Below are 142882 nucleotides of genomic sequence, written 5' to 3'. Positions count from 1 at the left end.
CTTAACTGGTTAAAAATTTGTGCTTGTGATTTTGTGTCCTTAGAATGTCAGGCTCCTGTATTTGTTGTCACTCAAGAATTATGGTAGACTTTTTGGAGATGCTCGTAATTATGCAATGGTCTAATTAGTTGGATGTGATTTATTGTCGATATGGGTTTTAAACTCCTAATTAAAAATAACAGCTATGACTTATCTCAGAGAGAAGGAATTCGTGTTGATGTTCTTTTGGGAATCCAATTTCTGTTGTTAAGTTTGATTGTGAGAATCCAGGGAACGTTTATTCATTCTTTGTTAAAATGTTGAGTTCGATTTTCTTTCTGTTATATAAAGTTATAAACATTGAATACATATTTGGTACAAAAGCTACAATCTGCAACTAGATAAATAATATGTACAAAACAGCAATTTATTCTGTTTTATTCATGTTTCACATATCTTTTGAACCAAGTGTGTATAGTAGATGATTCAAGTACCTCCAGATAATCTCGTCTGACCCTCCCACGTCCCAACACCCCACCTTAGGCTGTATTTGAAATTTTGAATGAAGGATTTCTGTAGACTTACAGGAGGAAAAGGAAAAGATGAAGTGAAAAAGCTACATTCATTCCTTGGTTTCCACTTTCCCTACTATTTCTGTTTCTATCATAAATTTCTCCACAAATCCATGATTTATAGTAGGCCCTATGTGAGTTCACAGCCTTAGTGTTAGGGCTGCTGTATTTGTTTATGAGTTTTTTTTTTCTTTTTATCCCCCAAAATATGCACCTTTTTCTCTACTTAGTCCCTAAACTACATCCCCTCAACTATCATACCGTTGCCTACTTAGTTCAATAGATAACGGAAGTTAGGAATTTGGACGGAAAATGCCATGTAAGGCCTGTTTGGAACCCTGTAGAGCAGATACTTGATTATGAGAGCTCTAGAAAAAAAATTAATTATAACCTTTTAGCATAAAATGATCAGAAGAATAAGATCTTCACACCGGTTCACACAAATTGAAAATTAGAGCGCTTAATTTTTAACCATATTTTTAATATATAAACAGTCTAAATTCTATATAAAGAACTCTAGCTTTAAAAAAAATATATACGTATGTGTTAGTCTCTATAAAATGCCACATAAGATTCTAATATATGAACCTTGTAAAAAAAATCAAGTGCTCCAATTTTCAATCTGTTTGAATCGATGCGAAGGTCTTATTTTTCTGATCATTTATCCTAAAAGGTCATAATTAATTTTTATCTCTAAGGCTGTCATAATCAAGTATCTGCTTTACAGGGTCCCAAATAAGGCCTTATGTGACATTTTCCGTCCAAATTTCTAATTTCCTTTATCTATTGGACTAAGTAGGTAACAGTATGATAGTTGAGGGGATGAAATTATCAAATTGATAGTTTGGGGACTAAGTAGAGAAAAGGTACATAGTTTAGGGGATAAAAAGAAAAAAAAACTCTTTGTTTATTGTGAAACTAACTGCAGTAATTCTTATTCAAATGTCTTTTTTCTGCCTGCTCGAACTGACACATAGTACAGAAGTGTTGCTGGAGAAAGTAAATGAAATCTGTTCCTGTGATTTTGCAGCATTTCATATGTTATATTGCTTTCTGTTTTGGTGGACCATTTTTGGTATTTTTCTTCAATGCTGCCTTGTCCGAACTTTTTCCGACTAAGCTATATGAGTGCTGGTGTTCATAATGGAGGATTTGCACTAATCTCATCTGAATTACTTTGTTGGTCTATTGACTCTATTGCCATGCTTGTTGGTCTATTGCCATGCTTTACATGTGTAGCTCAGGGTTGAAGAAATCCCATTTATGACCTCATGAACTGGTAGGAGTATAGAATGGGTTAAAAAAGGAAAATCAACCGAAAACTGTCATTTGATTGCTGTTTCTTTATTGAATAAATCTTAGTTACATGAAATGAGAGCGGCAGTGGGAGTGCTAGAGGAATAGAAGACTTGAAGATTAGGAGCTTGTGTCTGAGTGTGTATGTTAATTCTAGAGTCTAGACTTCTAGTATATATGGGAAAACATGAGTATGTTACAGTGATCTGTCAGCTGCAAATGCTTTGGTAATATAGGTAAATGTTATGTACGAACTACTAGAGTAAACTTCGGGTAATTCGTTTTGTAGTATGTTATTGTTGTGTCGTGCTGATGTTCTCTGCCTTGGTGGCTCTCTTTTTTTCCTTTTTAGTTCCTTTTGGAATTTTTATGCTTGATAGGCAGATCCAGATAAATGAAAGGGATGTCCTCTTTTGAGTGTGTAGCTGGTACGAGCCCCCTTCTGACATGTATCGGTCCCACTTTGAAAAGATGAAATAAGATTTTCTTGTCTTTACTCGAGCGGATTGGTGAGGAAAGCAACCGGGTGTCCTTGTTGGAAACCGATTCTTTCTTGATGGGAATGAGATTCTCGGGCGATCCTTACTTGGGAGCATGGGAAACAGGTTCCGGAGCGGATTCGTCATGCATAGTAGAAGGATTCTGCAACCATGGAATTGATAATCATATTATTGAGCTATTCTGGAAAGTAGAGGCTGTAGTTTGCGATTTATGTTGGCACTCCAGACAAGATAGAATATGTGTCTAAGTTATTCCTGACAAATCTATAAGGAAGACGAGGATTAATCTAGTCTGACGAGATGTACGCCTGACGCCTAAAGGTTTGTGTCATGTTTTGTGTTAAAGATGCTTATGAATATTTAAATTTTTTGGTGCCGTCAGGATTTTCTCATCTAGTATTATCAAGAATCAAGATTCCCCTATTTGGATTGTATATGCATGTTGACAGCAGAAACTGGTTTAAGAGGATGGGGACCGATAGTGCCAGGTATGATCTATACATAATGGTCTATGGAATTATCTTGTGGTTACTTGTTGGTTCTTATCTTCTACTTTTTACTAGTTCTACTTCTGAGGGTGATTAGGACTGTTTGATGGAAGCCATCCACGGATAATACATGCAAGTTTTGGACCCATGTTCGTTGTTTCTCGCCGTTATGCTGTGTAAGTATCTTTTCCGTTTTGTTGATTTCTTAGGAAAACTAGAAGAATATTAATTAGCAATTGTGAATCAAGAAGCCCATTTTTATTTGTTATGTTAACCACAAATTTTTTTTTTTTTTACCCAATGTTAACATTGCCATTCCATCTTGTTTTGCCTTTAAATTCAGGATCTACATATAGCGTTTAGGTTTAGGTGTTTATAGCTCACAAATGTAGGATGCTCATATTTTTTCACAGCACATAAGGTAGCTCTTAACTTTATCTGTTAATACGTTATAATTAGTTTGAACGGGATATTGTGAACAGGTTAAATGTAAGACCCAAACAGAACAGCTGGGAATTGGGAGCCAGACGAAGCCCCATTTGCAATTTTCGTAGTAATATTTCCCGGAAAATAGTTTCTGCATTTTGCAGTGTTCGGTGTAGTCATAAAACCTTCATTAATGGTAGATCCGAAAGTATAGTAGTAGTATTTTGTTTGACGTAGATGAAACTCAAAATACTGGTGTACCATGAGAATGATCTCTAGATTTTGAAGACTGCTATATCCGATGATGGAACTACCAAAGGGCTGAGTGGGACCTGTCCCCACCAGCCCCACCTTTTTTATATTTGCATATTTTAAATTTTGCTATGCTTTACAGAATACAAATTCATATCTACCTTCTTGTATTTCTAGACTAATATCTCTTGTTCATAAAGGTTTTATATTTCCTATATATCAATTAATTGTTGAGTCAGCTTTGAACACCAACATTTTATTTTATTGGTCGACTGCTTAAAGTTCTGAATACCAACTTTTGCGTATAGATTGTGTCCAATCATTCTTTCTTTAGTAGTATGGTGGCTATGAGAATCAACAAATGTTGGTCTGCAGAGCTTTGAACACCAACATTTTATTGGTCGACTGCTTAAAGTTCTGAATACCAACTTTTGCGTATAGATTGTGTCCAATCATTCTTTCTTTAGTAGTATGGCGGCTATGAGAATCAACAAATGTTGGTCTGCAGAGCTATTGTGGAGCCTGGCGCATCCGCAGTCCCACCCAATTTCTTTTTTAGAGTTTAGTTTGCATAATTTTGATAAATATTTACAAAAAAATTATACTATTTATGTATTTTAACCATTAATAAAACGTAAATGACACCGTGCGATAATGATACTGCATGTCATCTAATGATACTCGAGATTAATTTTTTAATTTATCAAAACCATTCCCATAAAAACTTGAATGACTGGATTTAGTCTTGAAAAATCATCAAACCAAAATTTCTTTCATAGTTTGGCCCCCTTCAAGTACATTTCCTGGATCCGCCACTGGCTATATCTTGGAATCTTGAAGGGGCCACCCCACAATCTTAGCTGTACTCTTAAATGCAATGTAGACAACATTGTGTTTTTAGCGAAACCAACATCCTAAATTTTCAAGATCATTTTCTCGGACCAGCGGAGTGGCCCCTCATTGAGTGGTCACACCAGCGTCCGAATGATCTACGAGTTTCAATCGTCGGATTGATTGAAATTTGACTTAGTAGTGTCTACGTATTTGCTGAAAGATTTGTAGATACCAGATACGAATGTGACTTGATCTTGGAGGAATAGTTCCTACCAAACTATCCATCAAATAGAGAGCGTTCCTCTTAAACAGTTCGAAATGCATGAAGTACTAATGCTGGACACTTGATATTTGAGTTTGGGTGTGAGATTTGTGTCTGTCATCTATAGTTTGTCACTCACCTAGAAAGCATGTGGAGTTTTTGGTATGCAAGTTTACTGCAGAATTATGCATAAATTCTCATATTATACATGAAATGGTCTTTACCATCTTGTAAACACTTGTATGCTTTGGAAAACGAAAGGTAACTAAAAATCTGGATATTTAGCAAGTCTTAGTGTCCTTGACATTAAGAGTTTGAGGAGTCTGGAATCTATACATACTCATATCAGGCATTCCTACTGCTCTCTCTCAGGGGTCTTAATCTACCAACCGGAATGCATGGGGGTAGCATGTGATAGAGAGGTCCATTTTAACTACTTGTACTTCGAATGATATTGAGCTTTGACACATTTTGCCTTTTAATTTTTTTTTCCCTCTAAAATTTCTGAATGCGACCTTCTGAAAAAATGGCAAACAAAAAGTTTAAAGGGTGAAAAAAACTGTCAAAACATGGTGACAAATAACCCCAATTTGAAAGCTACAAAATAAGGTTGAAATCTCCACAAGTTATCCAAAATTGTGGGACATGGTTGCGTACAATGTATAAAAGTACGAGGCAGTTAGACGTCAAGAAATCAATTTTTCTTTCATGCATCTTCGTTTTAAATTGTTGTCGCTACTATGTGATTTTGAATTTGTTATAGTGCAACATTTAAAATGACCTCAAATCTGTATCACATGTATTATTTATTTCTCTCTATTAGCTGTAGGAGGGGATAAAGGGAAGAGATAGATGCAGTTTTTTTTTTTTTTTGATCGGGAAGAGATAGACGCAGTTGTGTATCATCTACCAGATCAACCCCTCGGTTGCTTTGTCACCGAATTGCTTGTGCTGGGTCATCGATTCGTCTTATTATCAGAATATCAGATATTGCATTCTATGTAGTAATTTTTCTGCCTGTTTCAGTATAATGATTTCTCACCTATTGGCGTCACATTATGTTCTATATTTTCCATTACTGATATAACTGAGTTGAATCTATAAATTCTAGAAAGCCAAACATTGCGTCACTTTTAATATGAAGACAGGATTCAGCTCATAGCACGAACAATCAGTCCACTTGCGTGATAGATAAAACTACGTATTTGGTCTACAGAATAGTTGTCGGTTAATGTCAAAGCACAATATACTACCCTGATACAATAAAGTCATCTGCACTTCCAAGGATTTGTGTTAGGAATTTCTGAAGAGGAAAATGATTTAGCCAGTTTCACAAGAAGTACGCTAACGCTTACAGGTATGTTGTCTTTCCTTCCCTTAAAAATGCTTTTTAATATCTTAATTTTTGCTGCCCACCAGGATTTTCTTGTTAAAAATGATCAGGAATCAAGATTCCTTTACTTGGATTGCATGCATGTGGATAGTATAAACTGTTATAGAGGATAGGAACCGACAGCGACATGCATGATCAAACCTTTATGCACGACAGAACGAGTACAACGATGGGGCATGTATGCCTGTCCATATGTATTCTTTTATCTTAAGAAATATTTTCTGTTTCCTTTTGGACATCAATTTTGCTCTTAATTTTCCCTTATTGGTGTGGGTTTATTGCTTTTATTATGTCAAAATAGCAGTTTAGACATATCATGCCTGGTCACTTTGACATGTTCTATTCTCCAACAACTTTTTAGGTTGGAGTTTAGTTTCTTCAGATAGGAATTTTGGTCTCCTTTGGTGTAATCGTTGCATATTCTTGTGGTTACAACTGATTCACATAACTTTTGAGTATCCCGTACTCGTAGTTCAGGAACTGTGTTCGAATCTAGATATAGCGTTACGTTTAGGTGTTTTTAGCTCACAACAATGTAAAAATGTTCACTTATTTCACAACAAATAATACGGCTCTGTAAGTTTCATACTAATAATACTTGCATGAAAATAGTGTCTGCATTTTGCAGTGTTTGGAGCGATCATAAAGCCTTCATAAATAGTAGATCCCAAACCATAGGAGGACTGTTTTAGTATTAGGTAGATATAAATGCATTGCATGCATATCTTGGAAATTTATTCATTACCTTGCCTGCAATTTTGAAGTGGAATTAACTCAAAATCCTGGTGAGCCACGAAAATGAACTTCAAATTTTGAAAAGGTTATGTAGAATCGGAAATTCTGCAGGTCACTGCCATGTAATGCACCATGTAGAGCAGATTTTGACCGTCTATCTCGGCAATCAATAGTTCAGATATGTTTGTTAACTTTGATAGTTTTAACCGGTCAAAGTTAACAAACATATCTGAGTCATTGATTACCGAGATGGACGATTCGGATCTACCCTATAAGGTGCACTACAAGGAGCGTCCTACAGGATTTCCTACCCTATAAGAGCCCTGAAGGGACCAGCCCCACAACCTTACCTGTACTCTTTGTTCCCTTCTTATTAAGAGAGTATAATGTAGACAACATTGTATCATTCTCACATCATCAAGGCCGTGGACCTACACAGTGGGCCCACGTTTGAGTGGTCAAACCATCTTCCGCATGATCCATGTACTTCAACCGTCGGATTTGCTGATCTTTGAATCCATGTCTTGGGTACTTGTGTTCCTACGTTACCTTACTCGATAGAAAGAGCATTCCCCTTGTGAGTAGGAGATGGCTTGTCTGCCGTTTTGATGCTTGACTATACAATCATCGAGCCCCTTGTCGACCTTATTTTGGGTCAAATTCGATGATTGGATTCGTTGACATTGCAGATCTCGTTGAGTACAACTGTCACCTAAAAAATCAAGTTGACTGGATATTGAACAATATTTGATCGGAGCACTTTTATATGGAAAGTTGGAAACGATACAAGTTGGACATACTAGATTATAGCTTGAAGAGCACATTTTCTTCAATCTAAATGTGCTCTGATCAGATATTATTCGATATCCGATTGACTTGATTTTAGTGCGATTGGTGTACTCAATGTGAATAATTCCGATCATCATCGAAATTGAGCTACCGTGGCTCTGATACCAATGAGACAAGACCAGAAATGAGGTCAGAGTTAGCCGGCTGCAAGGGTCGATTACAGCAGACAAGCCGTCTCCTTATTTACGATACTCCTTCCTTGTGCATAATAGTAACCGTACAACCTAAGTTACATAATGCGCGTGCGAGACCGTGAAAGTGTTTCGAGACTCAACCAAATGATTAGAATTCATGAGTACGAGGATTGAGAGCGCGAGCGCAAAACGAGAATTGTGTACGAAAGCAAATGCTATTTTGAAGGATAATGTAACTAAGCGTACGACACTCACTCTCTGGGGTCTCAATCTACCCAACTGGAATTCATGGAGAAGCACGTGATGGAGAGTTTCATCTTCAGTACTTCCAAATATATTGAGCCCCCTGTGTTTCTTCACCACTCTTTTTATATTTTGATTTGATTGATTGATATTTTGCTTGTTTTTCCCTCCACATTTATCCTTTCATTGAATGCGACCTTCTCAAAAATGACAAAAAGAGAGTTTAGTGAGTGAGAGAACAATCAAAACATGGTGAAAAATGGCCACATTTAAAAACTAATGTTAAAAGGAAAGGGTTAAAAAACTGCAAAAGCAGTTCTTTTGATTCTGTATGCTCCTTTTTAAAGTTTGTTCTGAGCATCAATCAGGAATTTATTATACATCCTCCGCGGTTCAGCTTTCCAGTTTGTGGGCCAGTTTTGGCCCTATTTTGATACTTCAATTCGTTCATTTTTCAGATCTTGTTAACAAAATTGGTCAGGTTAAGAATCACGTTTATCGGATCCGGTTGATATGGTTTAGAAACACATTTATCTTGAGATAAATGGAATCCGGTCTAGTGTTGCCATCTTTTATTTTTATTTTTATATTTTGAAACAAACGATAAATGCGTTCTAACATCATACCAATTGGTATATGATCAATATGATTTTTGAAATGGCCGATGTTTTCGGCGAGCTGGAAAACATGAACAGTTCGGACACTAAAGTGAACCCGAAAAAGACCCACAAACGTACAAAATTGGACCGTTCAATGCATTTTATCTACTGCCCCTAGGGCCTGTTTGTTGGAGAGAAATGAAAACCGGATATCTCCCCTTTACTAGGATGTAGAAATCCGGGTGGAGGATATCCAATGTTTGTTAATTTTTCCCTTCCCGAAAATTATTTGCTTCCGCAATAAAGTTTGGGCACCCCTTAATTAGTTGATATTGCATTCTATTCTAGAATATTTTAATTCCATTTAATTTTGGTCTCTGTTTCTTTCTTCTTGGCATTTGACAATGATTCCTCACCCGTTTTTGTCACACACATTCTTCTTTCAATATGTTGAAAGAGATGGTTAAGTTTAATTTGTACCCCAAGAAGACAAACTTTGCTTTCATCACTATTTTTAGTGCATAGTGTTTAGCTCACAAAAACCAACAATGTAAGCCTATTTTAATTAGCAAAAACCCATATTTGTTCTTTATTACACTTCCTACTCCATTTTGTCAATCGATCAACAAAGCACTCCATGAATGTTTTCCAACCATTGCACCTCTTGAGATAGGCTGAACTTGAAGATTAAAGCTTTGCTTGATTTGGGGTTTAAGTATATGAATTGGCTTATTGATTTTTTTTTCGTCTTTATTCAAAAAAAATTGGATTTCGGTCAAAATTTTTTACTTTTTAGATTCCTCTTGACGTGAGGATGCAATAATCCCAAAAACAAATGACAATAAGCCAAATGTTACGAAAAAAATTTGAATAAAAACAAAAAATAAGCTAAAGTAGCTTATTTGTCCGAACATTTTCCAAACAAGATAATAAAACATCACTGGAGCAGTGGAGCGGAGCTAGGTTAGCCTAGTAGCTAGAGTGTTAGAGAAACCTAAGAGGTCTAGTTTCATTAGGGAGGATCAGTGATTAAAACATCCCACCCTTTTCTAGGTTGTACCAAAAATTTACCAAGTGCTCCTGAGCTATCGTAACACGTTGCACCATGGCCTCCAACATCACATGTTCACCTGGTATTGAAGGGCCGTGGGACATCATGTGGTGGTACCTTAAATTTACCGAAAAAATGATGGATGCAACCCATGATTTCGATTCGGATCATTCGATATATGTGGACATGTTTACTAAGGATTAGTACTAGCAAAAACCTTTAACAACGGATAAACAACTTTGAGTTCGGTCTTCCTGCATGTATTTTATTGCACGTTTTTTTCTATTTGTATGACATTTTTGTGTCTTTGCACAATTGAAAAATGGTCTTGCTATTGTCAGTCCACTGAGCTGACGATAAGAACACTAGAAGACAAGAAAGATATGTATTTCTGTTTATTTTTTACACTATTTAATACAAATTCCCATACCTACTATTGTCAGCACATTAGGCTGATTTTAGAATTTTCGATTCAAAAAATTGAAAGGCATTAAGGCCCCGTTCCTGAAACGGAAATAAGTACTTATTTTTTAAGAAGGCAATTTCAAGCTCAAAAATCATGTGTTTACGTAAATAATTTTCCTATCAATATGGATCTTGTTTGATAGATCTCATTGAGATCTTTTATACGGTGAAAAAAAAATTGAAAAATAATTTTTCATTTATATTATTTTTGAGTTTGAAAATGTGAAATAAGTACTTATTTTTTAAGAAAGTATTCTGGAACGGAGCCTAAATACTGAACTATTCAGGTTTCTTTCTCTGAAAAATAATAATGTTGTTTACCGGTTATTGAGGCACATGAACAACATAAAGAAATGGTTGAGTGTGAGGAAACCTTTGCTTAGAAAAGTACTGCAAACATTTAATTGGCTCACCAAACCACATTTACTTCTTCCACTTCCTAAAATAAATATGCTCACTTAGATTCATGTGTCCACACATACATATACATACCTACATCTATATTATATGTATGTATGTGTTGATTTTTTACGGAATTTCCTTTAAAAAAAACATATTTTAAATTAATTGAACCGCTCTGATTATTCGCGTTCCATAATATTTATTCGGTCCGCAAAACGGAGACATAAAAATAATACAATTTTTGTAAGAAAAATTGGAAAAAAATTCAACAATTTAGTAGATCTTGACGAGTTCTTTTAACTTATGAAAAAAATTTGAATTTTTTTTTAAAGAAATATATTGTTTTATAGTCTCCGTTTTGCGGACCGGACAAATATTATAGGACAGAGGGAGGAAGTAGTTTTTTGGCAAATGTTTTTTCAAATATTTTGTACTCTAAACCGGCCCGGTGGGAGAGAGATGTATGTATGTGTGAAATATATATATAATATATATTACGAAGACCCCACCAGTCTTCTCTCTCATCACCACTCCTTTAAAATCAACTCCCTGACTCCTACCCCCATTAATGCCTCCATAAGAAACTCCTCCCCCTTCCCAACCCAATAGGGGAAAAAATCGATCCCATTCCATTCAAACTACATTTCCAATACAACAACATTCAACACACATTTTCCGGTCAGAAGAAAAAAAAATAAAAACAAGCCCCCATCAAAGCACAAGAACTCGAAGAAATGGGCAAGAAAATGAAATTCCCATTTCTCTTCAAAACCGCAGAAGAAGACACAACCACCACCATTACCACCGCCGCTTCCTGGCAGTGGCCGTCCTGTGGAGCCAACAAAACCCTCTCTTTCCGAGCCCCCGGTGGCGACGTCTTCAAGACCATGAACTCCGCCTACGACACCGCAACGGAGCCGGAGGATCCCGGCGGCGGCGACCCGGTGGAGGCCGTGATCAGTGGGTTGCGGACGGCGGAGCGGCTGTTTTTCGAGCCGGGGGAGACGAGTTCGATTCTCGGGGAGCTGAAAACAACCGGTCAGGTGCAAATTTGTCCGGACAAAGAAGAGAGCAGCAGTGGCAGCGGTGGCGGCGTGCTGGTGGCGATGGACTCGATGGACCCGTACGCGGACTTCAAGACGTCGATGGAGGAGATGGTGGAGGCCGAAGGGCTGAAGGAGTGGGATCGGCTGGAGGAGCTTCTGGGCTGGTATTTGAAGGCCAATGGGAAGGAGAATCATGGGTATATAGTTGCAGCCTTTGTGGATTTGTTGGCTGGTCTTGCTTTCAGCACTACTACGACTACTACTTGTTCTTCTTCTTCAACTACTTCGTCGGATTCCGATGACCGAAATCGAGATCGGTCTTTTTCTGTCATTACTAGCACGGCTTGTTCTCTTAATTCCCCATTGTCATTTTCTTCTTCCACTAGTACCACTCCTTGTTTGTCTTCTTCATTGGAAGCAGAGGATGAGATTCATGACAAAACAGTAGTGGATAGTAATGGATGTTAAATTTTGCGTCCATGTGTAGTGCAATGGTAGTATTAATGGTAACTTCATTGACTCTCTCTCTCTCTCTCTCTCTCTCTCTGGGTGTGTGTGTGTGTTTGTTTCAGTACGCACATATGCTAGTGCTGAGCTAATGTATATGCAGGGATGGACCGAGATGGGGTATGATTTGAAACAATGTAGTTGGAGTAGTAAATTGCCAAGGGTTGCTCCCATGGTTGACATTTTTCTCCTAAAACTGATCGATCCTGTTCGTTTTGGGATTTTGTATTTGAGATTTTGTCTTTGCACATGATTTTTAATAATTTTTTTCTCAATTATTATTCTTATTTCTCTATCTATCTCTTTTCATTCATTATCAAAATCAAAATTCAAAATTCCAAAACGAACAAATTACGCGTGGGTTTGTCCGGGTTTAACTGTCAACTGTCAAGTAAAATTATGGTAGTGGCTAGCTAGTGAAAAGTGGGTGTGATGAATAAAATGTAGTTTTCAGATTTTTTTTTCCTATTCCACACTGATTAAGCTATGAGACGTTCGCGCAGTTGAGGCCGAGACTTAAAAAGAGTTTGATCTTCCCTAGGTATTTGGCTCGAAACTTTCGAGAGGCCAGGACTTGTCCTGAGATTTTTGAAGTCTTAGACGAACTTATAAAATAGCGGCCTTATGTTTTCTTTTAGAAATAATAAAAATAAAACTAACCTCAAAATGATAGTTACTCCCTCCCATATTTTTGTCTTTTTTCCATAATTCGTTTCATTATTTTGACAAAAAATAGTTTTCGCGTATACTATATTATTTTTTGCACCAATCAAAAAAATATCCCTTTGGTAGCACGAGTATGTGAGAGAAAGAGGGGTTCATAAGATTTGAACCATGCACCTATTGGATAGCAAAACTAAACTTTTTCACTAGGCCAGCCATTTTAATTGTTAAATAAGCGCTAGATTAATTATATCAAATCAAGGGTCCTAATTTTGGATCAAAATCTGGAGGCTATCAAAGGAAAAAGAGCACGAAGATTTAAACTTAAATCTCAAATTTGTCCTATTCTATCTAAGGTTTGTATCCCAGAATTGCTGCAAGATGAGATGCTTAATTGTGCAGTTCTAAAGGGCTTTCATGCTCTCACGGCTTTGAAAGACATTGTATAAGGTAGTGCCATGATCTAATACATATCATTGAACTTTGTATTCACTAAACGATGTGGGATTTGTGACCGCTCATCCACACGTTTACTAAGACTCTACCAAAACTCGGTCCCAGCCTACAGGCTATGGGCTGTCACAGAGACTTTTGGCTCAACAGCATCAAAAGTGCACCTAGGTGACAAGAGAAACATTTAAAACAATATGTTAGTGGACGGTAAGATTAATCCCTCCAAAAATTTAGTGGAGATACGGGTGAGTTCGTCTGAACATGCTGTGTTATTTAGGAGCAAAAATAGCATCAAGAATTAAACTAAATTTCAAATTTTCTTATTGTACATGTGTTCTTTAAACTTGCCAAGAGGCGGTAACAAACTACTTCCGCCTTGTACAATATTGTCCAATTTGGCCGTCTAAATCCTCTTGGACTCCCTTGTAGATCACCCATCCATGCATTGTTGCCATACAAGCATGCTTAACTGCAAAGTTTTAAAGGGCTTTGACGCTCTCACGATTTTAAAAAGCCTTGTACAAGATAGGGTCATAATTTATTGCATATAGTACTGAATTTCGCATTCCCCAAGCAATGTGTGACATATGACCGCTTATACACACATTTACCAAGACTCACTACCAGAACCAACCCAGTCTCGCTATAGGGTCGGAGGCTTTTGGCCCAACAAAATCAAGAGTGCCCCTGAGTGCCGGGAGAAGTAAAACATTTTATATGTTACTCATATCGTCCAACGGAAAACCATACTAAAAGTATGAGTTTCTTCAATTCTGCCATAGCATATGTTAGTCAAAGTACGAGATTGCATGGGTTGGCAGTTGTATAAATAGACGGTCAAGATTGGCCAATCGCCTACAAACACATTACTTCCAAGTAGTAAAATATTGGACCGAATTCTATATGGTAATTGGTAGAAATTTTGAAGGTTCTATTAGGGAAAAATGCGACCACATGGGGAGGACGGTGTTCCACACCCCACATATTATATGGTGGGATCAAGGGTCGCTAGTTCAAAATGTGATATTGACGTTCCGTTGAATCCTGGGGCGGTGGCCTTAGTTACAACTCGGAACAGCAAGTTTGGAGGCCTTATAGTCACGTCTACAGATAGGCCGCCACGCCTGGTCCTCTCTCTTCCCTTCCCTTTTCATTAGCTTTTTTATTTTTTTTTTCGAAAAGTGCGGACGTGGCACAATCTCAAGTGCTCGGACTCATACTATTAGAAGGAACACAAGCCAAGGCCCCTGTAGTTTTAAATTCAGTAGTATAGTACTGTTTGCGTAATGAGAGGCGTGAATGGTTTGCTTCAACGGCATCCTCAACATTTATTTTGAGGTACTAAATTCCAAGCGGGTTGATTTTGTGGAAGATTTTTGTGAATGGTAGCTATCATCTACCCGGAAACGAGAACACGGCGGCCAGTGTGGTTGGTTCGTTACTCTTTTTTCTTAGGTTCTAGGACGTTTCGAGTACTCCTGAATGAGGTGCTCGACTCCCGTTGTTAATCCATGAACCCTTATGTTTTAAATTTAATGAATGGGGCCCCCCTTGAAAAAATGTTTTAAATTTAATGAACGGCTCGGATCGTTTTCTGGAATCCATAGTGGGTCCCACTTCACGATCTGTGCACTATTTACTTATCTGTGTGGGTATCATTTCTGTTGGCTTAACAAACACCATTGGGTACTTGACCCCACGACTAATCAAATTCTAGTTCCGCTCCTGCATGTGCAAAGCGATGTTATTGCACGGTTTCACAACGCGAGACATAACCGCTCGCCGAATAACATTTTTCCACCATTGCATGGGAAATAAAACATGAGAGATCAATCATGGCCGTGTGTTTCAAAAACTGGCAAGTCATTTTCAGCTGATTGGATCTATTCTACTAATACCATAATTTGGAGTGGTCCTGGAAATCACATCCATGCACCTGCAACATTATCTTCGTCTTTTTTTGGTACGTCGGAAATTGCCTGGAACATTATCTTCACCCCCACCAAATTGAGAAATACATTTTAGATATTGAGAAATGTTATATGTCTCTATGTTGTCATGTCGAATTCTGGAAAAAGGGAATATACAGAATTGTGAGAGTCCTTAGGTGTTTCTACAAGCTTAGAAAGGAAATTTTGAACAACATGACCATTCATTCGAGTTTCTGATCAGCCTTTTCAAAAGTTTTTCAAGGCCTTTCTCTCCCCTTTCTCTCTCAAATGGAAAACTTTTTAAGTGTACTGTTGGAGGGAAAGCAGAAAAAACAGAGTGACATATGGAGGAAAAAACAGAAAAAACATGCAGAAACATTGTCAAGTGGGTGGGGGAGGGAAGGTCACGACCATAGATATTCAATGGTCCAAAGGGTGGTGGGAAATAGGGATACATGGAGGAGATGGAGATGAATGCAAGGTTTTAAATAGGAATATATCGGATACGTATCGGTATCGGTATCGGCTGTGGTGTAATGGGTATCAAAAGTATCGAATAATACCTAGTGGGAATCTGTTTGTAGAGGTTGTGAATTTGGAGGGGGGAAAACCGAACTAAAAATCATTTTAGATGCCTAAATCAGCGAACCGTCGAGTATTGGCTGTGAACTGATCTTTGAAGAAAAAAACAAACTATTATGTAAAGGGAATCGGCCGATACGCATCCAGCAAAACCCGTACATATTGGGCGATATGTTGTGTGACAACTGATATTTACAACTTGGATACATGCTTATAGTGTTCTGGCCTTCTGTGATTCTACATTTTCCTAATACCTTTTGCATTCATTTCCTTTTTCTATAATCCTGGACATATTTGATTCTGTTTGCTTGCACATGAGGTCTTAGATTAGAAATGGACGAATTTAGTACAAAATGCACAATTATTTTTCTGGTGTAAGATAATACATCCTTAGGAATGCGCGACTATTTACCATCTTAAAAAGGTCATACTATTTACCTATTCGTAAACAACAGAGCAACATGCACAGGCATCGACCACAGGTGGCTTTGTAGCCATCCGATGCACGTGCGACCGACTATACTTTCAAAAACTACCAGTACCACATAAAGAGTACTGGCATAACAATGTAGTAGTAGTAGTAGTATCGATTAAAGAGTAGATACTGCATTTGAATCATGCATTCTTACCAGTGCCCTATTGATCAGTCAGTTTTCAAAGAGAAAAGATTTGAGTAGGATCCTATTAAAAAAAAAAAGGGTTATGAGTGTTAGAGCATCCACAATGGTGTAATCAAAACTAAAAAGTTGCTAACGTTAGCAATATTTGCTTAAAAAATAGCTCACATTGGAATAACTAAACTTAACAACCTCTTAGCAACTCGTCAAATTTTGGTCATTGGATAATCAAAACTAACAACCTTTTGCCAATAACCAAATTTTTGTCTTCACATTTCCTCAATCAAATACACCATCAATATTTTCTTAAAAAAGAGCTCACAATAGAATAACCAAAATTAACAACCTCTTACAACTCATCAAATTTTGGCCATTAGATAATCAAAACTAGCAATTTTTTACCAATAACCAATTTTTTGTCTCCACATTTCCTCAATAAGTACACAATCGTTACACAAAAACTTTAGCTCTTCTATTTTCAACATGTTTTAGTACTTATAATTCATAAGTTGTACTACTGTTTGGTTGGGGTTTTTTGGCTACTTTGGAATATAATTGTATGCGAGCGTGCCTGAAAAGGCTTGTAATTATCTTTTTCAGATTTAACTTCTAAAAGCCAAACTTAATCAAGCAATTGTGATGTCGGTTCAATTACCTCAATGAAGAGGATTTTTCCTTTGAAGTATTGAAATAGTACAACGATTCACAAGAAATTCAACAACCAAAAAGAAACAAGATACCTTGATAAAATCAAAACAACTTGCTTTCCAAATGATTCTCCAACTTCGAAAGAACAAGAAGAGATTACAAAGTGACTACTCCAAACTACTCCTAACTACTTCAAACTAAGTATAAGTCCTAATTACTGCCTAAGAATAAACCAATCATAGCATAGTTGTTTGTTGATGATTTGTCTTGGGGTTTTTCCTTCTACAACTCCTTCTATTTATAGGCAAGCTCTTGGATCTTCTTAATTGCTTCCAATCTCCCGTCCAAGTTGTCTTTGAAGTCATTCTCTCTTTTGAATTCAAGTTTTCCCTCCAAAGTTCTTCAGTGTTTACTTAAACCCGTTCAAAAATAGACCAATTCCTCCACGATCTCCACTCTCTTTGATCATATCGTGGTTGAGTTGGGCAGTTTTTGTGCCCTTTTCCAACTCCCTTGATCGTGCCCATAAGGCCTAACTGCCCTACTCGCGCATTTAAAGGAATTGAAACGACAACGTTTGTTTTCCCTCGCTTCAAATTGGGTAGTTACTTCTCTCCTTCATTTTTTGAGCGACATCTGGCAATAACTACTATTCCCTTCAACTGTCCATCAAAATGACATTGGATTAGTTTAGAATGATGTCGTCTCTTTAAACATGGGATCCAGTGCATTCACCTCTTACGTACTCCATTCAATGTAATGTAAATGGCCATTTGTTCTTTTGTAATTGAGCCAATAATTTTCTCATGCAAAACAACTACTCCGTACTACTTAATATCAATGCTGAGTAAAATAAGCTTAGCCAAAAAAATTCTATAACCAAGAAATAAAAACTATACTATCAAGCTTTGGTTCTGTCGCGCCCGAAATTTCTGACTTGTTGGATCCAAGGTATGCTAATATTGGGAATGCCTTGATTCGTTAGAGGTGGAGCAAAATCGGGTGTCAACAACGGCCAAATTTAGATGAAGTTAAGCCCGGTGGAATCGGGTTTTTTTTTTTCTCGGCGAAAGTCAGTAGTGTTAGTTGTAATTAGTGCATGAGATATGAACCTAGATCAAATGCACAGAAGTACAATGTTGCATGCCAAGCTATCATTCTAGCTACTTGATCCGGTTGAGAGAACACAAAATCCCATGCTTGAGCCACAAATGTAGATCTGGCTTTGTATCCCCTATTTCTATATTAAAAACACAGGCCCATGCTATAATAGGTGATGAGACCCTAAATGCAGCAATTTCGTGGAAACATCCCAGCATAAAATGCTCCTCTGTTTGTGCTGCCTCTTAATAAACAAATGCACATTACCATCAGTTTTATAAAACGAAATTAAATGTACTATTAATGTCATGAAACTATTCGTCAACGATTTGGGTTCTTCTTCCTTTTTTAATTTACAAATTTTTGAGCCGAGATTCTTGTCTATCTGCGCGCCGAACCTTCTAAAACTTGTGCCATTCCAAATTTTTTATTTCCATACCCGATGAACGATGCAGAGTAACGAATAAATTATTTACCCGAGTTGGATTATGGATTTCTTGAAAGCTGTTTTTTAACTGCAGAAATTCTATATGCAGATTGAGATCTGTCATCAATAACGATAACATTTTATCTTGTATTCTATCATGAATTTAATAATTACAATGTTGGAAGCAGCCAGAAATACTAATAATATAAAATTTAAGGAAATTAATCAGCCAGTAAAGTACCGTTAGTGGAAGCTATGTTCCACTCCTCCTCAACTCCTACCACCCAACTTGAACAAAAAAGAAATAAAATTACTTACAGAGGGTAGCCAATTTTTTTTTTCTTTTGAACAATTAGTACTATTTTTGGACAACCCAGATATCCGGATTAGCTTACGCCCACTTGGACTAGTTTTGGATCCCACGGTCCACTAGCGATGGGTCTAATTAAAGTCAACACAAAGCTCTATTTAAAGTAGTCTTACATGAGTTGATAACCCTTAAAAAGTATCGAAACTGACAACTTTGGAGGGAGCAAACTCTAAGTCCAGGTTAATCCATTAAAGAGTTTTCTTTTTTGAACAATTATTAATTTGCTCACCCGTTCTCATCTTCTTAACCCGATTGCCAAACAAGGATGAAAGAATTTAGCTTTTTTTTAACTAAAAGTTTCCCTCCCCTATCTTCTCTCAAAGAATACCTACACTACATTGGTGCCCCACTATACGGACACGGGATCTTGTAGTGTGTAATCTAAGTTGTTTACCTCTACAATTAATTATCAAGATTTCAAAAAGTATTCAACTTATCTTATTGGTAAGATACTTTTAGCAAATCAGAACCGTTAAAAAAACTTTTAAACGGCTCAAACTGTTGTAGTGCACAATGCGGGTCTCGATTCTTTCTATACTTCCAAAGCACGCTTGCACAAGACTTCGAAATTTGGTGCGCAGCCCAAGTCGTTTATGGTTCCATATGAGTTCTTGGAAGTAAAATTATCACAAAAAAAAAAAAAAATTGATTGCTTCATATTCAATCTGCCCTTGATTTTGTCATGACCAAAAAAAAAAAAAAAGATAGAAAACCCCCTTGATTTTCTCAAAGACAAACAAACACTCTGCAGGCTATAGCTTGTGAAAACATAGCAAACCAATGCATTTTTCTTTGGACCTTTGGTTGGATCATTAAGATAATTGACCCATTAATGAGCTCTTTCCTTTTCCGAGAAAATTTTAGTTTTTTTTTTTTTTGTTAGGAAAGTTTTGACGAAAACAGTATAGAAATTTGTGTTTTGCCCATTTATTTGTCTTGGTGTTTTGCGTAGATTTTGCATTTAATTAATGGTGTCGTCTAAAGGGGCTTATATATTGTCGAAATGGACAGTCGAGATTTGCTTTGGAGGATGCACTACAGGGAAGTGCACCACATGATTTCTAATTCCATATTTCAATGCCTTCTCTTGATTAATTGATGGGTTATGAACTTATAGAATTATATTTGAAAGATAAAATATGCATACTGTTTTTTTTTAGAGAGAGAAATGGTTTTCCACCATAATGAGGCCTTGGGCTTCAACAAGGGCCTGAGGGGAAGGTCCCCCACGTATGATTTCTTTGTTCTACTATCTCTGAATAAGTTCAAGATCCAGACACAGCAAAAACCAAGAGTACCATCCTGCAGCCTGCTTCCCATCTGGAACTTTGTTTTTTACCAACAAGAAGAGCCCTGTTATTCGCAAGGAATATTTGTAGGGAATTATAAACCCAAAAGTAAGCATATTTTTTACAGGGCCCCATAAAATAATATTCAAAAATTTATGGATATTTTTTTAGATTTTTGTGAGATCCGAAACAAGCCCAAACGCGTTTTTTCTTGTATGGTTCCCTACAAATATTCTTTGAGATTAGAATTCAGAAAACCAATTAGATTATCAAAACCAGGATCCATTATTTTATGTGGGCCAAAAGCCTACAAGTTACCGGGGTTGAAATACCTCATTTGGGCTACATCAGGGTGCAAAATCCAAGTATCCAACCACAAAAAGCCCCAGGTTCACAACAGGGGAAAAAAAAAAAAAAAACTACCATATTCGGTAAAAATAAAAATGCAAGCAGCATTTTCAACTGAATTACAGCAGTAAAAAAAAATGAATTTTTAACTTGGGTTACTTCTAAGATCCGGTTCACATAAAAGGAATTCAATCCGATTCGATTTTCACACCGGTTTTACTTGGATAAAATAGAACTGATGTATAATTTTGTTTGATAGTAAATTTCAAAATACGAATAACAAACTAGAGAGTAAATCTCCTAAAAATAAACAAAGCCAAACCAAACTTTTCCACTGGCTTTTTTTTTTCTCTCTTGGTTCGGTTAAACTTTTTTTTTTTAATTTATAATTTCAGCCCTAGATTGATTACACTGAGCTTCTATTGTGTACGGTTGCTTTTCTCACGACCCAAAAAGAAAGGGTGTGTTGTTTCCCTCGTAGGCTTGGTCTAATGGTTGTGAAACTGTGTTCGATTTGGGTTTCTAGACTCACAGCCCTTTCTCTGTGCATGATTCTTAATTAGTTTTCTTTAGTTATTATTCTCATTTCTTAATTTATTTTTCTTCACTTATATCCCAAAAACATCCTTAAAACTCAAACCAAACAAAGCCGAATAAGAGGTTTTGGATTCGATCTGATGGGCAGTACCTACGATCCTAATTTACTTTTAGGTCTCCAAAAATGGCCAGTACCTGATGGTTGTGCAACTGTGTTCATTTTGGGTCTTTGTGCAACTGTGTTCATTTTGGGTCTCTAGACCACTCTGTGCACAATTCATAATAAGTTTTATCTTCAATTATTATTCTCATTTGTCTATCTATTTTTCTCCACTCATTGCCCCAAAAACTTCCTCCTAATCCAAACCAAACAGAGCATTTGGATTTAATCCGATGGGCAATACCTATGCTCCTAATTTACTTTTAGATCTTCAAAAATGGAAACCCAGCCTTCATTTTGGGAACAGATCTCTAAAAATGACGATGAAACCCTCCAAGATTTTTCCACAAAATACAAAAAGTTGACGAAAAGAGAGAGTAAATAGATGTTCTAACAGCAATCTTAACTCACTATAAGAGCATCTCCAATCCATCATTCTTTCCTCCATATCTCTATATTTTGGTCCTCCAACAAACCTTTTCGCCCTGTAAAAAGGTGTTTTGGAGGATGTGTTTGTTCCAAGCCATCCTCCAAAACACTTTCTTTTGTCTCAACTCCTTCAAATATAGAGGATGAAAGCTCAAATGGAAGATGGGCATGCTCTATTTCTTCAAAATTTCTTCCACTCCAACAAGTGTTTTGACATCAATCCCACATATAATTTTTTGTTTTACCTCTCAATAAAAGTTGAAGATCCAAACAGAGCATAAGAGAGTACATCCTGCAGCCTGCCTCCCATCTGGAACTTTGTTTTTTAGCAACAAGAAAAACCAAAGATTAACACTATCAAATAATGTACTGTCAGGATCCATTACACAAAAACAAATTTCCAAATTTTTTTTATTATTATTATGTAAAAATTTCTCTTTCTGCGCACAATAAATTTCCCACACTGCATATCTGATACACGTACAAATGATGACAAGTCATTTAAGCGGCATTCAAATCGGTGTGATGATTCTTGATGCGCTTGACTTGATTATCATCTCCAGAACCCAATCAATGCATTCCTGCAGAGCCCCGAGAGGCTGAGAGAGATGTGGAGTACAAGTTTTCACCACACACAATTGCTAATCCCTTTAATGATTTCTACAGTGTTTCGGAATTTGGTGAGAAAATGACTCATCTTTTTTGTTTATTGAACGTAGAAAATGACTGATCAATCGGACTTTCTTTTCCAATGGCTGGTTCAACTCTCGTCAGTCATATCATATCTACGGTGGATCCTGGGCTCAGGCTAAAAGCTTGGAAGAGGACGACGGCAGTGGAGTTTTGGCAGCGGTGGCCGGCCGGGATCGGGGGTGCTGCCGCGCTACACAGTGTAGTGCGACCGATCCAGCCGTTCATCTCGGCAAGTCAAACTGTCCCTGCCGAGATCGACGGCCAAATCAGCCGTGTTGCACAGCAATCCCAATCCAACTGGTAGGGGTGTCGGTAGCAGCGATGAGTCTGATGTCGACAGTGTGCATAGATTTTTTTAGCTTGATGCAGATAAAAAAATCCATTCATTGGCGACCTCATTGGAAGAAGCAGCATCAAATGCAAATTTGACTATTCTGTTTTTCATTTAGACTCCGAAGGAGTATTAACATAAATTGATTTTTAAAAATGCATTAATTTGAGCTAAAGTAAAAATTCTGACTATTACAACTCGACCCTATTCCGCTAAGGTTCTTATTTTGTAAGTACTTATTTTCGTTTTACGAGACAGGTCATTCTTTCACGAATTACAATATATTACCTTTAATTCAAAAAATAACTTATTTCTCTTAACGAAACGGGGCCTAATAAGGCTTTGTTCAGTATTGAAAAACAAAATAAATTATGGCATTATTCCTCATATGGCCAGTTAGCAGAAAATTTTCACAGTGATTTTTTTTTTTGGTTCTTCAATTTTTTTCCTGCAGAATTCTTTTTATGCTAGCTAGTTATAGGTGTCGGAATCAATTGTATGGTAATGGGCTATTAATGTGGACTCGCCTTATAAATTTCCTTCCTTCTTAAATACACTCAATTCCGGGAAAAATATATATATTTTTGGCAAATTCAGATTTTTTTTTTCTGTTTTATTATTTAATTTCTTGAAAATTAGAGTAACGAAGCGCATTCATAGATAAGGATCCTCTAGCACCAGGGAAAAAAAAACATTAGAAAAGCACGAGCAGAAAAAGGATATATGCTAGTGTATCACACGATGCTGCGATGCACAGAACATATGAGGTTCATTGTAACTATCTTCAATGGCATGCACGCGTTTGCGCTTATGTGATGCTTTAATTAGGTAGCTATAAAGTGGCATAAAATTAGAGTATGAACTTTTGAAAACAAGCCAGCTAATTAGGAGTACCCTTTGGAGCAACAAGGTTGAATGAATGGGGTTCCATGCATGTCCTCAATGTGGGAGAAAGAAAGAAAAGAAAAAAAAAAAAGTACTTTTGTTGATTTCAATTTCTATCTGGTTTCCAGCTTTCTAATGCAGTCAAGAGGAGTTGCCACAACAAGGTCCCCACATCAACTTTTTAGTAGTAATAGTTTCGTACAACTAGTTTATTTTACATCTTGAATTCATGCATCATGATCATGCTTCAAATCAAAAACATTTCATTGGATTGGATTGGCCAAAAGTATGGCTGGGTCATCAGGGAGGCCCTTTTCTTGAATAGTACTGTATATACTGTATATATCTTATCCATTAAACAGAACAGATGGACTTTATTGTGTTTGATATTTGAGAAGCTTTACAAGTTGTTTGTCTGGTCCTTTTATCAAACAAGACTTTAACATGATGCCTTTCTTTTGGCAAAATTGTTTGAAGAGTTTTGACAATATCTTGATCCATCTGGAGCTAGGTTGTTCCAATGAGTATGCGTTTGTACTGTACCAACTTGGAAATTATGATCAACTTCTAAGGTTGGTTTGTTTTTTATAAGTTGGGGTTTCTGAGATCGCTAGTTAATTACATTCGCGCTTGACTAGCATTCGATCAGCTTATGAACAAATTATATTCCTATTCATTTACTTATGTTGGAGGTGGTCACCAAACCAACTAGCCAACACCACCACCCTCGGCGACATCTGCCGACGTCACCACCACCGGCGACTTCGCCACCATTAGTGCCTTCCCTCCACCGACGGTGACGAGCACCACCGGCAATTTTGCCTCTGCACCCTCGCACCACTAACGTGTGGAAACTTTATATCCATCTCAAGACCAATTGACAATGAGTGGAGAAATTCCTCATATTATTAATTGATCATCCATTTCACTTTCAAACAATGTAAAATTCCATTTCTTTAACATAACGTACGTACGTGCTCTCTCTCTCTCTCTCTCTCTCTCTCTCAACCATAGCCAGAGAGAAGTTGTTCCAATTTCACTCCGATTAGGGATAGGACTGAACTAAAATTGGAGATTTGAGACTTTTTTCCTGGAACTTGCTCACTGGATTGTTTCGATTTCGATTTCACTCGGAATAGGGTTAATGCTGAACAGAACCTGTCAACGTGTATGATTGCGTTTGCCGTCTCAAAAATCTCAAAGGATCTTGGCATCGATTTCTACTCCCTATCCACCTGGGCAACAGTGACGTGCCATATGTTCAAATGAGTAAAGATATTGGTACCGTATACATATATGCAAAAATAGAGTGTTTAGATCGAGCATCCTACACGCATTGGATGCCATTAATGCTCTCATACAGCCCCCTCGGTTTTTTTTTATAGAATTTTTGGTCTGCTCGGATCGACCGTCCGGTGGCCGGAGTAGGTCCGGCAAGTCCGTCGGTACAATTTCGGGATGGTGATGGTCGGTACTTATAGCACAACTATGTTCAAATGGTGATCCTATTAAAAAGAACAAAAATAGAAAGTGCAGATTTATTAGCTAAGGATGCTTTTAATCTTATCTATAGTTCTTTGAGTTGTAATGTTTTATGCACGCCCCTTTCTTTTATGTTGCAACAACTTTTCCAGGCCGACAATTAATTATTGCTTCATACCCTGCTTGGTTGTTTGTACATTTATAATTGAACTGGAATGACATTTGAGTACGTAGGCCTAATGGAGATATTAAGATTACCCCATATCTAGATAATGATTTAGTCCGAGATCTATCAAACATACAAAACCGCCCAAGGTCCGAATGAGGATAGCAAGGAGTACGTACTCCAAGCTAAAACAATTTCATCACTAACATCCATGCACGCAGGGATGATCAGCTAGAAAATCTGCAAGGGTCTGCCCTTGCAGATTGTCCTTGCAGATTTTGTCAAGGCCAGTGACCGTTTATCAATTGGGCCTCTCAAGATATGCCAGAGAAAGCAAGTATTTGATCACATCTGTTTTGCACACCACGTGAACTAGAACTGGCATCATGTAATGCCTTAATTTAACAGCAGAGGAATACATGCAAAGCCTAGCACAACTTTTCTGTTGGTGAATAACGAGTTTCACAAGAAGATAACATTCTACTCAAGTAGGAGTAATAAGAAGCTTGTTTCTTGCCTTTTTTTTTTTATTATCCTGAGCCAGTAAGCTGCCAGATGATGCTTTAGGGATTAAATACTGCATAACCTCTTATGGTTTGTTTTTTATGAATCCCTCTTTTATCCAACAACAAAAAAGTACAAAAATAGTTCTTTGTTGATGGGAGTCTAAAACTAGATCGATGGACTAGCTAGTTTGCATGCACATGTTCGAAAACAAAACAAAACATACTAGGAAACATTATTGTACGGCATTTTCTCCATACGTTAATTTCTGTGTTTAGCAAACCTACAGTCCTTCTCCTGAGCGTTTTGTTAAGGAAATTAATAGAAAAGCATATGCTATCGCTTTCAATTTGAGTAGCATACAGATATAGATACACATACTGAATACGGCAATTCAAAATAAATGAGAACACAGACACCTCGGGAGACTGGAAAGTTTATATGTAATGTTCCTATTGGGAAGTAGTTTTTTTTTCCCGGTCAAACGGAAAATCAAGATAGATTACGAGAGGGAGTATCACATAAGGGTTACACACAAAGTCATTAGACCTATAGGTTAAACAAAGAACCTACTATTAATCTACCACTTGCCTAATGATATTCAGGCTATCTCTTAGAACAAATTCTCTCATAGCAATGGGCATTTCCACAACAAAAACAAGCTCATCTGTCCTTTCTACTCCCATTCTTGCAAGATGGTCTGCACATTGATTGGCTGATCGGTAAGTGTGATCGATCGAGGTGTTGGTCCTGGCCATGATGTAGTGGGCTTCATTAATCAGCACACTTTGCGGATGGTTGCTTGGGTTGCCTTCCTTGATTAGATTGACAGCTATTAAAATATAATAATCATATAATATCATAATCATGTCCTGATATGATTATGATATTATATGATTCCCTTGATTTTATTTTGATTGTAATTGATTATGATTTTCATTATAATTAGGATGATTCCCAAGCTTCCATAGTTAGACTCCCTCCCTTTGTATAAATAGAGGCCTCATTGTATAGTTTTATAATCGAATTCAATAAAACATTTCTTATCTCATATTTCACATGGTATCAGCTATAAGATCTAGGTCCTATGGAGTTTTTGCTCTCAACGGGCGGCCTAAACTTCGTTGCCGTCCGTCGAGCACTCGTAGTAACATGTAACTTGCTCACTCATTTAGATTCACCTTCCAATAAATCTAACAACAACCATGAGTGAGTCAGATTTGATTGATACATTCATCAGTTTTCTTTCCAAAATAATCTCTAGTTCCTTGTAGATGCTCTAGATCTCTGCTTCCAGACTTGAGGAAAAGGTTCTCATTCGTAGAATCCCATGATCCAGTCACCCTTATGGTCTCTAAACAATCCTCCAAAGCCTCATTTCTCATTCATATTGTACCAGCAGCCATCCGTGTTGAGTTTGATGTTACCTGCAGTTGGATTCAACCAGGATATTAGGCATGCCTGCTGAGAGCCCATAATGAGGGGGGACTTCAACAATTTCCTAGGAATAAGCAATGATATTCCTGGCACTAACAAAGCTTGGTATCTCAATGTTGTCAAAACTCTTCTTATTTCTATCTTTCCAGATTTGCCATAGAGAAGTAATAAACATAATGTGCTAGGGTATATTATAGCCATTCCCAAGGAACTTGTTGCATCTCAAGCTAAGGGATATCCATTTGTGATTAGGAGTATCCAAGTCCCCTCTCATTAGATGGCTCGAAGGAATGTTGAAAAGGAGAATGATTAGGAAGTAGTTACTTATATATTCAAATGAAGATTATATCCAGTAACAAACAATTGTTTTCAAAATTCTTAATTTTTACTAAGCAATATATTTAGAACGAGGAGATTTAGTTTGGTTGAAAAAAATTTCTTTCATATTTTTCCCTTATATTTCTTGAATATAGTAACTTCTTCTTTTTTTTAATCAGCATTGAGTATGTTAACTTGACCCTCATATTATAAGCTTGGAGTACCATAAATTGATCCATAGCATATTTTCATGCACCCATGTACTAAGTCCAAGTTGAGGCACGTACGAGTGTTGTCACCCTGTTGCTGATGTGTTTCCCGTACCATACCTCTTCTACAGTTCAAGTCGTGTCTTCTTGGCGTGTCGAACCGTTTAAAGTTTACGTGTATGTGAAGTTGTGAACTGTAATTGAACTTTCCGGAAAAAATTTCAGTGCCGGGCAATATTTGCTGTCCGTTCGGTACATCCGAGCCGGTTATTGTGTTTTTGGACGACTCGAATTTGGAGAGAGAAAAATGAGAGAAAAAGTGTTGGGTGAGAGGAGAAAGAGGGTTTCAATCTGAGCCGTCCAATTAGATAGCCCGAATGTGCGAAGTAAATATCACGTGAAATATACCCACCCGACACCGAAAAATTTCTCGAACTTTCTCGAGTACTATTCTCTGGTTTGTGGTTCATGTCTTTTTGGTGACAAAAAGAGTTGTTCTCCACTACTATCATGCAAATCTAACATGAGGTCACATCAGAGTCTTCGCATTGTACCCCACTATTTCCAACAAGCTATGGCCATCAGATTTTATTTGTCTTGGAAATAAAAAATACTCCACTACCAAATCTTCAAGGGGAATATGCATTTCATTGGGAATTGAGGCAAATAATGCCCAACTTATAAAGAGATTTTTTTTGGAATCGCATAAATATGGAATGGAGAAAAAAAAATTTTCATACATGAAACGGACCAACTGAAATTTCCCATACATGAAACAGAGGGAAATTTTTTTCCAAAACATGGAGTCGGTTTGTTCTCGAATCTGGATTTAAACCTAAGTTGCCTCTTCTATGGACCTAAGTTGCCCATTTAATGAACTTTCTAGGTGGTTGTGCATGCTCGAAATTGGTATGAATAAGTTGATACGAAACGTTATGATACGGATGTTTGGAGATGTTAATAGTAAGTTTTGTTTGTAGACTGGTTTTTTTAAGGAGACTCAGTATTTTCTTTTTTCCTTTTTGTGAATATGACATGATATCCTGTGTTCTTTCTTATACTCCGTATCTCATTAAGGCGCGTAATTTGTTTGTTGTGTATCATTTTTAATCATCATTATTGTTTTGGATGGGGAAGAATTCTCGATAAATCCAAATTTAATTTATGAGGTTTTATGTGTTTGATTTTGTGCATGTAGATGTTTGAGATTGGTAAATTGTTTATTCTTAAGTTGTTGATTCAAGTTAATTAGGTCAAGGAATATAATTGACTATTTTTCGACATGGTTTGAATTGTTGGATAGTGATTGAGATATAGTACGTGAGCTCATATTGATATGCGAGTGCCGATTGTCAAGCTGAGCAATTTGCCTTCGAGCACGGACATGCGCTAGCATCTTATTAAGGCACGTAATTTGTTTGTTGTGTATTGTTTTTAATTATCATTGTTGTTTTGGATGGGGAAGGATTCTCCATAAATCCAATTTTTATGAGGTTTTAATTGTTTGACTTTGTGCTAGCAAATGCTAAAAGATTGGTAAATTATTTGTTCTTAAGTTGTGGATTCAAATTAACCAGGTCAAGAAATATGCTTGGCTATTTTTTTGGCATATATATATATATATATATATATATATATATATATATATATATATATATATATATATATATATATATATATATAGAGTCTCCTTCTCCTAAGGACCACCTTAACTTAATAAAATAAGGACCTCCCTTTCCCGATTGAATTTCGATGATCCGAGCCGCTCAATGTGTTCAAAGCGTGATTTTAAGGGTACACGGGAGAAATCAGCAAAAAAAAAAAAGATCGGGAAGGGCTTCATCCGAGCAGTTTTTGTTTATTTTTTATCAAACGATTCAAATTAAAACTGCTCGGATGAAGAACTTCCCGGTCTTTTTTTTTGCCGATTCCTCGCGGATACCCTTAAAATCACATTCTGAACACATTGAGCGGTTTGGATCATCAAAATTCAAACGGAAAATGGGAGAAATGGAGAGGTCCTTATTTTAACTAAAATAAGGACCACCTTATTTGAAAATGATTGTATATATATATATATGTAGTTCGAATCAGTTGACAGGGATTGAGATATAGTACGTGAGCTCATATTGATTTTGAATGCGCCGATTGTCAAGCCGTGCCTTCAGACATGCGCTAGTAATTAACTTACAAAATACTATTGACTCCATAAACCCGGCCACCCTATTCGGACATGTAGATAACATTTCAACTACACCACCACAAAAATCTCTCAACTTTCTTATACACGCAACATGTTCTGCTTTCGAGTTGACATCCTCCAAAAAAAATCTTCCAAACTCTGAATACAAGACTACTTAAAGGTTATATAACTAGCTAGACGTACGGTTATATACCCAAGGGTAGGGCTGCAAACGAGCCGAGCCGAGCCGAATTTTAGAGTGTTCGAGCTCGGCTCGGCAAAAATTTAGTTGGCTCGAGCTCGGCTCGAGCTCGTGACGAGCTGCAGAACTCGAGCTCGAGCTCGGCTCGATAGGTATTTACGGAGCTCGAGCTCGGCTCGTTCGGCTCGTTTATGAAACAAATATATATAAATATATATATAAATAAATATAAATATGTAAAAATATATATATATATATATAAATATATATATAAATATATTATATAATCGAGCTCGCGAGCCAATTCGAGCCGAGTTTCGACTAGCTCGAGCTCGGCTCGTTTATGAAACGAGCCCAGGACTCGAGCTCGAGCTCGGCTCGTTTTTGTCTTGAACCGAGCCGAGCCGAGCCGTTATCGAGCCGAGCTCCGAGCCGCTCGCGAGCGGCTCGGATCGTTTGCAGCCCTACCCAAGGGGTTGTTATTATAGAATTCTGTGTCGCAAGACTCGCAACTGGGTTGAGGTAGAGATATGTGATCGAGGGTAATGTCAGGTACAAAGAAAAAAAACTCAGAAATTACCCGGAACAATGTATTTATTACCGATCATAAATACCTCTCTACAAGTGTATTTCGGGTAATTTCTGGGTACTTTTTATTTGTTCCTAGCACTTTTGATATGGGATTGGATACGTTGACATTACAAAAACAATTCAAAGTGCATATGAGCCAAAGAACCGTTGCCTTTGAGATTGGTGAAATTTCCTTATGCTACGTTGCGGCCGGCAAAATAGAGGAGACTTGGACTGATCACTTTCTTAGAGTACTTGCAACTTTAAATTATTCAACTAATTATATCCACAATTTAATACATGGGTGTTTGATCTAGATCTTAGAGTTAATAATTGTTTTCAAGGAGCATTGCATATCGCACCTTCGCCGGAAGATCCACCACTGGATAATATTCTCTTCGTTCTATATTGCTTGTTCGCTAGTTTATTTTAGATTGTTTTTAAAATGTTACGATATTTTTGAAAAGTAAAAAAGACAAGTGTGTGATTTTCACGGACTAACCCTCATGAATAATTTTTTTTTTTTTAAAAGGAAAGTAAAAGTAAGAAATAAATGGTAAGTTTGAAAATATAATTGAAGATTTTTGAAGGCATATATATGTGATTCTCCTTATTAATTGGAGATTTACAATCGCGACTATGAGATTAAAAAGTTATTACGTGCTCGAGAAACATTGCCCCGTCTCTCAAAATGTGCGTGTGAGCCTCACTTTTTAAGTGCGTGGATCCAAGATAGTAGTGTTGTAGAAAGATAACAACAACAATGCTCTAGGAGCACTGATTTATTTCTCAGTCTTAAGATTGAGATTAAAATTACTTAAACCTTCGGTATAGATATTCGTTTCCTCCAAATCAATTATATTGCGCCACGTCGCAATGTTTCTATTAATTGGAACTACTATTTTGATGACATGGCTTAATATAATTGATTTTGAAAAAATAAACGTTTACACTGCCAATGTATATAATTTATTCTCCTTAAAGATTTGGAAAATGATTTAGGCGTTTGGCACTCTAATTTTTTATGATGGCACTTCGAAACTTGTCTTTTGAATAAAAATTATAAGTACATAATAAGACATATTAAAAAACAAACTTTGAAGTATCATCACTTCATAATAAAGTGCCAAAATCATTTTTTTAAAGATTTTCATCTATAGGGTTCTTCAATTGACTATAATGTGCAACTGGGGTACATTTCATCGATCTCACGAGTTTTCAACTTTTCATCACCACATTTATGAGACAATTAATACAAATTCAGGAGAGAGAGAGAGAGTGAGTGAGTTGTGGAATTGATTTTTCAATGCATTTTACTTGTGACAGTACGACGGAAAGGAATAAATTGGAAGAGCAGTCTAGCGTGCACTATAAATAAACACTTATATGGAGTGTTTCCGGTAGTAAAAAATTTGTAGATTTTTATCTGTGATTAAAATGTTGTAAGGCGTTTTCGGTAGTGAATAAATTATTGAGGAATATCAAGTTATTTTCAGTAGTGAATAAGTTGTTGATGAGTTTATGAGTAAAGTTACTGTAGCAAAAGAAGTTTTTGTTGAGAATTTTTTTATTAGTGAAAACGAGATGATAAAATGCTAAAATATTTTCGTTAGTGAAAACGAGATGATAAAATACACTAAGTGTTTAATACTTTTTGTTAGTGGAAACGGGGCCTTACTTTTCAAAATATACTATATATAAAGAGAGAAACTTATTCATGGCCAATCTTGGCCGTCTATTTCGACAATCAATTGTTAAGATACGTTTTTTAATCCGGATCGTTCAAAACACTTTTGAAACCGTGCGATTGAGCGCCACAAACTCTTTTTTACGCCACACCCGTAAAAAAAATTTTCTCTACTAGGGGTATAGAATAACGCGAGAAGGTACGAAGTTTGGTGTTAAAGTATAACTAGAATATCTCTTTAAAATGTTCTCAGATGATAATGCTGTGTTTGGATGGATTTTTGAAAATTTTTATGTAACGTCCCGAATTTTGGGTACGTTAAAGAAAACATTTTATTGCAAAAACAAAGTGAGTCTAGCTCATTATTACAACATAACTCTCATGAGAGTACTTTTATTACACAAGGGAAGGGAAACTAAGGTCCCTAACTACAGCTCCGCCTGCTCCTCCATCTGAGCCAGCTCTTCAGCTCCAAAGGCCTCCAAGGTGTACTGCTCACCTTGATCATCTACAAAGTCTGACACATTATACCAGCGTCGCCACCGATATAATATGTCAGGGTCACCAAAGGTAACACCGTGAGCTACAAAAGCTCAGCAGAACAAACCCATACCCGCTAACCCATAACTTACAAACAACAGGTTATACAATCATCGATTTCCACATGATACATGTATATACAGCTAACAATGACACATCCATATTCGTTAATCATCTATCGTTGGTGTCCAAGATTTCCGTGTTTCTCCTACGCGACTCGTCGTAGACCGTGTCAACATTTTCATTTACAACTCAATCTTTCAAAAACCATTTGTTTAACACACCCAACCTCGGTTCCGCCGTTCCGGTCTCCCGAGTATCCTCACAATGGTTCCGCCGCACCGGGTTCCCATTGGCACACAAAATCTTGCATTGGCTCCTCTCCGCGGATAACCAAGCCATACCTCACCATGGTTCCGCCGGTCCGGGTTCCCATGGGAACGCACACAACCTCACAATGGTTCCGCTATTCCGGATCTCCATTGGAACACACACACCCAACTCACATTATGCCACCAAAACCGGTCATAATGTAGTTTCAAAAATATTTCCTTCCTCGGAAAACATTTCCTTTCATTTATCACACCCTAGGTGCCATGTTTCTACTTTCTCGGTTCTCGTGTCTCGTTTACATGCAAAGACTCCGCGGTAGGACAAAAGTAAGCATGAAACATCCTAACAAGATCATCCAATTCTATAATATACTACAAGTAACACATTCGATTTATATATGTAAGCTCATACTCCTTGGAATATCAAAATACGAATACTTCGATTCACATGGTAACGTTTTAACTTTCGAAAATCGTTCTTTCTTAAAGATCAAACAACATACGTTTTACTTGGAATAAGTAAGTAAGTGAGTAAGGATAAACTTAGAGTTAGGGGTAAGAATAATCTACCTTGATCCGAAACTAGTCGGGGCCGAATAAGCTAGTTGGAAGATTTTACGGGTGGTGAAACTCGCAAATCTGGACCGAACTTTGGATGGCAGTAACTCGGTCAGTATTTGGCCGAATATGATCTTTCTTGGGTCGAAGTTGAAGCTCTCGAAGTGCTCTACAACTTTCGTGAAGGAAGTTGATCCTAGAAACTACTTTAGGTAGGAGAAAAATGGTGATAAAGGAAGAGACAGTATGCTGTCTGGAAATGGAAATCCGAGATTTTTACTGAACTTCGGATGCCAATATCTTTGTCATTTCTTCACCGATTGGGGTGGTTCTTGGCTCTAACTTGAAGGTTTCGAAGTGCTCTACAACTTTTCCGAAGGGAGTTGGTTCCAAAAACTACTTTAAGCAGGAGAAAAATGAGGATTCGTGAAGGGCAGTAAGCTGTCTGGAAAATGGAAATGGCAATTGAGTGAGGGTGTGAGTTGAATGGAAGACATGGGGTGCTATTTATAGCCAACACTTGAGCTCCTCCTCCCTCCTCTATGGCCAGCCATATCTCTCTCTCTCTCTCTCATGGATTTGCTCCATTGAGTGGTCATTTCAAGTCTTTCAATCAAGTCATAGCCTTCCATGACTTGTCACTTCCATTTTAGGCCAAATCTTAGGCCATCATGAAGGGTTTTTGACTTGTCAAGTCTATGGGGAGGTTGCTTGCAAGAAGGAATATAATCATGGCCTAGCTTTGTACTTTGAAAGACTAGAAATGGGTTGGCAAGTGGTCAAAAATAGGCTTAAGGCTATAAAGGTTGCTTGTGTAAGTAATCAAACACAAGCACACACTCCATCTCACTCTCTCACTTTCGGCCTCTCTCTCCCTCTCTCTCACGGTTTTCTCTCTCTCTATCTCTCTCTCTCTCTCTCTTGTATCTATATACATCCAAGAAAATCTAGGAAAGTAAGTCTAGGATTTTAAGACTAGAACATATGTGTGCATGCATGGCAAAACTAGCCTTGCTTCCCTTGGAAGCAAATGATGGGATTCCTTAGCCCATAATTTTGTATTGTCAAATCAAGGCTTCATTGGCAACTTAATTGCTATTAACCAATGGTCAAAAATTCTCCTAGCATTTATTAACCATTGGTTAAAGAAGGTAAGTATGGGCTTGAATGACTAGTCAAATCTAGGTTCTCATTATGGCAAGTCTAAGGTTGCTTCTTTTGGAAGCAAAATGATGGGATTCTTGTATGACTTGTCTTGTCATGCATTTTGGCAAGTCAAAGGTCTAATAACCAAGAGACAAAAATTTCCCTAACAATTATGGACCAAGGGGTAAAGGAATATTGGTAATAATTTGATATGACTAGTCATGGAAATCTATTGTCCAAGGGATAATATTTTCCCTAATATTTATGGACCAAAAGTTAAAGTTTTCCCTTGCCTTTATTATCCAATAGGTAGGGTAAGTAATGATGCTAGGTAAAGTGAAATGACTAAACATAGGAATAAAATGATTACTCCTATAGTCTAATGGTTCAATAGGGTTTGGAGGGTTTCATAAGGCTCAAAGACGGTCAAAAAGGTCCATCTAGGGTTAGGAAATTGTAACTAGATTGAAATGGTAATTAGGGTTTTCTAACGAATTGGTTGGAAACTAATTCTACTTGCCAAGTAGGATTTCTAGCCAAGAAATATAATTTAAAGATTTTATCTAACTCGTTAGGAAAATATACAAGTGCTTTTATAAGCATACTTGTTTTTAAAAAAATGACTAGATTGCTCGGCGTGAAAGATATAATTTTATAAGTTTCAAATCTAATTATGACGGATTATAAAAATTAAAAAAAATTTAGTAGCAAATCCAAGTAATTAAAATAAAATTTAAATATTTAACGAAATTTTTATTTACCAAAAATCAGGGTCGTTACATTTTAAGTTTGATTTTTTGGTATAATGAGTAGAGAGAGAAATTAGGATAATAATTGGAGATATGTGCAATGATTGGAGAAATGAAAATAATGATTGGAATATGGGCAATGAGTGGAGAGAAAAATAAAAATAATGATTGAAAATAATGGAGAGAAAAATGAAAATAATGAGTATTATTGAAGTTGAAATTTTTTTTATTTTTTTTCCAAAAAGCAGCGAGATATCAAATTCATGGGTACGTGTATATTTGGTATGAAATCCCAAAAAGAATTGTACGTGAAGGATAGTTGCATGCATTCCTAATTTTATCCACGTACCAATTCTGTCAAGTCAGCCTATGGGCAATGGGAAGTGCAATCCCATTCCAGTTGTGCGCTGCTTGGCTCTGTTTGGAAGAATCTGGGTCATCCTAAGGTGGAAATCTTTGTGTGGATGGCAGTAAAGAAAAGAGCGGTAACCAGATCTGTCCTTCTTAGCAGAAATTTGATCGGTGAAATTCATTTAGCTTTGTGCTCCCTATGCTTCCTGAATCTGGAAACTCACCAACATTTGTTTCTTCACTGTCATTTCTCCTGGAGTGTTTGGTCGATAATCCTAAATTGGTGGAACAACAAATGGGTTTGCCCAAGTTCTGTACCTGACTTAGCAAACTGGTGGTTTTTTCATGGTTTCTCCAACCTTGAGAAACATGTTTGGGAAGCTTGCTTCTATGCTACGTTGTGGTTTATTTGGTTGGCAAGGAATGATATTATCTTCAACAGTTCTACGAAACAACCGTGGGAGGTGGGGGATTTCGTAAAAACTAGAGTGGCAATGTGGATGAAGGTGAAGTTTGACATCAAGGTCTACACCGTTGAGGAGTTCAAGATTTTCTTAGATGGTATCCGCAAACTAAAATTGTAACCCAGTTCTAAGGAGAGTCTCCAACTGTTGGTTGGATGTGTTTGTAATTTTGGGCTCAACCAAGCTTAGGCTTAGGATGAATTTCCTCAATGTACCCCTTTCGAATTTTAATAAAAATGTTCCGTTTGCCGAGAAAAAAAAAAAACCACGAAATTCTCATCTCGCCCTCCACCCAAAAAATTAAAAAAAAAGTGATCAATGACTCATTTGTAGACCCAGTTTTTTACTTTTTCACGTCCACCTGCCGAAACCTTTTGGTGTTAACTTGCGAACATCAGATCAACAAAACTAATTAACCAGTGTTCATGCTAAATATGTCAATTGACCTTCTTTTTTTTCGTCTTTATTCAATTATTTTCGCATTTGTTTGTTGCATGTCAAATTTTTGTAGATTATTGGTTCATCTTGACAAGAGGAATCGAAAAAGTAAAAAATTGTTATCCAAACTCAATTTTTTTTTTAATAAAGTTGAAAAATCTGGTTTTTTTGTCTTTATTTAAGAAATTAAGTTTGGACCATAATTTTTTACTTTTCGGAATCCTCTCGTCGAAATGTAAACCTATAATCCACAAATATTTGAAGTGAAACTAACAAATGCGAAAAAAAGTTAAATAAAGACGAGAAAAAAAGAGAGAAGCCAGTTGGCTTATTTAGCCAAAACACCAAGCTCTACATACCAAAATTGGTTTTTAAGCATTGCCAATTGCCACTGTTTCCTTTTCCTTTTCAGGATGTCCTAAAAATTTGTCTATATCTCACAATCTATAATATTTTATATATTCAATATGAATCTTGTTTGATAGATCTCAATTAATTTTTTTAAACAAAGTTTTCGAAATCATAAAAAATATTATAGATTGTAAGATTTGAACAATTTTTTAGAAACATCTCAAAAAGAAAATAGGCAAAACAAAATGGCACGGAAGGTACTAAGCAAAATTAAAAGTTCTTCCAAGTCAAAATGTAAGAAACATTCAAGCTAATTATTAGTAAAAGTCACGGAAAGTGGAAACTTTCAAGCTAACCAAGTGGGGTGCCTTTTCTAAGTTCACCAAGTTAGGTTTCAGAGTTGAATTCTTTCTCCTCCTGTATAAATATAGCTAGTAGCAATTAACTAATGTGTTCTTGCTTGTAAAAAAGGAAAACAAAAAAAAATTTCAATGCGACTGTGAGTGCTTTCTGATTTCAAATATTGGTTGTTACATACCGCATCGATCGGTCGATGTTGCGCAACGACGTTTGCATTTTCCAGTATTGTTACATCCTGATACGTCGGTAAAATGAAAAATCACAATATGTATCAGTTGATTACCGATGTAAGGTAACCGTCCCTTTCAAATTTACTATCGTTACAACCGATTTAAGCACTTTAAAAAAATTGCCATAAGGTAATATTTAAAATATACACCACCGCTATAACCAACTCTCGCCATGCGTTCGTTCTATGTAGTACACTGTTGTCGTTACGTGTTCTGATACGTTATTAACCGTTGCTCTCTCCATTTCTTTTACGTTGAGGCCACATTGATTCCTATTGACAGCTAGAGTTTGCCCCACGCAGGGACCATAATGGGTCGTGGGACTATAGTGTGTTGCAGCAGAGAAAATGGCATTGGGTATGAACTTAACTTTAAAGAAAGTAAAAAGATCCTCTGTTTAATTTGGAGAGAGAGAGAGAGAGAGAGAGAGAGAGAGAGAGAGAGAGAGAGAGAGGTCCATTTACGGCACGGAACAAATGAAAGCAGGTTGAGAAGCCAAGCCTATTCACATGTTGCACAGAAGGGTGTTAGTAATGACAACATTGGAAATTGTACAAGGTCGAGTCACGAGACGTATCAGCTACTAGCACTGCATAGTAGATATTTAATTTCTCATTAAAAAACATAATCTGATTACACAAAAGCCATAATCTGATTACATAAGCCAGAATCTGATTACATTAATTTCAAATTCCCAACGTCCATCTTTTCCCACCAAACAGAGACTAAAAACTAACGATTACAGCAATCTCAAGGCCCCACTAATGATTCTTGACCAAACTAAACCCCATCCTAATTAGACTCGTAGACTAGAAAACTGCTAATACTAACTACTACTACCATTCTAAACCTGCATTGGCATAGAAATGATGTTCACACTCTGTACCAGCTTAGTAGAGTGTGAAAATCATTTCTTCCTTGTGCCACAACTACTAAAATACCAAGATTTTACTCCTGACTAAAGATATATATTAATAGTAATGATATGCAAATTAACAGGATTTTCATGCGAAATTTTTATCGATTTTGACTCAAATAATAAGACTTTAATTTGGTGGTCACCCGCCAGGTTTACGATTTCGGAAATATAATCCGTGTTGCGTCATAATTCCAAAATCTAGAAACGTCGTGATCGTCAAAAAGTGTTTCTAACGAAATGTCCATCAGAGCAAATAGAAATGTTGAGATTCGTCTGCTACGATTTCTCATACCCGAGACCAACCTCAACCTTATCCATAAAACTGTGGTGAAAGTGTTTGGGCCATATTTGGACTTGGAGAAAAGCGCGTCAACGGAAACCTACCATTATTTTTTTCCAAAACTACGAGTACTATTGTCACATCGAAACATTACCCAGTGTCCCAGAAGAAAGAACCGTGGTGCCCCAACCCCTCTCTTCAACACACATCTGTGCAGTTCTCACCACAAAACATGCAGAACCCACAAAACTGTGCGGTAGAGAGAGACAAGTGCCGAGGCACCATGTGTCCTTATCCTAGGAGATCACTGAAAAATCTGTCACATTTCCAATGAAAATCCGGTTTGCTTACCATTCCCAATATCTTCTATCCATAAATACACAAACATTACTACTAGTATATATATATATTTATATAAAGAGAGCAGATGCACGTGCGATGGTTAGAAGGCACGTGGCTTGCCCCCGGCTGCCTTGACGGAGAAGACCCCATTCCAGATCTCGGAGAAAGCCCTGACGATGATCCCGTGGTAGTAAGGAGAGTTGAGCTGTAGGAAGCAGTTGAGCAGCTCCTTCAGGTCCTCCTTGGAGTAAATCTCGTTCTCCAGTATCATCTGGAGCATCGACCGCCTGAAATCCAAGTACGGGTCGTCGGAGTCCTTCTCCACCGCCACGCTCTCGCCGCCGATCCGGCCGAACCCCTGGACCGATTTCAGGCTCTTGACGTCGTCGGATTCGGCGTCGGAGTAGTACGCCGGCGGCGAGGTGGCGGAAACGGAGCAGGAGGAGTAGTAGGGGTTGTTGGTTGTGGTGGGTTTGGATGGCTTTGGTTTGGGGCGGAATATGGAGGAGAGTTTTGGTCGGCGGCAGCTGCTGCTGCAGCCGAGGTTGACCGTGACGGTGGAGAGGCGGAGCCTCCTCCGATTGCCGCTGGACATCTGGAGAGAGAGAGAGAGAGAGATGGAGTGTGGAGGTGGTTTGACTTGTGAAAAAAACTGGTTGTGTCTCTATATAGAGAAATTGTCTGCGTTTATGTGGGGTCCGCTGTCCAAAATAAAAATTAGAAGGTACTCCACGTGGAGTTACAAATGGGCCTAGCCTTTTAGTATTTGAGTTCGATTTGTTTACTAAACGAATTTAAACTTGGATTTTCCTTACAGTTTGAACCGAATAAACAGGTTAAAGCCCAAAAAAAAAATTCTAAACAAGTTATTCTCTTCATGTACAACAATTTGTCTAAAGTTCTTAAACTATAGACAAACCATTTTGAGAGAAAACGAATTCTAAAATTTGAGTTTGAACTTGGCTCGTTTCCTTAACTATCCAAATTTGGTTGATTTACTAAAAAAACCTCTATAAAAATTGATATTTTTTTAATCTATGCCAAATTTTTAAAGGTATTAAGCTCAACTCCTTTTAATACATTACCCTAAGATGAACTTAGCTTTAATTGCTTACTAAATGAATCGAGCCACCAGTCACTGGGTTCATTGGGATCCCCAACCATGGATACTGAGCTAGGGTAAGGGTACCCATAGTGTACCAATGGATGTGACGGTCCATTCTAAGTCAGTGTACCATCCGTGATGGCCGAATCTGGACGGTACACGAGGGAGGAAGACTTTTGTGAAAAGGAGATCTGAGCAGTCTGAGAGTGGGTGTGGACTGTGGAAGTACTACTTTATTTTACGTACTCTATTGTATTGTGTGGATCATTTAAGTGCGTGCGATTTTAAAAGCAATTAGAACGTTCTTTACAGATAAGCAAACCCTGACATGACAGTGAGCTTAGCTAGATGGTTATTTAATCTTGGGGATCCATAAACTTTACTAGTTTCCATCTCCCCAATGTTGGATGAAGTAAAACCTGGAGCAGAGTGACCATATGTAATTGGAATTAATTTGACCAACACATTTGAGCATAATTCGTTATGACCTTGTGCATAACAGATAATAACACCAACTACTCCACTTGACAAGTCCCATAGTTTGCATCCCATAGTTTGCATAAAATTGAGCGTCACATAAAAGAGAAAATAGTTATGTCTAAATGTAATGCGAAGTGGGCCAATCGATGATAAACGAACCACCAGCCTCAACAGGCTAGGTGGTTCGGCCGAACTGTGTATGTCATACCGGCACCAACGGGCCACCCTTTGACTACATTGCCCGAGTATGTGGTCCGAACCAAATCGTCCTAGGTTAGGTGAAATAAGACTAACCTGAACCCCCGGTAAGGGATCCACGTGTATTGAGGACAAGCCGTTCAGCCGCGACAGTGTAACCGCTCGGGTTCGGTACGTGATCCATGACATCACACCATGTGATTAGGACACGTGCTGGCAGGAGGTGACTTGGGGGTACCGATCTATACCTTGATGAGGTACACCTTTCTATTGACCGAAGAGTTATGTACTTCATCTTCTCGATCGATCAAGGAATTCACCATCGGAGAGTGCCTTTTCGGTCGTCACCTACTTGTTAGGCATTAATGTTGGTTCTTCTACAGACGGAGCTCAGGCCAGATCCAAACCAGAGATTGAGCCAAGGAATTTCAAAGGAACGCCACCCCACGTAATATAGAAATAATAATATCACTATAGTATTATTGTTTAGTACCTAGGGGTATGAAATTGTAGAACTCATGACTGGCCAGTCAAATAGGGAGTATTATTCCTCATACATGCATGGGTTATGCCCCTCTTGACCATCTCCCCAATCTTGGATAAAGTGAAAGAATACCTGGAGCAGAGTGACCATAATTGGAATTTGACCACCACATATATTTGAGCATAGTTCGTTATGAATGTAAGCACCAACCGAGCTACACTTGACGAGTCCCGCAGTGCGCATAAAATTGAGCGTCGATATATACAAATGGAATGTACAAATAAACTTTGAGAAAAACTTTTTTTATGGGTATGCCGTAAAAAATAGTTTGAGGCGCTCAATCGCGCGCGTCTAAAAATGTTTTGGACGATCCAGATTGAAAATCGATTTTGACAGGTAAGAAGTAATTCTTACCGGTCAAAATTGAAAATCGTATCTCAATTATTGATTGCCGAAATGGACGGCCAAGATTGCGCTCCGCCGTAAATAAGTTTCTCTCGTAAACTTGTAATGAAATTGTTAAACTCTATCGTTTCACTCATTTGTTGACCGAGTGTCGGAAACTGAAAGTAATGCTTGATCGAGTACGAAGTTGTGCACTCACTTCCGAGCAAGCTTAAGCGCCCATTTTAACTAATTTTTTGAACTTAGCACCTCATAATAGGTCACTAAACCGGATGAAGTTGGATTAGAAATTACTTACATTTTAACGAGGTTTTTCAGTGCTTGATGAATGTGGGAATCGGGGTCCTATGGTGAGGCATTCAATCGTCTCATCTGTTCCCGCAATTGATGGTTCTAAAACACTTTTACCGGCCAAAGTTTACTACTTCGTACCGGTAAGAGTAAACAAACATATCTGAACCATCGATTGTAGAAATGGACGATCGGATGCCTCATCACAAGGTCACTACCGGGGGCCTCACTACATGACCTCTGTTCCCATGATGTGAGCTCAGTTTTGGACCCCATCCTAAGAAGGTTGTCTCCTCACAATTGTCGATTTTCGGGTCTCTTGAATTCTGGTAAAACTGTTTCTAGTAATAACATAACAAGACATAAGCATCAAAAGAGAGGAGAAAATTGAGCTTGACAATTACAGAGTACAAAACGCCTTCAAAGGATAAAGATGCAATAGTATCCCGAGTTTTCCCGGGTAGGACATTCGTATGCAGATGAGATAGATTGAGCACTAGTGTCCATAAAAACATGCGGGCTTGAGTCGAATTTTGAGTTAATGAAGTGATTGCCACCTTTAGGGGTATCCCCGCAGCAGCATGAGGAATCATATCCATCTCCAGCTGGTTTTTAAGACCACAGACCCATACTACTTACATTTGGTTAACCACAAGGATCTGATTGTGCTCTAGTCTGTACATCTACCATGAATGGAGTAGAAAAAAAGCGAGAAAGCACCGACTCTTTGTAACGACATCAGGGTAGTAAAACATAATAAACCATACAACTCGTCATCATAAACCATAGAACTCGTCGCAGCTGATTCTGAATACTACAATTCTGTATAAGTTTGTCATACCTAAGATGCAGACAAAACATGCAGTTACAATAAAACTTATGCAGCGGATGCTGGGAAAGCAACACCACTCTTCGTTATTCTTCCCTTTAGTTTCGACAGGTAAGACCCACACAGCCTGACACGGTGACACCAGGACCTTGCGTCACCCTTTTTATTGTGTTGACAAGCCATACGACTAAACCTAAATGTAGTATTGCTCATTTGAAACGCCACATGAATAGGAACAGAACGGTCAATTTCATCCTCTAATCAACCCTGTTCTAGTGAAGTGGAGTACATCACTAGATTTAGCCTTCCCCAGTCACTATAATATCACCTCTCCCCAGCCAGATGCTTACCATTTATCAATGCAAACCACCACTATATTAGGAAAGGCAGAAGGCTTAAATTTGCCTTCACTGACTCGAACTTGTGCGTCGATTTTTTATCAAGTTTGCTACATGCTGAGCCACCCATAATGAGCCAGCTATAGTGCAAGAAAAGGCATGAGAATGGCCCTCACGTTCAACTGCTAGGGCTGCACCCGGGACATTACTGGAGATCTGCGAATACAAAAGGTAATTGAGATAAGCACAATTTGTCGAGTTAAAGAAGGGTACAGATAACTGCAAAATAAAATTAGAGGCAAATCAACAGCTGAACAAGCTTCACACCTTCAAGAAGACTGACAGATTTGTCATTCAGTACTGCTGTACATTTCACAAAAATATTCAAATTACTCCTCTCGAATAGCTTAAACACTTCTTATCATGCGAGGGAAATGTGCATCGCGGGAAATTTTTTGAAAATGTGGCCAAAATTTGGCTAGCTTAAGTTCGCGACATACACCATTGCAAAGCAAACTTGCATGTTTACTAATAAAAATTTAGTAACCAAAATTACAAATGCAACACACAGAGAGGTTAATGTCATAACTGACAACATCCTAATTTAAAATACAACCAAACTAAAAAACTAACAAGAATATCGGACTAATAAGAAAATGAATAGAGTGCATACCTCATCAAACATTTGCAATGGACCCCAATGATCTTCAGCGCCAAACAAAAAGGCAATCTGGCTTTCCTTTTCTCTCATGAATGACCAATCTGGTGTTTCTGAAAGCTAATGTGAATGATTAAGGATTGGATATAAGTTGATAGCCCTCTGGCAGGACATGAAGCTCAATGGTTGTATATAAACAACTTGGAATTGATCAACAAGAGGTTTTCTATGTGAATTTGAACTTAATTGCCACTGACACAAATATGAAGATGATAGGTATAGTCAAACCGATAGCACATAATTGTCATCTCTCATCAAGAAAAAGGATACGATGAAATGAAACTGTAGATGTTTATCTAAAGACTAATCTAAAATCCTTTCTCAGCTGTTTCACTTGTAACTTCCAAGTTTTAAAAGTTCGCACTTTTGGAATCATTTATGACTCCAAAGTAGCAAGCTGGGGAAGAGGAAAGATATCAACAGCATAATGTAACATAATAGCTCTCATTTTTTATCCTCAAATTCATGCACCATTGTGCATTAAGCTACAAGGGTAATCACACAGATTTGACTAACTTAAATATCCCTTATTTGATCCTTTCTCTTCAAAACAAGAAACGGATAAAGAAAAAAGAGAAGTTCATAAGCTCGCGTAGTAGAGTTATCGCTAAAGAAGGAAGTAAACCATAAAGAACACTACACTACATAAGTTACAGCAATTTTATTTGCCAATCATTCTGAGAAAAACCATACCAGGCTTAGATGAGATCAAATATACAAGCAGAATGAAACAGTGGGGGAATCCTTACTTCTAATTTCCCACTCTAAGGATTCTAGCAGTGATAATAATCGAAATGTGTTGACAACTCTCCAATGAATTTTCTAAAGAGAAGGCTTTGATGATATCAAGTATCATTTGATACTTCGTGAGAAATTCCATAGTGAGAACCCTGAGGTGACAACAAACTACCTCAACTACTACACCTTGTTTTAATCTATAGTCTCGGTCCAACATTTAGGTCTACAATTCATAACACGCAATAGTATTGTCTCAATACATGGAAGTTTCTACATTCCCCACCACTTTCTCCATAACTTGCTAGTGGCTGGTTCTAAGACACATCGATTGCTATGTTTAGTTTGTGTTTTGAAAAGTTTTTTGAAAAATAGTAGGTGTAATAGGTGGAGAGAGATAGAGAGAGAAATGTTGGAAGTAGGGGAATCTAGGGGGTATTTTTTGAAAAATTCTTTTCAAAATGCAAAGAGAACACAGCAGATCATCTTGTTTATGCCCCTAGAAGCCATCTCAAGCATCCTTCTTTTCTCGCACTTGTACAACTGCACAAAGGACTCTGAAGGACAATCTCTTTTGATATTATCCATATCTGTTAACTCTACCACCAAAATCACCAAGGTTGGTATTTGTAATGCAGTGGGAGAACCTCGTGAGTTTTAGAAAGACAATCACTTAACAAACACAATATCAATAATACAAGACAAGGAAAAGTCCAATCCAGGAAACATCATAAATATAGATATTCTTTATACGGAAAAAAAAAATGCATTTGTATCTTCAAATGACTAACATCCAAGAGATGGCAAAGAGGAGTTAAAACATGACGCAGAGAAAACAAGGACAAGAAAGTACGACTTAATGAAAACAACATAACACCAGGCGAATCAACTTTCAAAGGGAAGAGCACAATAAGCCATTGCAAGAAGTCTCCGGAAAAACAATCACCATATGGAGAAGGAAGTGAAGAAGAAAAGGAATGGAGAGATGATGACAAGAGGGAGAGCGAGATGAAGCAGCAGCCTTGAGAGAGAGCGGGGGGGTGGGGGGGGGGGGGGGGGGGGGTGGGGGGGTGGGGATAAGTTCACACATGCTAAGATTTGCTAGGACATTCTGAAGACGTGGATAATATTCTCCATTTTTGTAGTACTAGTAACTTAACACATACTTACTTGTATAATGTATTTTGGTTTTTCTTTCCTCTCTTTCAAATCTTACCATGTGTTTAGAATAAATTTGAAATTATTGAGCATAAACAAATAAACTAATTATGATGCAATAGAATTAAATTGTCCTTCGTGCTATTACTTGACTTGTGCACTCTTTAGCTGGATGGCTACCACAAAGAGAGTCTCTTTGTCACAATCTTGACAAAGACACGTACCAGGTATGACAAAGTTTACCAAATGCCAAGGGAGTCCAACTCAGGTTAGGCTAACCCGTCCATTGTCTTCCCTGCCATTTGTGTCCACTTCATAGCTCACTTAACCTTACACCTTTACAAGGTAGGTCAGGTACTTTTCTCTTCTTAATTTGACCAACTCACGGCCCTCATCACTACCAGGGTGAGATTTAGGGAGCCCAACCTAGAAATTTTGTTATTGAGGAAGCTTAATGAGAGTGGGTACAGATATCGAAGTAGAAAGTTATGATATACCTACACCTATTTTGTCAAGTATGGCATCTGCCACATCAATACTCCTTTAGGTGTGATTGGCAAGTGAATCCATAAAATCCAAACAATGCATGTGCACAATTCAAAGCCTGTGGCTGGGGATTTTGTTCTGCAAAAGAAATAACCGCCAAATACCTAGCAGATCTAGAATTGATGGCAGAATAATCAAAACTCCTTTAAACAACTAAAAGCAAAATGGAATAATGTGCTTTAAAAAGAGGATTAAGAACCAGAATCTTGATTATTACTGCACTGGTAACACATGATGACAAAATGAGGTGATGTTCTATATGCAGTCCAAGAGTCACTATTAAACACGTGGTCTGAAGATATTTGGACCAATCAAACATATATTTCTTTCTTCACCCTTTAAACAACTCGTAGACCAGCAAGAATCATACCTTTTTGAATTCTGTCATCGCCAAAAAGAGCACATTCCGCATCACATGGTACTGAAAACCAATGGAAAAGAAAGGTTAGTTATTGTCCAAAAAAGCTCATCACAAAAGATGGCATAGCCAATGTTAGATTCAGCGATAGAGATAAATCGTTCCAAATATGAAGCGGAAGTACCATTAAGGTTTACATTGAACAAGCAAACAAAACACAATCCAGAAATTGGATCTGACCACATAATGGAGATCTAGTCAAAACCTGTAATTCAATATTTCTTATCATAGCCTCTCGTTGGAATGCTGTTAATGGCATTTTACTCCGGGGCCCAGGAAACATAAAAGCGAACAAATATAGCAGTTTAAAGGAATTCACAATCATCATCATATCTCTTGGCAGATCATCTATAGATACTAATTTGCACAGGAAATATCTCCTTTTTTGAATCTATTTATCATGCCCAAATTGCCCCTATACAGCTGCTTGAGTTTTTTTATTTCTATTTTGTAACACTTGAGCTTTTCCTCCATCTCCACTACTTCAATTTGACCTGTGAACCATTAAGGGTTAATTTTTTAGATTTACAAAGCACATCATTCCATGTGCACACGTTCTTGTTGCCAGAAAAAGTCTCATCACTGGGGACATAGATGGCATTCGGTCCAAGGAAAATAAAGGACCAGGGCGGTTGGTGTAGAGAAGAAAGTACTGTCTACATTGACATGAGTGGGCCAGAAAAGTAAGTGAAGAAGAGGAAAAAAGAGAGAAATAACAAATAGATATAGGGAAAGAAGTTAGTTTTTCCAAGAAAAGGGATGGGGTATGCTAATTTAGCAACAGGACACTCATGGCTACTGTGAATTTGAAAAACTAGAAGTTCTAGAGAATGTTAGTTTGAAGATGTTTAAAAGGTGTACAATACAATGAGTAACCTCCCAAGGGAATTATAACTCCAACAAAAAAACAAATAATGCTTTTGAGTTTGAAACATTTAGGAAGTCAATCATACAACTACAAAGACGATTACGTTACAACCTTGGTGTATTGTGAAACAAATATTATGGTTCAACTTTCTTAGATATGCATATCCAACTACAATGGTGTTAGGGCCTTTTACCTGATGGTTTGTTGCAGCCCATTTTCCAAACCATGACCTCTCACCACACTGTCCTTGATAAACTCAAGGGTTTGGCCCCACAAACAAAACAAGGTGCAGAAAGCGTACCATATGGTATAAAGAAAGCAGCTAGGAATCTCCAATCTTAGAACTCAAGGAAATAAAATATTCACACAATTCTCCGAAGGACACATTTAAACCTCACATTTATAGCTTACTACGCCCTCATCAATCCTCTCTTTGCAGGTACTAATCATGCTGCAATGCCAAATAAATATATCCAACGTCAATGAGAAGTAAATGAATGGAAAGAGATTGAACATTTCCCATTCTCGGCCGAAATATTAGACAAGGTGATCTTCATCCCAAAACTGAGTCACACTTCTAGAGAAACCTCGATCATTCATATAGTCTAAAAAACGTAGATTGCTCCCTTTTCTGAAGCCCCACAGGCGCGTGTGCACATATCATGGCATTGTTAACTTATACGCAATAGAGTTACTAATCCTACTAAACTATTCAAAGTGAGCCAACATGTTAGTAAAATAACCTGCATAAGTGACTCATACGAAATTAGGCACCTTAAGTCCTAATTTTACAACAAAGCTATCTGATGCAGAACGTCAATCATGCATGTGTGGAATGATTTCTATGAATAAGAGCTTCTCACATTGTATTATTTAGATTTGACTAACGAAGTTGAGGGTTCAAGCTGTGGCCTTTTGCACATTTGGGGCTGTCCCAATCTAACATTGAAATATTCGGAAATTAAGTTCAAGAGTGTCCATCGACCATAGGGATCAATCTTCATTTTCCTACCATGAAAAATGAATTTTGGTAACAACAATCATCACACGGAAGCTTAGCCTCCTGAGTTCAACTTCACTTCCATTAGTCTCCACATTTCCAACTTGTCCTTAATACCAAAAACACATGTATGGACAGTATTGGAGTTTGTCCCACATCAGTTAATTACCCCCTCCAAAACTAGTATATAAGCCTGGGCGACCTCTCCACTCATTGCCAATTGGTTTTGAGTTGGATGTTTCAACATGGTATTAGAGCTAGGTTTTTGGAGAATTTTGGGCAAGACTCAATATTTCGTTATTGATTTTTAGTTTGTTCCCCTTGTTTATGCACCATTGTTTGTTGTGATTCATGTGGATCGTTTGTTTACCTCTCCATGTGCGAGTCGGGGTCGCACGTGCGGGGGAGTGTTAGAGTTTGTCCCACATCAATTAATTATCCCCTCCAAAACTAGTATATGACCCTGGGCAGCCACTCCACTCATTGCCAATTGGTTTTGAGTTGGATGTTTTACCAGACAATAACGTTTTCTGTTTCCATTTGTAAGATAGCACATTGATGGAAACACCAGACAAACCAAGCAAGTGAGTTGGTAAACGTTTTTTTATATGTAACTTTGTTGAAGCACATTCACACTATTGAGAGACCTTTCAGCACAAAAGACAACACTACACCTGGAGCACATGAGTGCACAAAGTTTCAACCGCACTCGTACACCAAGATTTCCCCACAGAATGTCGCACAAGAAACCTGGAAGCCTTGGTTGGTAATAAGCCCAATAATTCTACTGCATAACTGACTGCCACAGACAAAATTGGTGACCTGAAATTGAAATATTTTAAGATTAGACCCTGTCAATGGTTTATGAAGGAATTCTTCAAAACAGTAAGGAGGTCCTAAAAATAGTTAACAGTTAACACCAGGACCTTCCAATGCAAATTTTGAATCCGAGCAAACCAATAGTAAAAGCTCGTGACAAGACACTTATACGATAGCCAAGTCATGAGCCAATGTGTAGACCAAGGAGAATGCGTGGGCCCTCGTGAGTGGTTTCTGCACCACACATGACCACAAGATGATTGATTTCAGCTACCCATTTTTTTGCTCATTCACTTTTACTGATAAAACCAACAACAAATGTCCCACAGTGACTTGGATCACTGTCTTTCTCATGGGTGCAATCAACAACTTTTGCTACATGTTCATAAGTTCAGAGGGAATAATGACCACTGGAAATGCTTTTTTCATCTTTCATTACCCTCTTATTTTCCTATCATCTTCCAGAAAGCTCAATTCCTCAAAAGATACAGGAACATATGGTTGAAAGTTAGACAACATTAGAACCAAGCCTTTCCATAAAGATGCATTTCCCTAGAAAAGACAATTGCGTGAATACTACGAAAGCTAAGGCACTTGCACACAGACATCATAAAAACACAGCAAAGTGATAAAATTAAAAGCGCAGGAGTTTTACTTTGCGAGCCTCCTAATGCTAGACTGTTCTGAAGACTGTGTGTTCACGGCCAAGAAGGGATATAGCCCAATACAGTAAATGACCTACATAACCAAATTGAAGCATCAGCAGATTGAATTTAATAGTAGAACTAGAACGCCTGACATACAAAGATCATTATCGAAATTGTAGCAATCACCTTTTCTGGAAGTCTCCTAAGTACTTCAATCGACATGTATGAACCAATAGAATGCCCAACCTACAGAGAGAAATTAAAACTAACTGACCAAAAAAATAATGTGAGAAACTAGCCATGTTTACAGTGTTCAAGCACGTTGCTAGCGAGAATGGAAAATGATCTGCAATACGTGTTCTCAAAGACTACCAAATAATATATTGCTAAAACCATCTGCTGATGTAGAATGAATGCGAAAAGAAGACTCCAACAAGATTTGATATAAACCTTGACGGAAGCAACCAGTAGAATGGCCCCTTTCCGGTTTCTACATGTCTAACCAGGGGATTGAACTTTGGGAGCTAATTAGGGAAGGAAAAGACCAACTTCGGGTACAGTCATGGACTCATGGGGCTGTGAACAGTACAACTTGACATAAACTAGAGGATTGCATGTCTGCTTTTTTGGCAAGGGTCAAATGTCTGAAGAAGAAAAATTATGTTCCTCCAACAGAACTTCTGAGGGCTGAAAGCAGTTGCCTTAGAGTTTTTAAGGATTTACGAAAGTTGTGAAAACAGAAAAAAAGAAGGAAAATGGTGGAAGACGACGATAAGCACTACACCTATATTTTTAAGGTATTACACTTAGGACTACGCCTACAATTGCATAACACTACCCCCGAGAAAGCTTCAAAATCTTTTGGAAGATAACCTAAGAGTATAAATCCTTCTATTGTTAAAACCTGTATTAACCTACCAAAAACCATACATAAAGATGCAATAGTGTAACTTGACTAGAATAAGCACCAATGAGCCTCCCATCATGATCTACGACAAAAAATTTACAATGTGACTAAAATATACCAGCAATCCTAGAACAAAGATTTAGCACCTATAAAGCTGACCAACATATATAGGACCCGACTAAAAAGCTAAAGTTTCTCAATCACGGTCCCAAAAAAAGTCTCATCCTGAAATTGAACCCGGTAATTTTTGGCCTTCTGAGTTTACCTTTCCAAGATCTTCTTGTGGACAAATCTTTTCCCCGCCAATTAAAGAACCGACTGTGAGTTTTGAACTGTTGAAGTACAAGTATCCACATTCTCTGAACTAACATTCAAGGCTTGGTTGAAAATAGGTGGAGTGCAGACTATCTTTCCCTCTGTGTTTGAGGTAGCAAAGAATACATGGGAGACCGATACTTCATCTAATGCAATTACTATTTATATGCCATATGGAATGGGAAACTAATTGTAGGAACCAAGGTTCTGAAAACCATACCGGCTAGAGTACCGGTTTTCCTATTAGTATGGTACGTACCGGTATCATTTTGGGCTTATTGCTATTAGTGTTACTTTCCCACGTAAAAGAATTTATTAGTATAGTATACACATTTATTAAAAATAAAAATAAAAAGTAGTCCGGTATTTGTCCAGTATTGGCAGGTACCATCCGGTACTGATCGGTAACGCCGATACTAGCCGGTATTTGAGCCGGAACAAAATTAGAGGTGTACGGTACCGGATTTGGACAATACCGATATGGGCGGAATTCACAACTTTGGTAGGAACCATTAGTGTCCATGGATTGTGAAGCATCCTCAAGTTGATTAAGATATCAACAACAGTCGTATTTATGTTTTTTCAAAATCCATAGTCCATACCATACAGTCTCACTGATAAGCTTCCAAACACTCTTTTTTCTGTTAAACCAAAAGGTAAACATGTTCTTCTCACGATGATATGATTCATAAACCGGAAAGACATACTTCATAAACCTAAAAATCACATTGCACAGTATGAAATTAATTTCAAAAAATGAAAATCTGTACAAACAGATCCAAGGTTTTTGAGATGGGTTCAATGACATCATGCATCCTGTCGGCTCTCAGGATATTGATATCAATCCGAGAGATAAACGGCAAATAAAGATTAAAAAAGGAGATAGATAAGAATTACTCTGACCAGTATTAGAGGAACTTCAATATTTTGTAACTCCAGCTTGATGAAGTCCATCTGCCCAAAAATTGAGATCAAGATCTTACTATACTGACACACCAATAAGAGATTTAGTTTTGGTATGTGGAAAGTAGAGCTCTATTGTGAGAACTGAGAAGTGCATTAAGTTTAAAACTTTTTCCGCGGAACTTTCTTCATTTACATGGGAGTTTGACCTTATTTTCTTATTTGTGCTGAGGAGATTCCCAAGTAATGCAAAACAATTCAACAAATGCCTTGGTAAGCTTTTCTAATGGACGCTTTAATCAGCCTAACTTCCCCTGCTTCTCATACAACCCCAGTTCCCAAGGAGCATGCCCTTGCAAATTTAAACAGATCACATGCCTTGCACAGTTATATTGTGAAAGAAAACTTTGAAACTACGAGCCAAACAAAATTTTACCTTATGGTTAATCTGTTCTTCCAATGAGAACAACCTTCGATGCTCCCAATTCTAAAAACGAATGAGGACTCCAAATGAGAATTACACCAATGCGGCATAGTACATGCTAAAACTTCAAAAGTCACATATTGCACAAGAAACAAGAGGAAAGACACACATACCACAGACAACAAACCAGTGTTACTCTATAACCAGCTACTATATCAGGTAATGCGGATACTCATACAAAGGAGTAGTACCTTGTGTATGTCTCAGAGGTGCCACCTATCAATACTTGCTAACAAAAAATAACTTGGTGGTTTTCATTTTCCAAAACCTATCAATTGCTTCGTGAATTGAGATGTTGCTATTCAGATATGCAGTTATGCACTGAGATTCTATGGTAAAAGAAAGCATAATAAGGGTTACTTGTTCTCTTTCAAACAATTGTAAATGCATGTAGTAAATAAAGCCAAACTTATGCAAAGCCTAGTCCGACTTTTATTTACGATGTAACATATTGATATTGTGAAATAGATGGAGGGTTACTTGTTCTCTTTCAGACAACTGTAAATGCATGAACTGAATGGAGGGAATATCATGCAAAGCATAATTGATGTCAGTTGCCATGATCATTTTCCATTTAACATATTGATATTGTGAAATAGATGGGCAGAATATTGTTTATGATCATTTTCCCTGTAGGTGATCCCCATACAACTATACAAGCATAAATATAGTTCGGCTATATTATTAATGTCTTACAAGTTCCCGTCAATGTTCGCAAGAGTTTGACCAAATGTTTTAATTAGTTATCTATTATTTTGCTGGGGGCTGCTTAGACCCATGTTGAGAAGAAGCTAATTAAGTAGGACCCCAAAAAGAATGGAAGGCGGAGTCAAAATTAACATCAGGTTAATTAAAATACCAGCTACTCTATAACTCGTTATCCGAAAGAAATACCTTCTTCGTGTGGGATATGTAACCAACAGCTGATAACCAAAACAAAAGAGCAACCAATTAGGCCATAAACCAGCTCCATCTTCTAGAAACCATTAGTTTAACAAAATATTAACCTCTGTAGCAACTACAATTATAAGAACATTACAACAACTGAAGAACATGAACTAAGAAGCAAGCATGTCTTGCCTGTTATAGATGCAGTTCCATCAAGTAGCTCATACAAATTTTCAAGGAAATCAGCATAAAAAGATACAACACCTGTGATACCACCACAGTTCTTAGCTCTCCAAAATGGGTTTAGTCTTAAATTAAAAAAAAAGAAGAAGAAGAAGAAGAAGAAGACATTAACCATGCAAATAATTCTACAAACCTGGATTTCCAGGGATGAACAACACATGCAATTTAGGATCTGCAGCTTGAATTTCTAGCAACTCCGTCTTATAACTGGCATCAACAACAAATAAATAAGCGAATAAGATAAATGAGAAACAATTAGGGAAGAGTTCAGTCAGAGAGGGAAGATACCCTGAGACATTGTGCAACCTAAAATTGACATTCTTTTTCTCTCCAAGTAAATGGGTTTTGTCCATAGTCTCCAGACCCATCACTCTACTAGCACAATTAGATAGATGCCTTGTCCTGAAACAAATACACATTGATAAGAATATACTAATAACAAACACAGGAAGAATCAAGACCTGGGTTTTTTCTGTTATGAACTGAAAGAAAACTTTCAGTTAGGAGGCTACATAAAATGCATACATATGGAGAGAGATTTAAAGGCTTAAAGATTTCTAGAATGGGGGAAGTTTCTTAATACCTGCAACAAAAAGAGGAGAGTGGGAAACAGAAGGGTTCGAGCAGTGGGAGAAAGGCCAGTAAGCATTGGACTCATCGAGCCCCTAGCACTGGCATGGTGAAAGTAGTTTGGTAGATCCTATAACGAAGAATCGATAGATTCTAACCACCTCCTACTCCTAGTGAACAACATTGGAGGTCTAAAAATTCTTTCGGGCGGAAACCCATGGTTTCATCATGCATTGAGATAATGTTTTTTCAATAATTTGAATCGTTCATTTTGTAGAGCCCGCAAAGTAATACATAAATAAAAAAAATTATATTTATCGGTTATCGATAGGTATATTAAAAATTAAATTTTAATTTATAAAATAGATAGCTATGGATAGTTTATCTTTAAACTTATCTACCGTCGATGTTTTAATTAAACTTTAATTTTTTATATATCTATCCATGTCCGATAAAGCTAATTTTTTGTGAAGATATATTAGTCCACGAACTCTACAAAATAAACAGTTCAGATTACTACAATATATGTACGGTGGGGCCCATAATTAGGGGTGGTGGAAAACCCAAATTTTCCACCCAAGGTGGATAGAATTTATACTCAAATAAAATTTATAAAATAGATGGCTATGGATAGTTTATCTTTAAACTTATCTACCGTCGATGTTTTAATCAAACTTTAATTTTTTATATACCTATCCATGTCCGATAAAACTATTTTTTTGTGAAAATATATTAGTCCACGAACTCTACAAAATAAACAGTTCAGATTACTACAATATATGTACGGTGGGGCCCATAATTAGTGGTGGTGGAAAACCCAAATTTTCCACCCAAGGTGGATAGAATTTACACTCAAATAAAAATACATAATTTAGAGACTATAGTATATTGCACAACATGAACACTGTTTTTAGCAATGGCAATCGAAATCAAACCAAACCAAACCAAACGGGACGATTTTTAACAGCAGTTTTGATTTTGATATTGGTTTTTAATTGAAAAAATCGGGAATTCGATTTTGGTTTTGGTTCTACATGATAAATCGCACTATAACTTAAGTATAAAGAATCGTAACTGAAACGTTGTACATTTACAAAAACACCCATTTAAAATGGCTTTTGTTCAATTAAATTTGTGCAACTTTAAGCCAAAATTAGAGTGGGATCCAAACACTTTTTGAGGTGGGTCTTAGTAGGTTTAGATACTCCGTAAGTATATAAGGAATTTAAATCATGAAAAGAATGAACAAAAGTATGAATGAGAAATTGAGTCTCAAAATAGAACGATTATTCTGTGCTCTCGGAGCACGGCCACGTGGTGCTCCATAGGCATTTTCCATCATATATTTATATAGGAGCCACAAACTTGGTGACGGAGCGCACACAAATGTGTGATGAAAAGACTCTTGAAACATCACATCGCGGTTGCTAAGGAGCAAGTAATAATTTTTCCTCAAAATAGGTTATGTGTGGAAGGTGAAAAGTCACATATCCGTCACATATCCAACATTGGTTAGTGAAATAAAAACCAGACCTTTTTAGGCTAATTTTGCATTGAGTTTGGGCCCAAGGGGAAGGGGGCACCCAAGTTTTCAAAGGGGGGAGGACTTATGGTGAAGTGGGTTTGGCTCACATATACCACATGCATGCACTATTGCTGCCCGTCCAGACTTGGGTTGGAGTCCCCGTACGCTCGTGGAACCTGTGTCTCTTGTGGGACCTGTGTCCCATGGTCTAAGGTATCTGGTCTAACTTGGGCTTGTGCTTGAATGGGTTTGATCAACATATACCAAATGTGTGCGCTATTGCTGTCCGTCCAAAGGGCTTGTGCTTGAATGGGTTTGATCAACATATACCAAATGTGTGCGCTATTGCTGTCCGTCCAAACTAGGGCTGGGGTCCACGTGTGCTCGTGGGACCCGTGCCCCGTGGCCGTGGTCTGAGATATGTGGTTTGGCTTGGGCTTGTGCTTGAACTTTGGGACAAAGAATGGGCCAACAATTCTTTGTTTTACACCCAATAACTTTTTGGAATTGGGCTTCCACTGGGCTTTGAACCCATAAGGATTTTTGGGTTGTCAGAATATTCTGGTAAGCTCAAAGAGGTTTTCCACCAGTATTTTTTTTATTTCCAATATTATATACATCAGGGGAAGTGAGTTAGTGAACAAGGAGTCCAGAAGTTATTCATATTCCTGAGCCCCAAACGCCTCTACCAAGGCTCGAATCCTAGTCTCCCTTAATTATAAAAGAATCAGGAGATAACCGCTAGACTACAAGCCCTTTAGTTGGTTTTCGCCAATGTAAATTGATTGCTTCCTTTAGTTTCGAGAGAACTATACACCCCAGGAAAACTCCAAAAATATTACTTCCTCTGTTAGAAACTTTGAATACCTAACTTCTGTTCGTTCTGTTTCCAAAATCCTTGTCGCTCGTTTGTTCTATACAAACATGGATTCGTTCGCCGGGCAACCTCGGCACACGTGTAGTATGTTTTGAACTATGTGCAACCGTTGCATTCTGGAGACAACGTCGCTCGCAATCTCATCCACCACTAAATGCATCGAATCTGTTTTAAGGACATGGTGGTGTAACATATGTCTCGGTTTGGTTTATTAATTCTTGACTAGATTACTGTATTCGATTTATAATTCTAACTATTCTATGATTTCAGGATTATAGCTAGGCTATGGGAGTTCGTAGATATACAATTCTAAATGGTGTTTGGAAGCAATTGTGAATAATCACTTATGTAGTTTTTCTAGCTTATTCTGAATTAATTTTAAGTTCTAGTAATTGGTTTTTTTCTCTCTCTTTTTTTTCTCTTATTTGAACATGTAAAATCATGCTTGAGCCTTTTCAAAGAGAAAAAAATCCTCGAGCAAAAACCACACAATCTATTTTACAACTAATTTAACCAACCAATTCAAAAAAAAAAAAATCTAACTTATGCAATGTTTGTAACGACCCTAATTTTGGCCCTAAATTTTTCAAACAAAATTTATATTATTATTCCGAATTGTATTAATTTAGTTAAACTAATTAGTTTAATAATTGTCTTGTCCCGATAATTTAATTGACATACCTACGAATATATATGTATATGTATCTTTTCCTAGAAATAAGGGTTTTGGTTTATCCTCTCTCCCTTTCCCAGCCAATTCTCTCTCTCTCTCTCCTTGGCCGAACCACCTCTTCCTCCTGCTCCTTAATTTCAGCAGCCATCACCATCTCCTACCTCCCCCATTTACTCTAACACTTGCCCACCTTCCCTCCTCTCCCTCCACTCTCTCATAATACCCTCTCTTGCTCTCCAAAAATCATATTACAAACACACCATACACACTGAAAATCCAGAGAAGAAGAGAAGGAGAAAGAAAGTTTTCAAGGTCCAACAATGGTGGTTTGGAGAGAGAATACGAAGTGGGTTTCGATTCTGTACTCATCCGAACACAAATACGCGCTTCACTAACTCTAGCACGATCCCGAACACCTCTAAACCAATCCCAAGTCAGCCCAGTGTCCTATTGGTCCATCGTCTACTCTGATTTTTCTGAAGTCGTTCGACACAATCCGAACTCGTTAACAAATTTTTCGGCCGGAACCGAGGTAGGATAATCGCTCTCCTACTTTTCCCTAAGTATATCCGTACCCGTATGTGTTAGTTTTAATACTTAGAAATGACAAAAAAATCAAACCCATGTTGAACCAGAACAGAACAAGACCGAAACTCTATTTTCTTCTCCTCCTGCGTATTCTGTTTCTTTTTGTTTGAAACCATATGATGTTATTACGCTATGAGCCCTAGACTTTGTATGCTATTCGATTTTACCCCAAATGGTTTATTGCTTTTACAAGCTAAACCTCAAATACGGATTTTACTCCACTATATACGTCTCTCTAGTTATGTAGTGTTAACTTTTAATGTTCACAAATGACAAATGCATTGTATAACTAATTCAATCCTGATTGGGTTTAAAAAAAATAAATAAATACTTATACACAGTACATTATTAAGTTAACTAGCCTAAGTAAGAATCAATATACTTTTGCTAAACAAGTTTAACTTGAGAATATAAGAATACATTGAATATTATTAAAGGAGAAAAACTCATTTAGTTAGTGCAAGTCGTAGTAAAAATCTATAACAAGAACTAGTTGGTAAACTAGACTAGCTTGATAAATTTACTGAAACCATAAAGATACATTGGTCTGACAAAAGTTATTAACTCTGTGAAGTCCATAGGTTATTATCTAAAACCAAATGGAACAAAAAAAGAAAAAGAAATGTACTTTCTGGAAACAAAATAAGGGAACACTTTTAACTCTGGGAATAAATACTAATAATTAACATTAAGAATTAGGGTTGCCCCTTTAACATAATCACATCAACCTATGGACACGTAACATTTTGTAGACTACCGAATTACCTTGAGATTACAAAATTCCTAATTGAACCCTTACCGAAATAAAATTTGTTAACACATGTTCAATAAGTTTTACGCTAACTCAAAAGACATCGGCCCAATCCTAACATCTACGTGTTTATTTACTCGCACTTATATATTGCTATGCTTGTGTTCAAATTGAAATGTATGATGTTATTGGATGAGTCGTTTATGAAATTTTCATGTTGTACATGTTAGCGCAGACTTAGATTCACTGGGTGGTTACGAGTAGTGACTCACGTAGACGGTGTTAAGTAAATGAAAAATGGTAAAGTGTTAAGGTGTGAGATTGTGGATTGTGATTTGAGCCATAGCTATGGCAAGGGTAACCAATGGGGCCCTGTGTTGAAATGGGTAACCAATAGGGCCCTATATTGAGAGATGTTGTGACGCTAATGTATAATGCGTCATGGGAAAATTCACTTCTTTTGTTCAAGAGGGAATAGGTCCCATGAGACGGTTATAGTTAGTGGTAGGTGATATCCGACCCTAATGTATGATGCGTCATGGGATGACTCGATCCTCCTATTATGGTCTTAAGTGAGAACATACTAGGTACATAATTTAGGTGCACTCACCTAGGGCCCCCGTGCAGGACAAGCAAGAGGAAGGGTGGACCCATGAGACGGTTGTAGTTAGCGGATGTGGGAGGAAAGGATTTTGTGGAGAAGATCCTTAGATTTCATATAAGTTAATGGATAGTAAAGAAAATGATGATGTGTTATTATTCTGTACCTTCTGTGTATTATCAATTGTTATATTGTTGAACTGTTAATTATAGAGTAAGGGGTTGGTAGGATTGAGATTATTCTACCGGGTGAATTGTCACTCACGGATACGTTTGTATCCTGGTAAATCGGTTGCTTTGGCGATCAATTTGCCAGAGGATGCAGGGTTAAATGGTGGAGCTGTTTGAGACAGGAGGAATACCAAGAGCGGAGACTGAGTATTCTTGGAATCTGTATCAAGACTAGAGTCGCTCTGAAGATGTTTAAATAGAAATGTTAGATTCTTTTTGTATTTATTTTTAATGTAAATTTTGTATAACGACAAATAGGGGCCTAGTAGTTTATAAAATTCAATGTATTTTAGGCTTAATGCCTCCAATTTTTTTTAGAAAATCGGGGCGTTACAATGTTATACTAAACGTATTTGAAGATTACTCTCCATAAATGATTAAAGGTATTATCAAAAGTGGGAATTAAGGGCAATGAGGATAATCAAAACTAAATTAATCAAAATTCCAAAAAGGATCAACATAAGAGACTGATGGATCGAGTAGTTAAAGTACTAACTAAAATAAGTACTTATTTATTTTTTGAATTAAATGGTAATGCATTATGAAAGAATGACCAGTCTCGTAAAACAGAAAATAAGTACTTAAAAATAAGAATCTTTTCGAGATAGGGCCTTAAGGCTTGTTTAATCAGAGAAATGGATAAGTCAATATGCTGCTGCTGTCTGTATTCTAGAAGACAATATGGGCAGTTATGTTAGGTTAACCTTCGACCAAACTATGGTGTCCAATGATTAGAATAGTCACTAATCACAAACAAAAGCACGCATTTTTATTCCTCTCTTTTTTTTTTTGGTTTAATCACACGCTTATTAATTCGTTGAATAAAAGATTACATGAGTTTACAAATTACCAGGTCAGGTCAGCCTACTGGCTGCGTAGGGGCGATCTGGAAAAGGGTAGTTATAATGACTACGGCTTTGTTCGGTTCACCGTTTAGTTTTAGTTTTGTTTTCAATCATTATCTTATTTTTTTCTCTAATTATTACCCTATTTTTTCAATTATTACTTTCTCATATCTCTCTAATCATTACCCCTATCTTCAATTATTACTCTATTTGTCTCTCCACCTACTACCAAAACTAAACTAAACTAAACTTACAACCGTAACGCAGTTGGTGGGCCGGGGGCTGCAAGGTTAGGATTTGAAATCGGTGGTGGCATTCTAAAATATATACAAGCGTACCAGTTAACCGTTCGTAACGCAATAAAGTATATTTTTGTTGTTTAATCACCCATCAACTAGTCAAGTTCTACGAGGTCTCATCCTATTAACTTTCTCTCTTAAAAAATAGGAGCACATCTCTAACTCTAAAACAGCTGTCACACTTCTTCTTCTTCTTTCTCTACTTTCCCCTTGGGTTTATACACAAATATGGGCGGCGGGAGGGGATGGATCAATCTCTGCTTTCAGATCTGATTTCTCTTCCCCCTTCTCCACCAAAACCGCTTGTTGTTCGCAGCCGCACCGCTTCTGGGTCTACAGTAGTGTGGTCCCAGGTGCATGAGTCGCCGACTTGAAAGCTTGATCAGTAGGGGTTAGGCAAGAGAAGGGCTACTAAATGAAGGAGGGGAGTGTATTTTTTTTTTTTTTTGCTTTATTTCATTTTTTGTCCAGATTTAGTCCGGTGGTTTGTTGATCATATGTTTGGTATTAGTTTTATTTTCTGAGAACTTGATCTTGCTATGCGAGTTTGGAATAGGGCTGCGCATACTGTGCTCTGATTACCCTTTCTAATGGTTTGCCCGGTCTGTGGACGTCCATTTTCCCCCATGGGGTTGCTTTGTGTAGACTTTCACCTCATAGTTGAATACAATTTCTCACATTTGAGGAAAAAAAAAAAAATCACCCATCAACTAAGAATATAGTTTAACGCGGCCTGCGAAATGAGAAGAGAGAGAGAGAGAGAGAGAGAGAGTGGTTAAGAAGCACTCTGTTTGAATAGTATATTTTAGGTAATACAGTTCATCATATTTGAAAATTTGAATGTGTCTGCATGCATGTACATAACCATTTAATAAGTGGTTCAAATGATATAAATGCTTAACTTTTAAGTCATTGACCCCGTCCAACATTTTTAACTGGTCAATGTTTGCAAATTATAAGTTGCAAATATAAGTTGAAGACGTTTGACTAGCTGTCCAATAAAATTTTAGAAGGATATATATATATATAGACCCAGAGAGAATTTATTCAACGATTTTTTGTAATTAAGTTGAAAAAGTAATTATTTTTACTTTTATTTTCTTTTTAATTATAATAATGTCGCCGTCAAAGCAAAAGTTTGGCTAAAGATGTCAACTTGATTCTCTCAATTCATTCATTCCATCAAATTTCCCAAACTAATAAGTTTCATTAGTCGTCGTGAGAGACCCGGCATTTTAAGTCTTGAATGTGAAAATAATCTTAGGTAATTTTATAGGCTTCCCTAATGGGGGAGGCCCCTCGTGCCCCACCTTTGGATCAGTCGTCATACGCGTAAGGGAGGGCTAGGTAAGAATAAAATCAAGCAGGGTCAACAGTGACGTGTCAAGAAATTTGAATCAGCAGAGCATGCACAATCCACCACATGGGATTTTGTTGTGAAAGAAATTGACTACCCTTATCCCAAAATGCTTATTCTGTCCGCAAGACGAGGACTTAGAAGTAATACTTTCGGCTAAATTAGTTTAATTGCCTTATTTTTGTCTTTTTCTGAAATTTAGATGATTTTGAATTAACCTTTGTACTCTTATAATTCATCTTGACGAGATATATATTAAAAGTTCAAGCCCAAAAGTAGGGTAGTTGGAGTTTTTCCCATTCTTGTTTTGGGTTGAAGCTAAAAGACCAATTGCCCTCCTCCTATTTCGTTAATAACTAACCCCTCTACTTTGTTAGGTGAAACAACTTTGATTCCCTTTATTTCATTGGGAGTAATAATGAATGATAATAGTACACCTCTAAATTGAATAATGTGAAGATTCATTCTTTTCTTTTCTTTTTAAGTGGGATTTGAGTATAATCTTTATTTTAAGTTAAATCATTTTATTTTTCGCCTTTACTCGGTTGGAAATATGTGATTCTTTCTAATTAGCAAAACAGTAATGCTACACACACAGAATTTATGCACAGATTTTATACACAGATTTGTTGTGGGGCCCACTACGGGTCCCACAAAAATAATCCGAGCCGTTCATTAAATGTAAAACATTTTTCCAAGGGCCTCTGTGAAAAATCAGCTCAATCCGATACCTATAAGTGCTTGATTTAATCATCTAACTTTTCATTATCCTGAAATTCGAATGAAAAGTTAAATGATTGAATCGAACATCTGTAATTATCGGATTGAGCTGATTTTTTGCGGAGGCCCTTGAAAAAATGTTTTACATTTAATGAACGGCTCAGATTATTTGTGTGGAACCCGTAGTGGGCCCCACAACAAATCTGTGTATAAAATCTGTGCATAAATGCTGTGTGTGTAGCATTACTGTTAGCAAAAATAAATTGGAGACTTTCAATTAAGGGATACATGTATTTGATAAGCGCAAGAACACGGAATATTTCATGAGTTTTAAAAATTGGCTAAAACTATTATTCACACACATTTTAATACCATAATAAGAACTAAGGGCAACACGGTAAAAATATCACATAATTCATTTTGATCATCTATCTTCCAAACACTACTCATGTTACAAAAAGCATTCTGCACGCATCTCTCAAACACTCTACCAAAATTCAAACATTTTCTGACCATAATTCAAAAAGTTAAAAATGAAAAGCCCAAAAGTAACCTTCCAAATACCCCAGAGGTGTTTGGGAGGTGCATTTTTGCATTTTCTAATTTCTATTTTTGCATTTTGGCTGTTTGGGAGCCCCATTCTAAAACTCATTCTGGGAAAAGCCATTCACTGATTTTGGCAAAAGAAAACAGAATGGAAAATGAGGTCTGGAGGACCTTTTCCCAGTTTTGGCTTATCCCATTTAACATTAAATTACCAAAATACCCTAAGCATTCTTACCTATTTACACGTACTGTTGGACTTGATCTACTTTTTTTTATGAGGTTAGTGAATTGTTAAATTAAGTTAATGATTTTTTTGTTTTGAATATTACTTATAACATGGTAAAAAAAAATTTATTCTAAACTACCAAAAAAAAAAAACAAAAAAAAAAACATCGAATGTGATTACTGAGCATAATTTTTGGGTGGAATTGGACGGGAATGGAACTTCTCCATTGTTGCTCAGACTTGAAATATGAAAATTCAAAAAAAAAGAAAAAGAAAGAAAGAAATATTTATACATCTTTTAACACAATAATAAAGGCCAAGGCCAATCTGATAAAAAATCAATTCATAATTAATTTTCATCATTCATCTACCAAATACTATTACTGTTCCAAAATACATTTTGCATGTATCTCCCAAACACTCATACCATACTCAAAAATATATTCTGATCATAATTCAAAAAGCTAAAAAATCAAAAAGCAAAAAAGTAGGCTCACAAACACCCCGCTTCTCTAACAACCAAAAACCAAAACTCATTTTGGTGGAATGTGTTTTGGGTGGATTGTGCCAAACATCCAAAAGTGGAAAATGGAAATGAAAATGCAATAAGTTGCCTCCCAAACACCCCAGTGACTAATGTTGGAATGAGTTAATTTATTCCAACTCAAAATCTTAAGCCCGAATTAATACACCTCCCAATTCCCAACAAACGTGCCTTCCAATTTTTTTTCTTTTTCTATGGCGTGGAATCCAAAAAATGATGTCATAAATGATCCAGGTCCCATATTTCTACTCTCACAAAAAAAAAAGAAAAAGGAACTCATACATCAACGAAAACTATAGGCACACCATTTATTAATTATTAGTATATGCCATGTACACCCTATTATGTGGGCTCTATATCGAGATTCCATATAATTTATTTAATTTGTTAACACGTATTTATAAGAGTCTCTGTAATAAAAATTAGCTCATTCAAATATCAGTAAAGACTTTATCAATCTTTTTTTTTTGATACGTCGGAAATTACTTTATCAATCTTTGTCTCTGAATTTGCAAGACAAAAAATAAATTAATTAATTAAATATTTACTAATATCCGAATGAGCTGATTTATTACCTGAATCCTTCAAACACATTTTAAATAAACCACGAACAAAATTTCACACAATGTCGTCATGAAATAAATTCCACACAATCGGGTGTGACCAAATGGTATACCCAATGGTTGGGCTCCTCATACATCAGTCGCTTTTACTGTCATTTTCACTTTTTAATAATTTAGTTTAATTCTTTATTATAATGTCGCCATGAAAGTGAGAGCTTTGGTAAAATTAATATGGGTCAACTTCATTTACCATGTCAACTTTCCTCCTCGTTCATTATATATACTAGTAATAATATTCTACGCATTTTCCCAAGTTTCATTGGTCGTCGAACGCGCAAAGGGGAGCTAGTTAAGAATTGTTCAAATCGTGGGTCAATTTAAACCCCACTCCTTGAGGTATCGTTCCGTTAAGAAAATTAAGTATTTATTCTTTAAATTTTTATTTTGCGAAGAGAAATAAGTATTTATTTTTTAAATAATTTTTTATTTTTTAAATTAAAGGTGATGTATTGTGAAAAAATGGTCTGTCTCGTAAAACGAAAAATAAGTACTTAAAAAAATGAGAACTTTAGCGAAAGGCAAAAGGTTTAATGAGATATTTCATTAATTTGATAAATTTATAGTTTTATTTGTTTCCCTTCTGCTCTTGTTTTTTTAGACATAACACTAATAACAGATGAGGGGGATACTCCGTATATTGGATGGATTAAGCCTTTTTTTTTTTTTTTTCTGAATGGACTTCTGGTTATAAAAAGTGTGTAAATTGTTTTTACGCTAAAAATACTTATATATAAAATACTCCTCAAGTTTGTGGTAATGTACGCGAGATGGAAACTTTTTTTTAAAAGAAAAAGGAGAAAATTGATTTTACTACTCCTTTTTATTCAAATTCACTCTCTTTTTTGTTTTTGTCAATATTAAACTACAATATCATTTTTTTTCCACGTGTATTAAGAAGAAAGTATGTAAGATAGTTTTCTAAATTTTACATCGATAATCATAAACAAGTGCATTTGGATGAAAATAAAGTGTTAAAATTTAATTTCTCTTTTTAATAAATTGACTAATTTTATTTATTTACTGTCATACTTTAGAAGAACCTATATTACCCTAACCCCCCCATACCATGCTCGCTATCATAGATGAACTCACAATCTCACTGAACTTAAATATAGCTACACAAACCGTTGGACTAACTGCCCCAGTTAGTGAGTGGTTACTTGTTTTTATTGAAAATCCACATTTATCCAATTTCATGGAGTGAAATGACGAAAATGCCATAAACAAAAATTCAGGAGTAACCGTAAATCCGTTGGCTTGGGAAGAAACCCACGAAATCCCAATCACCTGAGTTACGTGTATACTAGTACTAATATTCAGGAGGCGTCCGTGCCAAGCAATCCCCTCACCGCTCTCTCTCTCTCTCTCTCTCTCTCTCTCTTCAAAGTTTTACCCAAAAACCCCCAATCGTTGTTTACTTCCCGAACACAACTGCTCGTTTATATATGTGTGTTCCTATATATATAACCTTAAGATACACAAATATACGAACACATTGCAATTATTCAAATTGATTTGTATCTGTATTCTGTATATAGCAGCAGACTTCTTCCCTCTCAAGTCTCATCTCTGGGTTTTTTGTTTCTCTATCCACCCAAACACAGAAAAAAAATAAAACCCCACAAATTCGCTCCAAATTCGTCTCAAAGGTATTACAACTCCATTCTAATCGATTGAAGAATTCATCTCAAAACCCATTTCTTTTTTCAATTTCTGGGTCTTCAACCGCTTGTTCTTTCCCTCAGGGGATCAGAAGTCGATTGGTGTTGATAGCTTCTTCGATTCAGTTCTCATTCAACAGGTATGATTCGCAGATTTGGTTTCTTTTTCTTTTTGTTCTGATTGTGTGTGTGTGTGTTTTTCCTGTTTCTGCTCTTGTTTCCACAACCAACGAACGGGTCTGGACTCACTTGTCTGGAGTTGTGTTTTAAATCTGTTTCTGCTCTTGTTTTCACAAGTATCGAACGGTTCTGAACTCAATTGTGTCCAAAGTTATGTTTTAAATCTGTTTCTGCTCTTGCTTCCACCAGAATCGAACGGCTCTAAACTCAGTTGTGTCCGGAGTTGTGTTCTGTTTTCAACTACCCATCTTCTTCTGTATTCGTCCAATTTTCTCATATATTAGGAGTAGTACGTTTGTTTAAGTGCATAAAATCCAATTTTTGTTTCTTTTTAGGAATTTGGAGGGCAATTGAGATAAAGGGGAATTGAGGATGTTGGGAGAATTCATCACCAGAGGACTCATGTAAGTTAACCATCTTCATCTTCCTTTTTGCCAAAGTTTGATTCTCTGTTTTTCTCTGTTAATTTTTTTTTTTTCTCTTTTACTTTAAACTTTTTCTTTTTGGTCAACTGACCATTCTCAAAAATTTATTCTTCAACTGTTTTGATCTGGTGAAAGATTTGATTTATGTGTGTTGCGTTGGCAGTCTGGTTCTTGGATATGCGTACCCTGCGTTCGAGTGTTTCAAAACTATGGAGAAGAACAAAGTCGAGATGCACGAGCTTCGATTTTGGTGTCAATATTGGTAAGAACCCATTTTCATTTTTCTTCTCATCCCAAAGAAATGTTTATTTGATTCAAGCCAGTTCGCTAAGGTCTTTTTTTTTTTAATTATTTATTTTCTATTTTACGAGATAAGCCATTACCTCATAATACATCACAGATTCTTATTTTGTAAGTACTTATTTTCCGCTTTCAATTGATATTAGTTCTAGGGTTGGTCTGGTGCTTAGTAATTCATGAGACTTGGGTTTAAATTCTCCTAGGTTTCAGGTTCAATATCTCGTCGAGTCTCATCAGCTATAGTTTAACTTTTTTTTTTTATGAAACAGTACACAGGGGAAAAGGTCCCAATTTTAATCGGGGCTCCGTTTGTGGACGATAGGTTGAGTTTCAATAAATTAGTTGAGGTGTGCATAACTTGATCCCGACATTATGATTTCTTAAAAGCTCAAATAATAATTGGAGTAGTTGACCTAATCTGGCTTTGGATTCGTTGGTACCAAATCGTTTGAAATTTTTGGAATTAGAGTTGAACCTTTCAAATTTCATCAATTTTTCAATCTTTTTTTTGGGTTAGCTTGGAATGGTTTTTCTTCCAGTTTTACCAAACAATTTTGTTTAACTTAAGTTGAATCTGCAAACAGTGGGCTACTGGTCAATAATTATGAAATCATTTTGAACACTCAAACGAAAATTGACTTGTCAATTGTCATATTAAACACGGTTAACAATAATACTTTCTTTTTATAACTTAAAAGTGTTCGGACTAAATTGACGTAATCATCGACGAAAAATTCTAGACGACCAATCTCACTATCCATTAACGGTGCATCATTAAAGCCAAGGCCTAATTACAGTAGGCCAATCCCTTAATTGTTACCATCAATAATTACAGGCTGGGAGAAAAAATGATAGAAGACGCATTATCTGCATGCTCCCTCCTGTGGAGGCATAATTGGAAATGATGTTGTTTTATATATAGTTGCCTTTACAATATTTTTACATCTCACGGTCAGGAGTTCGAGTCTTTCTATCTGCTTTTGGGTGTTTTTCCGTTGGGATTATTTCTCTCCCTAATGGGGGCTTTTAGTTGGGTCGGATTTATAGTGGTTGAGTTGTTGAGCTTAGTTATCTCGTGGACTCTCATAGAATTGATGTAACGTCCCGTGATTTGTACTTTGTATTTTATACATGATGTAATGATCTCTCCTATCGATTGAAAAGAAGAAAAAGAATAACTTATGAGCAATAATGGATGTGAAAGATTCTTTAAGAGAAGTTAATTGGGGATGAACATGTTGACGTCTAGTCTTGTTGGTTCTGAAAACAATTAATCAATTGAATCCATCAAGTTAATGAGTTAATTAATTTTTAGATTGAAAGGTCTCAACCCCAAGGAATAGGGATGTGTGCAACCTTCCCCCAATGGCCCTGTCTTTATAATTCAAAATTGATCATTTCTCTTTGGAAAGCAACTAAGGAAAAATAAACAGAGAGGGAAGATTTATTTTGTGTGCTTAGGTTAGTTATTTTGTGTTAAGTAGTACTTTGATTGATTCAAGCATAGTAATTGATTATGAAATTTTCAGGATCATCGTGGCAGTGTTGACGGTCTTCGAGCGGGTCGTGGATATGTTCATCTCGTGGTACATTTGCAGTTTTCCCTCAATCCTTTAGGCTACTTATCTACCAATTTCCTGTAAAATAAAAAATAAAAAATTTAAATATTGTTCGACTCTTTTGAAGGTTGCCAATGTACGGTGAGATGAAGCTTGCCTTGATTATCTACTTGTGGTATCCGAAGACAAAGGTAAACAGAGACGATGAATCACTACAATGAATGGGTTCCCTCATTTGTTTTGTTGTTTGACGTTCTAACGGAAGGAATTTGGGTGTTTTTAAATTAGGGAACTGGATACGTGTACGAAACTCTATTGCGACCTTACGTGTCGATGCGTGAGTCGGATATTGATCGGAGTTTGCGGGAGCTGCACGCCAGGGCATGGGATCTGGCCCTTTACTACTGGCAGAATTGTACAAGCCTGGGGCAAACCAAATTCTTCGAGATTGTTGGGTTCATCAGTGCTCAATTTGGAAAGGTTACCAAGGCCAACAATGAGGTATGGTTTCCTTTTAGCTGGATGGTCATGATTCTCTGAGTCTGGTGATTTTTCAGTGCCGAGGAGGTATATCCTAAGTGGTACTCGCTCGGCGCATCCGAGCCATCCGATACACTTTTGGACGGTTCGGATTGAAATCCTCTCTCTCCCTCACCCCAACACTTTCTCTTTTCTTTTTCTCTCTCCAAATCTGAGCCGTTCAAACACGTAATGGACAGCTCGAATGTGCGAGCGGCCACTACGTGGTACCCGCTCAGCACTGAAATTTTTTCCTGTTTCTCTTGGCCTGCTGAGTGCTGATAATAGTTTTGTTTATTTTTTCTATGAAACTTTGCCGGTAAGTTAAGCATGCCCACATGCAATCATGTATATTAATTTGTCCCACAGGTTCCTGTCTCTTGAAGTTTTGTCCATCTTTTTCCATGTATAAATGTTTCTACTATATAATGCGCCAAAAATGTCAAAACACTTCATTTTGAGGCATTATCGTACTACTGAAAGTGTATTAGGATCGAAAACGGGAGTTTGGAGACAACAAATCTTAGTTTTCAGTGTTTTATAATATGGTGAACAAACATTTGTATGAATCTTCACTCAGTCTTTCAGAGACATAATTAGAAATTGATAGGTGACATCTTAGATATGCGACCACCCAAAAAAATCTTGCGGCAAACCTTATTGCATGTAGTATTAGTAATAGATTGGGTAAATTCCTCCCGTAAAGCTTTTTTTTTTAATAGAATTTTAAGTTTTTTTTTAGGAAAATTTAAATATGTCTCGCAATTGCACATATATATTCATCCCATAAACGAAAAGTGCATCTCAATTCTTCGCAAATTGTATAAATTCGAAACTTTCAACTTGTGTAAATTCCTCCCGTAAAGAATTTTGAGAGAATTTTAATTTTTTTTTTGAAATTTTAAATATTTCTAGCAATTGCGCATATACATTCACCCCATAAATAAAAAGCGTGTGTCAGTCGCTCGCAAAATTCTCAGGGCAAAGTTGAAATTTCACTGAACACAATTTCCTTTCCCTCTATGCAAAATAGATCCTTTTTTTTTTTTTATATCAACTTCACTTTATTTCCCGAATCCCATCTAAGAATGTGCTTTTTTTCCTTTGTTTTTGTACTTTTGTGTAGACGGCTGACCAACATTTGCAAAGGCTGGCTAACCAACCTCAACAGAACGGAAGGCACGACTACACACCTTCAGCTCCTCCTCTCTCTCCTCCCAGGTCTTCATTCAGCCTATTTCCTAAGCAACGCAAGCAACCCTCCGACCACCACAGGCGGCCGCCAATGTCGCCACCCCCGGGCAATGGATACCAGTGAATTAGATTCCGGTGTCAACAATAGGCTAAATGGTTCCAAGGCCCAGATTCTGGCGATTCAAAGGATTCCATTGAAGAATTGTAGAAATAGATAAATGAAAAAACATATCAAATTTAGTGTTCATAGTATCCTAAAATACGGTAATTCATTTCATTTTTTCGTTTCTTCATTTTTTTTGCCAGACTTAATTTGTTATGCCACAATTTTGAATTAAGCTTCCCTCAAATCTACTGGACGGGTGGCACACAAGGAAAAATGATGGAAAAGTCAGTAACAGAACAAGAAATCTCATGAGCTAATTCAATTTACCAACAAACTTAAGACTGATCAATTCAATTAACTGGAGAGAAATGTTTACCAATCTTGCCATTTCATAGCTATTTCTCCTCATTTTGTGAAGGTTTTCCTTCTTGCATGGAGATCTTTTTCTCAAAACATTTTGTTTGGGTTCACAATTACTAATCTGCTTATTAATGGTTTTCTTAACAAGCAATTACTCGCACCAATCGAATTCATTTACTAATGGCTTATAATAAGGAAATAAACAAACGATCCAAACAGATTCTTAGTTGTACTCTTGACTCAGAAAATTTTAATCCAGCTAGGTAAGAAAACACACAGAAAGTTTCGGAAGTATTGGATTTAGGTTGACACCAACCTAAAACCAATTATGGGAATTGTTCACAGAAGCAGAACTCAAACCTAAGGTTGTGTTTGGTTGATAAAGTTGGAAAGGGATTTATGGATTTGAAATAGACGAGTACAAATGTCATCAATTCAAAATTTAGGACATTAACTTATCTTTAAGCTTCTCAAATGTGCAAATGGGAACAATATGTGCCAACATCCCCTTAAACCTCCATCTCAAGCACGAGCATGTGTCAATACTCACTCGCCTTAAACCTCTACCTCATTAATCCGAATGAAGAAATGACGGGAACAAAATTTATTCATCAATAAGCCGCAGAGGACAAGCGTATCCTCCACTGTACTATACAACAATCACCTCTATTTCCAATGCTGCATCTTCCTCCAAAGGCTTCCCAATGTGTATAGTTGTTGGCTGGCCAGTGGCTTTCCCATAATCCCATGAAATGATGACTCGCGCTGAGATAGACATGAGTTTCATGGTTTAACATGTTTCATAAATCCAAATCACCTTTTGTTGAAACTAACAACGGCAGATGGAACATCAGTACTTCCACATGGTGGAGTTTGTGGCCGCGGGGTACCAATTTCAGCCATTCCAAACTCCTCGCGAAGAATATCCACTCCATCCCATTCCACAACAGCTGTTGCTGAAGTCAAGGAATTGGACATCAACATTCCACAAAAATATAAAAGAAATAACAATCACATCTGACTATCTGAGGATACAATCTGTCTTCCACAAGTCTGTAATGCTAATGTCTGCTTCTGATAGAAGCCAGTAATCTGCATCATCCTATATTTCAGTGCAAGAGGTCAGAAAGTTCAGAAAGGAAATAATACATAATTCAACCGTTCAAGTTCGGAAGAAGCCTTTGCTTTTGCAATGAAGGAATCAAAGTTTCCACCGCATTTGAGGATTTTTTGGAATATCCGTTACAACTTAGACAGGAATCTTTGAAGTGTGAACCTGGTATGCCCCTTACGTCCCTAACCCTAGGAAAGTGGTGATGCCATTATATAAATGGAACCCGCCAAAAAGTCCCACAGGAGACAACTAGCAAGGAAAATAAGGATGGCAATGTCATTTTTTATAATGTTATATCTTCTTCTGGTTTGCTAGGTCCATGGAAAACTTTGCACCGTAAGAAAACCAAGTACATAAAGCTACATGTCAAGCACTCAGTGGTGTAAGTGTAAGTCTAAGGTACAAGAGAATTGAAAGCAGTCCATTAGTTTGCAGTCTACATTCAAAGTTTGTGCATCAGAAAATCTGTGTACTTAAAACATATACTCGGTGTTGCTGACTGGTGAACATCTTCATGGTATGGCGATTATAATTAGTATAAACAAACTAGTTGGAAAAACAGAACTTACATTGATATCTGAGGGGACAATTCTCATGATTCCCCCAGCATTGTCCTGTGAAACATTGGGGTCGGAGCTCATTCTGTGACTGTATTGGGCAGGTGGTTCAAACTCTACCCTACTGCTTACTACAGGGGTCATCTCTGTTGCTGCATTTTCATTGGAGCCTGAACTCGAAGCTACAGGAAAGCTTGTGGATGGCTCAACTCCATTCACCTCCTCAAACTTCTCCTCAAATTGGCTACAATAAAGTTTTTCAAAGTAATCATGAGTTCATGACCAATGAAACAAGGAAGTTTAAGGCGTTGAACAGTAGTGTTGTACCAGAAAGAAGCCTGTTACCTAACAAGGTAGACATCAATTGGACCCATTGTGCTTCGAAGGATTATTCTATATCTCCTCTGTGGGTAGTCAACGGCCTGGAATGCGAGAGGAGCAATTTATTTCATTGATCGGAAATGGAAATTAGTCAACACATTACGGAACATATTCCTAACCTCATCAGGATCTGGAACTTCAAGAGTTGTCCCATGAGGAGCCTTGATTGCTATTAGAGTTTCATTCTGCTAGAATTATGATAAAGTAAGTTTCAGTACCAATGATATCAAACCATGGCAAAGTATACAGAGCTTATGAATCATTTGTGGAGGGTCAGGAACTCCAAAAGTTTACAAGGCAATGTGTTATCCCCTTCTGGGGTGGTGGGGAATATTATAAGGGATATTAGGGCCTGCTCTGTTCGTGTTCTAATGTTCCTCCTACAGATGTATGGAGGGAAATTGGGATGGATTGGAATGTGTCTCTGCTGTTTAGCTCTAAATATCTCAGTTTTCCCTCTCTTAGCCTTTGTTTTGTTTCTGTCCAGTGGTTGTACAGTTTAGTTTTCTTGGTTGTGCTGTAGCTTATGGGGTTTCAAGGCCATCCCCTTGCCTCTTTTTTTGGTGTTCCTTTATTGAAAAGTGACTTATCCAAAAACAAATACAGAGCTAAAATTATGAAATAATAGCAGTACTATATGGTGAAGGCCGCACAATTGCAGCTTATTGAGGGTTCTTTTTTTTCTTTTTTTTGTTGAAGGGGTGGGGTGGGGAAGAAATTGCTCCAGACTGTTTCGTGCAACTTACTTGGATGTGAAAATGGCTTAAAGTTAGCAGGGGAAAAGTCAGACTTGGGCTTTGCTTTTTCCATGCAATAAGCTTCACCAAATGGGCCAGTTTTATATACACCAAAAGAAGTGCACAAAAAATCTCACCTGAAAGCAAGGTAAGCTCTTGATATCCTCTTCAGTCACAAAAAGCCACCTGTTGGAAGATCAATAAACCTTTCAATGGGGGAACAAAAAGTCCAACTCAGGGTTACAAGAAAAAAATTCATGTATAAAACTGAATCGCAGTTAGGAAGAAGAAAATCACTTTTGATTATTTTCATCTTCACTCAAATCCCTCAACCTCTCTTGCATTTCTCTGCAACAATCGAAAGTATCAGCAAAATCCAATGGTTGTAAGATAGCACCATTCGTCGCACTAACAATGTACAAAACCCTACAACCTTATCCGATCATCTAATGTCCGTTCTTCCATGGTAAGCTTTTCAACTTCCCCCTGCAGAAAAGATCACAAGATGAAATCACCTCACTTAGGATCCACATCATGATATTTGACAATGGGCAACGGATATAATCTACCAGCCATTAAAAGAAACCAGCATGGAATTCCTATTTTCCTAGCCGAATAGGATATCCACCAATGGAGAGAGGGAAAATGAAAAATTCCCAATAAAATGGTAGCACAAGATATTTTTACTAAAAAATAAGCCTGCATACCTGTAACCCAGTAATGTCATCATCAACCTCCCCTGGTCTTAAAGCATCAAGTCCTCTAATCAACATTGAAAGTTCTCATATGAGTTCCAAATGCTTCAAATGCTTGTATTTCCAGTTTAAATGTCAAATAATAGAAAAAAGAAAGTACTCCCTCCGTCCCACTTTGTTGGGCCTGTTTTTTATTTTTTTTTGGTTTTGTCAGAAAATTATCTATATCTTTTAATTTATAATATTTTATATATTCAATATGGATCTTGTTTTGATAGATCTCAATTAATTCTTTTACACAAAGGTTTTGAAATCATAAATTTTTTTTTATAGATTTTGAGATATAGACAATTTTTTGTGAGGTGCCAAAAAGGAATCAGGCACAACAAAGTGGGACAAAGAGAGTAGTATGATGTCCTTAAAAATGCTAAACAATCTTACTTCCAGTGAATCCTGTTCTTGAGCTTTTTTTCAATTAGGCCAATTCCTTCAAGGACATTAGTAATGTCATAAATTCGCCTCTTTTGCACCTGCACCACTAAATCCATGATTGGGAGCTGCACATAATCAATAAAAAAACACACATATAGCAAAGAGATTCACCTCCAAGGTTTCAGCAGCGTTGTTTAAATCTAGCATACCATCTTCTGCATGCTTAATCAAATTGATGAATTTTTTTGTCAATAGACCTGAAAAGGCATGGCACGCATTACCCTGCATATCTCTACAAAACTTGAAAACTCCACATGAAGTAGTTCAAAGATATGTGGATGGCTAAACCTAAAAGCACCACTTACGAAATTACCTAGGGAGCTATCATAACGGCAGCTACCAGCAGGAGTAACAGGAGAGGGAGAATCTGCATTTCAGACATTAGCAATATAGTTACACACTGTTTCTTTCAAATTGCTTCTGGAAACTAAAAGACATCCAACGTACAACTCATTCAGGTGAGGTAAACAGAAAGAACAAGGAAGACAAACAGACAACCTATACAATCTGATGTAAGCTTTTTCCAATGACTACACTTTTGTTTAGCTTCGTGTTCAAGGATTTGGATTTTGGACAATAAAAGTCGATGTTCAATTACCAACATTTAGAAGATTTTGGACAGCTAATCTCACCAACATTTGACATGGGGGTCTGAGGCCCAGATCTGTTGTTCTTTGAGACTTTGGACCGGCCATATATTCTTCCTCCTTTTCCAGATACAGGTGTTCGCAGGGGACTGTTAGTTGTATCAGTGAATCCAGGACTGCTAGTCCAGTCACTTGACCCAGCGTCAATAAAGTCTGTTCCACTCTTCCGCTTTAATTGCTGAGAGACATAAATTTGAAGAATTGGTACCACAACGGATACATCATACATATACCAATAACACTAACCAAGACTATGAACTATGAAGTCATACAGGATCTGCCCATAAGAAACTAACATAACAGGAGACAGATAAGTTCAATGAATCTCTCATAAATGTGATGCTAATGAAATAAACATTGGACATCCATGAATTGGTAGAGGGATATGACACAAATCACAAACACACCTGACTTTCTAACAAGATATGACTACCCAAGAAGCAAAGATGAAAGTTCTTTTCGGAAGGGAGGAAGCAGTTATACAAGAAACAAGTTATTGGTAATAATACTACTTCACAAAAGCAAGAATGAGGAACAATGGCATACGAACTCAAACAATATTCACCGCTATCATTTCCAAATAGCTAACCAAGAAGTGTTTCTTTAAAATGAAAAATGAAAGGTGCTACATGTTGAAGCTTCAGCATCATCATCCACTCCAGTAATCTTCTAAGGCTCTATTTGGCTCTAGAGCAAGGAGCAATGGAAAGAAGGCAGAGGAAAGGTAAAAAAGATTATGTACAAATTTTTCCCTCAAACAAGAAAATCAATGATTCGCCCAATCCAACTAATTGTTCCCCTTTAAAACCTGTGAAGCAAATTTTCACATAAAAGAACTGGTGTTAGGTGAACTAAATCGAGGCCTTATCTTAGTCCGACCCCTAAAATATTTGCAAAAGATTCTTCCCATTGGACACAACATGAGATTGTCCAGTTTTCCATCTTCCCTCTCATCTCATCCACATCTTGTGTTGCACTCATTTATAAACAAGTCTTATTGGACAAAATGTTGCTAACAATATTTTTCTTGGATTCAGTGCACCCTAAAATCACCTTTATGCACTACTATATGAGCTAAAAAGGTGCCCTGGCTCTTAAAAATGCCAATTATAAGAAAACAATGAAGTATACAACAATGCAAAGAATCCAATTGACCATTATTAGGCATGGCGGTCTGTTGCGCAGACCCGAGAATGTCGTATACCTTCATGAAATCTATCATGGTGACAAAAATGCTCTTGGATTCACTTTCAGTCTCAACTTCCCAAGCACTACTTTGATGCATAAGCAGCATAACCACGTGAGCTAATATGGGTAGTGTATAACGTTCGGATAAGATCTACAAGGATGCAATGGGTCCAACAAGGGTGTTGTTTAGTTGGCAATTTAATAGCATGATCCTCCTATCAGGGTAGCAAATATATCTCAGAACCTTGTTCCCACACTCCTAAGTCAGAATCTCTTAAGAATCTTGCTCCATTGAGAAAGGAGCCCTCTTCCAACTACGACAAAACTTTTCAAGCATATAAATCCCAAGTGAAATGAAAGAAAATCTACTGAGTTAGAGAAACAATGAAGCAATGGTAGGAAAATACTAACTCAAATTTGCTCAAGTACTTAGTATAAGCACATAGAAAAAAACTCACTTTGACCCCCTGTGGTCTAACCCATATGCGCTTTTAACCCCTCACATTTGATTATCAGCACATAACCACCTTATTTTGACACTAGGTATGAGTGCAACACTTAGTTTGCCAACAACAACAACAAAAAACCTTACCTATCTTCAAAAATTACAAAAGTATCTCTTCCTACCCATCCTCCTCCTATGACATTGACATCTACCATCACATCACTGGAAAACACTGAAAAATTACATCCAAGAGTACAAGAACCATTTCTGAGAATTATCTTTCAATTAAATATCAAACATAAGCAAATAGGACTTAAAGAACTCTGATGCACTAATTATGCACCAAAAAAAAGTTGATACTACAAATGTATACAGACACTTCTAAGTAGTCCCCGCCTCGTAACCCAATTAGCAATGAGGCACAGCCATCTTTGCTCAAGAAATCACGCGGTTCCATTCTTGTTAAATGAAATAACTTGAAGACACGTCTATGCAAACAATGAAAATATTCATTGCCGGTTGAATCATTAACATGTCTACAAAGAAGAGAAGCTTCATTCTAACAGAGAAAAACCACAGATGGGGAGTCTGGAACCCACAGTCTCATCAAATCCCCGACGTCAAGTTGCCAATTATCCTGAAAGTTTAAGATGCTAGGAAATGGGTCCAATATGTTATATCATATTATTAGGGCTACAAACGAACTGAGCTGCTTGCGACCAACTCAAGGCTCGGCTCGTTAAGGGCTCGGCTTGGCTTGTTTAATTATTGAGTCGAGCACGAGTTTTAGGCTCGTTTAGTAAACAAGCCAAGCTCAACTCAAAATAAATCGACTCATTTGTATAGGCTCGGCTCGTCAAGGGCTGACTAGCCAAGCTCAAGCTCGAGCTCAACTTTAAGGCTCGTATAGTAAACAAGCCAAGCTCGAACACTACAAAGCTCAGCTCGGCTCGGCTCGGTTCGGTTCGTTTGCTCCCCTAAATTACTATCCAACAATTCCACATGATAAAAGGGAACCCCATTATCTACACTTCAGTCAAATTCCATAAACTCAGAATACCCAAATTCCAGCTGTGCAATCCACAACATATTCAAATACTAATCACACTCGCATCCTTCTAAACAGATATCATAATTCATTGCCCTAACTAAACCATAAACCACCAACCAAAACAACAACCTATAAAGATGGCTTAAAAACGAATCTAAACTCACAGGAGATTTGACAACAATAGCTTCGGCCACCTGATCGGAGCCGCCGACCCTGTGAGCAGTGTCCTTCGAGGATGGGAACCTATGGTAATCCTCGTGAGGAACGAACGGCGGCTTCATCGACGAGAACAGCAGGCGGCGATTCATCGACTGTGGCCCCGGCCCCGGCCCCGCCGCCGCGGTGTTCGTAGGTTGAGCACCGGACATAGTGCCGAAAATAGGTCTGGAAAATTTTGGGGGATTGAGATAAAATAAAAATAAAAATACCCCTCGCCGTCTAGAAATTGATTGAAGACACAGATTGTGGAAAGGAGAGGAGAGAGGGGAGGGGGGGAGGGCGGAAGGGAGGGATGTGAGGGTTTTAGAGAGAGAGAGTGAAATGGGGGAAACTGAGAGAGAGAAGAGAAAACGAGGGAACGAGGGAATTTTTAGTTCGGAATACATATGGAGGGAAGGAGAAAAAATAAATTACGAATAATTACGGGTGTTTTTACGGTGAAGACCCTCGTGGTTTAGTTTTTTATGATTTGGCCCCATGCTTGGCTGATCGTACTTCTTCGGATGTCTTTTTTGGTTCGAGAGTTTGGCATGACCGTACGTCTTTGGCCTAATTTTTAGGGTAAATTATAGTTAACCCCCTCTAACTAAGCCTCGCGTGCACTTTGCCCCCTCTAACTTTTTTTTTGGCACTCAACCCCTTCTAACTAACTGAAATTCAAACGGTCATAACTTCTTCGTCCGAAATCGAAAACATGCAAATTATATATCGATTTCGAGGTCTTGAAGTCATCTTTCTAATGACACCAAAATCACATCATGATTCAAAGCACACAGAAAGTTATGATCAAAAGAGTAAAGACTGATAGACAGAAAGACCGTTTTGATCATAACTTTCTGTGCGCTTTGAATCGTGATGTGATTTTGGTGTCATTAGAAAGATGACTTCAAGACCTCGAAATCGATATATAATTTGCATGTTTTCGATTTCGGACGAAGAAGTTATGACCGTTTGAATTTCAGTTAGTTAGAAGGGGTTGAGTGCCAAAAAAAAAGTTAGAGGGGGCAAAGTGCACGCGAGGCTTAGTTAGAGGGGGTTAACTATAATTTACCCTAATTTTTAACGACATTTTAGCACGGTGTTTTTTTTTCCCGCTTACTCCGAAGTGGATTCAAGTCAAATTTTTACATCATATTGTTTGGCTCGATAATAGGAACCAAAATTGTATAAACAAATAGATCAAAATTGAAAAAAAATCATATAAAATGACGAATAAAGTCAATTTTTTTATCCTATTCCATAGACAAGATAAATATAATTAGTCTTTGAAATTGATTTACACACTCCTTTTTTTTTTTATGCAAACACTCCTCTCTTTTTTTATCCTTTAACGCATGAATTTACCATATAGTCCCTGAAACAATACACTTTGCATAAGTTGTAGGTAAATTCACGTGCTAAAGGACGAAAAAAGGAGTGTGTTCATCAAAAAGAGAAGTGTGTAAATCAATTTCCTTCATTTAATTCTTCATTTTCCCTCCATCTCCTAATCCACACATAAGGGAGAAGATAATAAAAATATAATTACTGTATTATAAAAAGGTAGAAATAATAAAAAGGAGAAAATAAAATAGACGATGCAAATTTCACAATTTCCAATGAACTTAAATTAAACCCTGATGGTGTAACGCCCCCAATTTTTGGGTACGTTAAATGAGGCATTTATTATATAATAAAGAGAGTCTGGCTCATTATTACATCATAAATACATCATAAGGAAAAGGTACATTTATTCAACAAGGAAGGAAACTAGGGTTCCTAATACTACTCTGCTTGCTCTTCCATCCTAGCAAGCTCCTCTGCTCCAAAAGCTTCCACGGTGTACATCTTATCCTGTTCATCTAAAAAATCTGACACATTATACCGGCGTCGCCACCCATATAATATGTCAGGGTCACCAAAAAGGCAACACCGTGAGCTACAACGCTCAATAGAGTAAACCCTACCCACTAACTCATAACTTACAAACAGTAAATCATATACGACGAATAGTAACAATCACACATCCACATTCACTATTCAAGTATCGTTGGTGTCCATGTTTTTTTTCTGTGTTTCTCCTACGCAACTCATCGTAGACCGTGTCTCCATTTTCACTTTTCATCACCAAATCAACATTTTCAAAATCCGTTTTTAACACACCCAACCTCGGTTCCGCCGTTCCGGGTTCCCAAGTATCCTCACAATGGTTCCGCCGCACCGGGTTCCCATTGGCACACATTTGCATTGGCTCCTCTCCGCGAATAACCAAGCCACACACCCAACCTCGGTTCCGCCGTTCCGGGTTCCCGAGTATCCTCACAATGGTTCCGCCGTCCCGGGTTCCCATTGGCACACATTCACACACACATCTCACATAATGCCATCAAAATCGGTCATTATGTAGTTTCAAAAATATTTCCTCCTTCGAAACACATTTTTCTTGTTAACCACACCCTAGGTGTCATGTTTCTATTTTCTCGATTTCCGTGTCTCGTTCTCATGCATAGACTCCGCGGTAGGACTTTTCACATACGCAACCATAAATCATTCATTGTAATCTAACAAGATCATCCAATTCTATATTGCTAAGCATGCTCGAAAAGATCAAAATATGAATACTTCAAATCAAGCGTTAAAATCTTATCTTTCGAAAATCGTTATATCTTACTTTTTGAGAAATTCAATACAACATATGTTTATTTAAGACAAAGTCATTTATCCAACATGTTCATACCTCCATTAGTGAGATAAACTTATTGACAATCATGCATTTTAAACGATAAGCTTATTTACTTGAAACCAAACAATAGATAATCTTATCTACGATATTGATACTTTGAATCAAGAACATGCTACTCTCTAACGTAGATTTTATACTATACGTAGAGTTATTGGATTAGGGTTCTACGTATACTTAGGGAAGTAATTAGAGAAAATCTACATGATCGTAATGTCATTTCAAGATTTTGTAAAACGAGCTTGCTATTTATTCCTAATACTTTAACTTGCCTTATCATAAGCAAAATAACTAAAGTTATACTAGGGAAAATGAGTAGAGATTAATCTACCTTGATCCGAAACTAGTCGGGGCCGAATAAGCTAGTTGAAAGATTTTCTACGGGCGGTGAAACTTGCAAATCTGGACCAAACTTTGGATGGCAGTAACTCGGTCAATATTTGGCCGAATACGATTGTTCTTGGGTCGAAGTTGAAGCTCTCGAAGTGCTCTACGACTTTCGTGAAGGAAGTTGATCCTAGAAACTACTTTAGGTAGGAGAAAAATGGTGATAAAGGCAGAGACAGTATGCTGTCAGGAAATGGAAATCCGAGATTTTTACTGAACTTCGGATGCCGATATCTTTGTCATTTCTTCACCGATTGGGATGGTTCTTGGGTCTAACTTGAAGGTTTCGAAGTGCTCTACAACTTTCTCGAAGGGAGTTGGTTCTAAAAACTACTTTAAGCAGGAGAAAAATAGAGATTCGTGGAGGGCAGTAAGCTGCCTGGAAAAACAGAAATGGTTTCTAGAGAGAAGTGAGAGCAAGAAGTGATGATGTGAATTGAATGGAAGGCATGGGGTGCTATTTATAGCCAATACTTGAGCTTCTCCTTCCTCCTCTATGGCCGGCCCCCCCCTTCTCTCCTTCCTCCCATGGATTTGCTCCATTGTCATGTCCAATCAAGCTTGAAAGCATGCCAAGTCTTCCATGACTTGTCACTTCCATTTGTAGGCCAAATCTTAGGTCATCATGAAGGGTTTTGGACTTGTCAAGTCTATGGGGAGGTTGCTTGCAAGAAAGAATATAATCATGGGCTAGCTTTGTACTTTGGAAGACTAGAATGGGTTGGCATGTAGTCAAAAAAATAGGCTTAAGGCTATAAAGGTTGCTTGTGTAAGTAATCAAAACTCATGCACACACTCCACCCCACTCTCTCCATCCGGCCTCCTCTCTCTCTCTCTCTCTCTCTCTCTCTCTCTCTCTCTCTCACTTGTATCTATATACATCCAAGAAAATCTAGGAAAGTAAGTCTAGGATTTTAAGACTAGAACATAGGCGTGCATGCATGGCAAAGCTAGTCTTGCTTCCCTTGGAAGCAAAATGATGGGATTCTTTGTATGACTTGTCTTGTCATGCTTATTGGTAAGTCAAAGGTCTATTAACCAAAGGACAAAAATTCCCCTAACAATTATGGACCAAGGGGTAAAGGAATATTGGTAATAATTTGATATGACTAGTCATGGGAATCTATTGTCCAAGGGATAATATTTTCCCTAACATTTATGGACCAAAGGTTAAAGTTTTCCCTTGCCTTTATTATCTAATAGGTAGGGTAAGTAATGATGCTAGGTAAAGTGAAATGACTAAACATAGGAATAAAATGATTACTCCTATAGTCTAATGGTTCAATAGGGTTCGGGGGTTCAAAAGGCTCAAAAACGGTTAAAAAGGTCCATCTAGGATTAGGAAATTGTAACTAGATTGAAACGGTAATTAAGGTTTTCTAACGAATTGGTTGGAAACTAATTCTACTTGCCAAGTAGGATTTCTAGCCAAGAAATATAATTTAAAGATTTTATTTTAACTCACTAGAAAAAAAATACGAGTGCTTCTACAAGCATACTTGTCTTTAGAAAATGACTAGATTGCTCGGCGTGAAAGATATAATTTTATAAGTTTCAAATCTAATTATGACGGATTATAAAAATTAAAAAGAAATTTTCAGTAGCAAATCCAAGTAATTAAGATAAAATTTAAATATTTAACGAAATTTTTATTTACCAAAAATCAGGGTCGTTACAGATGGCCTCCTAAACGGACAATTTTTTTTTAAAAAGTCTTTGAAGTTTTCCAAATGGAAGAAAATGTAATTAATCTCTTAACTATAAATGGAGTTTTGAGTTATAGAGAAATTTGGTGCTCATATTCTACAAGAGATGCTTACTATTGAGAGGTTCAAAGTGAATTTTATGCTATCAATTTCCGCAATAAAATGGAATGCTTTATCCATGTGTGGCCAAAATGTGGGCAGATTTTTTTTGTGGACAAATCGTTATTCGTCTTAATTTCTCATTTCTTTCATTTCATTTCAGATTGTTCTCCACCTTATTTGGTTCAACTTTGTTTTTAGCTTTTTTTGGATGCTTGTTTCCTCTTTCATTTATATCAAATTGATTTTCTTCGCACTTCCCGATTTTTCATCTTTTTGTCAAGTTTTTTACTTTTCACTTATCTTAAATTCTAAATTGGTTTGGACAAATTACATCAAATTCCCCTCAACTATGACCCATTTTCATTTAACCACTTTAATATTTGAAACCTACCCTTAAGTATCATTTCGTGACACTGACACCACCCCTTCTGTCATAACGCCGTTAGCAAGTTTGCACTGAAATATGACATGTGATGATGTGAGTCGAGAGCTGGAATGGGACTTTAGGGAGTTTTACTACTGTAAAATTTTGATTCTGCGTTTCAAAAAGGGTAAGGGCCGTGGTCTTCCAATATTACTAGAATTTAAGGGTTTGCTTATTTCTCTCATTGTCTGTAACTCTTTGGAGCTTTCTCCTTCCATGCGGAAAACTTATTTGATATGACCAACTAGTTATTTAGTATGATATATGCATAAATTGGCTCAAGATACTCTGCATTATCAGAAAAATGATCAATATTTGGGAGTATAGAATGCTCTTAAGTGATGTAAAATGAGATTTCTTTTATAATTTTGTTAAACCATCCGAACCGTTGATTTTAAAATCATGCTTTTATCCATTCCAAGAAAATCAAGTTGATAGAAGAACCACAACTCCGATTGAAAAAAGAAAAGAAAACAAGCACAACTGCTTGAACAAAAAATGTTTGTGGGGGAAGAAAATTTATGTAACCCTTACCCTGTGACCAAATAGGCATGAGAATTTCTCTTCCACGAGATTATATGTTCGAATCTTATGGAGATAAACATTCCAAACTTTTGAGCTATTGGAGGATAGTTTGCCCGATGCTTAAATATCTAGTATTTTTTTTTTTGTCATTCGTTAATCCTAATTTACTCTATCTTAGGGGAATTGTGGAGAGAGATGAGTGCTCAGGGGAATCGAACTTTGCCCATGTGCATGAGAGTATAAGGGAGACACCAATTGCACTCCACTCCACTCCATTTGTGCCCGATGCTTAATTTAAAGGTGAAATTAATCGAGTTACACGCAATCTGATCCGAACATCCGATCAGGTGATAAAAATTTGGCCTAATCTCCCAAAAATAACCCGGATGAATTTTTTTTGTTTTGTTTTTATTTAAAATTTTCTCACATTTGCTAGTTTTGGGTCAAACTTCTATGAATTGTTAGTTCGTCTCAACGAAAGGAATAAAAAATAACTGTATGAATTTTACCCTTATTTTTATTTTATGAAATATGCAGTTTCTGGCACTCATAAAAACAGACGCAAAACTAACAAATCAACGGCTTGCATAGCTTCTTCAACATCTATTCTATCTTCTTTATCCTTTTCCTATCCCAACTCGTCTTCTTCCATTTCCCCCAAATCCTCCCTTTCAAATCTTCCCTTCTCTTCTCAATCCCTCTCGCCCTCTTCCTTCGACGCCCTTCGGAAATCCTTCCATTCTCTACCCATCTCCTCCCCAAGCAGTTCCCACGCCAGGCCCGTAAGTATTCCACCCCACGCGTATCTGTGCATCTGCTGTGTTTATACGGGCTTGTCATTTTCGTTTACGCGTCTATTCTTACTTGAGGTTGATCAAAAGACCATCTCCATCGCAACTCCTAACTTTCGTTCAAATTTGAGCGAGAGCTTCATTCAAATGTGCAATTTCGGTGTTTTGTAGGGAAGTGCTTTTCCATGTCTGTTTTCTTTCCTATATAACCTGTGTTATAATCAGGAAACATAGTATTTCGTAGCATCTCCAAACCTTACCTATTTTTTCACCCAAGTTTGGGTAGAGATTTGGGTTAGAAGCCTGATTTGGCAAGGTATCTCCAATGCTAAACCCATATTTTTACCCAAATCTATTATTGAATGGCACACTTGTAATTAATGAGTGGCACACTTGTAATTGATGAAAGTGAAAAGAGGGTTTGAAAAAAATAGGTATGCGTTTGAGTCTCCCCAAAATTCGGTGAGGAAATGGGTAGAACTCAAAATTGGTATGACATTGGAGATGAGTTATTTGGCTTTTTACTCAAATTTTGGGTATGGGTAGTAAACTGGGTAAGGACTGGAGATGCTCTTACTACCTTTTGAGTGGATTCTGAACTATCCATGTACACCAACTTACGTCGCATCATGATGAGTCACGAAGTTTTGTTTTGGCCAGTTTTTATTCCACCGTTTGTGCGGAAACGTGTATGCTCAGACATCTAAGACGAGATAACATTTGCAGGAGAATATGATGTGTAGATAGTTTGAAACTGTTATCTGTTAACTTCATCTAAATAATCATTCACGTCATACATTTCCTTCTTAAATTGGTTTCCACGATTACATCGTTATAAATCTATAATCTTCATGCATATCCTTACAACAGGGTGAGCTTCCACTTGTTGGAAATCTAGTTCCAGACTTTGAGGCAGAGGCTGTTTTTTATCAGGAGTTCATCAAGGTAGTTTTGTAAAGAATAGTGATGTGACTTAAAATGAAAATGAAAATTGTGAATACTGATTGTCTTGGGCTCTGCAATCATGTGCTTCCTATAAATAACTGATATGTGGGGTGTAGTTTTTTTTTTTTGAAGTAAAGGTGGGGTGTACCTGAGTGTGGAGTTTTATAGTTGGTCCTTCTGAATTCAACTGATTTTTTTCTTTCACTTTGGTGTAGTCCGTAGTGTACTCAAAGTTCTGGATATAGTGATTAGGATTGTCGCCTGCCACTGATAATGTATGTAAGTCTGTGGTTTACAGTTATTGGTTCCTTATTCATACTGACTGTGTTAGTGATGACCATTGGGAAACACTCATGCATCCAATTAGACATTTTTCCTTTTGTAAAACAACTCTGAAAAACAAATAAGAGCCATTTTTGTTCATGGTTATGCTTGGTTTGTTCAAGGTTATGCTTGGTAAGGGGCTTAGTTGGCCAGGGAAAATGGGTGTTGTATATTTTGCTCTTTTGTTGTTTATTGTATGCGATAGATTGTAGATTTTATCCTAAGTGAGGGTTTTGTTCTTGCAGGTTAAACTCTCATATTATATTGGAAAGAAGTATGTTATTCTCTTTTTCTACCCTCTGGATTTCACATTTGTTTGTCCCACAGGTGAGTTTGACTTTGGGTGAATGTAATTTTTTTTGTTCTTGCAGTAATTAAGTTTCTGTATGAAAGTAAGCTGGAGTCTAAAAGGATACTGATCATGACCAATTTTGTTTTCCTTAAATGATGTATAGAGATCACTGCATTCAACAACCGCTCTGCAGAGTTTGAGAAGTTAAACACAGAACTGTTGGGTGTTTTCATCGACAGCGTGGTAAGTTTACGTTTTTATTTGCTCAGTTTGATGCATTCATGTAAAATAATATATTCCTGTTAACAATAGAAATCAGATGGTGGCATCTGTTGTTGCCAATATCATAGCTGTAAAATTTGAATCTTCACCTGCACATAGTGGCATTCATTGTTTTTGTGCCCAGTCAAGAAAAGGGGACAAATCAACAATGCTAGGTCATCACTAGCTCCATTGGCTATATACAGAACATTGTTAATGTAAACAGGCGGATTGCATTCCCCTGACAGTAGTGTTACTTCTGTTTCCTTGCTGTTGACAAATGACGCGCATTTTTCAATGACCCTCTTTAATACCTCAAACTTCGCGACTTTTGATTTGGATTATTTCAGAGCATGAGTACGTAGTTCCACTAGCTGCTTATACGTTGCCATTTTACAGTACTTTGTTTGCTTCTATTTTGAGAATATTAATTTTCTCTTTCATCGTGATTATCTTATTTAGTTATTTTATTTTTCGTGAAGTTCTCCCACCTTGCATGGATCCAAACAGACAGAAAGTCTGGGGGGCTTGGTGATCTGAAGTATCCATTGGTTTCTGATGTGACAAAATCAATCTCAAAATCTTATGGCGTACTGATTCCGGATCTGGTATGCTCTCTCATATTTTTGCAACTATTCGGCTTTCGTTGATTTCTTGTCCCTAAATGCATCCTAGAGCATACGGGTAGTTGGTTGCTTAATAAGGAAAATGGTACTTTTAATAATTTTATAAGGATGGTTCCTTCTTCATAAAACTTGTTGAATTGTTTTTCTTGTGCATAGACACAAATGGTGAATCTGTGGCTAAGATCACTGTCAAAGTTTTTTTCAAAACTCAGTCTGCGATAGCCACCATATTCTGGAATTGTATTTCATCACTTACGCACCCAGGAAGGTGTTCTTTTACTGATCTACCATAAATGCATCATCGTTTGTCCTCTATTGAGGCAGTGCCAGGGAATTTTTCGGGCGAAATTTGTATGATAGTGTCTCGTACCATGTACCCAGTACAGCAAGTACACACAAAGTATATCTCTTCACTTGATGATGCATGGAGTACGTGGATGAAGTAATCAAGTGTCCGATTTGAGATTAATCAAACATGACTATGCTTACTGAATTTAATGTTACCTCTTCTGAGAGTGTGACGGTTGTGGAAAGAGAGTTCGAAACAATGTGGCAAATGGCAATAGTCAAAAAGAAGGGAAAAAGAGATGAATAAGCAAGGATGATTTTAAAGTCTGGTACAGGGTTTCTCTTGCCACCACCAGTTTTTACTCTCTGGAAGTGGAACTCCAGTTTGTTGTTGGGTACATCCTAGTTATGGGCGGATGTCTTATTGTCATTTAAGTCTTCCTAAGGTTTTTATTCCATGACATGCCACTATACATTTCATGTTCAGGGAATCTCATTGAGGGGGCTTTTTGTTAGTGACAAGGAAGGAATTATTCTGCACTCCACCGTTAACAATCTTGCAATTGGGTGGAGTGTGGACGAGACAATGAGAACACTCCTGGTAATATTTTTAAATGAAGAGCGGGGCTGCATTTTCTCAGATTTACCTATTTAGGCTGTTTTTGAATCTTGGATTCAGTGAGTGATTTGTTGAAGAAAAAGTACAGGAAAAGGATTTGTGTTGCTTGTCTTTTTCTCTTTATTTTCTCACACTTTTCTTGGGTTTTTCGTTTGACACTGGAAATTCGATCACATATCCAAGATCCAAATAGAGCCCTTACATCTTGTATGCGCTTATTGTCTTACCGTGTGTGATCCTGCAGGCATTGCAATACGTGCAGGAGAATTCAGGGGAAAAACTCTTTTCTCCATCCAAACATGTAGAAACCCCCAACACCATGCAATACACCCTCCATCTCTCCCCCGCCATCACCACCCCCACCACCAATTCCCTCCCCAGACCCAACAAGTTTCCCTCCAACACCCCCAACTTTCCCTCCCTTTCCTGCCGCAGAAACCTCCACTTTCCCTCCCTTTCCTCTACCAAAACCTTCATTTCCCTCCCTCCAAAGCCCCCCAAACCCCCAGAAATTCCCTTATCTCCTCCCCCAAACCCCCTCTCCAGCTTCCAAGAGGAAATTCTCTACCTCGACTCTATCGGCATTGACTTCTTCTCTCTCCTGTCCGCTCACCCCCCAATCATCTCTGCCTCGGCCACTGACTTGAAATCTGTTGTTGAATTCCTTCAATCCACCGCCGGCCTCACTACCGCTGACGTCTGCCGCGTGGTCGGCATGTGCCCTGAGGTTCTAACCTCCAAGATCTCCGCCCTCGTTGCCGTCTTTACCTTCCTCCTCCGCGAGGCCGGCATCGAGGGTTCCGATCTCCGTCGTGTCATCCACCGCCGTCCGCGGCTCCTCGCCTGCAGCGTTGAGACCCGCCTCCGCCCCACCCTCTACTTCCTCCAGAGCATTGGCATAACCTCCATTAAGCAATACACCTCTCTCCTCTCCTGCTCCGTGGAGCAGAAATTCGTCCCCAGAATCGAATACTTCCAGAAAATTGGGTTCTCGCAACGAGACACGATGGCAATCTTTCGTAGATTCCCTCCTTTGTTTTGTTATAGCATCAAGGACAACTTCGAGCCCAAGTTCGATTACTTTGTGATGGAAATGAGGAGAGAATTGAAAGAACTGAAGGAATTTCCACAGTACTTTTCTTATAGTTTGGAAAATAGGATTAAGCCAAGGCATAGGCGTTGTGTGGAGAAGGGCGTTTCTCTAGCACTCCCTGTGATGTTCAAGACCAGCGAGGAGAGGTTTGAGGGTAGATTGGAGATGTTTTTTAATTCATCAATTCCAGTGAGAACTTCTCCTTTGTGGTGTGCAACTTATGATGAGAATGTATTATAGGTAATCACTAATTTATTTTCACAAAAGTGTGATTGGTAAGCTTTTTTGTCTACCCATTAATGTTGTTGTCGTAGTTTTATGCTATTTAGGAGTTCTATTGGTGATAAATTTAACAAATTGATAATTAAGTGGAGAGGATGCTGATAATACTAAAGAATGCAGCATTGTGGTCTGAAAAGGCGTACTGTATTGGAAGTGTACAATTAATGTCTATTTTTGAACTGCTAGTTCTTGCTTCAGTCGCCGTAGTTGAACTTGTGTCGGACCTGACCTATGAAACCATTGATTGAGATGTGAATTATGTATACCTGTTGGTCTTTATTTTACTCGGATTTGAACTTCCTTGTATACGCATTTTAGCTTGAAATTGCAAGATCATTTTATTGGTAGCCTTAAGTACTTGAAAATTTGATAAGCTTGGAAAGATGTTGTCATTCAACTGGCCGCTATTCGTCGATTCTTAACCGTTGGAAGTCAATGGTGGCATGTGTGTTTCAATGTTTGTTATAGTCCTTTTGGTACTTTGAAGCAGATTTAAGTTTGCCTTGAGCTTTTGGTAATGATTGCAGTGGTTACTACTTCAGTTCTTCACCAAGTATTGTTTGGCTTTGGGTCGATCTGGGAGAGGATGTGCTGCTTACTTGGAAGTAAATAAATTCTATTTCTTTCTCTTTTGTCTTGGGAATGAGTTGGTTGAGGTCTTTTTCTTCATCAGTCTCTGTACTTTGTTACTCTCTCAGATGTGTGCTGTCCAAATGCAATTTTTTTTCCTTTTAACTGTTCTTGCCCAGTATGACCCGAATGAGAAATTCTGCGTACAAAGAAAATGTACCCCGAAAAGGTAAATCAACGGTATAGATGCATTTTTAAGTGCATCTGTACCGTTGATTTATATTTTTTTCTTTGTACCTAACACCCTGGATCTGTTGGTAGTCTACTGTGATATCCCTATAGACTTGAGTTTTAATCTGGATTGTTGTTGCATGATGTGATCCATAGCATTTGCGAACATTTTGTGATAGTACTTCAAGCGAGAGCATCTACTGGGCTGAGAATATTCCAAGTATTATGAATTTAAAGTTAATGACATCAATTTATGTTCAAAATGTGAATATACTATACAAAAGTTTTTGATTTTATACAATTCAAAGAATGTCTATCGTCACATTCGAATATGAATCGTGTGCTATATAACATCTATTCTAATAATCAATTGATCCCTCAACTTGATTCATGAATGCGACATTTTATTTTTAATATAGTTTGCACACGGCATGATATCTTTTTTTGGTAGATCACACTGCATGATGTTAGTATGTTGATAAGTCAAATTACTACAAAATGTCGTGATTGCTCCATTAACTCAAACCCATGATACCTCTCTTAGAACCAATCAAAATGGGGTATACCACGAGGATTGACGATTCATCTAGATTATTGGTGACCTAGATATATACGAATGTTGACTGACAAGGCGACAATGGTTTGCATTCTGCATTGGAGAATAGTATGCCACATATTATGTCAAAATGTATCTTGAAAAATGTACGTAGAAGATGCAGAACCCAAAAAATCATCATTGGAGGAATTTTGCAAATTCTGTCTGAAAAATGTACTTTACACAGAGCATCTGAACAGGTTTGCAAATTCTTATTATCGTTCAAACGTTTATAGAGTAATAGGCAATTCACAACTCAAAATCTAAACCATGATTGCCTCCTCAACCCCCGATAATTCGGATAATTCAAGTGGTGCTCGGAAAAATATTTCTACTGGAGCCACAGATTTTGTAGTAAAGCTCAGAACATAAAAACTCCAGAATACTACATGACAAATTGACAATGCTCTGGGACCAATTAATAATTTTTCTGACACTCCTCCATCTCGCCAAAATTATTGAGCGTCTCAAATTTGTGGAATATACTATTAACCCTGGAGATCCGAATTTGTGGAATATACTATTAACCCTGGAGATCAGTTAGTAAAAAAAAGAAAAAGAAAAAGAAAAAAGGAAGGATAAATTTCACTTACCTCCCATGAGGTTTCTGGCAAATACAGAGACATCCCCTGAGGTTTTTGAAATAACGCTGACGTCCCTTGTTTTTGAAACTATTACCTAGACAGTAGATTCCCTCTTTCGTTATCTCAATCACTAAAGGGTGTTAACTTTAGCTTTTCAAAGGCAAAAATGCCCTTCGAAATGCATTAAGTTTCTAGTTTTTTGTTTTTTTGTTTTTTTTTGTTTTTATCATCCTCGCTACTTCAATTTTATTTGCTTAAAGATATTAATTAGTATTTCCTTAGTTAAATTATGTGGAGTGTGACTTGGCCTAACTTATTAATTTCGTCTTATTTTTTTAAATTTTTGTTAGTTTTGCATTTAATATATTTTGATTATTTATTTGTGACAATGAGCGGAAAAACAAAGTGAAAATATACAAACTGAAATTGAAAAGAGATTAGAAAGACGAATAAATGTTTCTATCATGTGACACAAAAAAACAAATGTTGTTTCTATCATGTGACCAAAAAAATACAATGTGATCTTCTTTTTCTTATATTGTTGAAAAATTCATGATTTACGTGTCCTGATTGGATAGATCCTTCAGGGATTTTTTTTAAAGATTTGGTCATAGTTTTGTACTTTCTAAAATTCTTTCATCAAGATGACTACACAATTAAAAAAATTTTAAAACAAACCAAAAAAATAATCTAAAGCTAAATAAGCTAATGAAACAAAACTTAATACTCCGTATTTATTACTCCTAGTAAATAAAATAGTTGTACTAGAGATAAGGACAAAATCCAAAGACAAGGGGCATGATATATTATGAAAGGTATTTTTGTCTTTTAACAGCTAAACTTAACACCGTTAGTGATCTACTCCAGTAGTTAACAAAGGGGGAATCCGGCTAATACTAGTTTCAAAAGTAAAGGAGGTTAGTGTCCTTTCAGAAATTTTAGGGGAGGTCTCTGCATTTGTATGAAACCTCAGGGGAGGGTCAGTAAAATTTACCCAAGAAAGAAAGAAAACCAGGACACCACACGGACCCCCTTCCCCTCACCTACTCTTTCTGCAGCTTATATGCTTATCCACAGTCTCTCTCCACCTTAGATTCATCAACTACTTCTCTTCTGGTGTGGTAGAGAGAGAGAGTGAGACTGAGAGAGAGAGAGAGAGTGAGACTGAGACTGAGCCTTGGATTATCTACCAACACCAATGGCCTGTTCAACAGCTTTCCTCGGAGCTTCTTTGTCTCCAAACCCCAGGAGGGCTTCTTCCTGCATTTCCCCCAAACCCTTCGTTTCAAACCTACCCTTCTCCTCCACCTCCCACTCTCAGACCCCTCTCTCTCTCTCCTCCCGCAGGTCTCCTCAATCCCGCCGCAGTTTCGCTGTGAAGGCCGTAAGTATTCCGCCTCCACCATCCTCATTTATTTCTACAAGTATCTGTATCTGCTCTGCTCTTTTTAGAATAATAAAATGAAAACAGAACAATATGAAATAAAAAGAACATACGAGAAAGCTCAGCGAGAGGCCCGAAGGTTTTGCAATTCGTCTTTATTCGTGGATCGTTATATACATGTTTCGTCTTTGCTTTTGGATGGAGAATGCTACAATACACACCCTATTCTGCGTGCACAAGTTGTGCATTCTCTCGCATCGCATTTGATTCGTGACATTTTGTATAGAAATTCGTAACTTTTGTATCAAAATTCATAACTTTTGATTTTTTTTTTTTGACATTTGCTTAAAAAAACATTCACGGACGGTTGGACATAAGTTATAATACAATTGTAATGAGGTTGATGTCGTATATTAAAGTGCAAAGTTTTTCAATTAGTGTGACATTCGATTGAAAATTGATAATGTCAAGGAGAAACCTAATAACATTTCGTGTGTTATGAATTCGAGGTGGATATTATGATTGATGTGCAAAAGGTGTGAATTTTGTTACGATAGTTATGCATTCAAGATTAATGTTAATTGTCAAGAATGCCTATGTAAAATGTTATTAATTCAAGGCAGTTCAAGGTATGCATACCGTACGGTTTGTACCCTTATTTGAGTGTTTAGTGTAGAACTTATCAAACTACCATCTCTATCCCATTCCGAACTTTCGTTCCTATTTGGCTATTTGAGTTAGAGCTTCATTTCGCAGGAAGGAGTTCGATGGGCGAGCTCAAATTTAGCGTATATTTGCGTAAAAGCTTCACTAAGGAGAAACGAGTTCCAGAAATTTGAGAAATAAAAGGATATCTCTACTTCAATGGGAGTTTGAGTCCAGGTTTGATTAAGTCCTCTAGAATGCTCTTAGAGCCTATTAAGCACCGACACCTCTAGAGGTCGACGTATCGTAGTGTTGGACACGGGGACACGGCGGGGAAAGTATGGGACACGCGTGTCCCATAATTTAATTTAAATTTTTTATGGGGACACGGGGGGACACGGTAGGGGACAAACTGTAATTTTTTAAAAATTTGGGGGTCAAACTGCAATTTTTTTTTTAAAATTTGGGGCCAAATTATAATTTTTAAAAAATTTCTAGGTGTCAAACTATAATTATATATATATATATAAACAATATAAATAAATATACACGTGGCGTGTCCCCCGCCGTGTCCGTGTCCACATTTTTTTAGAATTCCCGTGTCCCCGTGTCCGTGCATCATAGCTAAGAGCATCTCCAAGTTTCCTACCCAATCCTCTTTATGAGGATCGAAATAGAAGTTTTTACAATCAAAAAGCGCATTTAGAGGATTTTACTATCCCCTCAAACTGCAACCATACTTGTACGTATCTCTAGTTTTCATCTTCATTGCAAAATTCTTATTTTTTTCAACCAACAAATTCATATGTTGATTCTGAAATCAATACTCTCTCTACTTTTTAAGTTCAAAGAGTGGATTTGGAGGACATCCTCCATAAATTTTCGGACCCTATATTTGGAGTTTTGAACTCTAGCCTCGCAAATAGATGAAGAAATTAAGGGTGGGCTGGAACAAGAAGGCCATCCAAGATACAGAAATAAAGGGAGGAAAAATGAAAAAATGAGGCTGGGTTGGAGATCCCTAAGACCATGTCCAGTCAATCTATTCAAATTAAGTCAAAATTGAGTAAAAGTAAAAGTTTGGTGTGGTTGCCAGCGAACTGATGAAACTATCAAAATAATGGATAATTTTTGTTCCCTCTTAGTGTTTAGGAAAGTACTTCTGAATTCAGATAAGGTAGGATTTGAGCATCGCATGAACTGAAAAAAAATGCCCTTGAATTGACCGATAGTGCATGATCAGAAGAATTTGGCTGCAACTGGAATGATGAATAGATTGTTGGTCTTGTCTTAGCTATGATATAAGATCCTATGGCAACTTTACTTTTTGACAAACCCGAGTCTAGCATAAGTTTGAGTACGAACTCCATTAATGAATATGTTGTTTAAATTTGAAAGATACAAAATAGCCTTTAAAATATTGGGCAAAGAAAAAAGTCTTCTTGATTTAGGTGAAAAATGGGTAAAAACCCATGTTGATACGAGTTTTAGTAAAGGTCTCGAGAGGGACTTGGAACTTTAGTAAACGGTTGAAGTTTGGGTCTTGATTTTATGGGCTGAAGATACCATAAGTAAATATTCCATTTCAATATATTTGTGGTGGGTATGCATGTTTCAGTTTCATGTCTGGGAAGCTTAGTATTGATGGTGGAAATCTGAATTTAATGAGATTAAAGTGTTAGAAAATCGAGGGTTTTGAATGTCCTTGGAAAATATGAATGGCTTATCTATAAATCTGTATGGTATTTGCTGCTGACCGAAGGATTTTTTTTTCTCCCCCATGTGTTCTTTTCTCTGTCTGTGAAGCTTATTCTCTTGAAGGAATCAACTTTGGTCTTTTTGTCAAGCTTTGTAGTTTTGGAATTATAGTGGTGGTTTAATTAATTATCAGTGCACTGAATTTGGACAGAAACATTTGGAAGATCTCAATTTTCCTATTATGCCTTTGTTCGAATGCATATTCTAGTTCCATATTTTCAAATTTAAGGAGTTTAATATGCTGCACAGTTTGCCTCTTATTCTCAAGTCATCATTTGTGAATTTAACTAGTTGATGGAATTTAATGTGCTGCACATTTTTGTACATTTTTTTATCTGTTTTTTTTCCTCCCTCTTGTGTACAGTAGTTTTTCTTCAATGAAGAGTTGTTTTCTATTTTGAGCTGTAAGCTACCAAGTACTTGCAAGACTGAATAAATATTAAATGTTCAATTTCAGTGTCTCTGGGAAGTGCTTTTTCCTTGTCTGTTTGGTTTCTATCCAACCTGTGTCATAATCAGGAATCATCTATTTCACTACCTTTTGAGGCTATTGGGAGGATTATAAACTCGTTGGGAAACATAAAGATTGACTGAATAGAGAAGATACGTTGTGCAACCGTGCTTATGTTATCATACTTCCAAATAGAACCATTGTTTATTCTTGAAGAAGAGTCAACAAGTTTGTTTTGGCCAGAATTCATTCCACCAACATGTGGACACATCATGTTGAGAAAGCTAAGACAAGATAACATCTGCAGGATAATAGAATGGATATAAAATTTGAAGTTGTTATCTGTTAATTCATCATGTGTTTCCTTCTTAAATTGGTTTTTGCGATTGCATTCTTTTGATCTCTCTGCATCCTTGCAACAGGGTGAGTTCCCACTTGTTGGAAATCTAGCACCAGACTTTGAGGCAGAGGCTGTTTTTGATCAGGAGTTCATCAAGGTAGTTTTGAAAATAACAGTGATCTGAATGAAAATGAAAGTTGTGAATGTTGATCGTCTTGGGCTCTGCGATCATGTTCTTCCTATGTATAGCTTAAATGCGGTTTCAAAGTTGGGTGTACTATGATTGTGGAATTTTATAGTTGGCATCCTTCTGAATGATTTATTGCTTTGAACTTGGATGGAGTTGTAGTTTTGAATTAAATGATTAAGATCGTCTCCTTGCCATTGTTATGATATGGAAGATTATGGTTTACAAGTTCTTGTTTCCCTATTCATACTAGCTGGAGGATATTAAGTATTACTGTGTCATCGCATTTCTGGGTTCCCCCACTCATACTAGCTGGAGGCTATAAATTTTACTGTGTCAGTGAATGACCGATGAAAACACTCATCATCCACTAAGATGTTTATTTTTAAATCTGAGATTATGCTTTAATAAGCGGCTTATTTGGCCTAGGAGAATTGGTGATGTATATTTTGCTCATTGTTTGTTTATATATGCGATAGATTTTAGATTTTATCATAAGTGATGGTTTCTTCCTTGCAGGTTAAGCTCTCAGATTATATTGGGAAGAAGTATGTTATTCTCTTTTTCTACCCGCTGGATTTCACTTTTGTTTGTCCTACCGGTGAGTTTGACTCTGAGTGAATGTCTCTCTCTCTCTCTCTCTCTCTCTCTCTCTCTCTCTCTCTCTCTCTGTGATTTAAAAGATGTAGTTCATCTGTGAGAAAAGTAAGTTGAAGTCTTCAAGGGATACTGATTATGGCCAGTTGTATTTTGCCCCACTTTCTTGACGTATAGAGATCACCGCATTCAGCGACCGCTTTGCAGAATTCGAGAAGTTAAACACAGAAATATTAGGTGTTTCCATTGACAGCGTGGTAAGTTTAATTTTTATGTATTCATGGAAATTGCTATATTTCAGTTTACGATAGAACTCAAATGGTGCCATCTGCTATAGATGTATAGTTGATCTTCACTTGCACCCAGTGGCATTCTTTGTTTGTGTGCCTATTAAAGAAAATGGCACGATGCTTGGTGATTCAGGGTAAGAAGAGAATTTTTTTGAAATTTTGATTATGCTTGATGATAATGTTGGGATATGGCGATTGTTTCCTTTATTAGGTTTAACATATAGGAAGTTTTGATTAGTTAAAATTCTTCTTCTTGGTTTCAAATTATTTTGGAAGTTTCGATTAGTTAGAAATCTTTTTTGTAGTAAGGTTATTTGTTTTGCAGCTTTTGCCTTGATATATAGGACATATGTACTTGGGTTTTTCTCGGACCTAATAAATTGACTATCGAGATATCAATTGTTATCCCCTTACCCTCTTCTCTTCTTCTTCAATGATTATCGGATAGTTGTTGTTTGAAGTGAGAACAATACTAGTTATTTGAAGTGGGATATATTTTATTTTGCAACAGTTCGATAAAGTACAGTAGTATTCCATACACCTGACAGTTTGTGTTATTTCCATTTGCTTTCTGATCACCAGTTAGGGATGGCATTCGGGGCATTCGGGGCGGATATTGGCATATCCGTACCCGATCCCCGAAACCGAAAGTTGAACCAAATCCGCCCCGATACCCGAATGGGGAGGGGAGGAATGAACCGTAACCGAACCAAACGGGGTTCGGGTAATCCCCGAACCGTACGGGTAACCGAATAAAACAAGAGAAAGAGAGAAAGAGGGAGAGAGAGCAGATCTAGAAACTGATTTCTGTAAACTAATCAAGCAACACAACTGATCGAGCAACACAAACACCAACTTCTATTAATGAACGTAGATTAGCTATTTCTTCACCTCTTCAAAGTGATGACGATGGATGGCAAGAGGAGTGCCTGGAGTGAGGCTGATCGACGGCGACTCGGCGAGAGGGGTGTGGATGAGCGCCGGTGAGAGGGGTGTGGATGATTGACGGCGAGAAGCGAGGGGTGAGGATGATCAGTTGGCGAGAAGCGAGGGGTGAGCATGATCAGTTGGCGAGAAGCGAGAGGGGTGAGGATTGGCGTGATTCTCAGAAAGGCGAGAGATCGAGGGTGTTGGACTTTGGGGATTCTAAACCCTAATCAGTAATCACCTACTGTTAAGTACTTAAATATATAAAGGGTTATTACACTCTAGGTCCTTAGACCTTAACACATGCAACAAGCTGGTCCCTAAAATATTTGGAACTTTGCAATTCGACCTTGATCTCTTTTATTTTATATATATATATATATATATATATATATATATATATATATATATATATATATATATATATATATATATATATAGGTTTCGGTTCGGGGATCGGTTCGGGGATCTGCTAAACCATACCCGCACCGATACCCGTTCGGTTATCCAAGGCCTCAACCATACCCATACCCACGGGGAATTTTTCGGTTATGGTTCGGGGAAAATTTTCGGTTACGGTTCGGGTACCCATCGGTTCGGTTCACTTTGCCATCCCTATCACCAGTGGCACACACATATACCAATGTCCCTTTTAGTACCTCAAACTTCGAGACTTTTGATTTGGATTATTTAAGGGCATGAGTATGTAGTTTACTAGCGGTTTCTATGTTGCCATTTTGCTTTGCTTGCTTCTATTTGAAGAATTAATTTTCTTGTTTGTCATGATCATCCTATGTTATTCTTTGTGTAGTTCTCCCACCTTGCATGGGTCCAAACAGATAGAAAGTCTGGGGGGCTTGGTGATCTGAAGTATCCATTGGTTTCTGATGTGACCAAATCGATCTCAAAATCTTATGACGTACTGATTCCGGATCAGGTATGCTGTATCTTGTTATTTGCAACTATTTTTGCTTTCTTTGATATCTTGTCCCTTAATGTTCCTAGATCATATAGGTTGCTATGCTTAATTAGGAAAACTGTTTTAGACATTCGATACTTTGATGTAATAAGGACGGGCTTTTTCGTAAATCTTGTTGGATTGTTTCCTTTGGTTATAAACAAGAATGGATGATCTTGAGCTTATATCACTGTAAAAGATTGTTTTGAAGACCCTTGCTCTTTCTGCAATATCCATCATATTCTGGAGTTGATTTCATTTCTTCTGCACCCAGGACGGTGTGGTTTACTGATCCTCCTTAAATTCATGACATTTGTCATCCATCGAGGCATAGCCAGGGGGGTTTTTTGGGGAAGTTTGTTTGATCTCGTCTAGTAAATGGTACCCAGTACCGAAGTACGCAAAAAATATGCCTCTTCACTTTATGATGCACAGAATGCATGGAGGAAGTAATCGAGTGTCCATGTTTAGATATATCAAACATGACTATTTTCTGATTTTAGTGGAACCTCTTCTGAGATTGCCACAGTTGGTGGAAAGATAGTTTGAAGTTTGAACAACTTGGCAAATGGCAATTGTCGACAAGAATAAAAAGTCATTAAGCAAGGAGGATTTCACCCTCTGATGCAGAATTTCTCTTGCTGCCACCTGTTTTTACCATCTCTGAGTGGAACTCCAATTGGTGGTTGTGCTGATCGTGCTTATTGTGTCACATCCTAGTTACGGGTTAAGGTTAAATAGTCAAAAAAGGAAAAGAATGTCCGCAATGCCTTTTAAGTTTTTCTTTCCTAAGGTTTTACTTCTATGACATGCCATTGTACTTTCTCGTGTTTCAGGGTATCGCTTTGAGGGGTCTTTTCATTATTGACAAGGAAGGAATTATTCAGCACTCCACCATTAACAATCTTGCAATTGGCCGAAGTGTTGACGAGACAATGAGAACACTCCAGGTAATTAATAATTTACCGAAGAGCAGGCTTTATTTTCTCAGACTTCCTATTTAGCTTGTTTTTGAATCTTGGATTCATTGCGTGATTTGTGGAAGTAAATTTACAGGAAAAGGATTTGTGTAGGATTTTTCCCTCGTTATTTACTTATTTTCTTGCACTTTTCTTTTGACTCCGAGAATTCAATCACAAATCCCAGATCCAAATACATCTGTCACATCTTAAACGTGCTTATTTTCTTGCCCACAGGCATTGCAATACGTGCAAGATAACCCAGATGAAGTATGCCCGGCTGGCTGGAAACCTGGGGAGAAATCAATGAAGCCAGATCCCAAGCTCAGCAAGGAATACTTTGCTGCAATATGAAGGAGGTAGGGGCTGAACTACCCAGTAGTATATCCCATTGTCATTTATAGAGTCCTTGAGAGTTTTGTTTCCGTGTAATGTTTTCTTGTTAGTCTTATTGACGAGTTTCGAGAAGTTGCTTCTGGGAATAAAAGGGGATGAACCTGATATAACTTGTATTCAGTATTCGTTATTGCCTGCATGATCTGTTTCTTTCCGTTTGCGATCAAGGTTCCCGTGATTACCATTTTATATCAGGTCTAGGTCAAATGTGAAACGTAGGGAAACTTGACAAGTTTTTTTTATGAGGGCCTGCCGAAGTGTGTAAAGTTGGGTTGAAAATTTTCTACAGAGTTTTCCTTAAGTTGTGCAGAGTTGCTCCAGCCTCTCTTCTAAACCTGCTTATAAATGGGCTTCTAGCCTTCTACATTGTAGCCTAATTACAACTTACTAAATAAATGGGCGGGTTGCCAGGCATGTTTGGACGAGTTATAAATGGGTGGACTTGGGCTGGTAATTGGGTTTGGGTTGAGATTGTCACCTCGAAGTCCAAAATGTTACACAGTTCCTGTAGAAGGTATCTACCTCTCTTAAATGCTTAATAATATGATGGTTAATAACATACCATGATATCAGGCAACCAATGGATCTTGTGTTTGAATGTTTACCGGGAAATCGAAATACTTGCATGTGATTGGACCATTTACAAATAAGAACCTTAAATGTGAATATGGCTTTGTATAGATTGTGATCAACAATTTGACATTTAGTCTTAACTAACTAAAGCGTTCTTCCCAGATCTCCTCTGTCTCTCGTTCTAAGCTTCTAGTGGCCTCAGAGGTTCCAGTTGTATTTGGCATGACAGCTCCAGCTTTAACTTGTTTAAAGCTCATTTGAACTTGATTTGCTTCCCAAGTGATGAGCTGAAGCTAAACTTAGTATGCAACCCGAGTTTGCATGGGCTGCTAGGCTATTGAACATGATGTGCAATATAAATAAGTATTGCTTGTAGTGATATGTTAGCATCTTGAATATCAAAAATGTCCTTTTTCAGCTTGATGTTGATCCAAATTTTCTTTTATGACTGCTCAAATATATTTATATTGAATCCATAACTCTTCATCCCTTAATATGGTAGTAATCTGGGCTTGAATTTTCTGTTCGAGTTGAAGTGGATGTTGCTTGGTCATATAAGCTCTTGTTTCTGGTTTGAGTTCGAACTCAAGTTCGAGCTTGTCAATGAGCCGAGGTTTGAACAGATAAAGAACGATTTGGAGGTAATGTGGGTGTGTTTGAAGAAGATGGACTTTTGGCATTAATTTTGTAGAGGGGGATGCACGGAATGATAGATACATATTGGCCCTGTTCGATTTGGATTTTGAGGGAGTTTTTTTCAGAGTAATGTAGGATGTTATCAATTTTACTATGCTTGAGGCAGATATAAAGAATGAAATACCGGGATGATGGTTTTTCCTTTTTGAGACCATTGGAAGTCTCTAGGTTCATTAGGGTTGATTTTTTCCAGCTCTGAGGCTAGAATCTACCAGTTTTATACAGCCACAGAATTGGAATTCACCAGTTTCATACAGCCACAGAAATTGGAATTCGACCTTTTCGTCGCCCAACAACTTGATAGCTTTCTCATTTTCCATTTCAACCATACACATTTTCGTCTTAGTCAAACCGAAAGGATTTTTAAGTTCAAATCCAATGTTTGTGAGCAAGCAACTGAAGCAAGTGTACCATGTTTGGAAAGACTCAAAATTCCCATAAGTACTAGTACTAGAATTTTCCAATTCGGCTCTCTCTGTCCAGAATCATCTCAGCAAGTGTACCCTGTTTTTGTGGCTTAGAGCAACTGCAATGGAAATAATCAAAATCAATAACCAAAATGTGTCACGTCAGCATTTGATTATTCATTTAGTGCATAATCAAATTTAACAAACTTTACCTCCGCATTGATTATTTTTGCATCCCTATAAAAAAACCCTCCACAATACGCAATGCACCTATGTCCAATTACAAACGAGTTATAATCACGCACCCGACCACACCAAATTATTCTTCTCTATGAGACGATTCTAATGTGGGGTGTTTTTTAGTTTTGAAATTGATTATTGGGTTTGATTATTGAGTTTTGGTTATTTGTAAAAGTTGTTAAGTTTGGTTATGGAATGGGTGAAATTTGATTATTTGCTAAAAGACTTGTAACTTTGATTATTACAATGTGAGGTATTTTTTTAGCATTGTTGTTAAGTTTGGTTATCCATACCAATTTGCTTATTACAATGTGGATGCTCTTACGTATTGGAAAGTTACCTTAAGGCTCCATTTGTTTGGACATAAGATATTTTTTTCAAGAACATTTTACGTAATTTTCATTGTTTGGTAGTTGAAATGCCCGTAAAATGAACTTTTTTGGAAAATGTTTTATATCTTTGGCCGTAAAACAATCTACTCTCGAAAACTCGGCAAGTCAATTTCCGACTCTTCACATCCGTTTGCCCATTCGACCATACCCTCTATTGGAATAACTGGGCAACAAAGTATTCTTTGTATTCCCTCGTGGCCACGTCAACACACATGCAAAAAGGGCTCTCTCTCTCTCGGACTCTCTCCAGCCAATACTAATAGCCGGACTCTCTCTCTCTCTCTCTCTCTCTCTCTCTCTCTCTCTGTACCCACTAGCATTCCTACTCCTATCTCTCTCTCTCTCTCTCTCTCTCTGTACCCACTCGCATTCCTACTCCTAGGCACCCAATGGCCTTCATCTCTCTCCTGGACTTCCTCCAAACATGAAGAAATACTCACTTTAATACTACTTCAAACAAATTAGATGAGTTATTAGTTTGTGTAACAGTAAAATTATACAATTCAACCAAATACCGGAAAACAATTGTAAAACTTGTGTTTTCTTGTAAAATGTTTTACATGAAGAACATTTTCAGTTGTAAAATACTTTAAACCCAGCCAAACGGAGTCTTAATCTTCCCATGGAAGAAAGAAAAAGAACAAGAGAATCCTTAATCTTTTTTCATAGTTCAGAATACAGCCACATAACTTAAAGCTTGACAAAAATGGATTCTTTCCACAAAAAAGAGTACATATAATCCCCAGAAGTATATGAAAAGTCAATTGAGGGCACAGTACCAAAAATTCAAGTCTATGTGCCTGAATCTGAACAGTGTTAAGACCATGTAAATTAGGTGTATCCCAGGTATTTGCTAAGGGGCAAAAAAGACCATTAGTATAGTTCATCATGCTTGTGTGTGTTATGTCGGGACACCGGATTCGGGTACATAATTCAGTCTCTCCACCCCCTCCCACACCAACTTGGATGTAACTTCGTCGTACTCTGGCACATAGTCCTGATTAAGACGGAAAAAAATCCAAACAATAAAGTAATTGTTTCACCAAAATGATGTACACACGATATTGTTTTGCAAAAAAGGAAAGTGTGCCCTGGTGCCATCCGGATCCATTGCTTAGTGTGTATAGTATAGAGAGATACCTCGAGTTGTCTGACCAATTGCTTGGCGGTGGGAGCGGACAAGATAATACGGCGCGCAGTTGGTGAGATAAAGCCTTCATCGACGGCCTTGTCGACGAAACTCAACAACGAATTATAGTATCCCTCCACATTCAACAATCCCACCTGCGTTAATTTACAATACCACAATTCATTAGTTGTTTAATTTTTAGTATCAATAGGTGGCTAGCAGTCATAACATCGATTTAATAAGTTTGATAAGTACATTATAAAATAAAAAATCAAACCGTTTTTTATAACTTAGGTGTCCGGACCAACTTATGCATGCGCACGTCAACTGATCTGTGGATTATTACCAATCCAGATAAAATCCAAACAAATATTGTGTGTATCATTTTCTATAACATACTACTACTACTAATTAAACACCCTTTTCTGACCAACACTTCCTTTTTATCCAAACTACTTTTTCAAAATCAACTTTTTCTCCCGTTCAAACCTAGATTTTGCCCCAATTGAAACTATGATTCGATTCCCAAATTGTTTAGCATTAAGTGATCTATTGGTACAGCAAAATCGTACAGATTAATAAATTTAGCGCGCGCGCATGGGGCATCCCTCTAAACCTTGTAACAAACTAACGAAGAATGTGGAAATGGAGCATACAGGTTTACGGTGAATCCCCAGTTGAGCCCATGTGATGACCTCCAGTAATTCCTCCAATGTGCCATAACCACCTAAAGTTGATATACAACAAAACAATACGAATCAAATTAATAAATAGAATCCAGATTTTTACATGAACTGATTTTCTTTTATCAAATGAAAAAAAAAAAACTGTGAATTTCAAGTACCGGGAAGGGCAATGAAGGCATCGGCTTGACGGGCCATCTCTGCTTTCCTTTGATGCATATCGGATACAGTTCTCACTTCTCCAATCGATTCACCAGTTATCTGTTGTAACACTTATATAAAAGCTTAGAATGAATAAAACTCTAATAGAAATATATTTATCGAATGAATTTGAGATATATCGTATATATTTAGTAAAGTTTCAAGGAAAACAGATTACGGGAAAGATGATTAGTAAATGCAAGCATCAAAAAGTAAAATGTTGTCTCACATTTGAAACTCCAATGCTTCGGTGACCATATTTTGGATACTATGTGATGTGATGTGTCACCACTGTTTTGTACGTAATACATATATCATTTGCCATGTACTTTACCAATACAGTAACGACACGTCTGACGTCACATTGTATCTAAAGTGTGGTCGCCGGAGCATTGCTCCATTTGGAAACATAGTACTCCATGCAGTTCAAAAAGGAAAGAGAAGGATTGGAATGGAAGTATGTGATATTTTTACCTCTCTAGGCATTAGTGTCCTTGGAATAATTCTGCAACAACCCCCCCCACAAAAAAAAAAAAAAAAAGAACCAAAATTAATATACAATTTCAAAATGAGGAAATAAACTTCTTGTGGTAACCAACTCTAGCAAATTCTTTTTAGAAATGCCACATAAACAAGAAAATTAGACAAAAAGAAAGATGATCCCCAGCGCAGAAATTTGGTTAGGGAAACAGCATACAGAAAATATGTTATTCTAGTAATTAATTATTACTGTTATTATTTTCTGAGGGGCAGATTAGTACTGTTTGGTGAATATTTTTTTTTCTCAAAAAGGTTCCATGTATACTTTTCAGTTTTCACACACTTTTTCCACCTCTTTCCATGGAAAACTGACACTGCAAAGATAAAAATGGATTTTTCCATCTAGCTTACTGATCAATGATCATATCATGTTGGCCCAAAAGCTTCACAAATTTACTACACAATACTGGAGTATTTGTACCCGAGGTACACTCTCTCTCTCTCTCTCTCTCTCTCTCTCTCTCTCTCTCTCTCCAAAAGACAGGAAACATGTCCTCTTTTGTGTCAAAAAAAGTGAAAACAAGTCCCTCAAGACTGTGATCGAGAAGCGGATCAAAAAAAAAAAAGAGACTGTGATCGAGAAGCCTGAATTTTATTCCATGATGTCTGCCTTTTGGGGAAGAACATAATTGAAAATTAATCCTTTCACAGAGATATGGGAAAATGAGAAAATCGCATACTATCTTAATTAGAACGTCTCCAAATGACTATAGCTATTACTACTATATTTTAGTCATAAAATCGCGTCAAAAATATTAGGAGCGTGCGAAATTTATATGTAAGCTTGGGGAACATATATAATTAGTTGGCGATGTGAGCCGGTGGACATTGCTGTAGTGATTTGTTCTTCCATTTGGGCCCAAAATCCTTCCTATATATATCCCAATTTTATTATGTGAAGCTAATAACAATATCAACCATTCAAGTTGTGTAATCTAGAATCTTTGTTTTTCCCCTCAAGTTAAATTTTATAAAACAAGTCCTAGATTTAGTAACTCAGGTAAGCATTATATACAAAAATCACTTCTATATATGGGTAGGACTCACATGTACTACAATTTTACTACAAACAAATATACAAACTCACTTGCAAGTCGTGTGAGGTTCACACGCCATGCGCACCTCGAGTGTGTGCGGGATCCACATGTTTTGCAAGCGGTTGTAAAATTATTGCTCACATGTAAGAAATATTTTGTACTAAAGCTTCTATGGGTATACATTTGGAATCTGTACCCGAGCTCACAAAAATGATCGGAGTCTATCATTTATGGGATTTCACACAATCCGTAGTATATTTGGTGTAAACCAAATGGTGCACCCATGAATTTTTATTTTTATTTTTGGAAAATGATTCGTGTCTTTTGACACTTCCAATCGTTTAGAGAGAGAGAGATAGAGAGGGAGAGAGCATATACCCTAGAACATGGCGCCCACCATCATGAACAGCCTGAGAAACAAGACCCATGAGACCCACGCTACCACCTCCATAGACCAAATCAATCCTTCTCTCCACCTTCAATTAAATTAACAATTCATCATCATAAGAACCATTAGAAAAACATTAACACGTGTCAGAAAACCCATCAACTGACGGTAAATAATACTAAAATAATTAACACTAATCCAGTTCATTGTCTTCAAAAAAATCCAGTTCATTGAAGAACGTAATGAATGGAATTAAATTAAATTAGGGAAACACAACCCAATGTGGGGGCTATTGAGTGCGTCTGTGCGTGAGTATGTTTTTGCATATAAAATCGATTTGTATTTATGTAATGTACTATAAGATTGATTAGCCCCATAAACAAAAATCACGGTGGTTTGGGTGATGGAAGTGCATGCCCTAGGAAGGAGAGAGAGAGAGAGAGAGAGAGAGAGAGAGACGACACGCTCAAAAGACTTGGTCGTGTTATGATATCAAGGAGGCACGTTTGGTTCCCCATTCATAGGCAGCCCATTTTTTAACTGTTTCAGACACATTCTTCATATTAAAAAACTGTAAATTAATTAACAATATTTATTTATCAGAAAATTCATCGCAAAAATAAATTGAAGATATTTTTTATATTTAAAATTTATTGTAACTGCAAGATACTACTCCCTAGCTCCGTTCCTAATTGATAGTACCTTGTTCCATTTTAAAATGTTCCAAAATGATTGTTCCATTTCAAAAATAGAAGTAGAAATTTGATAAAATTCCAAAAATGTCCCTCCTACGTGAATAAAAATAGTGTAATATAGGTAGAATATAGGGATAATGATGAAAAGTAGGTGTAAGAATTACATGTTTCGTAAAAAAATTGAAATTTCTAAGGACTCTCACTTAAACAGAGGACCGAAGTATCATCTAACATGACGCATATCATTACAATGAATGACCATGTAAAGAACACAAGTTTTTTCAACTTCGAGTATTATTAATTTATTAGTTTAAATGCAATCACGGTAAATTAGTTTTAAATTGTTTTGCTTTTTAGTATGGAAGAAAAATGACGTCATGAGATTATTTGCCCCTGTTTTTTTTTTTTTTCTAGCACTATACTTTCAGTGTTGATTTTGACACTTCCCTTCTGCATATCAGCATTCTAATTTTTGTTTTTGACTTATGGAAACTTTTGTAAATTCACATAAGCAATGACCAAAAACATAAAAATAGTGGGGAGAGAAGTGCAAAAAATACTCCCTCCGTCCGGATTTAATAGTCATTTTTTGGAGTTCGTGTAATTTTTCAATCGATTATATCTTCCAATTTAAAATGTTTTACGTGATTTCGAAAATATTGTATTATAGAACTAATCGAGGTCTATCAAACAAGATCCATATTCGATATGAAATTCATTACAGATTCAAAGATATAACGCGTTTTTTAGCCGGTTAGAATAGAACTAGGGACAATTAAATCCGGACGGAGGGAGTAATTGTTTTATGTAATTTTCGGAGATCGAAAAGTCTATGCTCACCCCTCTCTTTTATCGCTCCTCCCATTGCATTCAATCTAACGGTTCAAAAGTGTTTTGAATGGTTTGAATTTTAAACAAACTCTTTCGCGGAAGAATTTAACCTCGGAAGAGTTTTTTTTAAAATTTTGACCATTAATTGTCGAGACGGACTGTAAAATTGAGAAAACAGTAAAACCGTGCAGTGGGCGTAACACCGTTGAGATCCCCATAAACTAAGATCATGCAAGAAGGCTGCTTAACTGACAGCCAGGTTACAGCTAGCAAACCACCCTCTCTCTCTCTCTCTCTCTCTGCCTCTGTCATGACTCATGCCAAACATAAACCCTAAACCTTCTCGATCCTAATTCCCTCAACAGTATTCACATACTCCATATCTTCAGAAATTAAGCCTGCTCCGCTAAGGATCGTATTTTTTAAGTACTTATTTTTCTCTTTACGAGATAGGTCTCACAATACATCGATCACCTTTTAACTACTTATTTTCCTTAGCGGAATGGAACTTTAAGCGTAATAAGTTTCATATATTCAATAAAGAGCACTCCTTCACATCCATGACCCAACCGACTGGAGAAAGAAAAAGGAATCGAAATCGACAACAAAATCACTTCTCAAGGGAAAAAAAACTTGGGGCATTAAAAAACAGAGGCCACGCCATACAATGCAACTGAGACAAAAGTGATCACAAGCGCGGAAATAGAAGATGATCAATATATGGATCAAAATATTTGACAATCATAAATAAAGATGGATTAACAATGTAAACTAACACAATTTAAATGGTAAAAGAGGCTAAGAACACAAGTTTGGAGCAAAACTCAGACGACACAGCTTCGTCTAGTACAATTCAACGCATATGAGTGTATCTGCACGTATCGAATAGTTCCGGACACGTTTGTATCCAAGAGTTGTGTTTTGAAATGTTGTGTTCTTAGATTTTTTTATGGTTAGATGGGTTCAGATTATATGAGTATGTACTATCATCTCCAGAGAGAGAGAGAGAGAGAGAGAGAGAGAGAGAGAGGTTAATATGAGATACGTGCGTACCAGTTCATTACCCAACTCAACAGCAGCATGTTGGTAGCTAGCTTTATTTCCCGAACTGCTCCCGCAGAACACACATATTCTCTTGAACCTTGATTTTGTTTCCCCCTCCATTCTCTCTCTCTCTCTCTCTCTCTCTCTCTCTCTATAAATAGCGATCTGCCCTTCAACAAGGGAGGAGGAGGGTTGCCCACGCACTCATTTCAAGTCCAATCGCAACGTTATGTATCCCGGGGATACCAGATACCAACCCCTTGGTATCCCCTTCTGGTCTATTTCTTATTTTTTAGCTATTTTTCGATCATATTTTGATGATAGGCTTTGTTAATTTTGTTGAGTTCGACGAGAACTTTAATAATACCAAAAATTGTATTCATCGGATTTTATTTGATAGATTATTGGCACATGTGAAAATAGGAAAAAAAACCAAAACTGGTTCTAATTCAGTGTATTTCTGGACCCAGTTTTGGTTTTCTTCAATTTTCACGTGTGCCAATCATGTACCTATTAAAATTCGATGAACACGATTTTTGGTATGCTAAAGGTTCTCGCCGAATTCAACAAAATGAACGGAGCCGATCATCCAAATATAATCGAAAAATGGCCGAAAAATACAAAATGGACCGGAGGAATACCAAGGGGTTGGTATCCCCGATATACATAAAAGTTTCTCATATTATTAGTTGTAAAGAAGCCTCTCTTGCATTTTGACGTACAATTACAAAGTTCAAATTTTAAAAAAATTAAAAATTTACACGAATCTGACTATGGGTGCACCATTTGATTGGGGTCGTTGAATTTTTCAAAAATATTTTTTTATATAAAAATTTGTTCAATCGGTTATCAATTAATAAAGGTTTGATCACATATTTTTCTTTAATTTTTTTGTTAGGAAATTGTAAATAAAGAATTGATTAAGCTTTTTACCTATATCCGACTGAGCTAATTGATCAATCCTATACTACTATGATCAAGGCCGGCTCAAATATTATGGGGCTTAAGGTCTCGAGAAGATTAATATGCATCTATTGGTAGTTTGCTAGAAATTTATTAGTGTGTTCATTTCTAGTCGAATTTCATCTGATCGTCTGGATTCTTGTTGTCTTTTTTTCTTGGCTAGCAATGTATCTCTTTTTGAGACTACTATAGGATATATGAATTTTTTGCTTAGCAGAAGGTGCGTCAAGCTATGCTTGGGCTAGGGATGAAAGACATCAATCGTCTCATTCTTTCTCATTTTGTATCAGTTAGATGATTAGTTTGGTTTTGTCCAAGTTATCTGTAATGAATTTCGTTGTGTAAGTGCCGTTGGGTTTATCAATGCAGTATTTTTTTTCTTGGCTAGCAATATATCTCTTTTTGAGACTACTATAGGATATATGAATTTTTTGCTCAGCAGAAGGTGCGTCAAGCTATGCCTGAGCTAGGGATAAAAGATATCAATCGCCTCGTTCTTTCTCATTTTGTATCAGTTAGATGATTAATTTGGTTTTGTCCAAGTTATCTGTAATGAATTTCGTTGTGTAAGTGCCGTTGGGTTTATCAATGCAGTACTTTTTTTCTTAGCTAGCAATGTATCTCTTTTTGAGACTACTATAGGATATATGAATTTTTTGCTCAGCAAAAGGTGCGTCAAGCTATGCCTGGGCTAGGGATGAAAGACATCAATCGCCTCGTTTTTTCTCATTTTGTATCAGTTAGATGATTAGTTTGATTTTGTCCAAATTATCTGTAATGAATTTCGTTGTGTAAGTGCCGTTGGGTTTATCAATACAGTACTTCTCACTTTTGTCAAAAAAAAAAAAAGAAGGTAAATTTTGAACAATGGATCCTAATTTTTTCTTTGGCTAAAAATAGTTTGAGACCGTCATTTTATACTTTAATAAGGGGCACCCCACATATGATGGCCGTCTCTTGGACCTTAGCTAGGGCCGGCTCTTACCATAATATGGTGGCCGTCTGTTGTATAGTTTGACAATACTAGGGATTGTTTGTTCTTGAAGGCACAAAGCAATTCGTTTTGAGCACAAAAAGTTTTTTATCATAAAAAGTGTTTTTGTTTTCGATCCCTCATCGCTATTTTCAATTTTATAATATGAAAAAGAACATATAATCTGTGTGTACGACACTACCAATAATCATCCAAATCACATAAATTCAAGCCAACAAATTCAAACCCAATACCATGTTGCATTCATAAGATCCTATGTTATTTTCTTTTCATATATGACAGTAGGGAAATCAACCTAAACGGAAACAACTTAAAAATAAATTAATATTGAATTGAATGTAAGAGAATCAACTTTAGGCAGAAATCAATTATTGAGTTGATTTAAATTCAAAAAGATAATTAAGTTTTTTAAGGAAACAACCTAAAAGCAATCAATTGAAAGAATTTACTAGTCACAAAGTTAGGAGGTTTATATTTGGAAGTATGCTCTCAATTGGAGATGATCTATTGAAAATTCGATATGATGGTTGTAGAGGGTGTTGGGTTTGTATGTATAGACAAAAACCGCTCTCTATGTTATTTTCTTTTTGTATATGACTGTATGGAAATCAATCTACAAAGAAACAAATTAAAAACAAATATTTAATTGAATGTAAAAGAATCAACTTTAGACATAAATTAATTATTGAGTTGATTTAAATTCAAAAAGATAATCAAGTTTTTTAAGGAAACAACCTAAAAGCAATCTATTGAAAGAATTTACTAGTCACAGAGTTAGGAGGTTTATATTAGGAAGTATGCTTTCAATTGGACGGATATGATTTATTGAAAATTCCATCCAATGGTTGTAGATGGTGTTGGGTTTGTATGAATAGACAAAAATTGCTTTGTCTATGTTATTTTATTTTCGCATATGACTGTAGGGAAATCAATCTAAAAGGAAACAAATTAAAAGCAAATATTGAATTGAATATAAGGGAATCAACTTTAGACAGAAATCAATTATTGAGTTGACTTAAATTCAAAAAGATAATCAAGTTTTTTAAGAAAATAACCTGAAAGCAATTAATTGAAAGAATTTACCACTCACAAAGTTAGGAGATTTATATTAGAAAGTATGCTCTCAATTGTACGGATATGATCTACTGAAAATTCGATCCGATGGTTGTAGACGGTGTTAGTTTGTATGAATAGACAAAAACCGCTTTGTATATATATATATATTCGTATATGACTATATGGAAATCAACATCATGACTACTGTAAATCATTTATTAGGTTTAAATCCACAACAGCCTTCGAACATTTAAGTGACTTGACATATTTGAAAACAAAAATGTATTTCGAAATTTTAATTTGATCAGCCCACATATTCAAAAAAAAAAAAAAATTTGATCAGCCCACTTGTCGCACTCTGAGAGTTACTGACAAAAAAAACCATGCAATACTATATAGCCTAGATGGGTAACCATCGCCTCAATAGTAACTGAAAAAATAGAAATGGAATGAATCCAAAATATATGCCTGATTTTGTTGTTCCATGGGCTTTGTGTCTGGGTCTAAGCGCAATTGAAGGCTGGGGCATCTGGCCCCGGTTGGCCTAGAAGAATGTAGGGAAAATAACGGTCAAGGACGTGTTTTGATAATTAATATTTATCAAGAATATTTTCAGTATTAACAAATATTCTTAGCATGTTTTTGACGGATATTAAGTATCAAAACACGTCCCGAGCCGTCATTTTCCCATGTAACGACTACGTACTAATTGACAAGAGCCCACGTCCTGAGCCCAAAATTTCAGGTCATGTGGGATAGGGCCGAACTCTGGACTACATCCTTAATCCACATCGAAGATGCCATACCATGTTGTTTTTCCTTTTTGCCCCAAGTGAACTGAAATTTGTGACACGTAAGCTTGATTCTGTGCGTTTACTTTTGGGCTCAACTTTGGTTCAAATAAAAGATTCTTGATGGCACTGGATTTCAGGTTTTGCACCAAGATATTCATTTGATGATTGTTCTTGACGAAAATTTTCATAATTAGGGTTCGACCAAAAAATCCCCAATTTCCCGAACCCTTTTTTTATGGTTTGAACAAGTTATAGTGAAATTAAGGTAGAATCGACAGAAATTGTTGGGTCATCGACAACCCAAAGAGAGAGACCATGGAATTTGTCGTCGCGATTTTCGCGTGCTAGTGGTGTCGCGCTTTTCGCATGTTGTGGTGTGTGAAGGGTTGGTCGCCGGTGGTAGTGGTGGGAGTCGCCGGTGGTGGTGGATGTCGCTGGTTTAGCGGCAAAATTAAATTGGAAAACAGAACTGCAAGTTGTACACGAAGAGGAGAGAGAGAATGCAGAATGAGGGCCTGGCCCGATAATAAAACAAAAGAAAATTCAAATGAGTTTGGTTGGATGAGTGGGTTCCACAATGACATCATGGTTTAAGGGTATTTTAAGGGCCTTTTTTCTTGGTATGTAGCATTTCCCTTCTTGTAAAGGACAATTTCAGGTTTAATGCACCATAGGCTTCTTCCTGCGCTCTCGTACCCGTAGTAGAGCTCCAGCGTTGTTATCATTCAGCTGCTGCATGTAAATGAGTGGAGTTGTGATGAATAGTGAGTTGTTTAAGAGCATTTGCACCGGTCTTTTTAAATTTTAGATCAAATTATGCATTAAAAACTCACTTATTACTTTAGTTACTCGTTTTTAAGATATCTATTACATCATACTTTCTATATTAAATTTATCCTACTAAAAATATTATTTCTTTATTCTAAGAAAAAAAAGAAGAAAATACAGCAAAACTATCCCACTCATTCACTCCCTCTCTCTAACTTTACTCTTTTCTTATTCTCAACTCCAACCTAGCAAACAAAATCCAAACCCCTTTGCCACGTTGATTTCAACCTCTCTCACACCGGCAAAATCACCCCCTCCAATCAACCCCCCTCTGTCTCCAAACCTATCTTAACCAACGGCATCATATTCCACCCCCAAGTTTCTCTTGCCTCTGCCTCTTCTCTCTCTCAACTCTGGGAGACCGTGACAGATTCAATCACAGGTTGTCAGAGAGATCTTCACGGGCCGAGCTCTAGGTGGGAGCATGTGAACAGTAAGTGAGGTACAAATTAAATAGTAAAATAATGAATAATTTTGTGAACAGTGCCTCGCGAGAATAAACGAGTTACTATAGCAAAGTTACACCAATTGCAAATTAGCGAGGGAAGTAGTGAGCTTGATGAAGGAGAGTTTTGTGGGTTTTGCTCTTTATTATAGCCTGATGCGATAAGAAGCGAGAGAGATGTGGATGCACTAAGTTTGGCTTGGATGCCTAACCAGTTTTAGTTGATATATGGTTGCATGAACATTATGCTATGGTACTCAATTTTAGAATCGAAAGTGTTTAATCTTGATTTATAGCAGCCTTTGAATTAGCTTTCTTGATATGGTCAAGATGTCAAACAACAATCCTCCCTCAATCTCCATTGCGTTCCCTACGGATTCAATCTCGGATTTCTGAATTATATTATGCTACCGACAACCTAGTCCTACACTTGGGACAACCTATTCTACGGCCATGTTTCGTGTTCTAAAAAAATCAAATTATTTACGTCTCATAAACATGATTTTTGACAAGGTTAAACATCTCAAAGAGGTTTATGTTTTACGACATCAACGATTCAAATTGTTGAGTTTGGCCCAAACAAGGCATGAAATGAGCAGAGTGCACCCCAAATTTTTTTTCTCCACAATTGCAGGACTAAATTCTTTTCGGGACTGAATTGACTCGCAATATTTTATAGGGACCATAATATTGAAATTTAGAGAATTTTGGAAGGACTGAAAAAAGAAGAAGATAAGCCTTTATAATTTCACAACTAAAGTTTCAAATGTAATTTCTCCTCCTTTGGGAAGGAACATTGCTTCTCCTCCACAAATAACCATAAAGCAACTTTATAACAAATGAAAACAAGCAACTTTATAACAAATGAAAACAAGAGATGATTTCTCCCCTCACCTCAATCACACAAACAAAAAAAGCTGCCATGGCTTCACCTTCCCCTTCTCTCCTCTATCTCTTCACTCTCCTCTCTCTTCTCACCCTACCCCCTTCCACAACACAAACCACCATAACCCTCTCTCTCTCCCCACCAGCCAAACCCCCACACACAAACCCATGGCAAAGACTCAGCCACCTTGCTTCCTCATCCATAGCCAGAGCCAGCCACCTCAAACACCCCCGCAAGAACTCCTCCCTGACCGAAATACCCCTCTTCCCCCACGCCTACGGCGGCTACTCCGTCTCTCTCGGCTTTGGCACGCCCCCGCAAACCCTCTCTCTCCTCTTGGACACCGGCAGCAGCCTCGTTTGGGTCCCATGCACAACCCACTATGCTTGCACCAAATGTGACTTCCCAAACATAAACCCGACAAACGTCTCAACCTTCATACCCAAAAGGTCCTCCTCGGCCAAGATTCTGGGCTGCAAGAACCCGAAATGCGAGTGGCTTTTTGGGCCGGGCATCCGGTCCAAGTGCGAAGACTGCGCCGAAGGGTCCGGAAACTGTACCCGGATTTGCCCCGCGTATGGGATTCAGTACGGGTCCGGGTCGACATCGGGCATACTCCTCTCCGATACCCTGGAGCTCCCCGATAAATCTGTGGAAAATTTTCTCGTTGGGTGCTCCATTTTCTCGACCCAACAACCCTCTGGCATTGTTGGGTTCGGGCGGGGGCTGGAGTCGCTCCCAGCCCAGATGGGTCTCAAGAAATTCTCCTACTGCCTCATTTCTCACCGGTTCGACGAAGAACCGGAGAGTAGCGACCTTATTCTCACGACTGGGTCCCATTATGGCGTGACTAAGACCAACGAAGGTCTCGGTCTTAGTTACACGCCATTTGTCAAAATCAAATTGGGTAAGGATTCAGCGTTTGAGGAGTACTATTACGTGAATCTAAGGAAAATTACGGTGGGTGGGAAACACGTGAGGGTACCGTACGATCTGCTGGTGCCGGGATCGGACGGCCACGGTGGGACGATCGTGGATTCGGGGACCACATTCACTTTTATGGAGGGTAAAGTGTATGAAGCTGTGGCACGAGAGTTTGAAAGGCAGATGGTACATTATAGCAGGGATGCTGGCGTGGAAAATCAGTCCGGGTTTAGGCCGTGTTACAATGTTTCGGGTGGGGAGGAGGTGGTGTTATTATTTCCGGAATTGGTTTTCCACTTTAAGGGCGGCGCGAAGATGGAGCTGCCGCTGGCGGATTATTTCTCGTTGGTTGGCGAGTCAAAGGCGGTGTGCATGACAATCGTGACGGATACGGGCGGGGATATCACAGGAGGGCCGTCGATTATTTTGGGGAATTACCAGCAGCAGGATTTTTATTTGGAGTATGATTTGGAAAATGAGAGGCTAGGGTTTCGGAAACAAACATGTAAATGAGAGAGACCATACATTATTTGGTTCTAAAAGTTGTTTTCATCATGTGTTACAACTGTTACACGTACAATAATAGCTGGAGGTTGAGCTCAAACTTTGAGTGTGTAAGCAATAAATACATCTAGAAATGACATAGTGCTTAGAATTACCAGCAGCGGGATTTTTCTATGGTTTGTTTTTTCAAAATTTGAACTAGGATTTTGCAAAACTCTAAAAAGTGATACTAACGTTTCAAAGGTGATTTGAGTGAAGGCTTAAAGCGAAGACTCCAAAAGAAATTAAAGACTCTGGTTACTTTCAATTGGGATGGCTCTTTCAAAAGGTTTTGTGTAAAGGACTCCATTCGAAAAAAAAAGTTGGGAAAGGTTTTAAAGAGGGATTGAGAAATCCTGTAGTGCAAGGCCTTGCAGGTACCTTGTAGGGCGCACACGGGCCATCGATCTTGACAATACATGGTTGAGATATGATTTTTAATTATGACCGGTAAGAATCATTTATTACCGGTCATAAAATTGATTTTTAATGTGGACCTTTGATTGATGTGATCGACTGCTGTGTGTCGCCCTATACGGTGCACTACACGGAGTGCACCCTCGGATCCCAGACTTACTTTTTCCCCCTTGTCCCCACTTGGGATGTAAGAAGACTTCGGTTTATTTTTTCCTAGACTAGAAAAAAACATACTCATCAGCGAAAGAACCAATTCAACAAAGTCTCAAAGCAGAAAGTTTTGTATTGATCTTGGTTTTTGAAATGATTTCTTACCATGAAATCGAACCGGAACCACAATTCGCGGAATGACTTGATTCGCTTCATCGGACTTTTGATCCATACGTGCGTACGGGCCTCAAATTCTTGAAAGAATAAGCGCGTCAGCTTGGTCCACGAATTTCTCAAGATACGTACTGACTGATAGGGAACGTGTGCACCCGGCCCTAACGAAATTCCAAATCGGAAAACAAAATGACAGAGGGATCCAAGAAAGAAAGATTCGAGGAGTACTGTATGTAGGAGAAATGGTGAACTGAAGCATGTGATTTTGAGGAATGAAAACAAAAGAGAATGACTTCACCCACATGCATGGGCTGGAACCAAGACGTGAACCCGCAGTGGCGAAAATCCGTGTGGAGGGGCCGAAGGATTTCTATCCGATCCGAACTTTTCTTCCTGGGATCGATTAATTGATCACGCATGCACCTATCAAGGGATTTCCAAATCATTGTCTCGCATAATAAGAGGCTGCATTCACTTGACTTGCCCCGACAAACTATTCATCAGCAGCTGGCATGCCGAATGGACCGTGCCGTGCTAGCTCAACCCATTTAATTTCTTGCCAAACGTGCTTCGTGCAGTACCTTACCTAGCCCAGCCTATTTATTAGTCGTGTTGTGCTGTGCCATGTCGGCCCATTTTAGATTATGCTCGGCCCGGCCTGGCCCACAAGCACGCCTAACTCCGTGCCGTGCGCATGCCGTCCCGTGTCGTACCTGTGCTCCCAATTGAGTTTGTTTTTTTTCTATCGGGGCATAGTAGAGATGAAAAACATTCTTTAAAAAAATTGCTGAAAATTCTTTTCTTTATAATTGGCAGAAAACAGTATCAAATACTAATTAAAATAAAAAAATAATTTTATAAAGATACAAACATTTTATTAAGAATTGCAATTTCATAACACGATAAATGTAAATATGTAAAACTTGCATCATTATAGTTTAAGTACATCCCAATTAAGTTACATTGTAACTATGTTAGTACATACTAAACTATGAACCATTTACAATTCTTAAACCTTAAGCATAAAAAAATTGCAAAATAAATACTCCGTATAATATTTCTCTATCCGTTATCATGACCATTGTGAGTCTGTAATTATGGGACATTAGGACAAAGAGTGCATCTAGTGTAGATGTATTCTTGTAATTAATTCAAATTTTTACTCGTACTGTGTCCGTGCTTTTCTGTGCTCATGCCGTACCACATGCCCCATAACAACGACCTAGTCTGACCCGCTTATAGAGCACGTGCTCGTGCCTTAGCTATGCTGTCCTGACCCTTTTGACACCTCTAGGTATGCTACACAGTGCCCGTCAAACAGCTAGCGAAAGAGACCTGCTATTCCCCCCGACCCCCCGACACACACCCCCTCGGCCCCACCTCCCTTTTTCCACATTACCCCTCTCTCTCTCTCTCTCTCTCTCTCTCTCTCTCTCTCTCTCTCTCTCTCTCTCTCTCTCTCTCCCTTTTCTTTCTTTACAATTTGCTCTTTTCTTTTCTTTTTTTCCTTTTTTTTTAGTTTGGTTTTTTTTTTTCCATTTTATTTCCTTTTCTTTCTTTCCAGTTTGAATTTTTTTCTCTCTTTAATAATAGATTCAAGTATAATTGTAGGCTTTGTAAAGTAATTGAGAGAAAAAAAAAGTGTTTCAATTGATCATGTTTATCTGACTGTTTTATTTTTCTTTTTTTGTCCTATATAGATTAAAAAATATAGTTATGAAAAGAAGTGTTTCAATTTTCAATCCGTTTGAACCAGTGTAAAGATGTTATTTTTCTGATCATTTAATCCTAAATGGTCGTAATAAATTTTTTGCTTTAAGGCCTTTCAATGGACACCCTAAGAGAGTCTTGAAACTAAATAATGAGCCTTAGGGTGTTTGTTGAAAGGCCTTAAACCAAAAAATTTATTATAACCATTTAAAATAAAATAATAATAAAAAAACGATCTTTGCTCTGATTTAACTGAATTAAAAATTAAACCACTTAATTTTTGAATTATATTTTTAAATATACAAATGGTGTATTTATAGAAATTAAATAAATAAGATATAAGTAATTAAATAAAAAAATAAATTAAAAAGTAGGAGGGCCCGAGGGCTCTGCTGTCCCCATTGGCACAGTAGCCCCTACGAAGCCCCTAAAACGTTTCCATTTTAGTTTAAAAAAAAAATAGAAACCAGCCATTTGAAATCCTATGGAGTAGAAACGTGATTTGAAGCAATATATTACTGAATCAGTTAAGAGGATCTATGTTAAATAATGGTTAACAAATTTATTAAATTGTACTATAGTTAAAAAAAAAGTAATCCTAAATATAATATTTGTATTCTGGATTAGTATGTCGTTTGCAAAATACATTTCGTAATTAGTTCCCGAACACTAATTGTAATCTTAATTAATTTTTTTGCTTTACAGCCTTTCAACAAGCACCCTAATACTCATTATTTAGTTTAAGGACTCTCTTAGGGTGTTCATTGAAAGGCCTTGGAGCCAAAAATTTATTACGATCATTTAGGATTAAATGATCAGAAAAATAACATCTTTGCACTGGTTCAAACGGATTGAAAATTGAAACACTTATTTTCGTAACTATATATTTTAATCTATAAAGGACAAAAAAAGAAAAATAAAATAATCGGATAAACATGATCAATTGAAACACTTTTTTTCTCTCAATTACTTAAAGTCTAGAATTAGACTTGAACCTATTATTAAAGAGAAAAAAAAATTCAAACTGGAAAGAAAGAAAAGGAAATAAAATGAAAAAAAAAAACCAAACTGGAAATAAAAGGAAAAAAAGAAAAGAAAGGAGCAAACTGTAAAGAAAGAGAGAGAAAAGGGAGAGAGAGAGAGAAGCAGGGGTAATTTGGGAAAAGGGAGGTGGAGCGGGGGGGGGGGGGCGGGGGTGGGTGTCGGGGGAGTGGGAATAGCAATTAGCGGGGGGGGGGGGGGGCGGGGGTGGGTGTCGGGGGAGTGGGAATAGCAATTTACCTAGCGAAAGGACTTGCACCACAGGGGCTTGTTATCGAGGATGGAAGTTAATTTCTTTAGATTGAGAAACTTATTCACAGCTTTGCACAATCTCAGTTATTCATTTCGACAATTAATAGTTGAGATTTGCTTTTTTATTTTGACCGGCAATAATTAATTATGACCGGTCAAAATTGATTTTCAATCCGAACTATCCTAAATACTTTTAAACACGCGCGATTGAGAGTTATAAACTTTATTTATGAGTTTCTCGATAAAAAAGTTTTTCTCTTCTTCATAATTAGGACCGAGCATTCAATAGAGCAGGGAGGTTATAGTCTATGAACAAACAGGATGCGAAGATTATGAATACTACTGGCCTGGGACCTGGGTAGAATTTGTTGTGGGACTTGGGCAAGTAAAATAATCAATGCGTCTTTTAAAACTTTCACCCACAAATTTCCCCCATCTGTTTTGGTGACATTAATTGTTTTGTCGAATAAGCTTTTCAACCGAAAATATGATCTGAAGCTGTTAATGTCATACCGAAATGTTTTTGCGGACATGATGTTTTGGTTAAGTTATAAAAATTGAATGGTTCGAATAACATTTTTGAGCACTTTCGGGTAACCTACAACATAATTGTGCTTTAGGCCATTCTCCAACCGATACTCCATTCCTCCGTTTTCCCTCCATATCTCTATTTTGGAAGAAAACTAATTAAGCTCCGACCCCGTCTTTCTTCTTCTATTTGAGATGATGCAATTTGATATTAATTACTTCTTAATATTATTGTTTGAATAAAGGGCCAGACTTTTCGGGCCTCAAGTGAGCCTTGAAAATGAGACCTTCATATTTTGAAGAGAGAAAATTCAACAACATGCATGCTGTACATGCTTAATTAAAAATAATTTTAAAAATATCAACAAATTTACTTATAACATTATAAGAACTCAAAAAATACAAGATTTCATATGATTATGAGAATCTAGAGTACCACTTTGACAGGCAATTACTTCTCTTCTAGCAATTAGGCTTTAGACACCAATCGGACTTATGTGGGCTTTTTCCCCCCCTTTCTTACTATAAGGCTAATAATATCTGGATGCTCGAACCTTTACAACGGAATTTGGGCTTTGCTCTAAGGTCGGGCCTGCTGTACAAAGAGCAAGCAAATTCCAGAAAAGCAAAAAAAAATATGGAAAAGTAGATCTGACTTGGGCTTAACCCAACACTTGGGCCCAACTCCAAACAACAATAACGTACTCAGCCGAAATGCAAACATAATATTCGTCCCAATAACAATAAATAATATTGATAATGTAATAATTTTAACACAAAAACATGGGGATTTAAGTGCCCCCAGCTGTCCGTGTCTGTCCCTGAGGGTGCCTAATGAAACTAATAAGCTTATATAGTAACCTAACAGCCTATACCTTAATTCCCACACAAATTACCCTCCTAGTTAGACTTCTTTTTTTTTTTTTTTTTTTGAAAATGTCAATTTCATTTCAGAGCCCGAAAGCAATACAGATTTCATCAAAAGGTACAGGAAAGAACTAAAACTACCAAGACTTCGACACAGGCACCCCCTGCAAGCAGGACCGACAAAACTCCTAGATTAGGAACCAATCTAGGTCCAAGTAGTAGAGAATCCTAACGGACCCCTAGCTCAAACCCGCAAAAAACAAAGCACAACTGAAATCTGAAAAAGCAACAACAACTAAGAAACAACAAAAGAGAAAAACAGCTCTCTTGCCGGAGACTAATATACAATATTGGCGGTTCTAGAAATTTTGTCCGGCGGGATCATACGAGTTTTTCCTCCCAGACGTCGAAACATAATTCAATGATGGCGTTTGTGAAGAGATGTACGGAGTAAGAAATAGTGAAGAAGTTCAAACTAATAAGATGATAATGAAATGAATATACTCGAGCTAGTTTATTTTGTGTAAATCCATAATCACTACTATTAAGTAGGCATTTTTTGGAGAGAGGAAAAAAAGTACTAGAGGAGTTTTAGCTCTCTGGTGTCATAGGTTTTTGGTTTGGCTTGTATGGTGTTGGTAGTTAGCTGTCTTTTGGCTTCTCGGTTGATCCGGCCGGTCTGCTTTGGTTTTGTTTGTATTTGTGGATGTGAGGTTGGTCTTTGGTGTTTCATTTTATTTGGGTGTTTTCTTTTAGGTTTTCCTCTCGCTTTTTCTGCTGCTTTGGTTGACATTTTGCTGTTCTTCTTCGGTCTTGAGTGGCATATGCTGGTGTGTCTTACTTTGTTTTGTTTAATTTTTGTAACCCGTTTTTTAATTGGGAGTTTTTTTTATAATCTTTGAGAAGGGATACAAAGATTAAATGGATCTTGAACACACTGGCCAAAAAGCCATCCGAGAATCAAACCAAAAAAGACAGCAAGAAGCCAATCAAAACACCACAAGCAAAGCGACGGCCTCACACCTGCTAAAAACCCCAACAGCATATACCCAGAAACACACTAAAGCCCAAAGGAAACCCCAAAAAATGCCAAGAGAAACCCCACCAATTAGCTAAATGAGATTCAATTAGCTTTGTGCCCCCTATGCTCTTTGAGCCTTAAACCCATCAGCCCTTGTTTCTCCATTGTCACTTCTCGTGGAGTGTATGGTCGATAATTTTAGATTGGTGGAACATCAAATGGGTTTGTCCAAGATCGGTTCCCGATTTAGCTATTTGGTGGTTTGATAATGGATTTTACAACCTGGAGAAACATGTATGAGAAGCTTGTTTCTTTGCAACACTATGGTCTCTATGGTTGGTAAGGAATGACAATATCTTCAATAACTCTTCGAAACAAGCTTGGGAGGTGGGGGATCTAGTCAAAACTAGAGTTGCAATGTGGATGAAGGCGAAGTTTGACATCAAGGTCTACACTGTTGAGGAGTTCAAGTCCTTCTTAGATGGTATCCGAAAATTAAAATTGTAACATAGTTTAAGGTAGACATCCAACTGTCGGTTGGATGTGGTTGTATTTTTTACTTTTTCCTCGATGTACCCCGGTCGAGTTTTATAAAATATTTCGTTTGCCAAGCAAAAAAAAAATGCCAAGAGAAACAAACCAAAACACCGCCGAACCCGGGAATTAAAATTCAAGAGATAGGAAGGCTACTTCCTCGAGGTCATCATCAACTTCCTCCAGAAAATTATCTTTCTCCAGATCATCAAGAGCATTGATTCTTTCCACTCTTGTGGCCTCCTTGATCCAAAAGCTTATCTCCGAGTTTGGAATTAAGGCGGCCACAGTCAAATCTTCGTAATCCTTTATAAAGATTAACAAAATTCTTTTGGTGAGGAAAAAAAAAGAGTAGAGGAGAAAATAGAATGAAAGTGATTCATTTTTTAATTTGCTCCACCAATCATTTATATCGCTTTAATTTCCCTTGCTAAATTCCTGCCCAAATTCATGAACATAACTTTATGAATGCTAATTACCAATTTAAGGTATATGATTAGCTTTTGCGCCAAGTCATCAGTTTCTTCCACCTGAAGGATTTAGCAGAAAGAAACCATCCCAACAAATGAAAAAGCATGAAGCTTTTCACATATAATTAACCCACTTAATTATTATAGTACTATTTAATATGATGCTTGGCTTTTTGAGTTGATATATCAAAACACAAGTTTCGATTACTGTTAAATAAATTTAAAAGCCAAAAGCATAAAATAATTGTAAACTTTTAGCAAAAGGAGTGTTCGGTACGTAATTCCATCACCTTTTACATTAACAAGGCTGTCACGTCAAAATTAGATCAACTTTTTCCTGTATGTTGCATTTAAAGATTAAAGTCTCATAAATTATACAATAGTCCAAAGTATCAACACTTTACAATCACACCTAGTATTTTGGATCATTTTATAATTATATATTTTTGTGGAGTTTAGCATTAAATGTATGTATTATATATGAAAGAATGACCTATTTCGTAAAGTAGAATATAAATACTTAAAATAAAGAAAACTTTTGCGGAATGAGGCCTAATTACACTTAAAAGTTTGGGGCTGGCCAACAAAATTTATATACCTAACTACTCTCTCTCTCTCTCTCTCTCTCTCTCTATATATATATATATATACACGCCCTAAAATATATAATTTATAGTTTTAAATAGTAATGAGTTTCAATTGCCTTCAAAAAACATCTTGCCGGTGTGGTTGCTTAGGTTCTTTGGATGCTTTAGAAGTTGGGTTGAATCTCCACCCCTTAAGTTTATTTCAACTTTTTGCAAAACTTCGTTCAAAGATGCATATGCGGCAATAGATAACCCCATATTAGGAATTCCGTTTCGGGTTCTCAAATATCTTTGGGCCGGCACTGGTCCCCTTCTAGTAAGGGCTCCTTTACTTTCTTACGATGCGAACCTCATAGTTCAGAACTCTACGCTAAATAATCATATTTATAAGGTCTTTACTAGGAGGGGACTATATATATATAGTCATATCTATAGGCGTAGTCCATTGGTCGAACACTTAATTTATGAAATACAAAATTCCAAACAACGAAAAATTCAGATATATATGTGAGATCTCCTCTATATCATACATACTGCTTTCACCCCACATGGCCACCTATAAAACAAAGATGCTTATTTGAAGCTCAAAAGCATAAATGAGCGGCCCTTTTGAGTAGATAATGCCATATTTTACTTTTTAATGTATTGCTTTTACATTGGAGTGCTCATCACTTTAACCAAAAGAAAATACTATATGCATTGCATTGCATTTACACATATGTTTTTTGAAACATGTTAATCTCTACATGCTGCAGTGTGTTCCCTCAGAAGAAGAAAAGAATTTTAGGACGTACGTGATATTCAAATACAGCCCTAATATATAACTCACTTTTTGTCACGGAATTAGAATCTAACTGTGGTGACTGGCTTTTGTTAAAGTCACACTTTTTTAAATTGAACAATTAGTTAACTGTTCGGGCCAGTTTTGATAATTTCGGGGTCCTGAAATTAACGACCAGGCGAAACCCTTCAGTAGCTCCAAGGGTTAAAAAGTTTGATTTATGTGGGATTCGAACATGCGACTTCATGGATTTGCTTTTGTCATTCCCATCTGACTAAACCCATTGGGTACTATTAGGGCCTTATGGTATGGGTGATGGAAAAATGTAGTGTATTCCTTGTTTGGGCACACATATGTATATATATGTGCATGCCTTTAATTTTCTTTCATTCAAACACTCCTTTTGTAGCAATAACTGAATACTTTGCTTTCAAATTATTTGCTGCTCTTTGTATGTCTTTTTAGGCCAACAAAAGAGAGAAAAAAACTTTTTGACTGGGAGACTGAGAATACTCACTTGGAAAGAAGATATACTTGGAGTCATTCGTTGTTGTTCATGGAATGTGAGTACTCATTGAAAAGAAAACCCCATTTCCACATCATTCCAAGGAACGCGAATCGCTCCGTAATGGAATCCAAGGAAGCGTACGCACAGGAATGACGATTGAGATGGTTTTTTCTTTTTTGATCGGCAACGATTGAGATGGTTGGATCTACATGGACCGTTCATGCATTGACGTTCGTACATTTTGTCATTCCAAACCTCCACACATTCTAGAATTCGGTTTATTATGTATCTTTTCTCCTATACGTACGAACAAATTTGGGGACTGTATCGAATTTACCGATTTAGAAAAAAAAGGGTCTATCACATTTTGAATCACTCTGTGTCACTAAGGCATTAGAGTTATCTACCGGTGCAAATCACTAAAGTATTAGGGTTATTTGATGGCGCAAAACACAAAGGCTAACATCCTTAGTTTTTTTTTTTGATAATCCAGGTGTTCGGGTGGGTTTACGCACACCTCCACTAAACCTAATATCATTCTGCATAACTCTTCTGTATTCATAATGAATTTTTTTTTTTGGGTTAAGTAATCATAATGAAATTTGCTTATATCAAAGTGATTAAGAGTTGGGATTTGGGGACATTCTCTAACCATGAAGCCTGAAGGCTCCTTGTCTTGGGTCCCCATAAACAAAAACATTCCAATGGTTTTTTTGGGTCTCTCTATCTAAACTTGGTGTGGTCTTTTTCTCCGATCTCTTTGCCATTATGATTGGGTGATTTTTCTCTTTCTTTTTGGTGGTTTCTTACTTTTTTGAATTAACTTTTATTTTATGGAGACACTTGAGAGTATAAAGTAATTACAGTAAACATGTCTTCTTCTTCTTCTTCTTTTTTCATGGGGTCTGGTGGAAAATAAATAAAGTGGTGGACGATTGAGGAATGTAAGGGAGATCTCTCGTTTGTTGTGCAAGGGAATATTTTCTTTAATTTGGAATATGTTTAATTTTGTGTTTTTATGGGGTTTTAAGAATGTAAAAAGACCAAAAGAGGTCCACCAAACTTCTCTCTTCTTTCTATGAAATGGCACCGGAAGGATTGAGACCACCAAACTTAGCATGGGCCACTGCAAAGAAAAATCAACATTGTTAGATAATTAGTTGTTCCGAAAACTTGTACCTGTGACGGGGTCAGGAATTACATGGCCGGCCGGCCGAAATTTAAAATCTAAGATTTCGTGCATTGATCTGATTACATTAATTTCAAAATTTTCGGTACATACATACATATATTGGTTAATTTTAGAAATAGTCCCTCTAGTTTCCGTGCAATTTCAATTTCATCCCTATAGAATTAATTGTGTCATTTTTAACCCTATAGTTTATATTTTGTCTCAATTTGGTCCCTCTAACTGACGGCGTTAGTAAAACTAACGGAACTTGTGGGTAAAATTGACATTTCACTCTTAGAGGGACGAAATTGAGACAAAATACAAACAAGAGAGACTATTTTAGAAAATTTACGTTTTTTTATTTTGCAAAGACAAACTCACACCTAAAATCTTTCTCTAATTGAATAATCAAAATGTATTGAGGAAATTAAAAAAATTATTTTCAAATATATTACTGATAATATTATGAAATTCGATAACCATCCCTTAGTTAAATATTCTTTGCATCGATTTTTTTCCAATGGATTTATCTTAATTTTTACAATCTCGTTATATATGTTCTTTTCTATGCAATTACCAAAAAAAAAAAGTTGTTATGAAACACTTTGTTAATCTCTATATGAAACATTTTTCTTTCTTTCTAATAGCGAAAATAAAGAAATTTTTTTTTTTTTTGGTGAATAAGGAAAAAGTTTTGATGAAACATTTTGTTACAAAATATTTTTCTTTTTTCTAATAGCGTAAAAAATAGCATAATGGGATTGTAAAAATCAAGATAAATCCATTGAAAGAAAAAACACAACGCAAAATTATTTAACTAAGGGATTCTTTTCAAATTTCATAATATTATCTGTATTATATTCTAAAATAATGTTTTTATTTTCGCAAATATATTTTGATTATTCAATCAAAGAAAAATAATTAGGTGAGAAATATATTAGATATGAGTTTGTCTTTGCAAAATCAAAAATAAAATGTAAAAATTTTTAAACGGTCCCTCTAGTTTGCATTTTGTCTCAATTTCGTCCCTCTACGAGTGAAATGTCAATTTTGCCCCAAAGTTCCGTTAGTTCTAATAACACCGTCAGTGATAGGGACCAAATTAAGACAAAATATAAACTACGAGGTTAAAAATGACACAATTAATACTAGAGGGACGAAATTGAGATTGCATGCAAACTAGAGGGACTATTTCTAAAATTAACCCTACATATATATACGGTCCTTTTCAAATTTGAGATCCCTGATTTTTCTTACGGTCCGGATCTCGTGCAGAAGTTCACTTTCTCCCGATCAAATTTGGATGATCCGAACCGTTCAATGTGTTTAAAACAAGTTTTAAGGATACCCGTGAGAAATCTGCAAAAAATAGCTTGATTTGAGCAGTTTTTCATAAAATGCGTTTTTATGAAAAACTGCTCAGATCAAACCATTTCCATTCATATTTTTTACCGATTTACTGAGGTTACCCTTAAAAATACGTTTTAAACACATTGAACGGTTTGGATCATTCAAATTCAATCGGGAACAATGAGGTACTGACAGCAAGAAAATCAGGGATCCCTGACTTGAAAATTTTGGCGCTTCAGCTAAGGTCGCCCTTATCCCACAAAAATGTGGACGTTGCTCAGCTGCCGTTGGATTATGTTTTCAATGGTCCAGATCCGGATCTGCAGACGTATTCTTACCGGAAAGAAAGAATACGTCAGCGGATCCGGATCATTCAAAACACAATCCAACGGCTGGCGTTCGACGTCTGCATTTTAAAATACTCCTACGGCAGAAGCAAAATAGTAGGAGATGAATATGTATAATTTGTGTAAAACTCTTCTCATACTAAAGGTAAGAAGAGTGTTAAAATCAATCTCCTTTAAACTGTCGATACACTTATTTTACTTTCCCGTCCTACAATGGTCAGAACATTAATTTTGAATGAATTCCATATCATTTACATTAAGATCAATGACATTTGCATAGGATTTAAACATACAACATTTGTTTGAAACCATACAACTCGTAACATACATGTGATAGGAATTCGAAATTAATGCTATGAAATTAGGTCCAAGTATTATGAATTTCTATCTATATATTGTATGAATTTAAGATTGATGTTATAAATTTTTACATAGAAAATTATGAATCGAGATTTAAGAGGTGCATTTATATTCGTCGACACCCGAATGTGGGTATATTGTAACATTTAATTCCACTTTAATTATCAAGTTAGACATGTTAGTTTTTAGCATATAGTCAAGATCATATTTTGTCTTCATCGTACAATTGTGAAAGAACTTACAGCATTTGATTAATCTTTAAGGGTTCCCACTCTTCTTCTTCTTCTTCTTTTTTTGGTTAAAACGGATGATTCAATAAAACTAAATTAAACGTATACAATTCTAGGATATGAAACCCCAACCAAGTCTGCATGAAATAAATTAAAAATACAACTAGAAAAATAAGAATAGACATAAAAATCTCTCACCGAAACCGGCGTGTCATTTAAACTACTAGGTAGCTAGGCTGCTACATCTTTTTGTATAGAAACAAGGATGAAGACGGGCACAACCAGTAGCAATTACTCTTACGCAGTGGCGGAGTTTAGAGGGGTACCTTTTTATAACAAAGTAAAAAAATTCCCAGTAAATTATATAATGAAGAAATACTGAGCACAAAATTTTAAATATTTTTTATTAGGCACAATAGGTTGTAGCATAATGTATTCAAAAGCTTCAAAACATAAGCACAAAAGTCTATATATTCGTAGATATTTTGTCTTACAATTAACTCCAGCGAGTTTTTAATCATGATAAATTATCAGTAAATAGCAGATGGCATGTCAAAACTTGAAGGGGTCCATTGACTTAAATGAAAATCCACGACAACACAATAAAGAATAAAGCTAATATCCAAAATTTTAGGGTAGTGATTTTGCCATACCCTTTTTTGATAATGCCACATCCTGCAAGTGTATTTTTGCACCAAAAAATACACTTGTAGGGTGTGACATTATCAAAATATGATGTGGCAAAATCATTTTCCAAATTTTAAATTCTTCCAAGATCTTTTGAGAAAAAAAATTAGATGAGAAAATTTCAGAGGGACACGTGACCCCCAGCCCCCATGCTGGGCCTTAATTAGCTTCACCCCTCAGTACAATTTTGTTCACCCTCTTTTAAAGAGGGTGAACATTATCTTCTCTCTTATTGCTTGAAATGGTGTAGGTATCACCCGTGCAATACACTTTTTAGAAAGTATGACATCACTTTATAGTGTGATCCACACCATTTCAACCAATAGAAAAAAAAATAATGTTTACCCTCTTAAGTGGAGGATGAACAAAACTCAACTCCTTTGCCCCTGCTCTTATGATGACTTTGTACCAAATTAAATGAACACTCAAAAGAAATTTTGTGATATGACCCCACGATTAAATTACACGAACACAAATCATTGCAAAAGAAAACTGAAACAGGAGAAAACCGGGACATTATACAGTGGTCTTGGAGTGACTATCCGGTGCTTCAGGAGCAAATAATAGTTTTCCGAAACTCAAAAGTCCTTAATCCAATCCAATTAACCTGCCAAGACTTTATGGGCACGACAGTGTTCACACTCCAATGGCAGGGTTCGTCATCAATTTACTTTCACCTAACGCATAGTTTGTGAGTTTTGAATGAATCAAAGAGAGTCCAAAAGCATCAACCTTATCAGAGAGAGAGAGAGAAAGAGAGAGATTAGTAGTACTACAGAGAGAGAGAGAGAGAGAGAGAGAGAGAGAGAGAGAGAGAGAGAGAGATGCTTTTCTGGGGTTCTTCTAAATCCCCATGCATTCAAAGATGGCGTCAGGCCTTTTGTAATATTTATGTGCGTTTATACATACGAATGGAATCCATAACTAAATCTAGAGAAGCCCTTTATTCCTTGTGTTTTGAGTTGGGAAGTGACCGTACACAGTTCCCGATTCCTTCTTCAGACAGACAGTCCCCCACCCCCCACCCTCCTAGCTACCCACCTCAAGACTCCCGTCCCCTCAAGACTCCACTTTGCGGGCTCCAAAAAGCCCAGGACATTGATCCGAACGGTTCATCATGTAAATTTCAGTGAGAAGAATCGACATGCAAAAAATCAGTTTGATGTGATACCGGTAGACGTCGTACTAACTAACCGTATCTACTTTTATAAAATGGAGAAATTCTCTTTCCACCTCCTTGTATTTGGTTCCAATCTTGGATATATATATATATATATATATATCAATTTGATGAGATAATGGGTAATACATTGATAGATTAGAACTAATCTTTTCAGTGCATGGAATAATATCCAAGAATTTGATCAGTTGGAATAAACTTCTTGTTTAATCCAGTGACGTTCTTGTCACAAGTGCTATATATGATCAGAAAGGGGATAAGTTTGACAAAGAAAATGGTAACAAGATTTGTTGCATATTTGGAGAGAGAGAGAGAGAGAGAGAGAGAGAGAGAGAGAGAGAGAGAGAGAGAGAGAGAGAGATTCATGTAGATTTCTAGGTTATCTAGCCGGCCTCTTAATTGTAGTGTATATAAACTGGCTATCTTTTTGGGGTGCCAATAATATTAAATGGCATACTTGCATAAAAAGGGAGACCCACTTCCACATACCAAGTAGTCTTCTTTATCAAAATATGGAGAGCAAAGCTGAGTTGCCTTTGGTACTGCTGCATTCGTCCTGCTTGTCAGCACATGCATTCCACTTTCCACTACCAAATCAACTTTGGACCTCAAATCCAACCCTCACCTCCAAGAAAAGAACACCCCAATAATCCACATCTATTATCCGGTGGCTGTGACTTCGCTATGTGGTGCCTCAAATTCAGAGCCGGCTTAGAAGGGAAGCCGTCGCTTTTGGCTCCAATTTTTTTGGCCCAAAGACGGTTTCAAAAATTACAGTTTATAGTTTTGAATAATAAGGAGTTCCAATTGTCTTTGATTAACATTTTATTAATCGTGTAGCAACTTAGGTTGACTACTGCTTTGGACCGCATATATCTTTGAGCTGACACTGCCCAGATCCTGCTAGCATCACACATTGTTGTACAATTCACACATTTAATCTTAGATTTCACGTTAACTTATGGTAGTGAAGGAGTTTGGGGCACCAAGTGCACAAAAATTATTTCCCATTATAGGAGTATATAACAATATTTCTTCTCTTTCTTTCTCTTCACCACCAAACACACAAATCTAAGTCTGCATCACAAACTGCATGTCACTCACTAGTCACTGACCTATATATATAGTTTGATTTATAGAGGAGGTTTTAATCAAAACTATCAACACACACCCCCCACTATCAAAAGCTCCAATCTTGCTCTTCTTTTCTGTCTTCTCATCTTCTAAAAATACAGATGAAACCTAAATCTCAAAAAGATCTTCCTTGATCCTCCCACTTCAAGTTTCACTTTGAAGAATACTTGAGATTTCGAGAGAGAGAGAGAAGATGAGAGCAGGAGGTTGCGCAGTACAACAAGCCCTAACCACGGAGGCGGCGAACGTTGTAAAGCAAGCGGTAACCCTAGCCAAGCGGCGGGGCCACGCCCAAGTGACTCCGCTCCACGTAGCCACCACCATGCTCGCACCCCCCACCGGCCTCCTCCGCACCGCTTGCCTCCAATCCCACTCCCACCCCCTCCAGTGCAAAGCCCTTGACGTTTGCATCAACGTCGCCCTAAACCGCCTCCCGGCTTCCTCCTCGAGTCCCATATTAGGCCCTCCTCAGTCCAACTACCCCTCCATCTCCAACGCCCTGGTGGCGGCCTTCAAAAGGGCCCAAGCCCACCAGCGACGCGGCTCGGTCGAAAACCAACAACAACCCCTCCTGGCCGTGAAGATAGAGCTCGAGCAGCTCATAATCTCCATCCTGGATGACCCCAGCGTGAGCAGAGTCATGCGGGAAGCCGGGTTCTCGAGCACCCAGGTGAAGATCAACGTCGAAAAAGCGGTTTCTTTGGAGCTATGCTCCCAAACACCTTCCCCACTCGGCAACAGTTCCAAAGAAGGCAGTGACCCAGTTTCGGTGGGGAGGCCGAAGGCGTCATCCGATCAAGTCATAAACGAGGACATAATGAGTGTGATCGAAAGCATGATGAACAAGAGGAGAAAGAGTATTGTGATTGTGGGAGAGTGCATATCCAGTGTGGAAGGGGTAGTTAAGGGATTGATGGAAAAAGTTGACAGAGGGGAGGTCCCTGAGGGCTTCAGGGAAGTGAAGTTCATTAGCCTCCCTCTGTTCTCACTGGGGAGTCTGTGCAGAGAAGAGGTTGAGAAGAAGCTGGTGGAGCTGAGGTGCCTTGTGAAGAGCTGTGTGGAAAGAGGGGTAGTTTTGTACTTGGGAGACCTCAAGTGGACTACTGAGAATAGGGTTATAAGTGGTTCTTGCGAAGATCATCATCATCAAGGGAGGAAATTACAGTATTGCCCTGTGGAGCACATGGTTGAGGAATTGGGAAGATTGGTCTGTGGGATTGGGGAGAGGAGTGAGAGGTTTTGGCTGATGGGGATTGCAACTTTTCAAACCTATAGGAGGTGCAGGAGTGGCCACCCTTCGTTGGAGATTGCATGGGGTCTTCATCCTGTTACCATTCCTGAGGCAAGTTTGAGCTTGAGTCTCATCCCAGAAAGGTACTTTTTTTTCTCTAGTTTTTAAAGAATGAAGTTATTTTTTTATTTTTTATTTTTACATTTTTACGTCGTTTTTCTATTACGGCGAACCCCAGAAGGTTTTGTGTCTTTTGAAAGATTGAGTACGGAATTCTGTTTACTCATATCTGCTTAGGTTTGTTTTCCAATTTTTTTTTTTTGACTGAATTTAAATAGGCTTTCAAGTCTCTAGCTACTTTGTTTTGGTTTTGTATTTCTGCATTTTTGGTTCTCTTTTTTTTTTCCTTTTAAGTTTTAGTGTTCCGTTTTTTTGGATCGCTGCTTTACCAATTGTTCAGATTGTGCTTTGTACATGTTCATTTGCATGAGAAACATATGCAATGAAAAGAATCAGAATTCGATTCTGGGCTGATCAAAAAAAAAAAATCGATTCTGATGACTTTTTTCCTCATATTGATTGTTTTCCCATTTGAACAGATATAATTATGGTGACGATCTTTCCTTCTTTCTTTTTCTCTTTTGATATGAAAGGAAAATTCAAAATGGAGAAAAAAACTAAAGGTTGTTTAATTATGTTGCATATATAGTCATGCCATAAAGGGTTGATTGTCGAGTATTTTGGGTGCCAACCTGAAATTTTTTACCCTCGTTGTGATGCCGTTTTTCTCCTTTCCCTTCGATCTCTGTAGTTTTGTTTCGAAGATTACTAAAAAAGATTTCTTTCGCTGTTCAAAACAACAGTGATGTTCAAAGTGCTTCGGTAAGTAAGAAATCTGGAAATGGCTCAACATGGCTTCAGCTTGAATGCTGCGACGAGCTCGAGACCGAAGCCCGCCGAAGCTTCCGGAGCAGCACTTGCACCAGTGAGGCCACCATCTCGACTCTTCCTTCATGGCTTCAGCAGTACAAGGATCAAACCAGAAAACATGGCAATGAGAATGATCAGGTAATTAATTTCTATCTCGATCATATCAAGTTTCCCAAACTAGAAATTATGCTTTCCTTTGTTTTAAAAAAGTTTTTTTCCCACACTTTTAATAAAGCTATACCACCTTATTTCTGTGTACGGTATGTAACGCTTGAATTACTTTGACGTCGTGATATTTTTTCATTGAAATTCATATCGTTTAATTAGCATGAAATTTACAACATTTGCATGATGGCAAATATTTCCTAATATTTGTTTACAAATTATAACATCAGGATAAAAACTAATAACATGCAAAATGTTACGAGTTCAAAATAAACGTTATGAATTTATTTCTAAAGGCTATGAGTTGCGCTCTATACAAAATTTATTACTTCACGACTGGGTTATGAATTTCTATGCAAAATGTTAGAAGGTTCTAGAATTTGAAGGGGGTGCATATATACCGTAGCATTCTTTTTAGCGCTTTCTTACAAATGCTTTCTTTAATTCCTAGTAAGACTCTTTCGAAATAATTTTCGCAATCCGTAAAACTTATAGGTTTTCTAAAATTATTCTCGAAAAAATGAATGTGAAACCGCGCTTTTATGCCTGATAGTTTCAACGATGTCATTGTCACGTCATTCTGAATAACTTCTTCATACGCTAACTTTATTCATGCATTTTTATCTTTAGTACCAATCTTATCTTTTTCTTTATGAAACTCTCTCTTTGTCAGGAGTACTGTGTCCCAGTCAAAGATCTCTGCCGAAGATGGAACTCATTCTCAAGTTCATCCCACAAACAACCCTACAACTCAAACGAGAGAACTATAACCTTCTCTTCTCTCTCCCCTTCTAGCTCCACTACTGCCTTCTCCTACGACCACCAAAACCCTAATTCCCACCATACTCGTCGTGAGTGGCCGGTGTTCGAACCGAAACAGTACTGGAGCGACCATCGTTTTTCGACGTCCGAACGAAGTTTGAGAGTGTACATTCCTGAGCACAATGAGCCCAAACAAGCAAATTTGTACTCCAACCCTAATTCGACTTCCTCCAGCGATGTGGTCATGGAGACCGAGAATTTTCAAAGGTTCAAGGAATGGAATTCAGAGAATCTGAAAACCCTATGCGCGGCGTTGGAGAAGAGAGTCCCCTGGCAAAAGGACATCATCCCTGAAATCGCGAGCACGATACTGCAATGCCGGTCTGGAATGGTAAGAAGGAAAGGGAAAGTGACAAGCAGTGAAGCGAAAGAAGAGACTTGGCTGTTTTTCCAAGGAGTTGATGTTGATGCCAAAGAAGAGATTGCCAGGGAACTGGCTAGACTTGTTTTCGGATCAAACGACCTCGTTTCGATTTCCTTGAGCAGTTTCTCGTCCACCAGAGCCGATTCGACCGAGGACTTAACGAACAAAAGGTCGAGGGACGAGCAAAGTTGCAGTTACATCGAGAGATTCGCCGAAGCTGTGGCTAAGAACCCGCGCAGGGTGTTCTTGGTTGAGGATGTGGAGCAGGCGGATTACTGCTCGCAAGTGGGGATAAAAAGGGCGATCGAAAGGGGGCGGATTAGCGACTCGGATGGGAATGAGGTGAGTCTTTGCGATGCCATTGTCATTTTGAGTTGCGAAAGTTTCAGCTCTAGGTCTAGAGCCCCCTCTCCTCCCATGAGACAAAACTCGGACGGTTCCGAAGAAGAGATCAAGACTAGCCCTTGCGTTTCTTTGGATTTGAACATCTCATTTGATGAGGATGGAGGAGATCATAACGAGTCGATCAACGACATAGGGCTTCTGGAATCGGTCGATCGACGCGTGTTTTTCAAAATCCAGGAGCTGTAAATTTAAGGAAAGATGAACTTCAACCACTAGCTAGGTGGTTTTCTTCTTCTCTCCATTTTTATTCCCTGTTCGTTTAGCTGGTAATGAGATTCTCGATCATCCATTCACTGTGGATGCACAAGGAGATGAATATGCTGGCAATTTATGTACAGTTAAATGTAGGTTATTGTCTTAATTTGCTGCTACTTTTTTTTTTGCATGTTAGAAGAATCTCTACTATTCTAACCGGATCTGAAGTGTATCTAACTTTCTCTCGTGTTGAACATGTTGTTGGAGTTTTTTCCACGTCAGTTAATTTATTTTTTTTAAAACTAGTATATGAGTCTGGGCGATTTCTCCACTTCTTATCAATTGGTTTGGAGTTGGATACTTTAACATGGTATCGGAGCTAGGGTTTCATAGCCTTTTCTTATTTGTTTGTGCCATAGTTGCACTTTTTTCGTTGTGATCTGTGTGTTTCGGATCATTTGTTTACTTTTCCATGTGCGAGTCGAGGGTCGTATGTGTAAGAGAGTGTTGAAATTTGTCTCACATCGGTTAATTATCTCCTCTAAAACTAATAAATGAGCCTGGCCGAGCGACCACTTCACTCTTTGCCAATTAATTTAGAGTTGGATGCTTTAACAGAACTCACAATCTCACTCAAAACTAAGTGTAGCTATGCAACCGTTGAACTAAGTTCCTAAGAACTAACTAATTCGCCATTGGTTGGGCGGCACGGATTGATGAGTTACTATGGACGTGACACCTATTTACCTAAATATATCTATGGAGTATTATAGCTTTATAAATTAAGGTATTGCAAACCATAATCTTGCTTAACCTATTAATTAACTCGATCTCTCTTAAAATTGATTGAACACTATCTACAAGCCTTTCTATTAAAAAAAATCAGAAAAAGTTATTTGTTGAACAAAAATTACGTATCGAGTTAATTTAAGCATATTTTTTTTCAAGCATTTGACACAATATGTGTTCGTCAAGATCTTATATAAGTTACTTTATCTTGTCTCTTTTTGTTTTGGTCTTCGATGAGGTCCCCATATTGCCCGAGTTAAACTTGTTTACAATAATATAGTTATTCCTTTTTCTTGATAAACAAAAAAGAGTGACTTTTTGTTTTTCCGAGAAAAGTATTATTCACCATCATGAGGATATGTGTTATTTGTACAATCATACCCAATCAAGAAAACTTTTCTTTCTAAATTGTAACTCTACTTCTTGGGTTTTGGGGGTGGGCCATTTGTCTTCTAAGGATATCAGTTAAGAGAAACAGTAACTTAATTACCAATCATAATGATCTGCCAGGAATCATTAATTCTTGGTCAAAGGTTAATAGAGGAGGAAAATGGCATGCAAATGTAGTTAATTTTGGAGCATAAACGTACACATCATTAATGAGTATAGGAGTTTTGATGTATAAAACAACTACAATAGTATCATAGCAAGTTTAAATTTGTTGATTTAGGATTAGTAATTTACATGCTTAAAAAAATAGCATATTCGTTCACCACTTTCTTAAGTTTTCACGTGGATAAAGAAATAAAATGGAGATTAGAGATGAATTTTGAACGAAATTGATATTTTTGATAAACAAGAGTGTTCGGACCAGTTTACAGAGACACCTCAACCCGATAATGTCTAAAAATTTACACGAGTTGGTGATCGACAATTTATCATGACAAAAAAAGAAAAAAAAAGAAACAACGGATCATGTGTTTTAATTTTAGCGCTTACATGCATGATAATGAAAATATCTCTATATTTGGTCCATCAATGCGCTACAATGCACACGCATTTTTATATGAATGTGTATGATATGCACGTGTTGAATGAGAAATCCTACAATAACCACCCACCCTATTTCGACATAAATACATTCCATTTGTATGTTAAGAGTTTTTATTAAGAGCTAAAATTTCTTGAATTTCTATGTAGTTTGTCATTATTTTTTTGCAAAACGTTCACAACATACATGCACATGCACCCAGCTATATAACTAGCTAGGAGTCCATATAGGCGTGCACCGTACCAGTTCCAAATGGATTTCACTTTGCAATAGTACCAAACTAAACCGAGCCTTATGTCACAATCACTTGGGGTCGGCTATATGAATCATTTTTTTTCATTGTGTTCTGTCAAGAAGCACTTGTTCACACAAACTCATTATACTCATATTTTGCTATGACATTGTTTGTGTACTTTTTTTTTTTTTTTGCTCGACAAACGAAACTTTTTATAAAAACTCGAAAGGGTACATCGAGGGCAAAATAAAAGAAAGCAAACAAACTAGCCCATCCAACACAATGTTGAACAGACAAAACACCTCAACAAAAACTACAACTTAAGCTTACGAATGCCATCAAGGTACATCTTAAACTCCTCCACCGAATAAATCTTGATCGCGAACTTGGCCTTCATCCACATTGCAATTCTAGTTTTTACCAATTCCCCCACCACCTCAAAACCCATAGTAGCATTGTTAAACACACAGTCATTCCGAACCAGCCACAGAGACCACAGTGTAGCATAAAAGGACGCTTCCCACACATTTTTCTCCAGATTTCTAAACTTGGTATTAAACCACCACAAAGCCAAATCTGATAACGATTTTGGACATACCCACGAAACATGCCACCAATCCAAAATAATAGACCAGATTTTCCAAGAAAATTGACAATGCAATAACAAATGATCCGGAGTTTCCAAATTGTGTACTTTTCTTCATGTGGTAACTTCGATCTTATTACCCATAATTGAGGCTATGTGGTGTTAATCCCACCTCTTCATGTATTAGTTTTTTTGTTAGATATATAATACAAACTAGGCACTCAGACCAGCTTAATTACGTCCACCTCCTAATTCTAGGGAACCAATATATCCACCGTTCGCTGTTGGGAGGTCTAGTTTAAACTTTGGCAAAGTCTTATTGTTAAAACATTCAACTCCAAACCAATTGACAAAGAGTGGAGAGGCCGCCTAGGCTCATATACTAGTTTTGGAGGAGATAATTAACTAATGTGGGACAAATCCCAACACTCCCCCGCATGTGCGACCCCTGACTCGCACGTGGAAAGGTAAACAAAAGATTCATAACACTTGAATCACAACAAACAACGGTGCACTTATGGCACAAACAAAGGAAAACAAATTCTCCGAAATTCTAGCTCTGAGTATAATAGAGCGGCTCCACAAGATTTTATAGCAATTATGAGGATTAATTAAAACGTAAAATTTAAGAAGAAACAAACTCGTAAGTCGGATGACTTGAGAACCAGCCAAACTCAGGAGGTTTTGTTCATGATTTAGTTCCTTTATGGGTTTATACACTAGGTTAAAATAAGTGAAAAAAGGAGTGTTGGGAATGTCCAAAGTAAGATTAATGTGTGATCCATTACTTAGGAGTTGTGCAAAGGAGAGGTAACTTTTCTACTTTTAGAAGGGAAAAGAAAAATCTTCCCTAACAAAGTATCAAAAGATATATAGCACTACTTTCCATGGTTTGTGATGTGTGTTTTAGCAAAAGAATAAACTTTTTCCAACTTTGATTTCGTAATCCGACATTCTCAACTTTGGAAAGCACCAAAAGTTGTGGTATGAGGAGTTCAAAATAAATAACCTAACTTGACAGCAAAAGTAAAAGTAAAAAGATGAAATATTACTATGAAAGAACTTAGATAGATAAGCATCTAGGTTTTTGAGCCTTAAAGATGTCCTTACTTTAGAATCCCTAAAAGATTATTATCTTCACAACTTTAATTTAAGGATCTGTATTTTTTTCGGTTGGCCAATTCTACTACACTCTTTTCGGAGCCCACTGATTTAATTTGAACTGTTAATCTCGTAGCACTGTCCAATAGTTCATCTATCTAAAAATCAGGCTAGTTGAATATATATGACCATTATTGTTGCATGGCCGAATCATGCACGTTCATTTGAATAAAGGAATTGTGTGTCTTTTCTTAAAATAATTCAAGTCCTCCATTTAATTGGCACAAAAATATATATATATATAGAGAGAGTCAGGTTCCGGTGAGGGATCCCTCATTTTATTAAAATGCGGGACTCCCCTTCCCCATTGAATTTCGATGATCCGAGCCGCTCAAAGTGATCAGAACGAGATTTGAAGGGTCCCCGTCAGAAATCACCAAAAAAAATGATCGGAAAGGGCTTCATCTGAGCAGTTTTCATTGAACGGTTTAAAAAAAACTGCTCCGATGACGCCCTTTCCGGTCAATTTTTTTGCTGATTTCTCGCGGGGACCCTTAAAATTACGTTCTGCACACATTGAACGGTTCGGATTTTCAAAATTTGATTGAAAAATGAAAGTCCCTCATTTTGTTAAAATGAGGGATCCCTCACTTGAAAATTCCTCTATATATATATATATATACACATATATATATATAACAATTTTTCCATAGTTGATTTTTGTATCAAGCCTCATAAAATGGCTTGAATCATTGAGGTGAATCCATCTCAACTAGACCAACCTAGTGGATCCAGATTCATACTCCGAAAAAAAAAAAGAAAAAAAGAAAGACGACGACGAAGAAGTGGATCAGAGCGAGGACTATGGTATAAGTGGGAAAATTTGTTCATGTAGCTTTTGAAATTTTATGGAGTTTCTGAAAGTACTAATTAAGAAAACAAAAGTAGCTAGGTTTGCTTCTTTTTTTTATTTTTATCTTTTTGCTTCTGATTTCTTTTGAGTCTAAACCAGTTTATTGTTGTGTGAATGTTCTCCAAAACTTTTTAGCAATCTCTTTCATCAATTTTATAGATCTCTAAAAGGAAGAAGCCTCCATCTTAGACTGCCTTTTTTTTATTTTCTCTTTTCCTTTTTCTATTTTAAATTGCTATTTTTCTGTTTCTTTAATCTTTACTCCTTTTTCTTTTCTTTTCTTTCTTTTTTCCTTTTTCCTGTTTAATCTGCTATGACTGTCTTCATACTTGAATTCTTTTTGCACGAAATGTGACATAGTTTTTGAAGAAAAGTGTTTCGGGAGGGAATTTCTCTATGCTGTTGGATATGATGAAATTCAAATCAAAGTAGAGATTTGCTAAAACATTCATTAGCTTGAAGTGTTCGATCTCAGCTATTTATTCGCGCAATTAATGATTGAGATTTGTTTTCAATTTTGACCAGTCACGACTAATTGTTACCGGTCACAATTGATTTCAATCCGAACCGTCCAAAAACACTTTGGACGCACACAATTAGCCTCCGTAAAGCCTTCCTTACGAAATGATCCGCAAATAAGATTTTTTGATCTTTGAGAAATAAGAATATAGCTGGATCTTGGTAATCTCTCTTCGTTCATTCTGTGTCCATTCTCGTTCTTTGCCCATGGAGCACGCTTAAGGTTATGAAAGAAACAAGTAAACCTTTTCGTTCTTGCATGCATGATTGCTTATTAGTTTTATTTTAGCAAACCTTGCTGCTGATGGTTTTTTTTTTTAAACAGAAAAAAAGAATAATATATCATTAATTTTTGAAAACAATTTGCGAAGATTAAAAGAACCCTAAGCATGAGGCATCAAGCTGGAACAGGAGCAAGGCATCCACTCTCTGACAATCATATGGCGCTAGGATCCAAAGGGAGAGAAATAACAACCTAATTAAGGCTGGCAAGAAGCCAACTAAAGTATAAATCCCGAAAGGAAGACAACGCACCCAAAGAGACACGTACATGCAGAACTCAACCAAGGCAAAACAACACTCAAAGAAACACCTAAGAATCAAACATCGTGTTGAGGAGCCTGAACCTTTGTCATTTCGTCATCTTTAGCTTCCATAATCATGACTTTACGAAATGATTTCCTCATCACCACCCA

General features: G+C 37.2%; 10 protein-coding genes and 1 long non-coding RNA gene across 19 annotated transcripts; 7 read left to right on the top strand and 4 right to left on the bottom strand.

The window, feature by feature from the left end:
• Positions 1 to 1438: 1438 nt before the first annotated feature.
• LOC131319129 (uncharacterized) lies at positions 1439 to 3663 on the top strand. The gene is made up of 2 exons (XR_009197902.1): positions 1439 to 2835; positions 3318 to 3663. It is a non-coding gene; the product is annotated as an uncharacterized LOC131319129 (long non-coding RNA).
• Positions 3664 to 10980: 7317 nt separating this feature from the next.
• Positions 10981 to 12050, top strand: LOC131318964 (transcription repressor OFP15-like). The gene has a single exon (XM_058349039.1). The coding sequence runs from the start codon at positions 11215 to 11217 to the stop codon at positions 11992 to 11994; it is 780 nt and encodes a 259-aa protein (XP_058205022.1). The 5' UTR covers positions 10981 to 11214; the 3' UTR covers positions 11995 to 12050.
• A 26297-nt stretch (positions 12051 to 38347) lies between these two features.
• On the bottom strand, positions 38348 to 39953 carry LOC131319064 (transcription repressor OFP6-like). Its single transcript, XM_058349170.1, has one exon. It carries the CDS (start codon positions 39907 to 39909, stop codon positions 39415 to 39417), a length of 495 nt encoding a protein of 164 aa, XP_058205153.1. The 5' UTR covers positions 39910 to 39953; the 3' UTR covers positions 38348 to 39414.
• A 3053-nt stretch (positions 39954 to 43006) lies between these two features.
• LOC131319401 (uncharacterized) lies at positions 43007 to 54869 on the bottom strand. 2 transcript variants are annotated; one of them, XM_058349628.1, is made up of 13 exons: positions 54677 to 54845; positions 54382 to 54495; positions 54227 to 54300; positions 54043 to 54114; positions 53857 to 53885; positions 52915 to 52965; positions 52479 to 52529; positions 50540 to 50599; positions 50362 to 50444; positions 49562 to 49709; positions 46972 to 47022; positions 44118 to 44222; positions 43007 to 43660 (listed from the first exon to the last, which is right to left on the bottom strand). In XM_058349628.1, the coding sequence occupies exons 2-13, from the start codon at positions 54459 to 54461 to the stop codon at positions 43514 to 43516; spliced, it is 951 nt and encodes a 316-aa protein (XP_058205611.1). In that variant the 5' UTR covers positions 54462 to 54495; positions 54677 to 54845; the 3' UTR covers positions 43007 to 43513. The 2 variants fall into 2 exon arrangements, 1 of the variants encoding a protein (XP_058205611.1); XR_009197955.1 differs by having other exon boundaries at positions 43521 to 43660; positions 44118 to 44215; positions 54677 to 54869.
• An 11517-nt stretch (positions 54870 to 66386) lies between these two features.
• On the top strand, positions 66387 to 71198 carry LOC131319326 (HVA22-like protein j). 2 transcript variants are annotated; one of them, XM_058349533.1, is made up of 8 exons: positions 66387 to 66716; positions 66813 to 66868; positions 67244 to 67312; positions 67497 to 67595; positions 69163 to 69219; positions 69320 to 69383; positions 69481 to 69693; positions 70838 to 71198. In XM_058349533.1, the coding sequence occupies exons 3-8, from the start codon at positions 67281 to 67283 to the stop codon at positions 71027 to 71029; spliced, it is 657 nt and encodes a 218-aa protein (XP_058205516.1). In that variant the 5' UTR covers positions 66387 to 66716; positions 66813 to 66868; positions 67244 to 67280; the 3' UTR covers positions 71030 to 71198. The 2 variants fall into 2 exon arrangements, with proteins under 2 accessions (XP_058205516.1, XP_058205515.1); XM_058349532.1 differs by having other exon boundaries at positions 66404 to 66868.
• A 553-nt stretch (positions 71199 to 71751) lies between these two features.
• LOC131319325 (transcription factor E2FA) lies at positions 71752 to 79226 on the bottom strand. Of its 2 annotated transcripts, none has more exons than XM_058349530.1 (14): positions 78843 to 79226; positions 75980 to 76172; positions 75661 to 75714; positions 75459 to 75544; positions 75297 to 75385; positions 74868 to 74922; positions 74594 to 74646; positions 74458 to 74508; positions 74298 to 74346; positions 73543 to 73611; positions 73388 to 73464; positions 73055 to 73286; positions 72407 to 72473; positions 71752 to 72321 (listed from the first exon to the last, which is right to left on the bottom strand). In XM_058349530.1, the coding sequence occupies exons 1-14, from the start codon at positions 79044 to 79046 to the stop codon at positions 72185 to 72187; spliced, it is 1416 nt and encodes a 471-aa protein (XP_058205513.1). In that variant the 5' UTR covers positions 79047 to 79226; the 3' UTR covers positions 71752 to 72184. The 2 variants fall into 2 exon arrangements, with proteins under 2 accessions (XP_058205513.1, XP_058205514.1); XM_058349531.1 differs by having other exon boundaries at positions 73543 to 73608; positions 78843 to 79224.
• A 7292-nt stretch (positions 79227 to 86518) lies between these two features.
• On the top strand, positions 86519 to 90265 carry LOC131321395 (transcription termination factor MTERF4, chloroplastic-like). Its single transcript, XM_058352380.1, has 6 exons — positions 86519 to 86775; positions 87066 to 87147; positions 87276 to 87355; positions 87856 to 87981; positions 88775 to 88888; positions 89151 to 90265. Exons 1-6 carry the CDS (start codon positions 86770 to 86772, stop codon positions 90237 to 90239), a joined length of 1497 nt encoding a protein of 498 aa, XP_058208363.1. The 5' UTR covers positions 86519 to 86769; the 3' UTR covers positions 90240 to 90265.
• Positions 90266 to 93296: 3031 nt separating this feature from the next.
• LOC131321396 (2-Cys peroxiredoxin BAS1, chloroplastic-like) lies at positions 93297 to 102564 on the top strand. 4 transcript variants are annotated; one of them, XM_058352384.1, is made up of 8 exons: positions 93306 to 93645; positions 96922 to 96996; positions 97546 to 97627; positions 97801 to 97880; positions 99652 to 99777; positions 100635 to 100748; positions 100995 to 101116; positions 102263 to 102564. In XM_058352384.1, the coding sequence occupies exons 1-7, from the start codon at positions 93460 to 93462 to the stop codon at positions 101109 to 101111; spliced, it is 780 nt and encodes a 259-aa protein (XP_058208367.1). In that variant the 5' UTR covers positions 93306 to 93459; the 3' UTR covers positions 101112 to 101116; positions 102263 to 102564. The 4 variants fall into 4 exon arrangements, with proteins under 4 accessions (XP_058208365.1, XP_058208367.1, XP_058208366.1 ...); XM_058352383.1 differs by having other exon boundaries at positions 102229 to 102564; XM_058352381.1 differs by lacking the exon at positions 102263 to 102564 and adding an exon at positions 101889 to 102220.
• Positions 102565 to 104086: 1522 nt separating this feature from the next.
• Positions 104087 to 107958, bottom strand: LOC131321397 (cytokinin riboside 5'-monophosphate phosphoribohydrolase LOG7). Of its 2 annotated transcripts, XM_058352386.1 has the most exons (7): positions 107717 to 107958; positions 107430 to 107527; positions 105949 to 105979; positions 105435 to 105534; positions 105247 to 105317; positions 104602 to 104745; positions 104087 to 104458 (listed from the first exon to the last, which is right to left on the bottom strand). In XM_058352386.1, exons 2-7 carry the CDS (start codon positions 107477 to 107479, stop codon positions 104363 to 104365), a joined length of 492 nt encoding a protein of 163 aa, XP_058208369.1. In that variant the 5' UTR covers positions 107480 to 107527; positions 107717 to 107958; the 3' UTR covers positions 104087 to 104362. The 2 variants fall into 2 exon arrangements, with proteins under 2 accessions (XP_058208369.1, XP_058208368.1); XM_058352385.1 differs by lacking the exon at positions 107717 to 107958 and having other exon boundaries at positions 107430 to 107668.
• A 7984-nt stretch (positions 107959 to 115942) lies between these two features.
• LOC131319469 (probable aspartyl protease At4g16563) lies at positions 115943 to 117563 on the top strand. Its single transcript, XM_058349713.1, has one exon. The coding sequence runs from the start codon at positions 115967 to 115969 to the stop codon at positions 117410 to 117412; it is 1446 nt and encodes a 481-aa protein (XP_058205696.1). The 5' UTR covers positions 115943 to 115966; the 3' UTR covers positions 117413 to 117563.
• A 15228-nt stretch (positions 117564 to 132791) lies between these two features.
• Positions 132792 to 137358, top strand: LOC131319421 (protein SMAX1-LIKE 3). 2 transcript variants are annotated; one of them, XM_058349652.1, is made up of 3 exons: positions 132792 to 134315; positions 135036 to 135240; positions 135944 to 137358. In XM_058349652.1, the coding sequence occupies exons 1-3, from the start codon at positions 133135 to 133137 to the stop codon at positions 137042 to 137044; spliced, it is 2487 nt and encodes an 828-aa protein (XP_058205635.1). In that variant the 5' UTR covers positions 132792 to 133134; the 3' UTR covers positions 137045 to 137358. The 2 variants fall into 2 exon arrangements, with proteins under 2 accessions (XP_058205635.1, XP_058205633.1); XM_058349650.1 differs by having other exon boundaries at positions 132793 to 134315; positions 135941 to 137358.
• Positions 137359 to 142882: the final 5524 nt, after the last annotated feature.

The sequence above is a fragment of the Rhododendron vialii genome, chromosome 3a (assembly GCF_030253575.1).
Source record: "Rhododendron vialii isolate Sample 1 chromosome 3a, ASM3025357v1".
Lineage (NCBI taxonomy): Eukaryota > Viridiplantae > Streptophyta > Magnoliopsida > Ericales > Ericaceae > Rhododendron > Rhododendron vialii.
The sequence above is the reverse complement of the archived record's forward strand: the minus strand, read 5'-3'. Positions and strand labels throughout refer to the sequence as shown.

Coding starts and splice junctions, on each gene's coding strand:
- LOC131319325 (XM_058349530.1), bottom strand. CDS start 79,046: ATGTCCGGTGCTCAACCTACGAACACCGCGGCGGCGGGGCCGGGGCCG. Junction 75,545..75,660: donor CCGTTATGATAGCTCCCTAG/GTAATTTCGTAA, acceptor ATGCCTTTTCAG/GTCTATTGACAAAAAAATTC. Junction 74,647..74,867: donor ATGACATTACTGGGTTACAG/GTATGCAGGCTT, acceptor TCTTTTCTGCAG/GGGGAAGTTGAAAAGCTTAC.
- LOC131319421 (XM_058349650.1), top strand. CDS start 133,135: ATGAGAGCAGGAGGTTGCGCAGTACAACAAGCCCTAACCACGGAGGCG. Junction 134,316..135,035: donor TTGAGTCTCATCCCAGAAAG/GTACTTTTTTTT, acceptor TCAAAACAACAG/TGATGTTCAAAGTGCTTCGG. Junction 135,241..135,940: donor ATGGCAATGAGAATGATCAG/GTAATTAATTTC, acceptor TCTCTTTGTCAG/GAGTACTGTGTCCCAGTCAA.
- LOC131319469 (XM_058349713.1), top strand. CDS start 115,967: ATGATTTCTCCCCTCACCTCAATCACACAAACAAAAAAAGCTGCCATG.
- LOC131319326 (XM_058349533.1), top strand. CDS start 67,281: ATGTTGGGAGAATTCATCACCAGAGGACTCAT. Junction 67,596..69,162: donor CGATTTTGGTGTCAATATTG/GTAAGAACCCAT, acceptor TGAAATTTTCAG/GATCATCGTGGCAGTGTTGA. Junction 69,384..69,480: donor TGTGGTATCCGAAGACAAAG/GTAAACAGAGAC, acceptor TTTTTAAATTAG/GGAACTGGATACGTGTACGA.
- LOC131318964 (XM_058349039.1), top strand. CDS start 11,215: ATGGGCAAGAAAATGAAATTCCCATTTCTCTTCAAAACCGCAGAAGAA.
- LOC131321395 (XM_058352380.1), top strand. Junction 87,356..87,855: donor GTGTTTTCATCGACAGCGTG/GTAAGTTTACGT, acceptor TTTTTCGTGAAG/TTCTCCCACCTTGCATGGAT. Junction 87,982..88,774: donor GCGTACTGATTCCGGATCTG/GTATGCTCTCTC, acceptor TTTCATGTTCAG/GGAATCTCATTGAGGGGGCT.
- LOC131319064 (XM_058349170.1), bottom strand. CDS start 39,909: ATGTCCAGCGGCAATCGGAGGAGGCTCCGCCTCTCCACCGTCACGGTC.
- LOC131321397 (XM_058352386.1), bottom strand. CDS start 107,479: ATGGGTCTTGTTTCTCAGGCTGTTCATGATGGTGGGCGCCATGTTCTA. Junction 105,980..107,429: donor GGTGGGCGCCATGTTCTAGG/GTATATGCTCTC, acceptor GGGTTGTTGCAG/AATTATTCCAAGGACACTAA. Junction 105,318..105,434: donor TGCCTTCATTGCCCTTCCCG/GTACTTGAAATT, acceptor TATCAACTTTAG/GTGGTTATGGCACATTGGAG.
- LOC131321396 (XM_058352384.1), top strand. CDS start 93,460: ATGGCCTGTTCAACAGCTTTCCTCGGAGCTTCTTTGTCTCCAAACCCC. Junction 93,646..96,921: donor GCAGTTTCGCTGTGAAGGCC/GTAAGTATTCCG, acceptor TCCTTGCAACAG/GGTGAGTTCCCACTTGTTGG. Junction 99,778..100,634: donor ACGTACTGATTCCGGATCAG/GTATGCTGTATC, acceptor CTCGTGTTTCAG/GGTATCGCTTTGAGGGGTCT.
- LOC131319401 (XM_058349628.1), bottom strand. CDS start 54,461: ATGGGTCTGGAGACTATGGACAAAACCCATTTACTTGGAGAGAAAAAG. Junction 53,886..54,042: donor TGGAACTGCATCTATAACAG/GCAAGACATGCT, acceptor TTTGGTTATCAG/CTGTTGGTTACATATCCCAC. Junction 43,661..44,117: donor CATTGCAAATGTTTGATGAG/GTATGCACTCTA, acceptor TTGTATTCGCAG/ATCTCCAGTAATGTCCCGGG.